This window comes from Curcuma longa, chromosome 14, assembly GCF_044706935.1.
Source record: "Curcuma longa cultivar G26 ecotype Majalengka, Jawa Barat chromosome 14, ITB_CL_G26_1.1, whole genome shotgun sequence".
NCBI lineage: Eukaryota > Viridiplantae > Streptophyta > Magnoliopsida > Zingiberales > Zingiberaceae > Curcuma > Curcuma longa.
In genome coordinates this window covers 8,301,879-8,440,222 of record NC_133874.1, presented here as the reverse complement: position 1 = coordinate 8,440,222, position 138,344 = coordinate 8,301,879, and the positions used below count along the sequence as shown (strand labels likewise).

Here is a 138,344-nt window from a genome sequence, read left to right as displayed (position 1 = left end):
GGTTGGAGTTTGGGATAAATTGGACGGCTGAGTTATCGTCCAAGTGGTTTAGATAATCATCGCGTTTTGTAAATGAACGATCAAGATCTATGTACTGTCAAGTGTAGTAAACCAAGTGATTATATATGTAATGAATAAATATTTCAGCTCTTTCTTATAAAAACAGATGTTTTTTTGCAAATTTAAAACGGAGAAAGAAAAGAAAAAATAGTAGCTTTGAGCGTCTGAAATTAAAATAAATAGAGTTATTTCAAAATCAAATGGTTAAGGCTTCTTTCATTAAGAATAATTTCAATAAAAACATTGCCTTCGAGATATAGTTGAGTTGGTTAGGATGAAACAGATTTATTTGATTATTGAAGTGAACAAGGGTCGAAATCTCGACTTTTAGCGTCGAAAAAATACGTCACTATCCCGATATGTATCATTGGACCAGATCTTGAGAAGCCCTGTATGTATCTTGAGAAGAGCCCTAGGTCTTGTAATGCTGTCCCGATATGTTCTTTTACTATTCTGTATATGGTTCTTTTGCTATTCTAGAGATTGACTTTGATTTCTGAAGATACTTCAGTTAAATGCACACTTTCTATTATCTGAAATAAAGTTTTTTTATGCAAGTTACAATAGAAGGGAATTGGAATATCCCGACCTCAAAAGTGATTTACTGCCCAACGGGATGCTCTGTATCTCCTAAGGTCTTCTTCATTGATCCAATTATCAGAATTTCAATTTGGAAAGTACTTTGAGTGATGTATTTTGAGTGATCTGCATTTTGATTGAGTAATCTGCATTTTGAGTGATGTATTTCTGGATTTTCAGATGAGGATTTTTTCCTTCCGCACATTTATACATTTACGTTTAAAAAAAATATTGATTCCTCTATACTGTAGTAGAATGATATAGTTTTATGATTTTAGAGTGTTTTGGAATGATTATTATATTGTAAAAAAATTTATTAGCCCCCGCTAAATATTATTTCTGAATCCGCCCCTGGTAAGACCGATCGTGTGGGGCTACTGAGTGGTAGACTCTATTTTTTTCACGGAAGATAGTAACTTTCATAAATAATACATTAAGTAAATAATTTAATTAAGTTATTATTTAAACCCATTTTAAACATTGAAGTTATTTAATTTCACAGCAGATCCAAAAGTAAAGTAACTACTATTTTTAAGTCCTTTCCTTTTATGTTTTTCCTTTTTTTTCTTACCGTTGAATTCAAATCCACCCGCCCGTTACATCGGTCACGTTTCGTAACCCGTTACAGTTAATGCGTATCGCTAATTAAATGTCGCTATATGCTAATTATGACGACACGGCGACACAACAATCATGCCGCTACCAAACTCCGCTATAAAAGGGGCACCCACTTGGAGTGAGTGGAAGAGGAATCGATCGATGGAGAGCTCGAGCGGCTCCTCCGATGCCGACTCGCTTCTTCCGATCCCTAACCCTAGCGGTCGAAGGGCTAAGAAGAAGAGGAGCAAGAAGAAGAGGGCGGAGGCGATGGGGCTGGAGGCCGCGTGGAAGGCTGAGTGGCCGCGGAGGAGCCGGCCCGGCGGCGGAGTGACCCTAGAGGGGTACATGGAGACGGCGGAGGGCGCCGATCCGGTGTCGGAGGGCGCTGTAGGGGTCGGGAGGACGAGGAGCCTCACCGACGATGACTTGGACGAGCTCAAGGGGTGCTTGGAACTCGGATTCGGCTTCAGCTACGAGGAGATCCCCGAGCTCTTCGGGACTCTGCCGGCGTTGGAGCTCTGCTACTCGATGAGCCGGTCGTTGGAGTCGACCGGAGAGGCGTCCTCGGCAGCGCAGAACAGCTCTCAGCCTCCCGTTGCCAACTGGAGAATCTCCCGTCCTGGTAAGATTTTAGTTCTTCCCCGGTTTTGTTTACGCGAAGCAATTTTCGAGAAATTTCCTGGAGAGAAGAGCTCAACTTTTAGAAAACTAGGATCCTGACGCAGATCTTTAAATCAATTAGAAGAATCTGAAAAATTCCAAAACCTTGAATCGGTTAGCTATGTGAAAAATTCCAAACCATCATGCATCGAGGTCTTCTGCTGCCATTATGATCTTCTCATTTCCTTTTCCCTTTTGTTTGATGCTTCATCCTCACTCTTCTTCGATGTCCTTTAACTGCATCTCGTTAGGCGATGATCCTGAAGAAGTTAAAGCAAGACTGAAATATTGGGCTCAAGCAGTGGCATGTACTGTCAAATTGTGTTGCTGATGGAAGAACATGGAAAATTTCTTTAGATTGATTAATCGACCCGTGAATCTATTTTCATCAATTCTGCTTGAGATGAGCCAAATTTGGAAGAAATCAGCAGATGAAACCGGAGCTGAGCGGCGTTCTTGACTAACAGAACTGGTCATGAAAATTCTTCATCACTACCAATCATGTTTTGTTTCATGTTCTATCGACATTATGAATAATGAATCATATTTTTGTTGCATTTGAGATGAACTCGAGCTTGATAACAAACCATGCATTATCGAATTGACTGTGGATTTCAAACCATTCACCGATCAAGTCCTCTGACAAAAAAGATCCCAGCTTTTGAGGGAAGAACATGATTTGGAATTGGAAAGAAGATTCAAAGTTCTAAAGTTTTCATTTTTCCATGTTTAATGGCCAAGACAGTGATGGATTTGGAACCGTATTAGGGAATGCAGACACTTTTTTGGTCCATTTTGGATCTTTGTGAGTAATTTCTTGCTTCCTTCCATCCTGACGTTTTTTTTGTTTGTTTGCATGCCCTGAATTTCTCTGCTTGTTGACTTTGGTCAGTGTGCAGTGTTCACAGACTGCTCTCAGACCTCTTGCTTTTTCCTGCATTTTTTTAGTATTTTCCAAGTAATTTTTCTGATACAAATAATTGTGTTTCTTATATTGTTTTAATATTAAATCTTAAACTTCATAAACATCCTTTGATAGTGTTGGATAGTGTGTGGAATGTAATGTAATCGGAATGATTCATTCTCAGTGCATTGTTTGGATTTAAGAAAAGAATGATCAGTGTTTAGGATTTAGGGTTTAAGATTTAGAAAAAAGAATATTATATATATATATATATATATATTGTGTGTTTGTTAGTGCGCACAACGTTCGTGATAAAAGATAGCGCTTGGAATAAGAGCAGTGTAAATTTATAATTTTTTTATTATTTATTTATTTTATTTACGAATAAGTCATTTAGGATTTTGCTTGAGAGTTTAGGGGTTTGGTTATTAAGTATAAAAAATTTTAAAATGAAAAAATTTAATTGCTCACGGAGTGTGTGAGATAACAATTCAACACACCTTGTGAGCATTTAATTTTTTTTTCATTTTAATTTTTGTTATGTTTAATAACCCAACTTCTAAAGGAAAAAATGTTAAATGATTTAATTGTAAATAAAAAAAATAAATAAATAATAAAAAATATTACTGTTCCTATTTCGAGTGCTTAGAAGTGATCCAATCTAGGTGTCCAGAATAGGAATAGTAGTATTTTTTATTTTTACTTACGATTAAATCATTTAAGATTAACTCGACACATCCCATGAGCATCTAAATTTTTTTCATTTTGAATTTTTTTTATGTTTAATACTATAATCCAACTCCTAAATCCGATAAAATTCTAAATGACTTAATTGTGTGTAAAAAATAAAAAAAAGGTATAAAATGACACTGTTCTTATTCTGAACGCTTGGAATAGTTTTAGACGTTCGAAATATTCTATTGTGGATGTCGCAAATAGAAACATAGCGTATCAAATATATATATATATATATATATATATTTTTTTTTCGAACCAATCGAACCGACTAAATTTTTCAATAAAAATAGAATAAATCGAACTGATATTTTATCAGTTAATTCGGTTTTCGACCGAATTAATCGAGTTTTTTTAAATATTATAAAAATTTTACTAATGAATTAGGGATTTATAAATTTATTTATTTAAAATTTATAAATTATTTTTTTAATTTAATTAATTCGGTTAATTCAGTTTATTCAGTCGAATCGAATTAATCATTTTTTTTAAAAATAACCAAACTTCCGAAATAACCGAACTGAATTTTTAATTCGGTTTAATCGAATTTTTGCTCACCCCTAGACACGAGTTGTGAACCTAGATGAATTAGTTCATTCAAATTCATCTTAAAATAGATTAATAAAATTTCAATTCTCTTCGGCGAGAAGATGGCGTCCATGCTGCTTCCCGGATTATTAAACATGGCGTCGGCGAGCTCCGCGACCGAGACATCCACGTCTCTGCCGCTGTCCTGCCCCGTCGGCGCTGCATGTCCGCTGCTTGCGCCGCCCAGCCAACTCTGGCTCTGCGACTGCGACGACAACGTCCCCGCCATGGCTTGCAGTTGCAACTGGGCTGAGGGGCCCTCGCCGTCGCCGGGGGCTCTGTTTTCGCCACCCAGCCAACTCTAGATCTGCGGCTGCGACGACGACGTCACCACCATGGCTTGGAGCTGCAACTGGGCCGAAGGGCTCTTGCCACCGCCGAGGGCTCTGTTTTCGCTGCCCAACCAATTGTGAACTTGTGGTTGTGATGACGACGTCCCCGCCATGGTTTGGAGGTGCAACTACAATTATAGTCACTCAGGGTGAGTATTCGGTTAAAACCGAACCGAACCGAATTAATCGAAATCGAATAAACCGATTTTTTTCGAACCAACCGAATTTTCCAATAAAAACCGAACAAATTGAACCGATATTTTATCGGTTAATTCGATTTTTAACCGAATTAATCAAATTTTTTTAAATATTATGAAAATTTTACTAATGAATTAAGAATTTATAAATTATTTTTTAAATTTGATTAATTTGATTTATTCGGTTTAATCGAATAAGAAATTTTAAAACCGAAACTGAACCGAATTAATTAATTATTTTTTTTAGAAAAAATAACCAAAATTTTGAAATAACCGAACCAAATTTTCGGTTTGATCAATTTATTCAATTTAACTGAATTTTTACTCACCCCTAATTATAGCACTTCCAAACCTCAATTTAGTTCCACTTAAAATCTCCCTCCTTTCGGCACTAGCCGAAAAAATCCTCATCTTTCATCCGAAAGAAGAGTAAAAGCATGGTAAAATCATACACTTCTTATCTCCTCTTTTTCTCTTTTATATCCAAAACAAAAAAATGAATGGGTTATTCTTAACCTTACTCATGTCCTATGCACCTCAAGGCTTGTTCTATGAGGCGCCTCTTTTTCAATATCAATGAAAACTCCTTCGGGAAAGGATATATTACATGTAATTTTATTTACTTTGTAAAAGGTTATTTTCAAGACTCGAATATGTGATCTTTTAAGTTATATGACAATAACTTTATCGTTGCAACATATATCATATGAAGGTGATATATGTGTAACGAGAAAAATTGAATTTGCGCGCTCGTAAATCACCAAAAGTTGAAAAGATGACACTAATTTTTTTTTAAAAAAAAGTCAGGAAAGAAAGAAGTGAAAATTAACAGTAGCTCACTCTTGCTTATTATCTCATAACCAAGATTTATTGCCAACTAGCAACCTCTGTAGCCCATGGTATTTACATCATCACTGTAGGATTAGGGTTCGCATTGTTAACAATTGACTCGATTAATAGTAACTCACTCATCTAAGCTTATAGAAAGCATCTTTGTTAACCTAAATAAGGGTGTTGTTTGTCTTCCACAATTCTATCAAAGAAAGTAAGTCGATTTGGCCCCAAGAAGCTCTCTAATTGCGAACTAGATTAAAAATTCAAGTTGATCCAACTATAAGATGGTCTTCGATCGGAGTTTGATCAGAACTGGTTGTTTAGCAAAAACAACACACTTCTAGTCTTCCATATTTTTTTGTCATCTATCAATTTGGGAGAGGTACATGTCGACAATGCACATAACTTACGAGCGGCAGAGGTAGCCAGACATATGATTCAATGTGGCCAAACATGACATTTTTTATCATCGACCAACCTAGGAGAGGGGACATGCTGACGACGCATACAATCCTCCGGTGTCAAGCATATGGTTTGATGTGGTCAAACAAAATGACATTTTTATTATCGACCAATTTGGAGGAAAGGCATACCAACATCGCACACAACCTATAAACGATAGGACATTCGGATTGTGACCCAGGGCACCCACGGTTCGATCCCCAACTACGGCGCATTTGTAAGAATTTTCTTCCAAATGGAAAACGCAATCAAAGGATGTTAGGCATCTGAATTGGCCGTCATATATACTTCCCGATTTACCCTGGTGGTCGGTGGAAAACTTCCGTGGACCCAGCCACCCTCAGGGATTGAGTCCATGAGACATCATCATTTTTATCATGTCACTCCTTGAGTTTTGGCAAATTGGGCTGTGGAAAGGCTTTGATGATCAAACTTGGCCACTCTAAAGAAAATGTGTAGCCGTCATGTTTTGTGAGTCGTGTTCCATATTGACTATCAAACTCCAAATCAAATCCATCGTAGATAATAAAGAACCAAAGTTCATAGGAAGATCTCCAGTTGTGAACTTAAATGGCAATGATTGTAATGAGAAAAAAACTCTAAACAAGGCTGCATTCATAATTTGTGAACTCGACATTTGGTGAACTAGAGAAAGCAAACAACGTAGAGTATCATTTCATATTTGAAAAGAATGTTCGGAACAATAGACTCAAAAGGAGAATAAGAATTGTCATCTTCGCTCATTCTCTCTTCTTCTTCTTCCTCTGTTCCTAGTTCATGACCTGCGTTTCGGACAAAACCCCCCTTCATGCTCATACCAAATCTCAATTTAACTTCTATGATCCCTAGGATTTATATCTTATTGACCAATAAAGTTCACCATCCAAAGTCCAAGCTATCATCTAAAATATGAGGGTAAGCCTACACAAGATCAATAGTTGGTAAATCTAAGCCCAAGAGATTATCCATAAGACAAAGGTTAGCCAAGGCCACACAACAAAGTCCAAACAACTATCCAATAGGTGACTACAAGTTTTCAAAGTATAGAAAATCAACATAAGCCCAATGAATGTATATTGGGCAAGTCCATATGGTCTTATTGTGTGATTTGAGAGGAGAAATGTTTCATACATATTGATGTTCTTTAAAGTGTAAATTTGACCAAATCTTGTAATATCTTCTTTTCTAGTTTCTAATATTGTTCCATATTATGCATGTAATGTATTTAACATTCTTATAGTTTGAAGGTTCTTATATCATGCATATCTAGTGTAACCATGATCTATTTCATGCATAAGTTCTCATTGAGGTATACCCTTCAGTGTATTTTCAATACCTTCTCCTGAAGTTTGTTCTCTTCTTTGTATCGTCTCTAACCTTTGCTTTCGGATGAGTGAACCTCTGATGCCACAGTGAGTAGGTTGCATTGCTGCCACCTTAATTCATATCTCGTTCATAACAGGCAAGGCATACTAGTTTGGTGCCAAATATCGGCAAGTCCATTGCACATTGCATCGCTTTAACGAGCATTATTTGGAGAATCACAATCTGGAGTCAAAATGGAACGCAATGGAGCTAGGTGCAATCAGCTAAAGTTATTGGAGAATATATTGCCACTTTTTCTTTGTCATTGGTCCTCCAAGCACCCATGTATTTCCCATTAACAATGCGAGAAAGCAGGGAAGAACCTTGTCCTCCACACTACAGTGCAAGAAGTCATGCATAAAATCCTGAGGAATACGATCCCTCTGCTCCATCATATGAATCCTCTTTTCTTTCTCACACACCGTATATTCCGAGCATATCACAGATAGGATTTGCACCATCAGCACTGCATAAGCAGCTGAAATTTTCATCTTCTTATTTTCTTTTGAAGATGAAACGAGCTTCACCTATATTAACTGATTGCTTTTTCATCCCTCATGCAGTTTCAGTGTCCCTTTCGTAGCCAATCAAATGCCTATACGCATCTAATCACCATTAGCAAATAAACTAGTGAGGGAGCAAAAGAGCCACTAACCTCGATTAGTTGTATCGGATCCAAATCTCTCATCCAAACCAGCAACATAAGGCTTTTTGCCACCTTTTTGACTATTGTTATCCAGGCAGTGCCCAATGACACATCCCCATGCAACCATCTCCTTTATTCTTCATCACTACATTTGTTTATGAATCCGCAGAAGAAAAAAAGGAGCAGGGTGGTGGGATTCTCTCCCTTGCATGGCGTGCGTCCTTCCTTCCATCTGACATCTCATTCAATTATTTGTGCATCATTTGGCCACCACTTGTTTGGTGAACTCCACTGCCATAAACAAATGCCCCGACCTTTTCCTCACCTCTTGACGTATGAGTGAGGAGATGCTGTTCTTCCTTCCTCGGAACTCACTCCCACGCCATGTGCAAAACCTCATCATCGTTCGGGGCAATTACTGCAGCAGTGCTGATCTTGTCATTGTCCCAGAAGAAAAGAAAAATTCAGCTTGAGTTTGGCAGCCATGGGAGAGATAGAGATGAATCATTGGGGAATATATTTGATGGTTGTAGAAATGCCTACGTTGCCAGCTCCACGATGTGATCCTTCACCTCTGCATTTTAAAGAAATGGAAAAGAAAACAAAATATTCAAGAGAATCCGAGCCGAGCCTATTGCCTCAAGAATAAGAATAGTCGGCTTCACAATGCACATTAAATATGTGAATCTTCATCATTATCTTCATTAGTTTTGGCTGTATATGTGGCCACCTGTATCCTTTCCTTGGAGTAAGAATTAAATGTCTCGACTGTTCTTATAGTTTTAGGGTTAATTATTATATTACACACCTTGTATACGAGTATACTTGTGAGATGTAAGCGTGTAAATATATATAAATATACTTGTGATCATACATGTGGATAAATAATCAATTATACACGTGTGTGTGTGTGTGTATCCATCCACCATTAGATATATGAATAATTAATTCATAGCCAAACTTTGACTTGCTTTCTACATCTTATTATGCTCGGGAAATCAGCCACAAAGTCTTTGATTTAATAAAGAAACATAAAGGCGAATGCATTTTTTATAAAGTTGAGATATCAATAATTATTCCTTATAAAGGCACATCTTCACCAAATATAATAGTCTAACTGTAAAGAAGAAAACTAACACTCTGTCTATCATTGATTGAGGTTGTAAACAATTATTTGCAGTTACCAAGAAATGTTACTTGCAGGCATATCTTAAGCTTGCTCATAGAAGAGATAGTAGGGGCTAACATATCTTGATATGCACAAAGTAATAAATAATTCAAGATTATGGTGTGTGTGTGTGTGTGTGTATGTATGAAACATAGTTCACATGCAATTGCATATTATAAAAGAGATCAGTTTGGCTGCAATGATAAGTACCATAGGAAGAATAGATAGCATATTATAGGCAACTTGATCAAAATCTTATATGTGCTCATCCTTACTATTCACGACAAGGATTTTGTTAAAATAGTGAGGAACTGTTCATCAATAATTAGATCAGAAAAAAAATTCAAACCTGAGTCATGGTCTGGTCTAGTTCTTTAAATGGATGGGTTCTGCATGCGAACCAATTCGACAAGGGCCTGCTTTTTAAAAATCAAAAAGTTTAGTCAGTTTGATAAAAATCTATCAAGTTTTGCCACTTACCACAAGAATCTTTGAAATACTCTTTCATCAACTTTGTCTAATAAACAAACTTCTATCAGCATCGTATCCACAGGTTCTGCTCATGTAGAATGAACAAATCTTCTGTGCATTTATCCAATCTCTCTCTCTACTGTTTTCATGTGCTGGAATTGATTGATGTCTCTCTTCTCAGATAAACTCAAATGTGACAGAATATAAGGGAAATCAAAGAACGGCACTAATCCTGAATATGCTAATTGATCACCCTCATATGTTGACACAAGTTGCAATCCCATTTCACTTGCTTTCCATGTGAAGAACCTTTTTATGTTTTTGGACATTTTACCAAATCACACCCAACAAGTCTCCTAGTCGAATAGTCTCCTATTCCCGCTGTCGAGAGGACTCGACATGATGATCATGGTGCAGAGGGCATCATTGTGGACGGATTAGATCTACCTTTGATTGCTTTGTCACTTTTAGATGAAGACCTTCACTCCCTTTGCCATAAACTCATGGCTTTTTCATCAGCTTCTCTTTGAGAATAATAAACTCTTTAGCTTTTCTCCACCTGTTCAAGGTTATGCATTAGAATATTGACATTACTTGTGTGAATTTTTTTACATTAAAGTTGGCAGCAAAGGAGAATCACACAGTTACTTTGAAATTTCATTGGGTGGGAGTCGATAAATCATCCCAAATCTTAAGCTTGCAGGGGTACTGAAATTGAAAGGTATAGATACAGAGCTTGTTGGGGGAATGATGAGAGAAAAGTAAAGGAACACAAAAGGAACTTCAAAATATTATCCATGTAACACATCATTGAAATGGATAAAATTATTTATCAAACATAAGAACTTTAGATGAGTAACATGTATTTTAAAGCTGACCAACAACAGGAATGAAATTCAAACCAATCCCTGAGAACTTATCAGCCAACAACTTGAAATTGTCATAAATTGAATCCACACTTTGCCCTGTGGCAACTTCTCATAAGGCAAACACTCACTTTGTGGCCTATAAAAAATAGATCAATACCACAAGAACCCCACTTTGGAAGCATTTGAAGACCAAGTTATAAACTTCCTATTACTTGGAACACTCATAACGCCACTTTAATTTTGCTTACCTAAAATTCTCTCCACCTCAACCCCTCTAACTAGAAAAGCCACCTTGTCTTTTAGTCAAGTTCCACCTTAACCCTTTCAGCTAATGCTAATCCACCATCTGTTCACCTCAGGCAAGATGCTTACCAACTTTTATCCACATTGACTGAACTCCAAGTAGTTTGATTGAACCCCACCCGGCTCCGTCCACTGAGACATGAGCTTCGAATAGTTCAGTCAAATATATCCATGCAACTATCATTTCTATTGTTATTGTGAGTTTGTAATTTCAACCACAACAATCACCTTAAAAACAGAGCTTGCTGCCCTCGAAACTTTTTCATGCATGAAGTGCAGACAACCTTGTATAGACCAAAATTTAGAACACACAGACACTTCATTCTCAATTCCTAAAACACACTCCTTGAAGTGAAGTCATTTGCTCTGGTGCCACTTTGTCAAAAGAGAATAACTAATTTCAAAAGCAAATATATTTATTTATTCTTTCTTGAGGGATTCCCAAGAGCAACCCAAATGCTAAATTCCAACAATTAGGTGCTTACTTGCTCCAGGAGCTCACACCTACCTCCATTCCATGTATCACTGAACACCAATCAGTGTTACAGAAGGATCCAGATCTAAAGATTTTATTCACCATGCCACTAACGCATACAAAATTCAATATCCCACATTCATATCAATCCAAATTATCCTCCTTAACATTACACTAGTCTCAGATTCCAGGACCATCATTACCCTCTCTATCTATATAAGACTCTGATCCCTCCCTTGGCATTACCACAATCAAGCCTCTTTTGCTCAACTTCAATCCAAGTCCCGCAACCCATCATTCAATCATGTCAAGAGACCCGCTCGTGGTTGGCAACATTGTTGGGGACGTGTTAGACCCGTTTGTCAGGTCAGCTTCACTTAGGGTGATCTACAACGGGAAGGAGTTGACCAATGGGTCTGAGCTCAAACCTTCAGCAGTGGCAAATCAGCCGAGGGTTGAGATGAGGGGACGGGACTCTAGGACGTACTATACTCTTGTAAGTGACTTGTTTAGCTTGATTTGGTTTGGTTGCATGAGCCTCAATCTATCAGCTCAATTGGAGCAAGTGGGTCAAGATGCAAAGTTGTTTGTCCATTAGTAGCAGTCAAAGAATCTTCTTCTAGGTCTTGAACGAACTGTTGAAGCCTTTTGTGCAGTCTTTGGATGGACAAGACTGCTCAACTTGATAGGTTTCTCTTGGAGTTACATGTGTAGGCAGAATTCAACGCTAATCCTATGGAATAAGCTCTGTAGGAAATCCTATAGAGGTGTTTTTCTTAGCCATAAGATTAGGTCCATATTTATTTATGATAATTGATAATTTATCATTGTTAATTAATCATCAACAGTTAAAACTAAATTCCAATTCCATAAGAAATCCTGAGGGACCGTTTTCCTATGCTTCACTATTATAAATCTTGATTTGCATCACGTAAACATGGCATGAGATTTGTTGCATGTTTATAGAATGTCAACTAAAACATCGATAGATTCAAGTCTTCTTGATGTTTGTTGACCATAATGATATGTTTAGGTGATGGTGGATCCTGATTCACCCAGCCCCAGCAATCCAACCAAGAGGGAGTACCTCCATTGGTAAGTTCACCTTGCCTGAAAAAACAGTTGTAATTTATTTCATTGTTTTGAAATCATCAATCCAACTAGAACAGTTGTGAATAATGTAACATCCACTTGAACTAGCTAAAGGGTCAGTTCAGTGGGATTATCTCGCCCTGGTTTATTATTCAAAACATTGGTATATGATGAGGGACCTGGGATCTAATGACCTTCCATCCTAAATGTCCTTGTAGGTTGGTGACTGACATCCCAGAAACATCAAATGCCACTTATGGTGAGTGAGGAAACCACATTGAACTAGGTTATAATCTTCTTTTGACTATGGATTCTTTTGTGAAGAGTAAAAGTTTTTGGTTGTAGGAAATGAGATTGTGGCATATGAGAGTCCCCGGCCCACTGCCGGGATCCATCGGTTTGTGTTTGTGGTATTCCGACAATCCATCCGGCAAACAATTTATGCACCAGGATGGAGGCCAAACTTCAACACAAGGGACTTTGCTGCTGCGTATAGCCTCGGTGATCCTGTGGCTGCCATGTTCTTCAACTGCCAAAGGGAGAATGGATGTGGGGGAAGAAGGTAAGTATATAGATTTTGGATCTTTATTGTTCATCAATAGGACGTGCCCAAGATTAAAGGGAACAGGTTGCCACAACCACCACCTAACATGCCAAAATACTCTCTTGATTATCAACTTTTCACCAACAAATTACAAAATATTTTATATAAAAATATAGCCAAAATGACCTAGATAAAACTTTATACATATAAGCATGATTGCAAACTGTCGAGAAACGAAATTGAAACAATTTGATAAGCAACAAGGAATATTAGACTTGTATCAAAATAAACCTGGATGATACCGACAAAATCAAATATACTAAATTATGATCAAATAAATTTGTCAATCCATCAACATGTTTGAACAACTTGAACAATGGTTCGAGAGGGACCTCAATTGGGTATTTCAAATAAGAAGGTCCGAACTTGAATTCTTTTCATTAGTAGAGCTCAATTTGGCTACTTGTGCATACGAAAATGAACTTATCAAACACCTTGTGTGCAACTAAAATCAAGCTTCTCAATCAATACAAAATGATAAGAGCAATTAAGCCCATGCGGAAACAAGAAACATAAAGTTATGTATTCAGTATATTTCTCAAAGGGAAAAAAAACTCCTCTATACTTTTTGCCTCCAGAAGTGATTCCTAATCCAAAACCTTGTTTAAACAACACCCTGGTCTTGTGGTCCAGTCAATTACAGAACAACTAGAAAAAGAATCTATCACTGCATTTTTTAATTATCATGTTTTTTTCAAGAAAGAATAACAATCATGGTTGTATCTCTTATACAGTTCTTTTATTGATCAATAGGTACCAAGCTGTCAATGGATGGATGTAGTAAGCTTTTCATCCAATTGCAATTGTTTTCAGAGGATAGATGAAGGGGGCCCCCATTGCAGCCATGCAAAATGAGCCATATATATGTATTTTCTCATTACATATAAAATACTATGCATCAAGATGTGTACTTAATAGAAAATGCTAAATACTTTGTACGAGTGTGTTTACTTCTCTACTTGTTCAACTGTGTATCTGTAATCGAAGGAAGAAATCAAGTGCTGATTCTGAGCATAATTAGTGCTACTTGGCATCTGCAGAGTTCAAGACCTATTTATCCTGAATCACATATGTGATTTATGTGACGAAGGGCATGATAATCGAGGTAAGATTAGTAAGGTTCTTTTGTTTATCCGGATGGAAGACACTGTGGAGTAGACTTCAAACCCCCTCACTTCAAGCCCTTCTTACTTGGCCTTCTCTTTCACCCTTTTCCCTCATGTCTTTTCCTTTCTTTCCACCCGCATCCTTCAAGGTACTTAAACCACAGTCCAAAAATAAACAAATCGCACACTTGAAATTCACACTATCATGGGATTACTTATACCACAGTCCAAATAATGTGAAATGCTATAATAGATAAAGGCGTGAATATTGGATGATTATGTGATATATGATGTCGGTACTTAATAATATGCTTTGATATGTTTATTATGAGTGCAATATACTAAATTTCAGTGTAATATTGAACATACGATCATGATTTTATGTTCTTGCTTCTTAAGTATAAATTCATTCAGGGTTTTCCATATCATTCAGAACCCAACATTCAACTGAGTTCAAATCATATGGCCCAACATTGCACTGCCATGCAGTTTAGTCAAGTCGACATAATGCTAAAGATTTAATAGTCATTAAGATGAAACAGTGTAGCAAACATGGAATCAGTTCCATCACTTCATTGCCACTAAATGAATAATTAATCTCTGTTAATGACAAGACGATCCCCGCATTAATGTCCAATGCTATGTTCATACAAGTGAGAAGTCCGAGGTGCCACTGGAGATTAAAGACGACCTCACAGATACAAATGGGCTGTTGGAACATTAAACTCACAAGGGGAGTGAGTTATGACATCAAACATTGAATGCATTTGATCCATCGTGGCCAAAGAATGAGGCACAGCGCCATTTATTAATTGGAGTCGCTGGCGTGGATTTTCAGAAGCCTCACCCCACCACACTAATTTGTTATGCTTTGCTCAGTTTATTTTTTTTTAGCATTTCTCATAGGGCACATCTAGCTTTTCCAACTACCAGAAGAATGCACCATACTTTGGTATTATCAAAGAGCACATTCATTTTCTAAAATACCCCTCCCCACAACTCGCTTTGCGCCGACCCATTTTCATGCCAAACCGTTCTTTACATGCCCAATCCGAAGTGTGAAACCACTTCTAACTGACGACGCTAGAGATTGGCATCGCCTCGGAGGTTGTCTGTCACGATCAAAAGTGCTTACTGACCCTAAACAACTTAAAATCTATTAAAAAAAAAGTATGCATAATCAAGCGACTAATCCAAGTGCAATGGTGTGGTAGAAATATGAGTTCTTTAGAGCCATCAAACACTTTTGGTTAAAAAGTTCTTGATAAAAGAATTGACACTTTGGTTTCTTGTCACAATTCGGTTATGTTCAGGCGGCGAAACAAAGTATGCCTAAGTTCAAATGGGCAGAGAATAGAGGAGTATTTTGGAAATTCAATTGCCCCCTTTGGTAAATACCAAAGTAAGCAGGAAGTGGGATAGAGTGGACCCTTTTGGTGTTGGTTTCTTGTCACAATTTAATGTCATTCTCCAGTCTACTGTCCACTTTAAATGCAGAGGACTGCCCTCCTCTTAATGGGGTTGGATGAAATTCACTTTAAGTACCCTATTTACTCACCACAAGCGCCCTTGCATGATCCCATCAATCTTAGCACGAGGTATCTCTCCTAGATTACCGTTCCTCTCATCCTATATATTGCAAACTACATGTATGGAGACATAAAAGTTTATTGGTAAAGCTTAACGAGGAGACAGGAAGGAGGAGGTAAAGCTTAACGAGGAGACAGAAAAGAGGAGGTACCAGTATCAAACAGGCGGCTATGGAACACATGGAGCTTTCTCTTGGCCAGCCTCAGTCGATCTCAAGTGAGGAATCAGATCCAATTTCCACGACGAAGAGGAAGCAACAATCGATATGGAGTAATCCAGTGAACCAGAGTGGCAGCATTGACCTCCAGCTCGATGATCCCCTGCCACTCGATTGGGAGCAATGCTTAGACTTAGAAGTGAGCAATAAACCTCTCGCATTTATTTGATGCAATATGATAGTATGATCTAAATTTATGCATTATTTAAATCATGCTGTAGCAGTCAGGAAACATGTATTACCTGAACAGGAAGACCATGAAAAAAAGTTGGATGAGGCCAAAAGAGCGAAGCATGGACTTGGATCTTAACATCTCAGTGTTTCCATTCTCAGAAGGAAAGGCAACATACACAGCCCAGGAAATGAATAAGCAATGCAGTTCAAGTAACAACATGGTGGCATTAGTCTGTGTTAATTGCCATCTTCTCATCATGATGTTCAAATCTTCACCACACTGTCCAAATTGCAAGTACCTGCACTCGCTGCCATTGCAAGATGTATCTCATCATAATCTAGAGGCTGCAAAGCCCTTGGAAACTCTGAGCCTCCTTCATTAATTGTGTTAAAATGCTGTAAAATCATCAGATGTGAGCATGAGCATTTAGGTTGGTAGAAAAATATAATAGTAGTGGTTTGAAGCCAATACAATAGAATGAAAACAACTCCATATTCAAATGCTTGTTGATGGGCCATCTTTTCATTAAATGAAGTGGGGGTGTACCTTGTGATATGAAAAGCTTTGGCTGTACTATCATAAAATGATATAAATGCTGTTTGGTTGTGGTGGATGGGCAATGAATGCCACATTCTATTCCCTTTTCCCCTGCTTCCACACAAAACTTTCTAGAGTTTGGAACACATTCCTATGCTGATATTTATCTGAAAGCCTGTGCGCCTTCCAGTGTCGTCTACTTCCAAATAATTTTTCATTTGATGTTGCTCTTTCAAATAAATCACATGTCACCATGTTACAGACTAAAAAAAATATTCAATTCTAAAATTAAATTTAAATACAATTAATAACAATGTAAATTGCACAAAATTCTGTGCACATATTACCAATATGAGATAACTATTCCTGAAAACTCAAAGTGGATATCTATCAATAAATCGTTCTAGGACCTGAAGAAACTAGATCACTAACAGTGATCACCAGATCAACAATTTCCTGGTTCGATTCAATGGGTTGTCTTGGAAACTCTGCATGTAATGGGAGCAAAAAGTCATTAACTATGCAGCCAAGTGATCTGAAAATTTATAGTATCTTACCTCAGAGGGCAATAGCTGGTCCCCAGCTTTCCAAGGAATTATGTGAAGATGAGTCTGCAGCAGGCACAGATTAAATAAGGTAGCATACGGCCACTGGTATTTGAAACCATCTATTGAACTTAAATTCACTACTAACAATATTACTTGGCCTGCTGTTAATCCATCGTTGACAAACAAATTGAATGAATCTGCAAATTACAGATTGCCCATAACTCTTCTACCAAATCCTGATGAAAGGTGCTTTAACAGAGTGCATTCCAACTTGTTGATTTTTCGCAAAAGTAGACAAATAGAAGTCAAATAGTGTGTATTTCACAAAGATGAATTGTTCAGGACAACTGGTTTCAAGGTAAATGGTCTATTGAGATGCTAGAAGCTTTATATGACACTTGATGCAAATAAACCTTCAAGAGATAATAAATGACCAAACAGATATATAAAAGATACGCAGAAGCATGGCTACATAAAAGCACATCAAACATTGTCAAGGATTTAAAAAAAAAAAAAGATGGAAACATTCATATCTGAAAGGGCAAAACTAAAATATTACCCAATGAGGCTGAGGCGCTATAGAAATCTTGTATGCAAGTATTGGCATGGATCTCTTGGCAGATTCAAATTCCAGAAATTTTAAGATGAAAAATCAAACAACACGGCATCCAACATCAAGGAAAAGCATGATGAATCATGCCAGTTTCCAACTTACCAATCTCATTTCAATATCTCTAATTAGTTGTTAAAAGTTAGGAGGAGCTTTGACATAGATACCATCAGTCCATGAGTTATTTTCATGTTTTGTCTAGACAAAAATGACACCAGTTGAACAATGAATGATATTCTTTGATATCTGAAAATTCAGACAGATTCTAGATTTTAAATAGAATCTGCACTAGCCATTGAGCATGCATGCGAATCAATAAACTGTAGCAATTAGATATGTGTTTTTAGGTTTAGTATTGGTTCATTGGCATGGTGAAACTTCTTGTTCTCAACCAATGATGCCTATGGTCCGAAGATCAATGAGGGAAGAGGAAAAATAATTAATGCATAAACAAAGAATATCAAACAATATCACAAATCTACTTTCCATATTCATGAGCCCATAATCTACATAATTTCATGGCCAACTACTGTCAGGGGTGACAACACTAAAGAGCTTCAATTCTAATAAAGCTGACACACTGTAAGAGTCAAGAAAAAGAAACATCCAAAAACTGATGAGCAGTCCTTGTCAATTTCATAGGACAGTGGCAAACAAGAAATCGAAGCTTAAAAACAAAAATGCAAGTATCCATAGACATTTGTGACTGTGAGTGCTTCGTTGAGGAAACATAAAAAGAAAAGCATGGAGCAATGCCCCAGGATCAGATTGACCAAGATAAAACATAACATGCATAATAAACACATGGTGTTTCTCCAAATTATGGACTAATGCTACTCTAAGATTCATGAGTTACATGGCTTCAGATTAAGGGCATGAGCAATGCACAGCAAGTGGAGTTGCTTCAAATGAAGGTGCATGTGATTTTGGAATGATGAGGGAGTCTGCATGCCAAAAAAGATGGATAAAGAATTTAAGAATGTAATAAAAAAACAGCCAATAATTCTCTAAAATAAGAAAATTGGTAAATAATTCTTCATTTTATGATTTTTAGTGACCATACATTATTATGCCCTATTCATAGAGATTGCAACATAAAATAGAAGACATTACATATATGGTAACATGCTAAATAAAATATATCATTGCAAACCAAATGAGTATCAGAGGTGGATTGACAAATAATTGAAGATGAAGGAGCAAAATCAATGCAAATCAGTAGGAGAGAAATAAATAACCTCTTTCCTTGAACACCTCTCAAACTGCAGGTGTTGCATCGAACCAACAGATGATGAACAGATGCTCAATGTTTATAAATTACTAAAGGCAGATTGAATGGCACGCCTAGCCCAGGATGATTTGTACCTACTTCACGATGATAAGAATCTACAACACAAATTCTGAATACCATTTAATTCCAAATCAGAAGCCTCATAAACCATAGATGCATGTTCTGATTGAAATCAGGAGAAGGCTAATATGACTAGCAAATTCTTCAGCTTGAGAGAGCAATACCAATGCAATTCTATGTTTGTGCTTATTGCAGCCAGCATCACAAGTCACATAGAGCTTATTAAGGAAATATGGGAACAATCAGTAGATGTGAGGGCATGAACAAATTTGGTTGGATTCAGAGAGATCCATGAAGTGAGTTCTATTGAGTATCTCATTAACAAGGATCTCAGCCTTGGATTAGCAGTCAAAGGGAAACTACAGTATGTCCAAAATATCCTTTGTGAATTGTTATATACTTTATAAGTACTTGCAGAAATAAATATATTTGCAGTTTCTTTTGATATTTTCCACAAACATTAAAAAAATTCTGATTATTTATGCATAGTTATCACACATCTTATTTAGTACTTATCAATTATTGCTGTTTAATCGACTCAAGAATGGTTAATGCCTACAAAGTTCTCAAATCATCCTTATATTATATGCCATGATGAACAGTTCAAACACTAATCCCAGGATTATTATGTCTTTCTCTTGACTAGGACTACAACATTTCTTTTATCAACAGATATAAATCCATAATCATTTTTATTTTTCTACTTAAGCTGTCCTGATTACAATCTATCATTCTTGAACTCAATTTGTGCCTAATACGTTATACAGTTGTGCTACATTATCATAGTATATGAATCAACACTTTCATCATCAAGCATCAATTTTCCCTATTTAAATGATTTTCAGTTATATATCTTCTGCTGTTTCTCGAAGGAATATCTTTTACAAGTCCATTCATAGCATACAATATGACTTGTAATACCATAGTCTATCCAGTATCACTCGAAAGACAACCTTTAGCATATTACTCTCATAGCCAGTACTTGGTTCTTTCTTCTTACTTAGATACATTGTACCACTCTATTTTTTTGAATGGTAAAAATCTCTTCGTATATAGTCTCACAGCAGTTGCATATTGATTATCCGCCTAATATATCGGTTCTCTTGCTAAACATTAAAGACGATGGCATTTTCTCCCATCATGAATCAGAGTTTCGTTTGTATGTTGGTACAACGTCTGTATACCTTTATTAGACAGTATCGGCACGAGCTGTCCATCTTGCTTCCTCCATTAAACTGTATCGGTGGCAACAATGCAATACAAACTCCATCTCCCATGGATTAGGCAACCTTTTTTAAGCATCAGTAGTTAACAAAAGTTCATCCAATTGACAGTTGAGCAAAGAAAAAACATAAAAATAGAAGGGAAAAGATTCCTGAAATAATAAGGGAAAACAATAGCCGATAGCGATTTCAATAGGGAAAAAGAACACGAAAACGACCCGAAGGATGAGAAGCCAAAGCTATACCTTGAACGCGAGGGGATTCGCCACGGATGATCCGGCGAAAGACGCATCCTGTCTCCCCAGTCCGTTGAGATTCGGCGTCGCCTCCGCCGACGCTGCGTCTGGAATCGGCGACACACGGCGGTTCGTCGGGCGTAGAAGGGCGTCGAGAGCCCCCGAGAGCGGCAAGTCCGGTCGGACGGAGACGCAGCGACGTGCCATCCAGGAGAGATCGGCGGTAGATAGAGGGCTCCGGCGGAATGCCGTCGCCATCACATCAAGGGCTTTCTCTCGCTCGCTCCCACGCTCTTCGCGGCAGCAACAGGAATTGAAGTTAACGCGTCGCTGCCTCCGTCCGAGTAGATTTAGAAATGGGGAAAATAAAATTAAATTAAAAGGACGTCCATCGTTGATAAAAATAGTATGAGCGTCACTTTTTCAATTAAAATCAAATGAATATTTTAATATAAAATATCTTTTTTAATTAATTTAAAATTTTTATATTTCTGAATCAGATTTAAGTTTTTAACCTTTGCGTAAAAATCAACGATTATATCATATTTGATTTATTTATTAGAGATAGATAATTTAATTTAAATAATATTTTAATAAGCAAACAAATAAAAAAATTTTATTATACATATTATATTTCAAATAAATATTATTTGATCTTGAATCCATTAGTAATTAATATGTAATTGCTATATAGCAATTGCTTGTTAATTTCTATGCAATGTTATTATCTTATTTTAATTTTACTTATTAGAAGAATGATAATATGATTTAAATAATATTTTAATGAACAAAATAAATGATAAAGACTTCATAACATACAAATAAATATTACATGATCATGATAAATCATATAGAAGCTAACAAGTTGCGTTTACAACATAAAAATTAATAATTAGCTTCTATAACAAGTTCATTGTATCATTTTAATTTGCCTGAGTAATAACTTGACCCAAATAATATTTTAACCCATTACATTTCAAATGAATAATCACAATTGATGGTAAAAAACCTAATAAGTATAATGTATAATGGTTGATTGTTAACTTCTACAACAATCTCATTATCTCATTTTGATTTTATTTATGAGAAAGTGATAATTTAATTTAAACAATATTTCAACGAACAAAAAACGTAGCATGTTAACACCAAAAAATATAATATTTAACTGTGCAGAAGCTTCATAATACCTACTATATTTCATATAAATATTATACCGTGCAGAAGCTAATAGATAACTATTATAACGTGATGAAAACTAATAATTGTATAATAACTGCTATAACATATACATAATTTTTGAGTGACACTCATGATTTTAATTAAAAAAAGGTTGCCCAATTTTATAAATGTCTCCTTTTGAATTTTGCCATTTAGAAATGATATGATAATTACCTTTAGTGCATATTTAACATTTATTAATTATTTAGTTAACTTCAATAACTGATAAATACTTATTTAGTTGTATTAATCTAGTGCATACCTAATAATTAAGTAATCTGCTATTAAATATTAGACTAAATTACATTATAATAAATTATATTTTGTGTTGGATATTTATATAAATGTAGCATGTTAACACCAAAAAAAATATTTATAATTTAATAGCCTTCAGCTTAACTTTGAATCATGAATATTTTGAAAATTAAATTGTGCTTCAAATTTATATACATAAACTAAAAGAAAATCGTCTATCTTTCAAATTAATTTGACGAAATTCAAACACCTACATTATTTCCACTAACTAATGATAATAATACAAGATAACAACAAATGGAAATGAATAAAGGAGAAAAGTGAAAGTGTTCATGAGAATGTATGTCAAATAATTGAATCAATACAATTCAAATAAAAACAGAAGAGAACTTGGGTCAGTATCATATCGGCACCATCCATATGTACATGCGTGCTCACAAAGCAATACCACAAAATTCAGTGAAGAATTTGATAGCGTTGCTAAATGATCAAGTGGATGATACAAGTTTCATACCTGCTTAAAGAGGGCGTATGCACAACAAAAAATTGTAATCACCTTCTGAATTCAAAACCAGTTCGTCTAAATAATCGCATGGAGTTTGCCTTTAAGCTTTTGTTCTTTTAAGATTCTCTGCATGGCATAATGACACCTGCGTAACAATAAACCCAAAAAAGAAGAAGATAGAATCAATGATACAAATGGATCAGATATGAGAGTTAAAATTCTACTTTGAAAATAAGTGCAGCTAATCGATGTACCAGGTTCACATTAGTGTCATTGTCCAAATGTACGTTAAGAGGGCCAATTTAAACTAGGGCATCAACAATGTCACTAGGTTAGAGAATAGGGCATAAAACAAACATGTAATGGATTTACTTTTTTGTAATGTGCCCTTTGGAGAGAATGTGGCAATCCAGAACAGTTTCTCAATCCGACAATCAACTCAAATCTTTGCGGTTAAACATCACCTACCTGATGTCAGAATAATATAGTCTATTCCATCATCTCCAGCTATGAGGGATTCTCAATTCCTTACCAAATTCAACTAATATAGCATCATATTAACTGAAATGAACAATATATTGTTGCTTCAATTTTGGTTCACTGTGTAACACCAGCCCCAATCTTGATGTGGTGAACCAAAGTTCTGGTTTGGTTCCTAAACCAGAAACTATGTTGCATTGCTTGTGCCGTTAGGAAATCAAGCTTACTCAAGATCAAGGAAAAATGTTCCAATGACAGTGCCTAGGAAATAAACAAAAAAATATAATCCAAAAATTAGAATGATCCGTGTTTAGGTTGTTACCTCCATGGTAGATGATCAATGAACATACGTGAGGTAACTCTGATGTCCCTGAAACTTTCCCTATGTGCCACAAAAGCTCTGAAGGTGTGGTCTCTCTCATGGACTGTCCAACTTCTCCAGAAAGGCAAGACTCTTTTTGCTTCATATGTTATATGAACAACACAGCCCGGAAGATACATTTCCGGTGGTGCCGCTGATGCTTGAACAGATGATGCTCTTTCTTCAAAACATTGGACCATCTGATCCTTGACAATTTCATAAGAGTTTAATCTCACATCATCCTGATCTACCAAAATCGCCAACTCTGAAGCATCATCACCTGAGGTTGTCTCATCCAGATGCAGCTCTTGATTTATTGGTTCAATTGCTATATAAAATAAAAAAGATTTGTCAGGTAAATCCCATAATTCAGATGTAACTTACAGTTAAAGGTATAATCATCATGAACCAGCAGTTGTGATTACTAAATTACAGTACATAAATATCCACCTGTAGTCAATGTTTTCGATTGCCACCTCTTGGAAACGTGATTCCTTTCAAATGTTGCCGTACAGTTTTGTCTCAATGGTGAGGCACAAAGGTCATAAGACGGCTCATTTACATCATACTTGTTAGCATGCAGGATTCGGCGTGCAAGTTTTTGTATCATGGCTGATTCAGCCAAAGAATCATCTGATAGAGCACTAATTGCAGATGCACGAAGCCTAAGTATTGAATTAACTGAAAGCCGTGCAGAGAATTCATCATTGTATACAATACTACAAGGAATTTATTTAGATTAGTTAAAGGTCAAGTACGCAAAAAAAACAGCACAGAAAAAAATGCGAACTGAGCTTACGTAGTAACAAATTTGGAGCATGCTTCAGCAGTTACAAAATCCAAACAAGGAAGACTTCCATAAGCATAAACATGTACTTTTGGGTGTCTTGCATATAACTGTTAAGAGAAAAAAAAAAAACTTTAAGTACATCAAGCAAGAAAAAAGTTAAACATGAACATTAAAATGCAAAAAGAACCTATCACATCAAGATGAACAGTTAAGCTATAAAAGAACAAACTAAATACGAAGTACATGGAAACTAATAATCCAAATTTCAGTGATCATGCTAATCAAGCTGCTGTGTAGCTGTTCCTTTTTTTCAAATTATCTTGGACAAGGCTTCATTGCATGCTACAGTTCACATTTCTAATAGCTATCATTCAATCATTGCAATCAGACTAGCAATAAAATTTTTGTTCAAGAGCTTAAAAAAATAAATTAAACATAATTTGAGAATGTAAACAAATCAATTTATAAGTTGTTTACCATAGCCATCTAATTAGTTGGTGTACAAAATGAATTAAGATTGCATCACATATTTTGACAATCTAAAAATAGTCAAATCAAAACTATTTTACTCACAAAAAGAACAGGAAACACAGATTCATTTCATTAGTCACAGCTAGATCTAGTAATAAAATCACAAATGTACACCTAATGTTTAAAATCAAAACTGAATACATTTCTATGATTAGTGGATTCCATTTCTATATTTATATTCTATATGTAACCATCTCCATACTTGTATTCTCTGAATGTGATCCTCTCAATCAGATTTTCAATGCTACATACCATACCCTATTATTATGTACTATGAGAAAAGTGTATTAAACACCAAAAATACCCTCCATAATGCTGAAAATAAAACTATTTAAAAAATAAACTTGCACTTTCTTTTGGGGCTTTCATTTATAGTAGATTGTTGTAATGGATTCTTTACATAGAACAGTATGAGGAGATGATTCAAAAGTGATTGAATCTCCTCAAGCAACATTCTAGAAGCATTAAAGGGGGGATTTTTAAGACTCAAGCGTCCAATGTTTATGCTTAATTGTTTATAACTCGTAGAAAATTCTATACAGGCCATACAAGTTTAAAGTCTTCAGCTTATAAGATAGATCAGCCAAGCACTTGAGAGGTACAATATAGAGTACTAATGAATTCATTTACTGTAGCAATACCCTGTTGTTCTATAAATTTACCAACGTTTTATGATCATGAAAAGAACAAGACTTCCATAATGGCTCTGTTCCACCTTTGATGTCAATGAAGTTGAACTATGAATAATGTCCAAGTCTTTCTTTAGAGTACTAATTAATTCATTCACTGTAGCAAACCACTGCTGATCCATGAATGTACCAACGTTTTAGGCTTTAACCAAGTAAAGAACAGTATTCCATAATGGCTCTGTTCCACCTTTCTTTATTCAGTTCGAATAAAACATCTGTTTAAGAAGTACTGAAATGAACAATTATAAATAGCTTGTTGTCTCATATGCATACAAGTTTTATATTTTGAGATTCTTTAGAAGTAACATATGATAAAAAAAAAATTATGTGGATCAAGAAATCAAATTTGCACAAAAGAATGATAAATAGCAATCAACCAAAGTTACTCACTCTTAATCCCAAAAATGTTGCAATCGCACCTCCTAAAGAATGGCCTACAACACAAACTTGGTATCCATGGCATTCAGATCCAGGTGCCAACAAGGATGACAAAAACCCAGTTTTTTTAGATGGCAAGGAATCTGGAAATCCATACCATAAGTGAGAACATATAAACACACAGATATGATAAAAGACTGGATCAATTTTTCTGCCAGTAAAATAAAGACATACGTATAAAATTGTGGACATACAAGCATAAGCATAGCAAAAAAAAAAAAGAGGATATGTTGGCAAAAGTATTAACCAACATATATAACAAGCTTGCTTCCATTCATAACTATTTGGCATAAAGAAATTTCTTGGACTGCCAAACAGAGAACAAACTTCAGTTTGACCACTGACAATCTTAACTAACCATGTAACTTTAAGAATCTTCCAAATCCCATGGTGCATGAAAGATCAAATTGACATCGTATATTGCAAGGGAAAACTTCAGTTTGACCACTGACAATTTGGTCTAAAAAATTTGAAAACCTATTCCAAGTTCAAAAATTCTAGATTTTAGTTTCCATTTAATCCAAAAGATCCCTATTACATAAACTTTCCAATGGTCATGAGCAACTTTAAAGCGGATTGAAATTTATATAAAGTTTAAGCGAAAAAACTTTAAGAGGTAAGTTAAAATTTTTAAACATCAGTGGCCAAAGTTATAATAGCTGGGTGAATCTTTGAAGGTCGATCCAATTTGATATTTCTTTTCCTCCTATATTAGATTCTTAAAAGATCTTCCAATTCAACCACTGCCATATTCTTGATTTTAGAATTCTATACCTTATATTTTGACTTTGGACCATAGGTGGCACTTGTTCTTTTTTATTTCCCAGATGAAGAGTTGCATAAATTCTTGCTTCACTTTGAATGATTAACTATATTAATGAAAGAGGAAAGAGGAACCAGGTTGAAGATCTAGCAGATATTGCTTCTGTTTTAACAACTCAACAAACAATTGATTGACAGATCATGACCATTACCTCATCTTGCAAAATTATAACATTTTTACTAAGTAGCAACATTCTCGACGGACTCACTGTTAAGCATAATAAGATAACAACACTTTGTATCAACTTTTGACAACAACCCATAGACAAACTAAAGTATCAACTTTTTATCTAACGAAATAAGGTTAGCAGTTAAAAGATATAAAGACCAGCAACAAAGATGCACAACAACGGTGACAGAAGCTAACGCTAACAGATTCTCTCCAACTGCAAGTTTTAGGTTCTAACATTTATCAAGCATGAAAGTCATTTTTTATCCGAGTATATCAAACAGGAGGAAAGAAAAGTTAAAGGCAGCAATAAACTAATTTAGTAAAAGATTAACTCATAGATCTTAATCTGATGTCTAACCTTTAACATCTGTTTGGCCATCAAGTTGGATGAAAAGTTCCCTGGCAGATTCAATAATCCCTGCATGTCCATAATGTGGGAAAGAAGACAGAACTTTTTGTCTAACATCTGAAGGTAAACGTTCGCTACTGCATTAGTGAACAACTCAATCTTCAGCTTAATTGACCGAACATGGAGGAAAGCATTATAAAGATGACAATATTTGGATCAATAAGCATTAAAATGAACCAGTAGAATCAACCAATAGTATGTTATCTAGTTCTGGTAATTCCTTGATCTCAGCTTTTGAAATTCCTATGGAATTTATTTGCCAGTTTTATATCCATACTCGGACCCCTTCAATGAACGATCATTAACCAAGGAATAAGCAATTTTGACTAGAAAAAAAAATAATTGACTTGAATATTACTAATAATTTAGCCTTAAATATCGCAGCCTGGCTCAATGGAGGGATAAGATTCATGTAGCCAACTTCAAATGATTAGACATGCAACATTATCTTTCAAAATCAATCTAGTTTTAACATGGCTTGCTGTATAATGTTGGTTACATTTATCAAGTGAATAAGTCAATTATGTCAGTTGGATTGATCGTGACATTTGGGTTTCATAACAAACAATGCTAGGTTCAGCTAGCTGATGTGGCAGTGGGTTGCTACTAGATTAACATCACATGCCACCAACTAGAGATTTGGGGCATTTTGATGAGGATGTTGAGTTTGTTCCTAAGGGAAAGTTTTAGGCTAATTAAGAGGATTTATAAGGCTTATATGAGAGAACTGTCATTAACTTAAGTTTTAAGAATTTTGAATTATTAGTTGGGCTTATCAGGTTAATGAGTTAGTTGACTCATTGCATAGAGTTTTTTTAATACTTCACCATCGCCAATATGAATCTTGAAGATTATTAAAATACCTCCTAAATCACATTGTTTCATATTGACATTTACTAATCCAACACAACCTACAATCACAAATAGATTTATCATATAGAAGCAAGTTTATAAGCATGAAAACAACTCAAATGGTCAATGCTCGACATAATCATTTCATGTCAAGGAATAAAAAAATGATTAAACCTAGTAGCAAAGCATAAGGTGTATTATAAGAGTATCCAAATAGAAATCATAGTAGCAAAGGTATACTGCTTAGAACCATGTGCCTTACTCTCGTTTTCTGTATATGTAACTTTAGGATGAACAAATGCACAAGTGAATCCATGTGAACATTCTTGCAAAAGAGCATGAAAAATGGAAAGGGAAGAGTATTACTTTATCAGGCCATCCAAATCCTCCATGGTAAGGTCACCCTCTCTGCATAAACCATCTGTTATGAGATCTTCAGGTGTTTCAGTTCCGCGCACAGTGACTACTATAGTCCTTTTATCATGTAGAACCACAACAAAATAGGCAGCCTCCCGCTTTGTCTGTGATACACCAACAAAGAATAGAAAAGGTGAAATATCTAACATTAAATAATGAATTGAAAATATGATGCATACTTCAGGAGAAGTGCCAAACAGTAGCAGCTTGCTGAAGTGAGAGAAATGCATAAAGAAGGAAACCTTCGTAGTATGCATTTTGAAGAAAACATCTTCATAATTTGTAAGGAAGGTATATCTAGGCCAAGGAATACGAAAAATCTAACTAGAATTATGAGCTTATCTAGTACTTTTCAGTGAAAAGATGACAAAACTATATTTATTTTCCCTTGAACTTAAGCACCAAGTTGCAAATTAATTAAATAACTATAAAAAAGCATAGTATTTGTCTAGAAAACCGGTATTATATCAAATGACAAGTGATGAATTATCAACATGCAGATTTTGATAATATCACAAATCATCCAAGTCCGCATGTTTTAAACACAATTAAAAGCAGTTCGCTGTATCCTTATTACGGTTGGAAGGAATTGTATCTCCGATGGTTAGCTGCATGATTCTGTATAGTCTATGGAAAACTGAGCCTTTTGCACCATAGCTAGAGGTGTCAATGGGGAATGCCCGAGTTTTAATCCAAAAGTTTTCATACTGAGCCAAGCACAGCCAGGCTCAAACCAGCCTAATTTGCACTAATGTCAAGCCTAAGCTTGGGCCAGAAAACAGAATATTCATTATTAAATTGATATTTTATTAAATATTATTTAGAATTAATATTAATGTTAATTAAAAGAAAATGGTGTGTCAAACTCTGCTCAAAGGCCATGCCGAACCTAGCATGGCCTGGTTCTAGCCTAGGCCTATGAGCCATGATTCCCATGCCTAACACAGACCCACATGTAGCATTGGGCCTGGCCCAGCAAGTTAGCTGGGTCAGGTATAGTCACAGGAGGCTCGGCCCATTTGACACCTCTTAGCGTAGCTATTGTATATAGATTCAAGGTTAGGCTATTCTCAAAATTAAATCAATCGAATAGACTTCTTCATATAGTAGCACATAGTAGACTAAGAGAAAAGGAAAAGACTCAAGGGTCTCTACAGAAGATGGATAACATAACTCAATCTTTTTCTAGAAGTAGCAAACTAAGAATAGGATGCTTTTGTCAGTAAAGGCGTGCTAGAGACAATTTCACTAATGTAATGAAAATGCACAACTATGTTAATGAAATAGATCTTTTACATCATGTTTCATTATCTTGCAGAATTGGATGATCTATAAACTAGTACTATATTAGTGATCGATCCTTAAAGATGCAAGATACTAAAGTAGTACTATTAAATGTCCCTAGTTGTAGTAATGTTCGAATTGGACTTCAACTTTGCGCTCACACTAATATACACTATGCTTCCATTGTTGGATAGTAGTAAATAATCTTAGGCCTACAAGAATAGCGATGCTTACAATAATGCAGGTGATTATTGAAGAGCAAGTTCCTCTCCATTATTCACCATGAGAACTCTTTTGATATTTATCAAATGTCTATGGACTTTCTCATGCAAGCGCAACTGGTTCTTGAACTTGTGATGATCATGCTCATCTCATTTGGAAATCAACATACTTTGGTTCTCATGAGTTGAACTAAAAAAACTGAATAAACACCTATCTTCGGTATGCTGCTAAACCTTACGAACATAGGGGCATAGTGGACACGGGACTTATCACTCCTCATAAGAAGAGAATATGCGACTAGCCATGCGATCGACAATATCTCAAGAAATATATAGTGACAGTCAATCAAGAAAGAGTTCTGGATTTACTTTCTTATGGATAGAACATCTTAGGAAATTAAATAACACTTAAATGTGAGCCAAAAGGATGGACATTATTGAACTCCTAATATACATCATAACATTGGAAAGAGGACCAAATTGCATGAGAATTGTCGTTGTGAAAACCTTTATGGATTGCCACAACCCTTTAAGAAGTTAGATAGTCATAATGGCTTACTAGAGGTGGTTATTCACTTACAAATAAAAAATTTAAGGCCTTTATATGGGATTAAAGGGTGTAATCATTTGAGGTTATACAAGGACTATCAAATCTTGGCTAGAATGTTAATAGCTTACTTGGTTGACTCGACCCATACAAAGAGCTTCAGGAGGTAAATTCACAAATTTGAGGAAGGCAGCTGCATGTCCCCGCCACCAATTATCACCTTCAAGTGAAGGCCTCCTGACAAAGGAATCATAAGAAACCACTTGAACTATGTCCTAAAAGAAATGAAAGCTGATTGTCAAAGCTTATAACATGCATATAATACTCAATTTTATATAGCCCTAAACGCAAGTCCTGAATAGCATTTCATGGTTTTATCAAACATGTATATAAAAGAATACTTAATAATGCACGGTAGACTCATATTTGGATAGCATTTTAATGTTTGTAACCAATGTACATATACACACGATGATAGTTGTGGCCTCTGGGTGTACTAATGTCCACAACAAAGGTACAACACAAAAATATATGCACTCTTTTTTCCCCATACAATGGTCCATGGAAGCAACTTGGATAAGAAATAATACACTAACACGAGATCAATTTGAGAAATAAGATTCATATAGCCATCCCATGTTGTAGGGACAAACATGGCTGGATGATGCTAATGCATCATGCATCTGTGGCTAATGATTTATTCAACTAGTTTAATCTGTTCCACCATTTTAGATAGAGGTAGCATTACTAAAGCTTTCTTTTCACTATTATCCTAGCCAGAAAGGCTTTTGCATATGAATAGTAAAAAAAACAAATATGATCATCACTGATGAGATATAGAAACCTGTTCCGAGCCCAGGGAGTCACAATTCCTTGTCTATAGAGCCATGCACAAGGAAACAAGATAGGGTTTCTACCAAAATCAATCAGTGGTCCCTGCATTCAGAAACAGATGGTGAGTAGAAAATATTCTGAAGAGGAGATAGACATTCTCAAGAATTTTGGTTATAACTGTGTATGCAGCTTCAGCAAATTGATGGAAGAACACTGCATCTTCAATAAGTTGGTCAGGTACATCCATAAGCTTATTGTGCAAGTTCTGCATCTGCTTTTGGCTTTGCAATAGAGCTAGTCCTGAGCAAACAATAAGATAAAAAGGACAGCATATGATCAAAACTTTAGGCATCAGAAAATAACTAAAGCATGTTTCATTGACATCTGTAATAGAAGTTACCAGTAGATCAGATCTAACTAAAGCAAGAACAACAATATCCTAAGTGACAAAGTGAGCATTAAAGGAACATACTTGCTTTACACACAAAAAAATGTCTTATGTTTTCTGATATATAACTTGAGAAGATTTCATATTTCTAATCGTAGAGTTCCAAAGATCCCGAGTTTACTGTTTAACCAATTGTATCTGTGATCACTAAGTAGCATCAAATTGTACTCATCTCCAAGCCAGAATCACCCATTGCAAAGATTCCCAATCCCAACTTACAAGTAGTTCTTAATTTATAGTGGAAGCATGAGCAAGAATGAACTAGTATGCATTATGTTTTACATGATCAGAGTTTAATTGTTGGCAGTATGAATCATAAAGATACCATTTCATAAGCCAAAAAGAAGATTTTGTTATCTTAAAATTTTAAACTTCTAGAGGAAATAAAAAAAAATCAACTATTCAATCACTTATAGATGCAAAAAAATTCTTTATGAAGAATTAGACCTGCCAATAGTTCAAGATGCCCTGTTCCTGATGCACGATATGCTACAAGATCACCTAGCAACCTTGCAACAGAGTAAATCTCGTCTTCTTCCAAAACACTCCTGGGTAAACAAAGAAATGTATGTAAGCAATTAGAAAAGTTAATGTAAATGAACTGAAATTGTTGAAAGGACCATACAAGTACTTGGCGCGTCCTAAACAGCACAAAGCCTCGCGAATTCCATGATCGAACACTTCACTGTAGTGTGCTTTCCATGCAGTATCATGTGTTGAATAAAATGACCTCCATCTCAATATGTCAGCTCCCATAAAAAGTTGTATGATTACAACAAGCCACGCCAGCAGAAGAAAAGAACCACTAAAATTTTCTTCCATGTTTGATTAACTGTATGCTGTCCTAGAACACCATTGTGTTAATCAAGTGACGGGAAGTTAGCAATTAAGATCAGGAAGTAGAAAACAAGTTCTTTGCCACAAGACGCAGAAAACAAATTCTTTGCCAAAAGAAGACAAATAATACACAGAAGGCATTGGGTAGTAATCATAATGCTCAAACAAAATAAGCCCATTCCCAATCTAGTGTTAAAGAGAAACTAATATCGGTGTATCCACTTCAATGAAGAAACTATGCAATTTCTGAGATCGCAAGCATGATTAACCTGCCACAATGAATAAACTAGTATAACTGATGGTTTTTTTTTTATTTACAATAAAGACATGCAAACCCAACTTCATGAATCAAATACAATTAATTGATAACCTAACATCAGGCATCAGAAATTATTGGTCATAATCCATACCAACTTAAATTGCTTTTTCTGATTTTGTTATCTACAGAGGGACACCAAATTTCTCCAAGATGGTAAAATTATAAAAAAAATTCCTAATGATCCAACACATCTATTTTGGCAATTGTATTGATGTTGCATTTAACATTTTTACTTGTTATTTCCTATCTAATATTATGATGTACTAAGTATAGCAGACAATATGACTGTCCTGTAAAATTTTCTAGTCTAAAGGGCAAACAATGATTACACAACATTCGAGAAAATCCTCTTCACTTTCAACAATTCACTCTGTCTGATAAATCTTCATCTATATCACCTTTTTGATGAATAATAGAAAAAAATTACCAGTTGCCAATGAGACATTAGCAGCATAAACTATACATCATATTTTGAGTAACCATACAAACATGTCATCTATTGATATGCAAAATCAATACTTCACCACTCTGACAACCTATAAGCTCTTCTATCCTAGTCAGAAACACAATCTATTAGCTGATACTTTGTACAACAGAAATTGTACCACAAAGTCATAACTTCCAAAATTACACTACAAACAGAAACTACAAAGTAAGAACAATTTGCAACTGAGTCAAATCTCTATAAGCTAGACTGAATAGTTTAAGAAAATTAATCAAACAACTCTAATAAATGTACTAAAACACATTGAAATAGATGAACTAATAATAATCATCTAGTAAACAACATCCAAAGTCCAAAGAACCCATCAAACAAGCGAAAGTGGTAGATGTCTCAAAATGCAGCATAATTAAGTTACAATAAGTTGGAGATACAATTGTGAATGTGAAATCCCTGTTACATCATATCCACTTATTTTGAATTAAAGAATTGTTAAGCTATTCAAATAAATTTTCTTCCCGAAAGTTTACTGCGATATTTTATCTCATGAAAAAAGAAACAAATAACTGAGTTCTTGATTGGTTAATTACAACCAAAGTTAAAATCAAATGGGTACAATTTTCATGTTTTCTGACTAGTGAAGAATTGAATTTTTATTCAGTAGAGTGCACTTTTAGTTTTAAACCAATGAAAATTGTTTCCGGCTTTTTTACCATGGATAACAATTAGCTTCAATAGCAGCATCATTCTTTTTTACTGATAGAGCTGCCATACAAGTATTGAACAGCCAAACAATCCAGGTTAACAATAGTTAAGCTGAGGAAAGTGTCTCTAGCTGTGAGGCATGTTTCTTGATGCAAACAATAAAACACATATTGAATAGCTAAACTTGACAAGATATGGTATAACAATCTCTACCGAACTCAAAAGAAAACAAGAATTACCTAAAATACAAGATCCACCATGAGATAAATCAGTTAATGTGATGAATGTTAAGTAGGCTGCTCCAATGGATTGTAACACTGTGACTGCTATCCCAAATCTGGTCCACCATAGCCACCTTTTATACCTTAGCTACTCAAAAGGAAAAAGTAAAAGAATAATGAAACAATAATCCATGTAATAAAAAATTATATTTGAAGCAAAAAAAAAAAGAACAGCATGATAAAATACAGCAGACAAAGTTAGCATGGTGTTCATAACAAGCATATAGCCTTGACTGAAACTGACTTATGGTGACGGTAGGATATATGTTAGGGACTCATTCTCCCATGGATGGGGAACAAGAAAGATGGGCAAATCAACTAGATGGGTTGGAGTCAAGATGGATCGACCAATGAATTATAATTAAAGATCAATCAATTATAATCAACAAATAAGCATTTAATTCTGATTGGATTTTAGTTGAGACTAGGTTATGTAATTGAGACCAAGTTATTTTACTACGGCATGAGTCACTCTAAGGTCCATACGAAACAATGACTGAGTGACGTTAGAAATACGCTCTGATGAATCCAATTATCTCTCTCCTTTCTACTCTCTTCCAGTGCTACTGCACATTCTGTCACAAATTTTTCTGTAATTTCCAGTATAAGGAGGCCAAATGAGCAAAAGGATCAAGAGTGATCTGTCCTATCAATCCCATTAAACAATCTTTCCTTGGCTCTCTAATAGATGTGATGGCTCGGATCCACAGAAATGGTACTGGATTGCAAACCTTGGGTTCATTCAATGGCAGGTGAGCCATCACAAACTAGAATGGATGATCTCAAAGAAGTTTGTTTCTTACAATTCTGCCCACAAACCAATGCAACATGCTCCATGACCATCCAAAGTTTCGACAAACAGGAAGCAGACCAAATACAAAGAGAAATTAGAGTTGTTACTTGTTTGTTCAAGTATATTAGTGCCCTCTTAAAATTACAAATTTTATTCAGTGGATTCTAAATTTCCATGAAGGTTGATGTGAACACACACCAATTATGTGAGTCACCTACATGCAGACTGCCTCTGAAATAAAGTGAACCCGGCATCCCCACCTCTAGATATCAACACCATCAAAGCATTTCCACAACCATCCCTGCAAATGTCTATTCTGGGTCCACGACATTTGGATCAACAAAGAGAAAGATGGATGGACTAAGATGCCAAAAGAATCAGAGATCTCATTATATACCATCATAGGGAATGGGCAATTTCACACTAAGCTACTACATGCTTCCAGCGAAGGACGTCCTATAAAAAATACTAATTGTCTCCGGCAGCAGTAACACAAATAACTTCCATTGAAGTAATTCAGTGAAGTGTAAAGGTTTGTAGTAATTATCTTCTCGGCCATAAGCAAGTAGGAAGTATGCAATGAAAACATATTCTGTACTAAAACACATCCAATTTTATGTTTTCCACCTAAGATAGGTTCGTCAAAATGAAATACCTGGATTTGCAATGAACTCTATAATTGTATGAACAGTATCAATGAAAAACGGCGAAACTAAAATACCCGTCTCTCGTGACGAACGGCAGCATCAGCGGCAGCGGACTCAATAGGGAAACTAACAATTATCTCAGCCGTCTCATGCTGCGCCTTGCCGGCGCCGACCATGGCGAGGACCCTGATGCTCGCACTCAAGATCGAGGCAGCGAAAGGCAGTTTCTCATCGCCGGAGCAGCTGCCGAGGAGGGAGATCAGCAGGAAGACGCCTAAAACGATCACGGAGAGGTTCGAAAACCCGAGGAGGAGGGAGATCCATCGGATGCTGCGGAGCTTGGCGACGAGTGTAGACCGTTCCGAGGCGAAGTCGCGGTCCATGCGAAGGGAGGAGCGGTAAGGCCTCCGGCGAGGGACGAAGACGGAGAGGGCCGCGAGGGGGCGGAAGCGGATGAGGGAGGCGACGACAGGGAGGAGGACGTTAGGCGAGGATTTCTTGGCCATTTGGGAGAAGCACCGACATTGCCACGGCGGAGAGACCCATGAAACAAGTAATGGGACAATTTCATTTCGGTCCTAGTAATTTTAGTTTTTTCTGTTTTTGGTTTTGTATTTTTCTTTCTAATGTATCACTAAAGTTCATTTAATTAGGGACAATATTTTTTTTAATAATTTAAATATTTAATTTTTTGAATCGATTATTTTAAAAAATGATCCGTCCGAATTCGTCGAAAAAAATATGAACGACATATGTTGCTCATAATTAATATTTTAAAATTATTTTTTAAAAAAAAATTAATCTATAATACATCATAATTAAAAATTAACATATCATATTTGATTAACCACAATAACCTTAAGGTAATTATGAGCAACATTGAAATACCTGATAAAAGTTTGTTTCGATTTAATCACTAAAATTAAGATTACTATTTTGTTCCATTTTAGCCACAAGGTCATTCCCCATAGGTAAAGAAAGCATCTATTCTAAGATATTTTCAATTATTTAATTCGAATAAGATAAGATCTTCCATTATAAAGAAGTTTCAAAAAACAGATATTGTAACTGCTGAAGAATTGAACAAAACAAATATTGCAACTACATAAACCCTTTTGTCGAAAAGAACTGAAGGCAAGAGTGTTTCGTGCATTTGCTTACAAGAACAACTAAGAAATATAAATGATAACTGCAATCTTTTGTTGAGGGAAAAAAACAAATTCTGAGCATAGACAATGCAATATCTTATCAGAAGAATGACCAACATAACTGCATATCGAAAAATGAGGAATCATGGGACCGAATTGAACACCAAGCATTTGCAGAAGAAAAGAAAAATGAGGAACACAATTGAACACCAAGCATTTCATAGCAAAATGTGAGAAGACAAGAACTGCACACATTGTTCAAACCCTAAATAGACAAGACTTTGCACAACTTTATTATGATGGCAAAAAGTAAAACGTATGGGGCCTTACACTTGATGGTTGATCCAAAGAGAAAAGCAGTGAATTCGATTTAGCTTTCATGAGGAAAAACCATACTTGCTCCATAAATTTGCACAAGAAAGTTTTAAATTATTGCGTTCACTACCTGTTCCTTCCTGAATATCTTCTCTATTTGCTAAGAAATCACATGATAACAATGCTGAGGAATTAATTCTGGTTAAACATCCACTCTTATATTACCAACATAAAGAAGCTTTAAGGAACATCATTCAAGGATTTTCCGCATTGTTCCATCCTACAAGATCGAAAAAAAGGTTGCAAATAAATTTTAGGCATATATTTTGCATAAGCACTGAAGGTACCTGTACAATCTAGTTTTGACTGGAGATATCAGAGGAGCACTAAAGCTCTTGAGGAAATGCTACTAATCGCAGACAAATCGAGATTGATATCATCAATTTGCGATCATCCCAAATTCTCAACCCAAAAGCAGTTGAAGTGGACAAAGAGAAACCTGTGTTAAACGTTCAAGATAACAATTGAAATTCAAGCATATAAATCAAATGCTGCCATGCCAAAAATCTGGGGCAGGTTAAACTCTGCACATGAATCAGAATCATATAATATTTATAAAAACAACAGGAAAAACAAGAAAAATTATGTGATTATACCTTGAGGTTCATCTAAAGGTTGCTTCTGATCTAACAGCATCAAGAACCAGCCTGAATCTTTCAAATGAATTAACCTAAAATGACCTTTTCAGCAAGATGAAATACTAATTTTAACATTGAGCTATATTGATACATCTAAGCAAAGAACTACAATGCATGTCATGCAAGCAATATGCCTAATCCTAAGTTCAGCTGCCAAAGTAAATACTTGAGCTATTGAGCCTACTAAACCAGAAAAGAAGAAGCTCCATTCCTAAACTATACTCAGAACTCAGGCTTCAATGCTTGAAGGATATATTCCCTTGACACTGGTGAGCAAAGCAACGCTACCACAGAGGCATAGAAACTAGCTACAGCACTGATCCAGAATGCCCCCACTGATATCCAACTCTCCTCCCCACCCCTGCTTACGCTTATCGGCTCCCCATCAGCTAACTGTGCCTCAGCACAACCATTCCCTGAGAACTCCATGCACAGCGCAGGGTTCCCTGCAAATGCCCCTGGAAACTTCTGTAGCCCATCCTTCGTTGGCACGGGCCCTGAAAGGCAGTTGTAGGAGAGGTTTAGTGTCTCCAGCTCCCTGAGCCCAGAGATGCTGGCAGGAACCTCTCCAGAGAGGGAGTTGTGTGAAAGATCCAATCTTTTCAACTTCCCCATCTTCTCAAGATTTCCGGGAATGTGGCCAAATAGATAGTTGTATGAAAGATTTAAGTATTCTATTCCCTTTAATCCAATCAACCCCTCTGGTATCTCTCCGCGAAGAGCATTGCTGGACAAATCAATTCCCACAGGTGATTGTAGCTTGTAATTGAACTCCATTTGCCAGCTACCAGCGAAGTCCACTGAGACGGAAACCAAGCCCTCGCCGAATCCTTCATTCAACTCACTAGAATTGCCATTGAACTCTGAGCTAACGTTGAAGTCTCCATCAGGAATAAAACCTGAGAAGTGATTACCGGAAAGATCAAGCGACTGTAGGGACTGGAATGAGAAGATCCAGCTTGGTAGATCGCCTGATAATTGGTTGCTAGCAACTGAGAGCAACCGGAGGTTCTGCCACTTAAGAATAGCTCCATTAAGCATGCCTGTGAGCTTATTTGAACTGAAGTCGACGACCTCAAGTGACTTGCAACCAGCCAGGGGAAGAGGAATCTCACCAGAAATCTGGTTCCCAGATATGTCTAGGATGCGTAGGCTATCAAGGGCGTCAAGCTCCGGGTGGAGGGCACCAGAGAGGTTGTTGTGGTCTAGCTTCAGTTGCCAAAGCTGGAAGCAACCAGCGAGGCTGACAGGAATTGGACCAGAGAGAAAATTGTAAGAAAGATCAAGGGCCTGGAGGTAGGTCAAATTCCCAATAGCCACTGGGATCTCTCCGGTAAGCTGGTTCTGCGACAAGAAAAGGCCTTGCAAACTCCTCAACTCCGCTAGCTCCGTTGGAATCTCCCCAACGAGCTTGTTGCACGATAAATTTAGAAGTAGCAACGAAGATCTCTCTGATTCCTCCACTAGACTGCCTGGAATCCGACCAGAGAGCGCGTTTGAGCTCAAATCAAGAACCAGAAGCTTGTCGGAGAAGATGAGTCTCGGCGACATCCTATATTGAAGGCCATTTGACGAGAGATTCAGCACTGTCAACGCCCTCAGCGACGAGATGCACGTAGGGATCCCGCCAACGATGGCGTTGCTTGCTAAGTTGAGTACCGAAAGCGAAAAGACAGACGCCGAGAAGCAGGGGAGGGTTCCTGAAAGCTGATTGCGGGCGAGGTTGAGATAAACTAACGGCTGCCGGAAATCTCCCAACGCGCCCGCCAGGCGATTTCCGGAGAGATCGAGAAATTCCAGCGATCGGAGATGGAACAGACCCTCTGGAATCTCTCCCTCGAACGAACACCATCCAAGATCGAGTTTTTTCAGCCTGGCAGAGAAATTACCGACCCATTCCGGCACCGGACCGCCGACGCTGGGGTTTCCTGCCAACACCAGCGTCTCGAGACGCCATAGCATAGCAATCTGCGGCGGCATAGGCCCTTGAAGCTTGTTCTGCCCAAGATCGAGGGTTCCAAGGCCACGAAGCCGGCCAAGACATGGCGGAACCGGGCCGGAAAAGGCGTTGCCGTGAAGGACTAGGGTTTCGAGGAGGGAGAGCCGGCAGAGGAAGGGGAGGGCGGCGCCGGCGAGGCCCAACCCGCCGAGGTCGACCCGGACGACCCGTCCGGTCCGGTTCTGGCAGGTTACACCGGCCCAGGCGGAGCAATTGGATCCCTTCCAGCTCGCCAGGCCCGAGCGCGGGTCGTTGAGCTCGGATCTGAAGCGGAGGAGCGCGTCGCGGTCGCCGGCGTGGAAATCCAGCTCCATTGCCTCGGCGGCGGAGAGCGAACACAAGAGAAGGAGGAGGAACGCGAGGAAGAAGGGGGAGAGGGGTTTAGGGTTGAGAGGCTTTGGGGCTCCCGACGCCATGGGAAGGGAAGGGAGCAGGAACGCAGGCGACGAGCAGCGCGGAGAAGAAGACGCGGTGACTACGAGAGACTGAGATCGATGCGGTCTTTCGGAGCCGACATTCTGCAAAGATTATTCGCCATTAGAGCCGAGGCGAGCGTTAGCAGCAAGCTTTTGTGAAGCATCAGAATAATTATTTTGAAATGAAATGAAACGAAATGAAATGAAAAAGAGCAAGATGCTCTTGAAAGTTGAAACAGTTAAGATGTCGTTTGGTTCCTGTAATTATGGTTCTTTGGTAATCACATAATTAATATTCAATCTAAATAAGATTATAATCTAATTTAATATTTATGATATTACTTTGGTTTAATGTTTTTATAACTAAAGCAATTTTGATATTTATAATATTAATGATAATAAATATAATTGATTTATAATTTTTAAAATTTAAAATAAATTTTTATATATTTTAATATAATAATTTAATTAGGATTCGATAAAGCTTAATTAAATTATTTTATTAAATTAAAAATTGATTGAATCAATTAATTAAAATTTAAATTAAAAATTTGTAGTTCATTTATATAATTCATTGTGTCGTGTGTTCACTGTATGTATCTGTGATGATCGTTGCCTCCTGGCACTGGTAGACACGTTTGGTGCCTTCGCTCAGGGCGTCATCGACTTCAACTGTCATTGCTCCGTCTCGATCTCAAGGTGGAGCGTAAGGTTCGTTGCCTTTTGGTGTTGGCGAACACGTTCGACGCTTTCGCTTGAGGTGTTACTTACAGGCCTCGGCCTCGCCTCGGCCTTGGTCGTCGTTGCTCCGGCAGATGAAGAGTTTGAGCTGTCGATCATCGACAAGTCGATTACACTGCTTGCAATAACACTTTCATGGAGCAAGTCATTATTTGTACAAATGGGGAATGTTGTTTGGCAGATTGGTCGCCGTATGCGCTTCCCGATTTACCCGGTGGTCGATGAAAAATTTCCCTCCTAAATCCAAAAATCTTGAACCCACCCCGACCCTGCCTTTAAGTGCATTTGTGCACTTGCTACATATCTAGTGAGTCTCTCCGCTTGCATAGGACATGATCACCATGAGATGAGATGGACCGTAACAAAGAAGCCTTTAGGTCTCTCATGGTTGTATCCAAGTTCTTGCTGGACCGCGCGACAACCTTAAACATTCAAAGAGGATAGCTTCAAGTCACACCCCTAGTAAACTAAATTGTTTTTTATATTTAATTGATCCCTAGTTTACTATGGAGGATAGACAATATAGGGATTGATCATCCCTAGGGATAAAGATTCAAAGTGGAAAAAAGAGGGGGAAAGATAAACCTAATTTACCTATGTCAATCAAACTCGAGGTTAAGTAGACGATGAGCTCGTGAGCAGGTGGTTGTCACGAGCTCGCCGTTGGACTCACAACAACAACAACAACAACAACAGAAGGCTTGCTCGGAGACAATATAGTTAACATTGGACGGAAGAAAAAGCCACTAGCTCGCTATTAAGATCATGGTAACACTAGAAAGAACAAGCTCTAAAACACTGGAGTTAAGATTGGTGGAAGAAAATATATATTTAGAAAACCAATATAATCAGTGAATGAATTACAAATCCATCCTTTATCTAATTTTATATCTTGTAAATAAAGAAAAATATATTTACGCTCATGCGATGCATCCTTTTGACGATCTATCCTCTGAAGTGAATTGAGCATAAGGATTAAAGCCGAAAGGCCATCTCATCGAAAGCTACCTGATAAGCTCTTGAAGGGTTGCAAGTGACAAACAAAAATGACAGAGTTTGATCCAATTTTTCATTAGTAAATCTTCTTGTTAATAGTCTAGCTAGTCTTGTAAGTTAAGTTGTAAACCCCCAAACTAGGGTTTGGCTATTCAATGAGATATATCTTGCTATATGACTCTGAGAACCCTTATAAATATCTTATAAGTCAAATCTTGAATGTGCATAAGTTGTGCTTAAAATTTATTCGATAGATAAATTAGGAAGAAGACTACGGCTAGCAAAGCCTCACATATGGATTATAAGGGGGGAAATGAATAATTAATTTCTAATTATTCTTTCATGTTAGTTAACATCTACAAATTAAAAGTATATCTCTTATTATTATTTTTATCAAAGGGTATTTTTTTTAAAAAAATATTAAAATAATTTTCATATTTTTATTTTAAAAATATTTTTCTTTCAATGTTGTTATAGCAATTACAATAATAACTGCTATATTAAATATAGAATAATATTATTCGCACTTATCAAAATCAATATATGTGGATTATAATTTTGTTATAAAAAATACTCTTTATTAATTTTGTCAAAATTATTCAAATTTTATAAAAAATTATTTAATTTAGTTAAAATTAGTTTGAAACAAAATTAGTCTAGTAGCAAACTTTAACCCGATTAGTAAAGATAAAATGACATTCTTGAAACAAGATTTTTGCTTTCTGAAGATCTCAAATGTGAGCATCTTTTGGTTCAATATGACTATCAATTCGAGTCTGAATCAGGAGACACTGCAAAAGGTAAAAAAAAGTTTAGTATTAATCTACTTCCATGATTCTTTATTTCTTCTTCTCAAAAAAAATATTTGAACTCATCGAGTCTAACTATTGTTAATTTCATGTTTCAGAGGCCACAGCAGTAGACGTCGAACCACTTTCGATTGCTACAATGGAGCAGAAACATGTTTATCTAAGGAATCACTAGAACAGAGTTGGTTCAACTACTCTTGGAATAAGTTGTTCCATGGATTGGGAACAAAGTTGGTCACGACCACATGGATTGGGAATCACTTTCTGAAGCTATGAACTATGAGATCCCTTTGATTTAATATGACTATCAATTCGAGTCGAAATCACTAAATATTACATCTCTTCATCAAAATCCTACAATCATCATTGAAAATAATGAAAATCTTGACAATTCAAGTAATAATCTCATTAGTTTCTCAAGTTTGTTTAACTGTTGATGCTAACGACTTTTAACAGAAGCTGAACATCTCACAGTTGCTGGGTTGGAGGACGTGCATGTCCTGTCTTAACAAGATTTTTCGATGTCCTATAAACTACTAGAAGAAATTTGACTTAAACAAAACTATCTAGTTGCAAACTTTAATCCCATGAGTAAGGATGAAATATCATTGTTGGGATAAAATTTTTGTAATGGACACAATATGACACTTTCTGAATCTATCAACTATGAGCTTCCTTTGGGTCAATATGACTATCAGTTCGAGTCGGAATCATTAAATATTACATCTCTTCGTCAAAACTCTACCACCATCATTGAAAATAATAAAATTTTTGACAATTCAGGTAATAATCTCATTTAGTTAGTTTCTTAAATTTATTTAATTGTTAATGTCAATGACTCTTAGGAGAAGCTGAACATCTCATAGTTGTTGGGTTGGAGGATAAGTATATTCTGTCTCAACAAAATTTCTCGATGCCCTATGAACTACTAGAATAAATTAGACTCGAGGAAAACTATCTAGTTGCAAACTTTAATCTTATGAGTGAGGATGAAATATCATTTTTGGGACAAAATTTTTATAATAGACACAATATGACACTTTCTGAAGCTATCAATTATGAGCTCCCGTTGGCTCGATATGAATATCAATTCGAGTCGGAATCACTAAATATTACATCTCTTCATCAAAACCCTATCACCATCATTGAAAACAATGAAAATCTTGACAATTCAAGTAATAATCTCATCTAATTTCTTAAGTTTTTATTTAATTGTTGATGCTAACGATTCTTAACAGAAGCTGAATATCTCATAGTTGCTGGGTTGGAGGACGTATATGTCCTATCTCAATAAGATTTCTCAATGTCCTATGAACTACTATAAGAAATTGGACTTGAGGAAAACTATTTAGTTGCAAACTTTAACCCCATGAGTAAGGATGAAATATCATTATTGGAATAAAATTTTTGTAATGGACACAATATGACACTTTCTGAATCTATCAACTATAAGCTCCCTTTGGCTCAATATAACTATCAGTTCTAGTCGGAATCACTAAATATTACATCTCTTCGTCAAAACTCTACCATCATCATTGAAAATAATAAAATTTTTGACAATTCGGGTAATAATCTAATTTAGTTTCTTAAATTTGTTTAATTGTTAATGCTAACGACTTTTAAGAGAAGTTGAACATCTCACAATTGTTGGGTTGGAGGACCAGCATATTCTATCTCAACAAAATTTCTCGATGCCCTATGAACTACTAGAAGAAATTAGACTCGAGAAAAACTATCTAGTTGCAAACTTTAATCTTACAAGTGAGGATGAAATATCATTTTTGGGATAAAATTTTTACAATGGACACAATATAACACTTTCTGAAGCTATCAATTATGAGCTCCCGTTGGCTCGATATAACTATCAATTCGAGTCGGAATCATTGAATATTACATTTCTTCCTCAAACCCCTATCACCATCATTGAAAACAATGAAAATCTTGACAATTCAAGTAATAATCTAATTTAATTTCTTAAGTTTTTATTTAATTGTTGATGCTAACGATTTTTAACAGAAGTTGAATATCTCATAGTTGCTAGGTTGGAGGACGTATATGTCCTATCTCAATAAGATTTCTCAATGTCCTATGAACTACTAGAAGAAATTGAACTCGAGGAAAACTATCTAGTTGCAAACTTTAATCCAATGAGTAAGGATGAAATATCATTATTGGGATAAAATTTTTGTAATGGACACAATATGACACTTTCTGAATCTATCAACTATGAGCTCCCTTTAGCTCAATATAACTATCAGTTCGAGTCGGAATCACTAAATATTACATCTCTTCATCAAAACTCTACCATCATCATTGAAAATAATAATATTTTTGACAATTCGGGTAATAATCTCATTTAGTTTCTTAAATTTATTTAATTGCTAATGCTAACGACTCTTCAGAGAAGTTGAACATCTCACAGTTGTTGGGTTGGAGGACGAGCATATTCTGTCTCAACAAGATTTCTTGATGCCCTATGAACTACTAGAAGAAATTAGACTCGAGGAAAACTATCTAGTTGCAAATTTTAATCTTATGAGTGAGGATGAAACATTATTTTTCGGACAAAATTTTTATAATAGACACAATATGACACTTTCTAAAGCTATCAATTATGAGCTCCCGTTGGCTTGATATGACTATCAATTCGAGTTCACTGAATATTACATCTCTTCCTCAAAATCCTATCACCATCATTGAAAACAATGAAAATCTTGACAATTCAAGTAATAATCTCATTTATTTCTTAAGTTTTATTTAATTGTTGATGCTAACGCTTTTTAACAGAAATTGAATATCTTATAGTTGCTGAGTTGGAGGACGTATATATCCTATCTCAATAAGATTTCTCAATGTCCTATGAACTACTAGAAGAAATTGGACTCAAGGAAAACTATCTAATTGCAAACTTTAACCCCATAAGTAAGGATGAAATATCATTATTAGGATAAAATTTTTATAATGGACACAACATAACACTTTCTGAATGTATCAACTATGAGCTCCCTTTGGCTCAATATGACTATCAGTTCGAGTCTGAATCACTAATATCTTGCACGTTTGTTTGTGTAAGATTTTGGACACTCAAAAGTGTTTTGAGCGTTCGAAATAAGAATAATATTATTTTTTATTTTTTTATTTTTTTACCATTAACTCATTTAAGATTTTCATTTTAGCATTTATGGACTGAGTTATAGCATTAAGTAAAAAAAATTAAAAAAGAAAGAAAGAAAGAAGAAGACTTAAGTTAATCCGGTACAAGATTTGTATGTTATATATGTATGTATTCCTTTATAATATATATATATATATATATATATATATATATATATATATATATATATATATATAGAATTAATATCTTGCACGTTTGTTTGTGTAAGATTTTGGACATCCGAAAGTGTTTTGAGCATCCGAAATAAGAGCAATATTATTTTTTATTATTTTATTTTTTAATTTTTTACGATTAATTCATTTAAGATTTTTGTTTTAGAATTTATAGATTGAGTTATAGCATTAAGTAAAAAAAATTTAAATAAAAAAAATTAGTTACTTAGGAGGTGTACAAATAATTAATGCGAGATAACAATTTGTCATACTCCATTAAATATTTTTTGTTTTTGTATTTAATACTATAATTCAACTTTTAAATTCTAAAACAAAAAATTGAATGAATTAATCATAAATAATAATAATAATAAATAATAATAATATTGTTCCTATTCTAAAAAAGGGCAGTCCGGTGCACGAAGCTCCCGCCATACGGGGTCCGGGGAAAGGATCCATTGTACGCAGCCTTACCTTGCCTTTGGCAAGAGGTCGTTTCCAGGATTTGAACCCGTGACCTCTAGGTCACATGGCAGCAACCTTACCGTTGCGCCAAGGCTCCCCTTCCTCGGACCCCGCATGGCGGGAGCTTCGTACACCGGACTGCCCTTTTTTAGAATAGGAACAATATTACTATTCTAAGCGATTGAATCCTTCTATTACGTACCAGAAAAAAACTAAAAACAAATCATAATTCTTTTAAACAGGGATGGAGTCGATACGGCGGATGGGGTGACTATTTTTCTCCCCTTTAATTTGTTTAATGTAAGAGATATAGAATGTAAGAATGAAGATGAATGAGGAACAACGACACGATTGTCTCTTCCTCAACGTAAATACATATTTTTCTCCCTCTTTTTTAATACGAAATTTCTAATTTCGTCCCTATTTTTAAACATACCAACATGTTATTACGACAATATAATATCTTATAATGTTATATAAGGAGATGATATTTTATTTTTATTTTATAAATTTTAAAGGTAAAATATTTCGAAAGGGAGTTTTAGTATAATGATAAAATTACTATAATATAATCTTATGATCCAAAATTTGAATTGCAAAATTAATCTTTTATATATAGGATAATATTACATTATAATAAATTTACCGTGATCTAATGTCCTGAGTAAAATATAAAAATTTAAATTACATGAGGTATGAAAAATTATATAAATTATGATCTGAAATGAATTTTTTTCCTAAAATTAATTAATTTTTTATAATTTAAATATTTAAGTATACGACCCGATTAATTTTGAAACACGAGGTTTAAACATGAAGAGCGACCCATTCACCATAATTCATAGCTATAAATTTGTTCTCGAGATATAGTTGAATTAGTTACGATGAAACAGACTTGCTAAAATAAATAAGTATCGAATCTCAATAAAATTGATTTATCATGATCAATTATAATTTTTTAATTTACTTTTTTATATATGATTATGAAAATGATCGTATGAGATCGAATTGAGGAATTCCATTTTCTGCTGAGGTGGATTATAAATTTTACTATTTTTTCTGTAAAAAAAGTGGAATCCGCCACCTTAGCGGTCCCACACGATCGACCCTACAATCATTTGTAAGGAGGTAAATCGGGAAACTGCAGTTGGTCACGACACAGAAGGGTATTATCTGGCTTCATCAGGATTTAAATTCTTGCCCTCTTCTATAATTTTGTTACATCATAATCAACTCAGTTATGTCCCGGAATTATGTACCGGTGCATAAATTTTACTACTTTGATCCTTGTTTAGGGTTTTAGTACATTTGGTAGCGGAACCGCCGGTAGCTTTTATTTTGCTTTCACCTTTTAACCCTATTTAAGTAACCGCCACGTCGTAATTAACTGGCCCCTCCTCGCCTCTCCGCACTTATAATTGCGAATGAACTCCCTCTTTCTCTGCCGCGCTCTGCTTTCAAGTTTCCCGAGAAGCTAAAGGAAGGGGCGGAGATCGATGCCGGAAACCTCCATCTCCTGGTGAACCGGCCGAGCACAGACTCATCGGGGACCCTGATCGGCGGCCGGATGGTAGCCTTCGCCCACTCGCTCGCCGGAGGCGGACCGCGATCGCTCGCGTCGGCGAAGCGAGTCGCGGAGCGGCGCCCGGAGCCGGACCACGTGTCGCAGCGGCTGGTGGAGGCGGCGCACCGCGGTGACTCGCGGACCGCCGCGGAGTGCCTCGCCGACCCCGCGGCCGACGTCAACCACTCCGGCGCGGTGTGCCTGCGGACGCGGCGGGTCGCGACGGCGCTCCGCGAGGAGGCCGCCGACGAGATCCGGGTGGAGTACGTGGATCTCCGCACCGACGCCTCCGCCCTCTTCGTCGCCGCCCACGCCGGCGATCTCCCCCTCGTCCGCCGCCTCCTGGTTCGATTTCCTCCCTCAACCCTACTCCCTTCCGTTTTCATACGAAACGTTCCCATTTCGGGCCGGAAACCCTATTTTTCTTCACTGGCAAAATCCCATTCCTCAAACCTCATCGTCTTCCTGCTTCCGTGACCACTTAGCTGGCACCACTGCGCTCCCTGATGGTAGATCAGGATAATTAATTAGGGTTGCTGTCGATCGCATCAACTAGGAACGAAATCCACTCCTGTAGCTGTTGATGGGGATTTGGATCGGACGTCTCGACAAACTGCGCTTCGGATAAGGGGAAGTGGAGTAGCGGCGTGCCGTACGGTCACGTACGCACGCCAGCTGTTCGATCTGGGGACACCTGAAGAGAGAGGTGCTTGTCTTCGAGCGTCGGTGCGCGCAGACACTGGCCTTGTAGCTGATCTCTGCTTCGTCCCCACAAACTTTCAGTAGGAATCGAGTTAGTAACCACCAAAAGATCTGGGGATCATGCCATGGTCGGTTGCATCTTGTCTTGTCTCATGGTTGTTGCCGACCAAATCGATGGGGATCAGCTTTGTTGTTGCTTTACTGCTTGATTTGTTGATTTGGAGTTACTGATCTTGATGGCTGAGTGCAGGAGAAAGGGGCGGACGTGAACCAGAAGCTGTTCGGGGGGCACGCGATTACGGCGGCGGCGAGGGAGGGGCGGGCGGAGGTGGTGGAGGTGCTGCTCAAAGCCGGGGCGTCGCAGCCCGCGTGCGAGGAGGCGGCGATGGAGGCGTGTCTCCACGGGAGGGCGCGACTCGTCGAGCTTCTCATGCGCTCTGATCTCGTGCGGCCTCACGTCGCCGTCCACGCGCTCGTCTCGGCGGCCTCCCGGGGATACGTCGACGTCGTCGACCGCCTCCTCGAGGTCTGGAAATTTCTCTACGAATCAAGGCGAGCTCTCCGTGTTCTGGTTTCTAATTCAATTGTCTGTGCAGTGCGGCGTAGACATCGACGCGACCTCCCGTGTGCTCCTCCGCTCGCTCAAGCCGTCGTTGCACACCAATGTCGACTGCACCGCGCTCTTCGCCGCCGTCGTCAGCCGCCAGGTCGCAGTCGTCGGGCGTCTGCTCCAGGGCGGTGTGCGCAAGGAGGCGAAGGTTAGGCTGGGCGCGTGGTCCTGGGACGCCGCCACCGGCGAAGAGCTCCGCGTGGGGGCCGGGCTCTCGGAGCCCTACGACGCCACGTGGTGCGCCGTCGAGTACTTCGAGTCTACCGGCGCCATCCTCCGACAGCTCCTGCAGCACCACTCCGCCATTGACTTTCCCCACCATGGCCGAACCCTCCTCCATCATGCTGTCCTCTGCGCCAACCCCGGAGCTGTCGACGCCCTGTTGGCCCTCGGCGCCGACCACGAGCTCCCGGTCAAGGCCGGCCGCGACATCGAATTCCGGCCGATCCACCTCGCTGCGCGGCTCGGCTTCGCCTCCGTTCTGCGAGTCCTCGTCGACAAGGCTGGATGCGATCTGAACTCGAGAACTGAATCAGGGGAGACGGCGCTGATGCTCTGCGCGCGCCACCAACACGCCGACTGCCTGCGAATCCTCATATCCTCCGGCGCCGATCTTGGATTGCGGAGCTTCTCTGGAGATTCGGCGATCTCTGCTGCTGCTTCGAGCAACTGGAGCATCGGTTTACGAGACGCCGTCCTCTGTGCCATCTGGTCCGGCGATGTTCCTCGGTCGAGCAATCCTTCCGTCTTCTCGCCAATCGTGTTCGCTGCTCGTCACGGCGATGTTGCAGCCTTGGAGGTACTATCGAGACGCCATGAAATCGACATCGACGAACTAGACGGCGCCGGCGACACCCCTGTAATGATGACGGTCAAAGAAGGCCACGTTGAGGCTTTCCGCCGCTTGGTCTTCGCCGGCGCCGACATGAAGCACCGAAACAAAGAAGGTGAGACTGCGATCGATCTCTTGCGTTCGAAGGAGAATCGCGAACTATTCGAGCAGGTGATGCTCGAATTCATGCTGGAACGAGGTGGAACCGGACACTTCCACGCCCTGCACTTCGCCGCTCGCCGGGGGGACATTGCGGCGGTGCAGCTTCTGACCAGGAGAGGATGCGACGTGAACTCCCTCGACGGCGAGGGCTACACGCCGCTGATGCTGGCCGCGAGGGAAGGACACGGGGCGACATGCGAGGCGCTGATCCTCGCCGGCGCCGAGTGCCACCTCGCGACGCGGCGCGGCGAGACTGCGCTGTCGCTGGCGAGGGCGAACGCGAAGCTGGGGAAGGAGGCGGAGGAGGTGATACTCGACCAGATGGCGCGGGCAGTGGTGGTGGGCGGCGGCCGGGTGAAGAAGCACACCAAGGGCGGGAAAGGGGTGCCGCACGAGAAAGAGCTGAGGATGGTCGCGGCGGCGGGAGTGCTACGGTGGGGCAGCGCGCGCCGGCGGAACGTGGTCTGCGGGGAGGCAGCGGTGGGCGGGAGCGCAGCCTTCCGAAGGAACCGGAAGGCGAAGGGCGACGCCGTCGACGACGAGGCGGGGCTGTTCAGGGTGGTGACGGCGACGGGAAAGAAGAGGGAGGTGCACTTCGTGTGCGAGGGAGGGGAAGAAGAGGCGCAGCTGTGGGTGAGAGGGATCAGACTTGTGACCACAGCAGCGCTGGGGAAGCTTCCAAGCAGTGTAGTAGTCAATTGAGTCCGATGTATACTGTCCGATGTCGCATGCTTCCTTCCATCTGAGAGTCAGGCAGCATCCGGCCTTCATTGAGATCTTAGGAAGGTTTCTGCCTACAGCTGATCCTCCAACATCTGGGTTTGAAGTTGCTGTAGCTTGTAATGAAGGCTATGTATTTATGCTGAATCAACTACTGAACGTCAGTGCTTTCAGAACTCGAACTGGATCCAATTGCTAACAGAAAGCCATGGTATTAGTAGAGTTTGAAATGCTAAAATCAATAATCAACCTGGAATATCCAATTGCTACATGTCCTTACGCTACAAGTGGAACTTTTTCTGGTACCAGCTTTGCCAATAAGTTTAACATTGAAGTGACTTATTCCATCAGGTATCATGCCATATCCCAAGTCCAGCAGGCTTTCAGAATCTCATTCCTGTGCGTACATCACTTGCCCCAGGACAATGCGAAAGGTTAAATCTTGGGATGCAACTTAGATACTGGTAATTTCTTTCTCCTTTGCCTTGCACATATCATCCGCTGTCTTCACAAATCGCTTCGTCATCTCGTCGATCTGTGGATGAGAATAGAACATAAGCTGAGACATCTGCAAGGCCATCACTTTATTTTTATTTTTTGTTACCTCTTTCTCAAGCCTCTTGATATCATCTTTTGGGACTCCTGCTGCTAGTTTCTTTATAGAATCCTGTGCCTGCAACGTATTGATTAAGTCACTAGTTAGTATTGATTAGCAAAAATGATCTTTCAACTGCTAGGGTTCTTCAAATAGGTTCTCTCTATTAATTGTCCAGCACTTTCAGGAGCAGTCGAGGCAACAAGAGTTCTGAGGTTAGTTAGTAGTCTGCAGAGTAACTACGAGCGACAAACAAAATGTATGTGCTTTAGCAGTAGGCGGGTGAATGAGCATTGAATTGGATTAGTTCTCGATCAACAAAATTTGACTCGATCTGATTTTTTAGATCAGGGAAAGGTTGTTCTGAAACTGCATCCTATACCGAGTAGTATACATTGGACCCAATCTGAGTTGGATCAAGTTGAATTGGGTCAGTTATCGATTTTTAGGCCACATCAAAATATAATACTAATGCGAAACAAGAAACGTATTTCATGCAACAAAAAAATTAAATTCTAATACTACAAGCTAAAAAAAAGATTAATAACTAACAATAATAAAAGGTGACTAGCATTTCTAAACATCTCAAAAGCATAGGCTTTGTAATTATAATCAAACAGGACATGTGCCACTACACTTATTTCTCAATAACACCAGCTCACTTGTGTTTAAAATTTAGTATAAACCTTACGCAGCCGGATCATTGCATGAAAGCATAAAGTATATGGGCCTTTATCAATAGAATCATTTGCAATTCAGTATATTATTGCAAGTATAGTTAGAATAGTATGCATGGTTAATTATATTGATATACCTGTCAGTAAACATGATCTCTAATCTGACTGCCTTCAGCTTGACTCATGATTGGCCATGCATGTGGCTTCTCTGGTGCAATAAAGCATTGACCACTTTTTAAAATAATAGTTCTTTGGGTGTTCTTTTTCCAATGGACTTTAATGCTGGGCTTACTTTGATAGAAAGATAGGAGGGAGAGAGGGAAAGTTTTATACAATGGCACATTGAGTATTATTGATCACCCATGTATATTATTTGTATTACTTTCCCTCTCCCTGCCCCTTTTCCCCTCGCATCAGTTTAGTAAACCCAAGATGGGAGGGGAAAGGAGAGGACATGGGTGGGGAAAAGGATCAAAAAATTGCCTATGAACATGAATGATTCATACACATTCTTATGTGGCATAATTATAATAACTGGTAGAGCTCCACTGTCAATTTAGCAAACTATTGATTTATCAAATGTTAAACACATCGCCTAGCAAGCTTTAGGTACTAAACCAATGACAACAAAATTAGTTTACTGACAAGGAGTAAGTATTGATATAGAGATTAGAATAATTTAACTTGCAGATCAACACCAAGCAATTATTATTCAGTCGTAATGAATAAGATAGTGATTATAGACTATAATCATGTATTCCTTTCAAATAAGGGACATAATATTGTGTTTCTGAACTCTTAATAACTAACTAGACCATAGACTTCAATCAAAATACTACACCAGCTCAAAATGTCAAATTCATGATGATCACAGAAGCGACATGGCATGAATGTACCTTTTGACGAGCTCTTCTGACACTCTGTTTGACATCTTCTGAAGATTTTGCAACCACCTTACAGAGTGCCTGAGAAAACAAACACAATTAGGCTACATTATGCAAGCAAATACAGTTTAGATGCGAGAAAAAAGCATTTAAAGTGACTTACCTGAATGTTCTCCTTTGTGAGACTAAACACCATTGTCCATATCAAAATCACCAAAAGAAGCAAGTCAAGGTTTGCATTAACTCCTTTAGGTGAGTACCACTAGTGAAACTATCGAAAGGTTAGTAACTTACGGAGGAATAACTGCAAGTAATCGCTGACCATCGGGTGTTGGATTTAAACCTAAAGGAGATGAGATTATTGCACTCTCTACTGCTTTCAAAGTCTGCATCACAAGAGGTTTTCAACAAAAATAAAAAACACGGCATGTAAAATTCACGTGTCTATATGCAATGAGGATTTTTCCTGGAAGAATTGCTCAACATACATTTTTATCCTGGCATATTATGAGAAGTAATGAACTATGTCCTCTAGTTCTAGAAAAATAAGTGAATTCTGCAAGATTTGGCATCGAGAAAGCAACTTAGCATTTCATTAACTAGCTAAAAAGCTCAGCAATAAATTGGAAATGTTTGATTTTTAACTAGCTGAAAAATGTGGGATTTCCCAAAAGAACTTACTCATTTACTTTAGGTTATAAGTGGATGAAGATTTATATCTTCTGGAAAAGATTATGATTCTGTAACTGAAACTGTATGATCGTGGGAGAATAGCTTGGGTACTTGATTATATAAAAATGATTTTGAACATCATAAACCATGCTATATTACATCATTACTATCAGCACCACTAGATGAATGTGAACAATCATCTTTATAACAATAATATGGAATATTTATAATGATAATATTGAATATTTGATAATCTATCAGTTGAGGTTTTCTCCAATGGTGATGATAAAAAGATGTCAAGGCCTACTCATTCATGTTCCATTTACCCATTCCTAAGCCAAGTAGATCATCATTTTTGCTCCACTAAAAACCAGGTGCCAGATCACAAAATTGGCAAATTAACAATTAGATACAATAGTCCAAGGAACACTTCTAAATAAAACCAAATTCAAACGGTTATACGTCTCAAAATTAATTTATCATAGATATATCTTTTGTTAAATTGATAGTGTTTGAATGTTATAATATTATGAATATGGATAAATTAAAGATAGCACAACCATCATTTATAATATGGAAAGATGATCAGCCAAACAACATTAAATAAGTGAAGGGGGGAAAAGAGTACTGCACTCACAAGTAGCATTGTTAATCAGTGATGAATATGCAGTTGTTAATATTCAAACAAAATTTTAAGTGCACAATCAGATCTGATCAAGTGGATACAAATACAGCAAGATCTTGGTAAAATAAGTAGCGCATATCTATGCATCCTCTAAATTTTACATTATTCATATATTTATCAAACTTGAATTAGAAAACAAATGTAGACATCAATATATTTGCTATACTAAATTCTTATTCAAACAAACAGGAAAAAATAAAATAATTGTTTTTAAGTAAATCGCATTAACAAGACCAACTAAACATGTGAAATGAGATAATTAATCAAGTCCGAAGTGCGATGAATACTTTCAAGATTAATCAAAACCATAATTTAATCTGTGGACACAGGGTTAGACATGATCAAGTTTACACTTCTTAGGCTGCAAACACAAATTGTTCTGAACATTCAGGTCTTGAGCTTGATTTATATTCTTAGCTTTTTCATCAACTTTAATCTACTCTGCATGCTAAATTTTTTATTGTGCAGGTCCTCGTTTAAAATGCTTTTTGGGGGTCAAAGTTTAAAACACTTAGGATACCCTCCAATTAAAATTAGGAATTGTCTAGGCTATAGAACATCAAGTGCAATTTGCTTAGCATATGCCAAAATTCTGTTAAAGCCCAATGGTAACCAAGTTCCTATAGATTAAATTCTATCTAGTGCTTCTATACCTTGATAGATAGCAAAAGAAAAAGAATGATTGAACTCTAATCCCATAACAGTGCCCAAGAGATGCATAATAAAAAGAAGAAAAAAAAAAGCTTCCTTCCACAATTGTATAATGAAACATAAGAAAATATCCATGAAAAAAAAAGAGATCTTTTAAGCCAAATCTTAAGGTTTAAGAATTAGAAATTTACATCGGGATCATAAGGTGTCACTGAGAGTGTCTTTGTATCTATGACAGAGACAACAGAAACATGATTAAGAGGAATTTTCCCACCTCCTGTCTCTACCAAAATATGATCAAGCATTCCTGCAATGAGAAAAAAATATCCAGTTGTAGTGAGAAAAAAAGAAAATATCAAAATTGCTACAGGAAATAGCAAAATAAGACATACCTGCAGATGCTCTTCCAGTCCTAAGTTTACTCAACTCACGTGACAAAGCGACAATAGCAGCCTCCATTTGTGACTGAGTGGTTGACTTTAATGTAGGGCCAAAATTATGGTCAACTTGATTTTTCTCATCATCAGTTTCATCCTCTAAAATATTGTAGTGGAGAAATAATCAAATTAGGGAAGTATGAAAAAGAAAAAAAAAGATTAGTTAAATTGTTACAAATTTCATTGCCAATCAATGATACACAGATTTCACCTATTTTCAATGTGTCTTCTTCATGATCAAGTTCAACTTTAAAACAGAAGCAAGTAGTGAATATAGCAAGTAAAAATGATTTGTAATAGGGAGTTACGGATATCAAATTCTATTTTCTCCATTAAATGATGCACTAAACAGCAGATAATTGAAGTCAAGGAATATACGAAATCAAGCTGACAACATATCATATGATGGCCTAAATTACAAAAATTCTCCTTCACTGTACTTGATGAATGAATTGTGTCGGCAAGTATGCAAAAGTGTTATTCAAGCAAATGAATGTGGCCTTACCTTATAAAGTATTAAACCATAACTAGGTTCCAATAAAGGAAGAGAGAGACTAAATAAGAATTGGTTAGCAACAATATATGAGGATATAGTAGGAGATCGAGCCTGATGGCGTAGGAGGATCGACCCCACTTAATGGAATAAAGAATTAGTTGTTGTTATTGTTGTTGTTGTAGGTTCCAATGCCTTATGCTTTGGGGAAAATCATATCCAATAACCAACCATAAGTTTGCACCCTACCCTATTAATTTACATTATGTACCGCCCATGGAACGCTTGCACTTGCCTAATAGCTAAAACTTCTAGCATAATAAACTCAGTTTTCTTAATATGTTATTGACCTAAGAGAGCAAGTCATCACTATTATTCTTGACTAATACCATTTGGTTTGTTGTAGCAGGCCTATTTAGCTTATTTGTGCATAGTTGGTTGATGATTGGCTTGCATTATCTTTTCTTGGTGTCCATATATCAAATCTAGTTTCCAAATCAAATTTGCATTCATCGGGATCTCAAATACACTTTCTCTTACCTCCACTCCCACATTGATCCCTCTAGTCAAGGTCTTGCCACCAGCCAAGTTTCTATGTTCAGTCATGAGGCAGGAAGTATCTGACCCTAGTTTTTCATTCTCATATTTAGATAGGCTTAATTTGTTAGCATGGTCGAATCTGTATCTGGCAGCCAAAGTTTTTGATATAACTAGGATGAGTCATCTACGAACATTATTTGGATTTTTTTTAAAAAAAAATTCTCTTATTTCATAGTAGCTTTGCAACCATAACTTCAAATAACATGACATGCATATCCAACTCCATCGTAATCTGGCAAATATCAGCTCATCCTCTGCTAAAGTTTCTAGCATATATCGGAACGAAAAGCTTCTCAATCCAATATCATTTAGCTAGTGTCTATTGACAGAGGCAATTGCGTGTTTCTTCACTATTTACCCAATCAAAAGCAAACTACTATCAAACCAAAAAGTTTTGACTACATGAACCGAGGAAGACAGAAGAAGAAAAACAGAAGCAAACCAACGGAAAGAAGCAGAAAGGCCAGCAACTCACTCGATTTCCTTCCTTTAGCAAAACCCCGACGATTCCCCATTAAACAATCGATATCCGCACGGCACAATCCGCCACGGGAGCCGCAATGGGACGCCGCGTTCAATGCGGGATCGCCCTGGGAAAGATAGGAGAAGGGCGATATGGTGCTGATTCTGCGAGGATGCCGGAGGAAGAGGGTCCTCAGCTGGAGAGCCCGCCGGAGACAAATCGCCATGGTTAGGGTTTTGGGTGTCTCTGGGCTCTTCGCTCTCGCCGGCGTGGAGAAGTGAGGGCAGCAGCAAAGGGCTTTTATAGGCGCTCGACTGAGCGCAGAGCAAAGGTTTCAATGTGCCCTTCGAAGACTGATTTATTTACGAAAGTACCACTCATTTTGACCTATCCGCAAGTGCGACGCGTAGGACAATTTTTCTTGTATAATTAAATTTAATTAAATTAATTATTTAAATTTAAGAAATATATAAATTTCAAGAATAAGATAAATATTTAACTAATGTACAAGAACAATACTCGTTGAGTTCAATAAAAACTTGAGCTCGAACTCCATAAAATTTTTAATAAATAAATTTAAACATAAATAAACTTAGCTCATTTAAGATTCATTTAATACCAATGTATTTGAACGAAAAGTTACTCGTATTTTTAAATTTATCTGATTGATGAACTAAGAGGAAGACCATCTATCTTTAAAACTAATCGAGTCCAAAAAAAAAATGATAATCCCAGTAGCCACATCTCTGGGGTGGCCGGCCCGGTCCCACGGAAGTTTTCCACCGATCATCAGGATAAATCGATAAATCATAAAACCAATCCAGATGCCAAAATCCTTTGATTGTGTTCCCCATTTGAAGAAAAATTCCTAAAATACGCCGTAGCTGGGAATCGAACCGTACTTCCAAATTTACAATCCGGATGTCCTACCGTTGCACCATTGCCCCGGGGAAACTAATCGAGTCCAAATCCATATATGCATGGATTATCAAAAATAATAATAATAATTTGTTCTAATCAACAAAGCTCTTTTGATAGATTCATTGTACCCTAAAAGATGCAAAAATGGCCATGACCAGCAGAAAAAATGGATGGAAAAAAAAAATTCTGAAAGTAAGATATTACAAAGTGGGGAAAAGCATAAGAATTTTATTCAACAATATTACAACACCTTGGATAAGATTCAAAGGCCATAGAGAAGCACACTACTAACAAAATTTACAAGGGGAAAAAAAATCACAAGTGCATCCCTCAAGAACAAAGAGAAAGAACTAAAGAAACCAGCACCAACATCCGCATCACCAGGCTTGAAGGAAAAAATGGCAGCAGTCACCATTTTCGACATTATCTTTACAAGATTGGAGGAAATATGGCACTGCTCTGAAATATACAATCATGTCTTCCCAGAAAAGAATACTGAACTTGGTACTAGTATTGTAGTGAAGAGAGAATCAGATCAGGCAATATTGAATTCGCGCGCGAGGAATTCCTTACATTACCGTGCAGTTGCACTTGGACTCCAGCTTTGGGGGTTTTGCATTGTCATTTGTCTCTGAGACTTTATTATCACACAATGTGGGTATCTCAACAGACGATAGCTTATCGGCCACTTCTGGCTTTCTCCGTTTGAATTTTTGTGGGCTCCGCATATGTCGAATGGATTTTCGGAAATCCTCATGACTGGGAACACTATTTGCTAGGAATGCCATTGGGGAAGATTTACTAACAGGGAATTCCTTGTCCACTGCAATAGTTGCAGCTTTGTAGGCCGTATCATGGACAATAGAACTGCAGAAGAGAATGGTATCCGTGGCTTCTTCCAGTGTAAAACACCTTTGCATTTGTTTTCTCGGAGATTCAGCAGTCACAACTGGTTCTCCTGCAAGTTCCAATAATGAAAGGTCGATGATCCAACAAATTCATATCATGAAAAACATACTCAGAAATGCAGGAAATTATAAATAATTGTTTATGAAAGCATGTGATCAACAAGCATTTGGAAGCACATCTTGGACCTAAGTCCAAATATGAAAATATTATCCTCTCAGAAGAAAGAAATCCAAATGATTAAAGGTCCCAATAACCGCCTGACAATTAAAACCATTCATTTGGACACCAAAAACTCAAAGCTCACATAAAATAGAAGAATCTGAGTTTTACTTTATAGAATTCAGCTCAAACACATTCCAAACTGTAGACTGGTTTCTTGACTTACTATCACAGTGACCATGTGTCTCAAGTCACAGCTTACATGAGAAGTCAGATAAAATAAATGAAAGCAAGCAAAAAAATGTAAAATGTCTTAACAAACCCATATCTGTTAGCAAATTGTTGCATATTCAAAACATATGTAATTTAACACTAAAATATACATACAGATGCAGTGATCAAGCATGGAGTGGGTGAATGTTCAACAATAGACCAACAAAATTTATGAGAATACACTATAATAGTAACCACGTAAAGAGAGGATAGAAGTTAAATTTTTATGCTGGAGAACATGTTCATAAAAGTTGATTATCGTCATTAAATGTCAAATAATAGATTAATAAGTTTGCAACATACCAACTGTTTGGTCCTGAGATTCCAATTCAGATAGCAACACATCCTTGTCCACTGTTTTTGAAATGCAATCTTCTTGGAAACCCTCCAAACAACTTGTAACTGCAGCAGGTGTACAATCAACTTGTGGATCCGGGCAGCTTACCATTTCACTTTTCTGATCTAAGATTATAAGAGGTGAGCTAGTTGTTGCAATGTCTTCAATTAAAGATGCTTCTTGGTTAGCAAGCCTCTCAATCTCTTCATTGCTCCTTTCACTGTTATTAAAACAAACTTCATCCAAGTTTCCAAAAGAAACAGAGTTTTTACCTGGATTACTTGCTATATGAGTATCCTGTTGAAGACTATTTTCTTCACCCAATTTTAGTAAAATGTCACTCGATGCCAAAGATGAACTAGTGTGGGAAGATACATCTGTGCCTATAGCAGATTGCTTTGTAGATATATCCTTTGAAGTACTCAAATCTGACTTCCCACAAAGACTGTCAAGTTTTTGAACATCGGAAATTTTGTTTTCCACTTCATTGTCAAGATCTAATGTAATGAGGGAAGAAACTTTTTCCATTTGAATTCGAGGATAAACTTGTTTATCAATGACAGTAAATTTTTCTGAATCAGAATGGACACTGATGTGGCATGCACAGCTCGCATTGTCAATATCATCCTTCCGATAGCTTAACTGGTGCAGAAGGTTCCTGTATGTTTGTCCAGATGGCCCCAGATCAATAGAGGAAGAAGCAGAAGAACTGTCCCTCCCAAGGCTGCACTTCATGGCATTGAAATCAGTTCCTCCATAAAAAGACTCCGGAAAAAGAATGTTTGTGGCAGAAACACTTTTTCCTCGCACAAGTGGCCATTTTCTGCTGCTTGACTTGTTCACTAGGAGCACTGCAATGCCTGCGCCCTCAGGGTTGTCGACCTTGTCACTTAGATGATGGGGAGTCGATTGTGATCGAGGAGATTCACATTTACCACAGGATTCTGGATCATGTTTAGAAGGATTCTCCATATATTTGTCAGTTCTCAAGTATGATCCACTGTCAGTAGAGAAATCAGCTTCTACTTTTTCAGTAAACCGGCCTTGCCGGTTGGGCATTAAATGATCTTTACTCTCATGCAGTAAAGACAATGTCATTTCCCTTTGTGTTCCATGACCCAGTTTGTCATCAGACGCATCCTGGGTTGTAACTTGCATGGTTCCAGAACCTTTCAAGGCCATCAACCCATATATTGCATCACATTCTTGGCATGTGTCCAAAATCATATCCTTGACTATGAAGTTTTTTCCACAGTTCAAGCAAATACTTAAGTTTTCAACAGAAACACTTTCCTGAGTTGGAACATTATTCCTTGGTTCCTTGGAATTTGCCAAACAATACGATACTGAACATTCTTGACAGACATTCTTGTCCATTTCCAAGGCATCAAAATATTTTCCACACATTGAGCATCTAGTCATATTTTCAGAAGCATAATTCCCAGAAACCTCAACAACAAATGAAGAACCTTGGGAAGCTACACTATCTACTGTGACACTGCCACTGATTGCCGATTTGTCCAACTTGGTTTCAACTTCGTTGAACATACTCGTGTCAATGATTTCAATACTATTTCCACATTTCACAACAGAAGTGTCATGGCAAGTAGCTTCTCTAACCTCACTTAATTTATCTACTACATCCTCTTGCAACCCGGTGGCCTTGGTCCTATCCCACTCGCCAGCTAGATCACTTTGATCATGATCACTAGCCTGTAAATCAACAGCCACACTAGTACCAAGTTCAGAGCTTGCATTGCTGCTGGTTGTAAGTGAAGAATTCCTGGAGAACATATGCCGATGTACACTGCTTGGCTTTCCAGAGTAAAATGTGGTGGCAGGAACACTTGATAACAATGGCCTGAACATATTTTGAGGTGCTTTATGGTGATCCTACAGAGGTTTAGTGTAAATAGAGACTTGTGTGAGTTCAAAATGAGCACAACTCTAGACTGTTCAATAAATAGAAAAAAAATCAGAGAAATGAACATAGAATAAGTAGAATAATCGCTAAGATTTCTAACAAGTCACAAGTCTCAACAATATAGGATCAACTATATGGATCTTATTCCAACTATAATCGCTATGTTAGGGAAAATATTTGGCTAGTAATATTCAGAGTAACTTTAAGGTCAACTAAAGGAATTTCATCACTTCACTGAACTCTATGCTAGAGCATATATATATATATATATATATATATATATATATATTGCTATAAATATTCAAATTTATTTTAAGTTAAAATTAAGTTTAGCAGATTTTTCTTGGGTCTCTCTCTACCCCTGCTATTGTCAATTCAATTTGTCTGACTATAAAATATATTGATCCGTTCAAACATGTTCATCCTAACTTATACCATCTTAATTCATTTTCTGTCATTTATTGTATATTAAAGTTACACCTAGTTGCTCTACAGCACTTTATTATCATTTTTTAAGCCCAACTCTTTTTTGGGGGGAAGACCAAGTGGGATTGGCTGAATTTGAAATTTTACTCTTTACTCATTTTGACTGCATGTAAAAAAAATGATATTGACATTTTCAGAAAATTTTCCTCTTAAACTAAGGGGCATATGCTCATCGCATAAGACTACATAAGTTTCTCTACATTTCAACCATCCACCTTTTATACTGAGCAAGCATCTTATACTGAACTAGAAAATCAAATAACATATTTTTATATAAACTACTGAAGGTATTTAGTCATACTTCTTTATCCATAATATGTTAACTAGCTAGAGATATGGTATGTAGACTGATATCATACAGTTGGTATAACATTCCTTCTATCTCAGCCTGTATCAATTGAAACAAAGAAAATACTGTTAAAAAATGGCAACAAAAGGAAATGCATCAAGGCAAAGTTTAAAATTCTTTATGTTTTTTCAGTCAACATTGATGGAACTTAACATTTTTCCCATCAACCAAAACTGAAATTTCGACAGACATGAGGAGATAGAGATACTGTTAGTGAAGATTGGCTATCATTAAGCAAGCATCTTCATATGCCAAATAATATAGGCGCACTCCACATTACAAAGATTAATAAAGGTGCAACATGATTCCCTATTTCTAACCCACACTATGCTGGCTGTGAAGCTTCAGAATTTAAACACTTTCTTAAATATAGTAACAATGGATATGCATAAAAGAGTCTATCCAAAACCAAAAGAAAAATCCATAATAAGATATGAAAAATTAATGACATGCAATTTGTTGTGCACCACATAATTTGTAGCTATAAAAATAAAAAAGCAGAAAATTAACTCATAGCTAGCAGCTCAACATGAATTGACTATATTTTTGTGGTTAAAAGATAAGGACTAAGAATAATTAAAGCACATGTCTAGTCTAACATAAGGCTTACTATTATTTTTCACATCTCCCTTCTTTTCTAGTATTAGATTTATCAATTCAAGCAACATTAATGGTTCATATGTTGGTTTATCAGCAAAAATAGATCAATTTTTACAAGACAATAAGAACACCATAGATACCAAAAACAGGATAATTTTACCATAGAAGCAGCAGTTTTACAATAAATCAAGCAAAAAAGTCATTTTGATAAAAATCTAGGGTGAAGGATTAAAATACATTCAAGAATATGTGTGCAAATAAAAGAGCAGTCATGACTGATAAACATATGGCATTTTACCATTTGTCTAATAGCCAGATCAGAGGATTTCTTTGGTGCAGAACTTGAAGAGGGGGACCTTGAAGGTTTCTTGGAGAATCCAATAGCTCTAGTGTGTGCAAAATCTTTTTCTTTCGTGGCAAATACATTAGAAGAAACTCCTACCAAAGAATGTGATTCGGTATCATCTTCATTGGAAGATGTTGCAGATTGCTTGCTAATAGAGCTAAATTGGTCTCCGCTATTGCGTGATGAGGTTACACTTTTAGAAGAAGTTGGTGATATTGAGTGCCTTCGATTATTTGATGTAGACCACCTTCTATTTCCAGATATTGGAGACAAACCATGCGAGTGTGTTGCTGACAGATCTGCCAGAGAAGTTCGGAGGTTATGTGGTGCATCTGTGGCAAGACCAGGAAGGTCTGTTTGCCATCTTCGCAATTTTGGTGAGACAGAATTTCCTCGATTAACAGTTACAGGAGATGTCCACCTTTTACCCGTGAATGAATCCGTGCTCATCCTCCGTGATGTTGGAGTCAAAGACCTTTGAGCATGTAGTGAAGGTCTTGTTGGAGGTGTAGAAGATCTCCACGAGGGCGTTGCAGGTTGTCGAACTGGAGATGGGCTTGAGCAAGTAACTGAAGTAGGCCTGCTTCTCGAATGAGAGATACTATAGCTAGATCGAGGAGATGAACTTAATCGATGTGGACTCTCACTGCTTCTATTTGGCCTCGAGAGTCTTTTCAGACTGTTACAACAAGAGAAATTAAAAATCCAAGCAAAATAGGAAGACTATGATTAAAAAAAAACTAGGTCCATACATAATATGTTGTCACAAAAGGAAATTATACCATGGTTGTTTTGGAAATTGAGATAGATTGACTTCTTGTTCTGCCTCTAGACGAATTCATAGGTTGTGACACATCCACATCCTCATCCAGTGAAGGAAAAAGAGGAGTTTCAGGAGGAGTCAAGAGCCTGCATTGAGAGCAATTAACCAGTAGCACTACACAGATAAACTGCAAAGAGAATGTAGTAGGGCCATTTATCTCATTGCCGAGATCAGGTTTAGACTAAATCAAAAGGCAACAAGTTCATTCATAAAGGCTAAAAAGCCAACAATTACTTCAGATTACACATGTCACACTCAGGACAAACATAGCAATAGTCCATTCCACATTCAAAACACTTAAGGGCCTCTTTGCAACATGTCATAATGCCAATAAACAATGCTGCTTATAAGAGGAACTTACCAATCATAGTCATTTTTGTCACCATCTGCATTGAGTAGATCATTGCTCTCTGTTGGAATTGGTATGGTTATCCCAAGATTGATATTCGAAAAATATCTCAATTTTGCTGATCATATGCAAAGAAGCAGCTGACAAATCAGCATGAGAAAACAAACTACAATGCTAAAGAAACAATTCTATGATCAAGAAATCATAGGTAGAGTAAGGACATACATATTGATTCATCAAAATCATCAGAGGAGTGCAGTAAGGAATTGTCTCTTTCACAGTTCTGCACCTCATTAAACAGGAGTAGATCATCATCCTTGGCCTTGAGAGGATATCTAGCCCCCAAACTGTGACCGCCCCTCTTATGGGCACTTTCCACTTTAATCTCCCTTGCAGGGGAGCGCCTCGGCGATGGTGAAGAAGGCATCTTTCAGTCTTCTAGCCCCCTTTTTGCTGACAAAATAACTTCTAGTTCCTCACACATAAATATTCATTAATAGATGCCAAAACAAATCAATGGCACAGAACCTCCCATCCAGAATGAGTTAGTCTCCAGCATTTCAGCAGCCTGCAGACCAAACTTGCAGTTAATAACGTTCGAAAACAGCACTAAAGAAACAAACTATGTTTTGATGCAAAGGACCAATTCTAAAACTCCAAATGTTCGGCTGTTTTATCAACTGTTGTGGACTGTTTAACGCATAGCGCCAACTCATAATAAACACATGTTGTGTTCGTATGGTTAAGAAGAAAGGTAGAAATGATTTTTTTTTTTCTGTCGACAAACCCTTTGTCAAATTTCGCGCGGAGCTGACCTTCTACGGCAAAATTCAAGCTTCCGCCGGAATTTTCCAACGCCGGGGCAAAACAAGCCAAAGCATTAGGGAAAAAACAAGAAACCAAGATACCTTTCCTAAACTGCACATAGAAAACCCATTCGATAAACAGAATTCCAACGCACCAAATCCGGCGAGTTATCATTCCTTCCCCTCCCCTGGCAGCTCCCCACTCAACCACGAGGCTACGCGACCAAACCAGTCCGTTTCCCCGTCGCCGCCTCCGTCCTGGACGGATTCTGAGCACGAAGGAACCGCATTGAGCGACTGAAGCCGGGATCCAGCAGTGGATCCATGGAAAAGCACAGCCCCCGAATTTCTCACGCTTCGAAGGGTTGAGAGCCGACAATTGCAAAGATTTGGACTGGACTGCGAAGCGAAGAGGACTGGAGGAACGGAAAAGAAGCAAGGCAGCACGCCGATCTCGTTAGGGTTTGTCTTTCTTCTTCGATCTTTCTTTTTCAGCTTTTTTTTATTTCTTTCCGCCACTGTTTCTTTTTCCCTCTGAACAACTCTCTCTCTCTCTCTCTCTTCTCCTTTACAGTTACTATTACTACATCACCTCGCTTCGATCGTTCGTGACGGAGCAGACGGTAATTTTATATTTAAAAAAACTATTTTATATTTTGCATTAATTTATAATTTAATTTTTAAAATATACTTCTTGCGCTTTACCGTTAATTTTTTTTATTCAAAGCACGTGATATTATTTTATATAAAATAACTCGAAATAGTTGTGTGGATAAAAATATATGGTGAAACTTTGGTTTGCTGTAGTCGTAATTGTTACGTGAATATTGAAAATAAAAATATTTTTTTAAATATATAACAGATCAGTCCTTTTGCTGCGTGCCTGTTTTTGCGTGCCCAGAAACATCCTTTTATAATTCATATAATTTAGGACTTCATTTTACCGTTCAAATTTGAGACAAATTTACAGTACTCCGGCCCCGACCCTCCGCCGTTCCGCCGCCGTCGCCGCGCCATCCGGCCACCATCGACCGTCGACTCGAGCGCAATCGACACGCCACTCGTCGGCGTGTTGGCCGACGTCGGATTTTTTTAATAGTGATCGGAATCTAATGACCGTTTCCGGCCGCAATAGTCGAATGGTATTCCGATCACTATCTGATCGGAATCCGACGTCGGTTCGATTCCCAACTGTGTGACGCGTCGATTTGCTCGAAAAACATTGGCCAAATGGCACGGTGACGACAGCGGCATCTGGGGGGGTCGTTGTTGTGCACGATTCGCGTATTTACCCTATCGCGCAGCATATATAACATTTCTGTATAACATATATTCTTTTTATTTTTTAAAGAAACATTCTTTTATAATTCATATAATTTAGGACTTATTTTAATTTTTACCAAAGATATTTAGGACAAATTTGATCCGGTACTTTTATCAAAAGTCTGGCCTTTAATTTTTTTAATTAATTTTTAAATTGATGTAATATAATGTATTTTATTTTTTAAACTTTTATGGAAAGAAATCATAACTTTTTATCAATGGGTGAGGTTGATTTATCTTGTTGTTGTGAATGTAAAAAAATTATAATTATAATTATTGAGAAAATTTTTAAAAGATAAATTTAAGATGATATAAACACATCCAATAAATATCAAATAAATAATATAATATAATAAATTTTGATATTTTTCTCATTTAATTAGTAAAAATTCAAATAAAAGATGACCAATTTATTTATTTAATAAGGATCACCCTTTCACTTTGGCATCGAGTAGATCTCCCATTGGCTATCACACTCTTTGTCTCTCTCAATTATCATTATTCAATAGGAAGTCAAAGCATAATGAAGGGTCATGCCATTAAAAACCATCTTACGACTGAGCTGCAATGGCCTCAACTTCGCCGATATTCAACTCTTTACTTTCACCCTCTTGTCTACTACACTCTTTATCTCTTAATTAATGCATAATGAGTCGGATTATGCTAAATTCAATACTTATGATGGGGTGGGTTGGCCTGTCATCCTAGTAAATTAAAAAAACTTTAACCTAATATAATTTAAGGTAGGATTAGACTGATCAATCCATGAATCTATCAAAAAATAAAAATATATATGAAATAAATTAAAATTTATAAATTTGAAAATTGTGAATTACAATCAAGCTCACGAACACATTATGTTTTCTATTTTAGTTTTAAATTAAAATTTTATTTTTTCTACAGTGGATCAACCGAAACTGCCACAAGCCCACAACCCGCTACGATCAACCTATCTAGACTTGCTTTTAAAATATTTAATAAAATTTTAATCCAATCTGTTTGAATTATTTGAATGAGATTGATCAATCGATGATTCAATTCAAATGGATGACTCTATGATTCAGAAATTATTCAACAGATTATTTCCTCATAAGCTTTTCTTTAAAGGGTCATTATTATACAAAAATCTCATTGCATCATTAGATTTGCTTAAAAGTGGATAATCATCAACAAATACTTTAAGTATTGTAAGAAAATATTGTAAATTGATTCACAAACCAACTTAGAAAAAATATTGTAAGAAAATAAAAAAATGCACTTTTTAAGTATTTGGTTCAATCAATATTATATAATATTGTTTAAGACATGTGATTATATAAAAACTGGCATTAATAATTGCAAATTTATTAAAATAAAAAGCTAAAAAATTGAGTTGTACACCTTCCAATGTATTTAGAGATTAATCAAATATTTGAAAATTATATTTGTATCCATCTAACTGTGTATTTAAATTGTACCAACCTCTTCACCAAAAGAAGAACAGTTACAGTTAAACTAACATAGCAAGAAAAATAAACAATTGCAACTAAAAATGTTTTTTTTCTTTTTAAAAAAATTCATTTTGTCGTTCTTTCATTTTCATAAAAGGGTGAAATTGTACCGGCAAGAAAGTTTAAAAAAGGATAAGGAAGGAAAAAAATATTTGAATGGAGATTGAGAGAAAGGATATCTATTTTTGGACAAAAATACGTGCATCATTTGCAAAATAATCAGATAGATGTCTTAATTTTCAATTAAAATTAAATGGACACTTTATTTAATACGAACTATCTAAAATATGCTTATATTATTAGATCATTCATCGTGTAAAAGTTAATAACTAATTTGTATATTAACTAACTTTTACTTTATGTCATTTTGATTTTATTTTTCCTGAATGATAATTTAATTAAAATAATATTTTAATAAACAAAATAAATTATGATAACTTCATGATAATACTTAATGTATTTTAAATAAATATTATTTGATCATAATCATCGACTATGAAAAAATTAGCATGTAATTTCTATGTGGGAAAGTTAATTAGATTTTACAACCATGGCTTCGTATTGTTTGGGTTTTGTTTCTTTAAGTAATAACTTGATTAAAATAACATTCAACGAGCACAATAAATGACAAGAATTTCATAACACTCATTATATTTTAAATTAATATAATATAATAATGATTATACATGTAGAAGCTAACATATAATTTCTATAATGTATAGTAGCCATCTGCTAGCTTTTATAACGTGTAGAAAATAACAAATAATTGCTACAATAAGAATAAGAATAATTTAGATAGTTCGTTAGATAAAACACTCTTTTAATTTTAATTAAAAATAAGATGTTTATATGACTTTAATTGAAAAATAAGACGTCTTGATTTTTGCCTTTTATTTTTAACCCAAATGTTTGTGTGTTTTTATTGAACGGGTGAAAATACCCTTTAAAATTTTGTTAGTGAGTATAAAAATACAAAAATTATTAGTAGATAATTTTCCTTTATTTTTATTGTTATATAAGATATGTTATTCTATTTTTTATTTTAAAAATACTCATTGTAGTAGCAATTATCATTATAATAATTATAATATAGATTTTTTTTCTTCAACTTAATTAAGATTACTACCTATTAAGCATCATCCATATCAAAATGCTTCTTATAAACTTAATTAAAATTATTTAAATCTAATGAAATTATTTCAAAACTATTTTAACAATGGTGTAACAATGGGGTGACAACAAAAAGTAGAATAATGTTACTTTCACAGTTGATCTTACGATCATAGGAGGTAAATCGAGAAGTTACAGTTGATTACTACGGACTCGAAGAAGGATTACCTCGACTTCGTTGATTTGATTTTATTTATTTTAATAAATCTGATTCATAATAACCAACTCAATTAAGTTTGAAAACACTGCTATATTAACTCACGATACTATAGTAATTATATTTATAGTTATTATATATTGGTGTTGTTATAACCCTTACAATTATATAATAGAGATAAAAAAATATAATGGAGGCACACTTTTATAGATAATAAAAATAAAAAATACTCTTTTGTTTTTTATCAATAAATAATTTATTATTTTTAGGAAAAATAATAAAAAGGTTAATTTGTGCAGAGTAATTAATACATTCAAAATTTAAAATTCAAATCCTCTGTGTTTCGTTTATTTTTAAGCTCGGGGTTGACACGTGCGATGCACGTGTTTCCAACTGTATTCGATGCCGCCTAAGCCAGTAGGTGGTAAAACAATAATAATTGACAATTATTGGGGGTGGGATTACAGTTTTTAAAAAATTGGAGGGTGAACTGTAAAATTGGCCGACCGATTTGGATGATCTGCTGGCACCAGAGGAGATTCAAAAGAACTCATCGAGATCTTCCCGAGCGATCGATCGTGAGCGCGGTGATATGGCGACGGATCGAGAGAAGGAGAGGGAGGCGGAGCTCGAGAGTGCAATGTACACCAACTGCCTTCTCCTAGGCCTCGACCCCGCGGTTATCGGCGGCTGCAGCGGTGGCGGAGGCTCCCGGGTCGGCCGCTTCCGTCACTCCAACCCTAGGTTGGGGGAGCAGCTTCTATACTTTCTTCTCTCCGCACTTCGCGGCCCCGTTCAGTCGGCCAAGGCAATCGGACTGTTTTTGTTTCCTTACTGGTTCTTCATTGCCGACCAATTTGCTTCCCTTTTTGCTGATCTTGGACTTCCTTATGTGTCAGGATTTCGATAAGGTTTGGCCGATCTTCGATTCCACTCAGTCCCGTGAATTTCGAAAGGTTGGTATTTCTTAGTTTTTGTTTCCAGATCCGTTAGGGTTGCTCATCCTACTGATTCGGCCCATGATTTTGCTTTTGTATGTTGAAGATAGTGCAAGGGATAATAAGCGAGTTAGAGTCGCAAGGAGCTCTGCCGCGGAGTAGTTCTAGGGTCTCGTCTCTTGCAACATGTTGCGGACCGAGGTCAGTGTTTCCCTGCTTATGCAAAGTTTTGACTACAAGTAAGAATGGGGCTTCAATTGGCCCATGGTAACGTACTTCGTTGTATCTGAAGTTCAGTTCTACTGGAATGCATTTATTTGGCGGAACCAGTTTTACACTAGATTTAACATGGAGAGGCTATCATAAGCATATATTATCTTGTAAGGGGTATATAGTCAATCTCCATCTATGTTGCAATAATGTATTTCTTTGAAATTTACAATTAGGATGTAAATTCATGCAAGTTGAACTGCTTCATGGGGCTTAGTGTTGGTTAAGGAAATTAATAGGTTTGATTGGGATGAGACCATAATTCGATAGAGGAATGACCAAAATATATCAATATTTGTTTACCAAGAGCATAGTCTCTTGCAAATTACTCAAAAAAAAAACACACACACACACAGACTTAATATGGTGCTAGGCTTCAGAAACAAGCTCATTAAACTCAAATGATATTTCTAGTAACAAAACAACTAAATAAGAGTGGAGGACATAACTGAGCAGTATCTCAACCCACGTGTGCATTCCAAAAGCATGGTTCCTGTTATCATTCGATGCTTTGGTTTTCATAGATAGAGATGGATGTTCTTTACCTTCTTTGTTTCAGTTGAAAGCTGCATCATTATGCGGGTTACACCTTTGAAGAATTTGAAGTGATTAGTTTTTTACTGCCAACAAGTTAAAGGATTGTCATCTTTTCTTTCCTTTGCAATGAGGGGAAATAGCACAAACTCAAACATGTTATATGCCATAGGGTCTAACACTTGGATTTTGGATGTTTCATTTCTAAGTTAGTGCAGATTATATAACCTTTGCAATATTTTCAAATCTAGTGCAGATTTGTTGAGCTTTTATGGCAACTATCTGTGCATGCTTTACGAGAGGTTCACAAGAGAACATTTACAGCTGATATGGCTTCTAACCCTTTACCAGCTTCACTGACTGATGCTTCATATCTTAATGCTGCTGCACTACTTCCTGTGACCAAGGTTGAGCAACCTGACTTTTCCTTCTGCTGTATTTCTGGTTTAGCAAGTTTACTTTGTTTTCCAGAACTGGAACAGCATATACCCTTACTCTTATTTGGTAGTTATTTACTTATGCCTATTTCATTGTTACCTGCCCTTCTTTTTTATTTGGGCTCTTGTTTTAGATGTCTTGTCATTACGAATTCATTGTCACACTCAGTAGTGCTTCAAGCTAGAGGAAAACAACTACAGCATCAAGCATAAGTGTATCAGAGATAGAGAGTCTTGATAATTGTCCTTTATTTTCTAGAAAAGGCATTTGGAAATTGGAACTTAAAATAGCAATGTATAATTGTATACTGCTACTGAAACAAATTCTTTTAATGGTTGCCATATTCAATTCTTCATTTTGTTTTTCTTGAAACTCTCCTTTAATTGGTTTACATTCTAATCTTTTCAGTAGTCTTGCAAGCTTTCAAATCTTATATACTTTATCCATAAATGCTGTTTCATTCTTTTCCCTTAATCAATTTTGCCTTCATATACGTAATTCTCCATACTTGCCATTTTTGAATATTGATTCTTCATTATTATAATGAGAAAATTACGATGAACAGATGAGATCAACATCATCATGAAGTTACCATGACAAATAATAGTTTTAAATATCATGGAATATACGACAATAAAAAAAGGAAATATAAAATAATTAATAGGATAAGCATTGAAATGATGTAAAAGTTCTAGTATCTTTTGTGGCTATCATATGCTAGGGAGATTGCACCAATGCACAAATGTTGCCTCTTAACTTCTTTATTGTTACTTTTCTCTGATGGATCATCTAACTCAATTCTAGTAGTTGTCATGCAATTATGACTCATGCTAGTATTATGATTTTAAAAATGATTTAGATCTTCTCTAGTGAAAGGATAGTGTAATTCCAAGTCTGGCAATATTCTTGATGGTAGATATGATCTGTTTGTGCAGGGTTCCTTTCTTTTATCAATTCAGCAACTAGTTCATTAACTAATTCTTTAAGACCTTCTACCTAGTCCAATTTAGTACTTACAGATTTATGCTTGTTGGATCGAGAAAGACAAGGGGGGGGGGGGGGTGAATCTCTTATTTTAAAGCTTTTCTTTTCAGAGCCTTTTTAAAAACAAAGATTGTTGTGGAAAAATGAATTAGAACACAGGTGTTTTACTTGGTTCACAAGCCTTGTAAGATTGTTACTCCAAGGCTCGTAATCCACTTTGGACTACCTTGCTGGGCAAATCACTAAAATCCTCTTTCCGAAGAACTTTCAGAGAAGAGGAGACGATTACAAAAAGTAGGAGATTGTTATACTTAACAATTCTCCTATTAAAAATAATGCAATAAAATAAAAATACCGACAACAACAAATTAGAAGTTGATGTAGGTTGTCGGAAGTCGATTCAGTGCAGTAGATGAACAGATCTTGCTTGACTAGTAAACTGAGCACAGAGGTTGAGAAAATGAGAGCATGTGATTGTTGAATGACCTTGGAATTCGAGCTTGTTTTTATAGGTTCTCTCCGATCGCCTGGACAACCTTCGGGTGACTCCACCTCAGCATGTCGATTTGGAAATTCTATTTGTTGATTTGGAAAATCGGTCCTTCCAGTCGCCTGCATTCACTTATGGACGCCTGGACATTCGGTCGCTTAGGTCTCCTTCTGGGCACCTCTAGTGTGGCCTTATCCGTTCCGTTTTGCCAAAACTGCTCTTCGGGGGTCTGAAGACTATCTGGTTGCCTTGGACCACTGGTCACTTGGAAAACACCCCAGTCGCCTGAACTATTGTAAAACTGAGTTAGCACATATGTAATATAATATGATTTTGAAAGTAATCTAACCGTCCGATCTCGACTTCGGAATCCTAGTCCTAGTCGGACCCTTAGTCGGATCGACGTTTAAGTTTTTCCCCATAAAGAGGACTCGCCCTTTCCACTCTACTCTTGGAGCTTACTTGTCAAACATCTAGTGTACCTGACCTGTTTGGACTTACTTTACTTAACGTCTGATCTCTTGACCCACCAAGCTTTTCCTTGCCTCGATGTTTGATCCTCTTGATCCGTCAAGATTTCTTGCTCAATATCCGATTCCCAATTGACCTACTAGGACTTTCACTGATAAGCCATGCACGCTTAACACAAACATCAACTCATAAATATATCCTAACTTTAAACATTGGCTCATACATCAAAACATAGGAGTGGTGCTTCCGACACCAACAATGTTGATTCTCCATATTGGAGCATTTGATTTCCTCACACTTAACTCCTATATCTCTCAAAGTGGCAACATTATGTTTCCTCATCATTTACCAATAAAGGATTATCAACAAGTATGTTGATTAAAAGCAAAGAGCCTAATGACGTGGAAGGATCCATATAGTCGAGCCCACCTAGTGGGATAAGACTTGGTTGTTGTTGTTGTATGTTGATTAAAAGCAAAATTTATTCGATAAACAATAGCACAGTGAATATAATAATTTCTATGGGTAAGGTATTTCTAAATTGTCTTAAGGTATGGTGGATTTTTTGTTTTATCTGAGAAATTAATTAAAGACTGAAGATAGACTAGTCAACAATAGTTTTATCTGAGAAATCAATTAGATGTTAAGATAGACTTGTCAACAAAATTAAGAAAAACTCATTTTCATAAGTGATTGTAATTATACTGGGTTGATATGAGTGATTCTACATCTGAAATTGTCATGCAATTGGATCTCAATCAACTGGACATAATTTGTAATCTGTAGACTTTGGCCACATATTCTTCTCTCATATAATTTCTATTTGCAGCAGTTTTTCTACTGAATATAGTGCACCAGCTCCCTTTTTTCAATTGTTCAACAAAGGGTTCACCACTTAAAGAAATCCTAAGCCACTACTAAGGCTTAGTTCACTTAAATATCATGCCTATCTTGTTAAGTGGGGCACATCTGTGATCTTTCCAATTGTGACTTTCAACTTCCCTTGTTGCCTTTTCAAAATGGTGAATCCATGAGACAATGACACGATGGATAGTCAGTTGATGGGGAGGAGGATAAGCATATGTTCCAACAAATGTGTCTGATGATGCTCACATGTGAGAGGATCTATGTTGCTTGTCAATAGGGGAAGGTGGAGTTGTAAATGGAGTCATCAATGGAGGCAACTTAGAGCAGAGAAAAGGACTCCAGTAGAATCCTATTGACCTCAACTTGCTCAGTGTTTAGGCTAGTTAGGCAAATAAGACCTCCTGTTTTGGGGCAGGTTAATATAGGTGGCTTAATGACAGGGGATTGTGGAGGATATTGGACCCACCTATGTAGGTTTGCTCATGAGGATTTGATCACAGACTGTTGGGAGATAGTGGGCCATGGTCTTCTGCCAACAATTCGGTGGGTGAAGATTACCGGTTGAATTGACTAGTTCAGTTTGGTCTTGAAAACACTATCCTTGAAACTTGATGTTGATTTTTTTTGTGCTGATGATCAGGAAGGGCTATGACATCTTAGAAGAAAGATGTTCAACTTCTGTATATCTGTGTTGAGTAGTACAGTAAATACTTATCTTCGGTTAGTTTATACTGTTTATGTTCTATTTGGATAAGCAGGCTAGGATAGCTCTTGAAAGGAGGAAATTCATTGAAAATGCCAACATTGCTGTTCATAGGCAAGCTGCATGGTCTGACTTAGCTCATGAGATGACTGCTGAATTTCGTAGTCTATGTGCTGAGGAGGTACAATACCTTCTATTGGATTCTCGAATTGTTCATTTTTATGAGCTAAGCTATTTTATTGCTCAAATTTTGTTTAATTTTCTTTTACTAGTAATATTACCATTTTTTCCCAATGTGTTAATTTCTCTAAATAGGCCTACTTGCAACAAGAGTTAGAAAAGCTTCAAGATATGAGAAATAAAGCCAAGTTGGAAGGGGAATTGTGGGATGATAGAATCTCCAGCTCTAGTCCGACCCCTCACTTGGTCTCCCAGGCTACCCGACTTTGGGAATCACTGTTAGCTCGGCAGAGTAATATTTTGGTTATTATTGACCATTTAGTTTTTTTGCTTTGCTTTCACTTCCTACTTTTAATGTCTTAGTTTGCGTTGGTTTACTCTGTTTAAATTGATCTTGTAGAACTGTCCTCCATAGATTATCTAGAATGTAGTCATTTAATTGTTAAATCTTATGGTTTATACAGGATCATTTTTTTTTGTTATTTTGTATTTGCATTTTGAAACTATGGAACTTTGTTATTATTGGATGGACACTACAAGATCTAATTGCCACAAATCAAGTAATGATTGATTATGCCATTAGATTATTTATTATCCGAAATTTATTGCCACAAATCTTTTAAAGCATCAGAAGATATCTTGTATGACTTGTCCCTTAGTGTATATGAATGTTCTATTAGACAGGAGCAAAGAAGGATTATGAATTTGCTTTGTGACACAACCCAGGGTTGCTTTCCTCAGTGGGCAATTGTTTGACAAGTGCAGAGGGGAAAAAAAAATAAGGGAATTTTTATTTTTTATCAATATTATTTCAAACAATAGATCCAAACTTCTTATATAAACCTTTAAAATAGATCCAATGAATCAATACTAGCACAAAATATAGCACGTGTAATTGAAAAGCATATTTGCAAATATTCTGGATTTGTAAACCAGTTTTATGCGACATGGTTTTTGTTTTGCATTATTATTCCCAACCAGGTAGAGTTCAATCTTGTCATGTGAGTTTAGAGAAATCATAATGATATCTTGGGGCAATTAGCATACATATAAAGTGCCGCTGAAAGAAATCATGGTAAAGCAAGTTATTGCATTTGCTGATAAATCTCAGAGAAATGTTTAGTTGCCAAATTATGGAGTTCCTCTTCTATAATCTATCATCTATATCTAGATAGACCAAGCAAAATTGAGCTACCATGTGGAGAAATTACTATTTGCTATCACATATACCTATGTTCTGGATATGTGCAGATGCTTATAAAGGGGAGTGTTCTTTATATTATGTAGTACTTATTATCTATCCTATTCTACTGATTTTGTCAGTATATTAAATCCATTTGATTGGGTGTTTCTGTTTCTTTTTTGCAAGAGATCCAAATCGTAAGTTGTAACACATATAGTGTAATAATACACTTTCAGATTTGATGAACTTTTGGCTAGATTTAGTTGCTATATTGAACAGAATCTATTGTTCTAACTAATAGGTATGCATCATTATTGCACCAATTTAACCCCTTAAACACGTGATCCTGATTTTGTAGTGTCGTCTCTACATTCTACTTCATTTTCTTGCCATGTCTTTCTCAATCTAAGTTCAGAGGATCTTCAAGGATAATATTCTATTACTGTTGCACAAATAGTTGGTTTTTCTCTACAGGTTATAAAGATATTCCTAATTTGCAGGCCAACATGAAGTTCTAGCTTCTGGTCCAATTGAGGATCTAATAGCTCATCGAGAGCATAGGTGAAACATATAGAAAAGCTTGGAATGTTTTTTTTTTTTGTTGAACTACATCTTGAAATTTTCTAATATGCCAGGTACCGCATCTCTGGATCATCTTTGCTTGCAGCCATGGATCTAAGTTCAAATCTCCCACATTCTGATGTACGATCAGTTCATGATCTTGAGGCATCTTCTGCGTTAGATACTCAAGGAAAAAAGGACTCGTATCAAATACAAGAGCAGAGTGATGCTCTTCCTAGGATGGATGATAGAGGCGGAAGAGTTCATCCTACAGTTGATGTAGCTGAAGTTCTAAGGCGTTGGACTCATGCTCTACAACGTATACACAAGCAGTCACTTAATTTGGTAAGTGTATCCATTTTGTTCCACTACACAGGGGTAAGGTTGTGAGAATGAATTTTATCCAATAGTTGCCATTGCCTTGATTTAGCTTGCAAGGTATCCTTCATATTTCTTATCTAAACGTAGGTTCTTAGTATCTCTTTGACATCTGTAGCATCTTAACTAATTTCGTTTTCTGGCAATTAATTTTGACATATTCTAATAATCGGATATTACTCTTCGTGAGAATTAGCACTTAGAAAAGAAAATCATTACAATCATGTTCAAGTTCAAACACAATATTTGCCAACTGCGCGTATTGTTTAGCTTGTGCACAAGATTAGTGTGAGAGGCAGATGAAGAGGAAGTGGATTTCCTTTTTCTATTGTTGCCTTCTCAACTGGGTTCACATTCCATCCTGCCCGAGTATATATTTTGCTTTCTTTCCTTCATTGGATCTTTTTCTTCTTTTTTACCCTTGTTGAATCCAAGCGTAAATTATCCATACGCTTAGAGCTGTTTATTTATTGGTCAGGTTAGACTTTGTGACATTTTTCACACATAGTCACCCCATGTCATTCAACTGATTGAGGTTTCATTGCTTCGCAGAGAAATATATGTTAAATACTTCCACACATGCTGGAATTAATTAATACTTCTTGACCCAGTCCTAACCTGTGAGCTCAACAGGTCACATTAAATAGCTGCTGAGGCACTTTGGCTATACTCTTTGGGATTGAGGTTTATATCAATGTTTTGTGGTATCTATCAGTGCTCTTCACCTATAACTGGAGCATTCATGAATTTAAGATAACAATATAAGCTGTTAACAAATAAATGAAGAGAAAGAAGCTTCTATTTGGTGCCATTGGTGAAAAGTATAATTTATTGCTCATTTATCAAAGAAAGCAAATTAATGAAGCTTCTTTGTGCCTATTTCATCCGAAAGGAATTGCAACTCTTAAATGCTATCTAGTGTTATTCAAAGTTTTGAGGATTTTGATCCTAACTATGAATGTCAAGGAGTTCATAAGATCAAATTATAGGATCAAAATGCAAGATCATAAAATTATAATTTAATAAAAACATATTTTGAAAATTATATTTGGTATTCATAACTTCTCTTGTGCGTTAACTTTCAATATATCTAGTAAGATTGTCAACATTTTGAATGCCCATCATTGCAGTATCATAAAGTATAATTAAAGTAATCATATAGTAAATATACGAACACATATAAATATTGATATGTTGTATCTTTATGTAGACAAATAATTTCTAAAAGATGTATGATATCACAAAAAGGATTTTCTGCTTGGAAGCTAAAATGTGTTCTTATATAACAAAAAGAAGAAAAATTCTTAGTGCTTAGATTGTTTGGTCTTAAAAAAAAATGGTCTTTTTAAGTCAATTAACATTACCAAGCTGTGTTTGTCCAATTATTTGAGTTTAGCTATATGAATCTTATCTATTCATTGAACTCTTTGTGTGGTACATTACTAATAACATTTAGATTTTTTGAATCGCTTATAATAATGTTTACTTGAGATTTGTTTGGTCTCCCTCTACCCCTCTTGTTTTCAACTCTAATTGTCGTTGCAAATTTATTCAATCAAACTAAGGTTCTTAGAATTGAGGGATTTGTTCTTGGAATAGTGGGGATCATGGGTTGTAAGATCCTAACCTAATTTAGATCCTATTTGGGTTCTGGATTGCCTAGCTGATTTGTATGGTAGGACCACGAGATCATCCGGATCACAATCTGAACCATAGTGTTGTTCCCTTTTTTTTTTTTTTTCATATCTGAAACAGTAACTTCCATGGAGAATGCTCTAAACTTTTATAGTTAAACCTTCCCGAGTTTAATTTTCTTCAAATTGGAAACTCTATTTTACAGGTGAAAGCTAATGATGGGGAGGGTCCCGATATACTTCATAGTGCTTCCGATGGCTGTACCGGTGGACATGCAGAGTCACTAGCTGCTACTCTTGCAGAACATCGGCAGCATTTGGTTAGCATACAGGTATAATGATATACTTGGATAGCAATTCATAGCCCAATATATATTGATGTAACTGGGCTTATTTTACATCACCTTATCTATCTCTTCATCCCATTTATTACTGGGTTTCTGATTATATAGTTCATGCATGGCTTGATTTCTTCCTCGAAGAAAAATACAAGAGATTTCAAAGAGTCTATAGGAGATATTCACCTCTGTTCACGTCAAGTTCTTAACCGAGGAAAACATTTATAATAATGCAGTTGGAGTAACAAAATCATGCAATCAAGTTATGATTCCACTAGCTTTGTTACCCTATTTCTTTTAAGATTATGCTAAACAAGCAGAATTGTGTAGCATTTGCTAGTCCAGCCAACTGGTTGTGATTCTAGCATAAATTCTTAAAATGTTTTTTCTCCCTGTTAACTATACACAATTGGGTTTAGTTAGATGGCAAATATGATAATTGTTGCATATTTGAAAGAATGGTTACAACTCCATGGCAAAAGGGAAAATTTAGCCAGAAATGAAGAGAAAGAAGCTCATGACTATGAAAGAATGTTTTTTGTGTGTTGTATTTGGCACAGGTGGTGAAGGATTTGACGTTGGATAATCTTCATTATCATAAAATGTTCTCTTCTTTTCACAAAAACGATCAGATGTACTTGTTTTATTAGTATTAGTGCTGGTGGTGGTCAAATTATGCTTAAGCAACAAGACTACTGTCTGGTTTATTGATCTAGTTCTAGTGATGGACTGCATATTAATACTCATTCACACATGCCCTTTTCCTTTTTCTTTCCTGCTTGAAACAAGATTTTACATTTTGTTTCGGAATCTGATCCTTTTCATGTTTGCCTGTCATCCTTCAGGGACTCATTGATCAGCTAAAAGAAGCAATTCCGACAATGCAGCAGTCCATTTCTGAGCTCACTGAAGAAGTAAATAATGTTTCTACATCAGTAGATGGATTTAGTGCACAATCAACTACTATCCAAAGCGAAAGTATCGGCAGACCCTTAGTAAGAACTGATTATTTAATTGTTTATATCACCTAGTTCCTTGAACAATTTAAATTTAATGAACAGGAAAGCATCGCTGATGACGTTGCCGACATCACTTCGAAACTCTCCTCTACCCAGCTTGAGAAATTTTCAAATAGTCCTACTTTGAAACTTCCCCAATTGTTCAACCTAACTCCAAATTCATCAGCGAAGGGTACCCACGCGACCAAACGCCGTCCTGCAACAGCTCCAGTGCACCAAGAACCTGTGCCAGTTCAGAAAGTAGCTACAACTAAACATCCAAGTGATCTAGACGCGGAATCAAAAGGTTAGCAGCTTCACCTGTTTCTCTTATGGTCGACTTTTAGCTGTATTTTTGTTTAATATAGAGATTTCTAATTTCGTAGAGAGTGCTGATAAATATGCCCAGAACATTAGGCGTTCTGTACGTGAAGCTGCTCTATCAAGCTCGTCGAGCAAATCAGTGTTCCAAGATGGAAGTAATGATGATGGCTCGGAACACTTCTTTCTTTCTCTACCAACTGATGATTGTTCAACTAATCAGATAAAACAACAATTCATTTCCTCTGCACCAGAATCTCAAACTTTGCATGGCAAGTTAAACACAACCATGCTAAACAAGTCGAACGGGCACAAAGAGTACACGAACAACTGTAGCCTATCAGATGCATCCCTAGATGCCACCTTGAATCAAGTTTTTTCACCTCCATTTCTATTGGAATCGCCCTTCTTCCAGGATGCCTATGAGGATTTGCTTGGTATGTGGCGTATTGTACTCTTTGTTATTTGTGGTTCACTACTAACAATGTTTTATTTTACGTTTTGGCAGCACCATTGTCTGAAACCGATGCTGCTCTCATGGAGCATTTAGATTAGTGTTCAAGACCAACATGAACGGATTTGACTCATTAGTCAAGTGAGATTCTCACTGTATTTGTATCAGTAGCTGTAATTATGTCATAGATTTCTCAACCTCGAAGAACATTCTGATACAAAAAAGAGCAAAAGAAGGCTACACGAGCGTGTGAATCACTGGACACTGATATCCATCACTTTGCTGGAAGGCGAAGCTTTGGGAATGGTCACATAGAGCACTCCGTCCTTCACCTCCGCCTTGATCTTCCCCAGGTCGATGTTCTCCGGCAACGCGATCCTGCTGTTATACCGACCGTAGCTCTTCGCCGACCAGTCCGCCGCCGCCTCCTCTTCGCCTTCCTTGGGCAGCTTCTCCGCCTTGATCACGAGCATCTTTTCTTCAACCCAGACCTTCACATCGTGTTTGGTCATCCCGGGCATGTCGAACCTCATTCTGTATACGCTTTGCTCTTCCTTGATCTCCCACGGGATCCTTCCCCTCCTGTAATTGCCCCCGAACTCGTCGACGCTCGAAGCAGGGAACGATGCGCCGCCGTAAGCAAAGGGGTCCTCCAAGATCCTCTCCATGGTGTCCATCATCTGTTGCACTGTCCTCGCAGAAGGAAATCTGTCCCAAAGTCCTGCAATCCACATAGTTCAGTAACAATTCAACGTGTGCTCGAGAAGTAAAAAGAAGGAGATCAGCAGAATCCATGGATCAGCAGAAATCCATGTGAAAGGCGTTTCAAGAACAAGATGAACACCGAGATCTTACCGATGGGCGAGGACGGAGGAGCAACGGCCCTCTTCGCGGCACCGCGCTGCGGCGGCTCCTGCTGCTGCTTGATCTTACTGGCTCGTTGGAGGTGGTCGAGACTGTCTCTGCCCTCGCCGGCCATAGACTTGACGGAGAGATCGGCCGGACTTCTACGAGGAACCGATACGGCCCCACGGCGGTGCAGGCGATGGTCGGCGTTGGCCCTTCCGCGGAAGGAGACCAGGGGAAGCGACAGGGAGATTGTGCTCGAGAATGCCGACATCTTCTCCTTCGATTGCTTTGCTACCTTATCAATGGCGGAGTTGGGAGCCTCGTGCTGGCTTTATTTATAGGAGAGCGGTGGAAGGGAAAACGGTCGTCTTCTTCCGACGAAGTAGCAGTCTCTGGAAGAACCAGAAGCCGCGTACGATTCCAGAAGGTTTCCGCTTAAATGGGCCTTGATAAATCAAGGGCCTTTCGGGCAGTAGCTTAATGGGCCTATAATTACTGGCCCAATCCAAATAAGATACTTTGTTACTTTTCCAAAAATGCCCTTCATAACTTTTTAATTACCATATACCCCTCCCCCTTTCTTTGGGCCACTCCCTTTCGCCTCTCGAACACTAGAACTGAACCCTAACCGTTCGAGCACAGCGCGGCGCCGCGTTGCCCATGGCCTCGCCGGAGACGCGCAAGAAGCCGACGCCCGGCCGAGGCGGAGTCTCCATTCCGCTGGGTATGTCCGAGGAGGAAGCGCGTGTACGCGCCATCGCCGAGATCGTCTCCGCCATGGCAGAGCGCTCCCGCCGCGGGGAGAACGTTAACCTCAACGAGCTCAAGTCCGCCACTTGCCGGAAGTACGGCCTCTCCCGCGCGCCGAAGCTCGTGGAGATGATCGCCGCAGTCCCCGAGGCGGACCGCGACGCCCTCCTTCCGAAGCTTCGTGCCAAGCCCGTCCGCACCGCGTCCGGCATCGCGGTGGTCGCCGTCATGTCGAAGCCGCACCGGTGCCCTCATATTGCTACCACCGGCAATATATGTGTGTACTGCCCTGGTGGCCCTGATTCGGATTTTGAGTACAGCACGCAATCATATACCGGTTACGAGCCAACAAGCATGAGAGCCATCCGAGCCAGGTCTTTATCGCATTCTTCCACCTACTTCTCTATTCTTTAATCTTTTCACACCGGAGTTTAGATGTGTGTACTTAGCTTTGAGTCTTTGACTGTGGTGAAATGAAAATCCATTCATTCTCTGCACAAGATGGTTTTGCTTAACCAAAAGCATCATTTGTGAATACCAAAGTGTAATCATGTTCAAGGGAGTTCCCCTGTACACTTCTATCATATCAGACATGATGGTTTATACTAGATATACCTGAAGTCAAAGATGAGCCCCTTAAAAATAGCTTATTATTGGAACAGTGGGATTGAATCAACAAATGTCATATAACTATGTAGGTATGTGGTTCTGACAAAACATTCTACTAAAATCATAGTAATCACAGAGGAAAGAACCCCCCACTTCGGGCTGCTCTGAGTATGAGTCATGTCATATGAGGGGTTTCTTTGGGCCAATTTTACTGAATTATAGATATTTTTTCAGCATCTGACCTCATTCTATCTACTAGAAATGTAAGAAATCGTTTTTCGTGATATTACTGCAATTTTCAAACAATGGTACATCTTGATATTCATTCAACGTATTTCCTTTTCTCTTGTTTACTTTTAATTTTGATAGTAGTATTATTACACGTATTTACTCTAATGTTATCTATTACATGCTTCCAGATACAATCCATATGTACAAGCTAGAAGCAGAATAGACCAACTGAAAAGGCTAGGTCACAGTGTGGATAAGGTTTGTGATCTATTCAAACTATGAGGCAATTCTGATCTTCAGTTTATTTCTGCATATCCCATAGTTGTTTATCGACATTTATACCTTCATCCATATCAATTTTATTTGTTAGCTTCTGATTGCAATTCCTATATTCCATCCAGGTGGAGTTCATTTTAATGGGAGGGACTTTCATGTCACTGCCTACTGATTATCGTGATTACTTCATAAGAAATCTTCATGATGCTTTATCAGGACATACATCAGCAAATGTTGAGGAGGCTGTACAGTACTCAGAGCATGGCACAACAAAATGTATTGGAATGACAATCGAAACGTGTGTTTCATATTTCTCTCACTTTGTTCTTTCTTTGTCTTTTTATTGTTTGTCTGACAATTCTGAAATAAGCTTAAGGTTGTGCCTGCTGATGTGAAGCAGTTAAGTTTATCTGTGAAAGTGTTTGAAAATTCCATTTGAGACAACAGTGAAGGTGTGCTAATTATCTGTTTTTATTATCAGGAGACCTGATTATTGTTTAGGACCCCATCTACGCCAAATGTTGTTATATGGTTGTACACGTCTTGAGATAGGAGTACAAAGCACATATGAAGATGTAGCTCGTGACACAAATAGAGGTCACACAGTTGCGGCTGTAGCTGACTGCTTTTGCTTGGCTAAGGATGCTGGTTTTAAGGTAAAATACTTAATCACAAGTCAATTGGTTTGCTTTTAGCAGGTTTACAGATACAATTGACAGATAAATGAATAGATATGTGGATTTTGGAGCATTGCATAGTTGCATGTGCCATGATATGAATCTGTTTTGATCTCGATGGCACAGCAGTATCCATGTAGCAAAGCAATAATCTTAATTTTAAATTAAAGCATGATAAATCGAAACTATATCTTTAATATCTACTTTTTCTCTCTTTTCATCTGAGTGCTAAATTGTAACAATCTGAATTTTGTCTTCTACTATGATTTTCTAACATGTAAGTACTAATCTATATTTGTTTCATTTCCTTTTAATAAAATAATTGATTTAAACATTAAATTTTTAGATATTAAATATTATGTTAAAAATATGAAACATCCTATTGTTTTTCTGATTCTTATATTAATTTTTAGAAATATTTAAATACTTCTGGGAAAGTACTTTTGAAAAACATCCTTCCACTTGCATTAGAAGAGTAGCTTTGTAAATGGAGTCATTACTTTCAACATAAATTTATCAAACACCTTATTTAACTTCCAAAGTGGTTTTGGGCAAGCATTCCTAATCCATTCCTAATGCCTTCCATCAAATATTTTCAAGTGCATTAGAAAAGTGGTTTTGTGAATGGAGTTCTTACTTTCAACATAATTTTATTAGACACCTTATTTAGCTTCCAAAGTGGTTTTGGAAAAGCATTCCTAATCCATTCTTCATGCCTTTGCATCAAATATATTCTGATCTACATGTTCTTTTCATCCCACTCATTTGTCTGCTTGTTTGTAGGTTGTTGCTCACATGATGCCTGATCTTCCAAATGTTGGAGTTGAGAGAGATTTAGAAAGTTTTAGAGAATTTTTTGAGAGCCCGGCTTTCAGGGCAGATGGTCTTAAAATCTATCCAACACTTGTAATTAGAGGAACTGGACTTTATGAGCTGTGGAAAACTGGCAGGTACTACACTTTTCTGAAACTCGTGTGCAAATTAAGACCTGTCCTCAGAATCTATGAAAATACGGGCCATGCTTTTAGAATTAGCTCTTTTTTGCTATCTAAACTCGGCTAGAACTTGTGAGTTTCGGGTGACTTTTTTTTTTCCTCATTCATTGGTTGATTTCTTGTCATCTAAGATAATATTGTATGTCTGTTTGGTTGTCAGCCAGACTATTTTTAATATTTTCCTGTTTTCTCATCCTTGTGGTGTTCAAAGGCGGATTTATGATAAAAGATGCATGACACTATTCTCATGCCAGATAAAAATGACGATGATGACTGGGAAATGAGAATAATTTGTAGTTATTTTCTTTAGGTATAGGAATTATCCACCAGAGCTCCTGGTGGATGTTATTGCAAGGATTCTATCGATGGTACCACCATGGACACGTGTTTACAGAGTTCAAAGAGATATTCCTATGCCACTTGTCACCTCCGGAGTTGAAAAAGGCAATCTCCGTGAACTTGCATTGGCACGAATGGAAGATTTAGGATTGAAATGCCGAGATGTTAGAACACGCGAGGCTGGAATACAGGTCTGTGTCTATGTAAATCTATTTTTCATTAAAGCAGCAGTCAAATTCATAGAATGGCCTCTTTATTCTTGAAATTGTTATAGGACATTCACCACAAAGTTAAGCCTGAGGAAGTTGAGCTTGTGCGACGTGATTATGCAGCAAATGAGGGTTGGGAAACCTTTCTTTCATACGAAGATACACGGCAGGTATGTAAAATCACTTGCTGGCAATCTTTTTGTATGTTATGGATGGATGAAATTATTCTCATCTTTTTTCCTTTTCTGGAATTTTCAAACCATTTAGTTAAGTCTTTTTGGTTTATAATGGATGTAGGTGTTTGCAAATGCTCTTTTTATATGTTAATTTAATGTATTTTTATTAGACCAATTATTATTTTATTTTATTTATTTATTTTTATATGATGATGAGGTCTTCATTGTTGTCACATCACCATTTATTTTATTAATAACAAAAAATAATACCTATTATTGACCACATAGGACAATGATATGATTTCTTAATTATTATAATATTACTACTGTTTCTGTGTGACATATTAATGATTTCAGAATAGTAATTACAAAAATTTGTTAATAATATGCATACTGTTTTTGATTAGCAATTGCATATTATTCAAATAATAATCTCATATCATATTATAGTTTGATATTATCATTTTTGATAATAGTCCATGTTAATGATTTTGATTAACTAGTTATCTAATAACATGATGTTACCATCATTATTACCCTATAATAGTTACATTATTTTATTCTTCTCTTTATCATTTACTCTACATTACTTATTTTATTTTCACTTTTTTTGGTTCTTGTAGGAACAACGAAAAATGTTTAGTATATTGCCCTCCATTTTTGTATCGTTTTCTTGGTTTGCTTTCTGAGACAAGTAATGGGATATAGATTGAGATTTAACTGCATTCAACTTGGATCTAAGATTGATCTTGTATTGTAAATATACATATATAAATGGATGATTCTCTTCAGTTAGTATTCAGTTAAGATATATGGTCAAATATGGATTGATATCGATACGAGCATCCTATGTTTTGCGCTTTCTGCATTTTCTGGATGCTTGTTTTGCTCGGAAACTTCATAAGGATAATATATTATTGTTAGCTGATTTTTGATATCGCCTAGTGAGCTTTTTGAAACCTAAATCCTTCATTTTCTTGGTCATGAATCAGGACATTCTTGTTGGCTTGTTGCGTTTGCGTAAAATCGGACGCAATTCAACATGCCCTGAACTTACCGGTAGGTGCTCCATGGTTCGTGAACTTCATGTCTATGGAACTGCAGTTCCTGTACATGGGCGCGATGCTAACAAGCTGCAGCACCAGGTCTGTTTCTTTTTGTTGCTCTCATCGACGTCTGGTTTAGGTTGTTCATCCGCAAAGTCTCTAACTGCTTATAGTCGGTCGCGATGCCAATCTAAATGCCTGTAACAGCCAACTAAATCACACTTCATAGATTCTTCATCTCCTTTGTTTCTGTGACACAGGGTTATGGGACACTCCTGATGGAAGAAGCTGAGAGGATCGCTCGAAGGGAGCATCGGTCAGCAAAGATAGCTGTAATTTCCGGTGTCGGAACACGTCATTATTACCGGAAATTGGGGTACGAACTAGAAGGTCCTTACATGGTGAAGAATCTAACATAATGCTGAGGGCCTTGCTTGTTAAAATCCCATTTTGTGACAACCAGTAGCATCATGTATATCTATGCTTCCGAGCGAACCAAGCTGGGTCATAAGATTATTGTTTTACAATGTCACTTATCCCCGAGTCTCTCTCGAGAAGAGGAAGATGAGCTTTCAATTCCTGGTGGAATATCACAATGATGGATGGGAAAAATTTTGAAAAAATAAAAAATATGTTAGAGTCTAAGTTGAACTTTTATTGTGTTTCTTTTAATACAAAATCTTCAACTTTGATCTGATTCATACTGCATATTGCCATGTATGGTTGTATTCTATTGAGATGTGAGGAAATGGGGATTGCTTGTAGCTTCTATTCTTTGTGTTCTTGTTCTTAATGTTTCAATTTGAGATGCTGATTGGTAAGATAATTGAGTTATCTGAATTAGGGGTGCAAAGGAACGAATCAAGTCAAATATTATGAAAATGTTGATATTTGAGTTTAAGCTTGAAAATATGTGGGATGTTTGAATTTGATTCGGTGCTTGAAAATATAAATAATTTTGGCTCGAGTTTTGGCTCAGTTCGTTCTTAGTTTGGTTTGAGTTGTCAAAATTCGAATAGAATTGAATTGTAGGTCGAAATGAGTCGAATTTGAATTTGATTTAAGTTATTTGAACAACATATTTGAATTAAAGTTGTGTACAATAGAATAATAGAATTTAGTTCCAACAGCTGAAATAATTAAATAAAATATTATGAATTTGAATTTGATTTAAAAAATTATTAAATATATTTGAGTTTAGTTTGATTTTGATAATCTTAAATATAAATTAAATATTTTTTAACTAGACTTGAAGAGATGGCGAGTCAACTCGTTTGTTTGCAGCCCAATTTTTGCTAGATTATGATGGATGGCATTCTATAAAATAATTTTATGAATAAATTTAAAATAAAATGTAAAAATGCTTCTCAATTTTAAGATAATATTATTGTTCATGCTAAGTGTCAATTTCCTTCTTTTGTTTCTAGTTATAAAATTTTAAATAGCAATTTACATCCATAATAAATTTATTTAACGTTCTTGTGTCCATTATTGATTTGAGAAAAAATCTTTATAAACTTATAAGTTAAATTTTGAAAAAAGTTTGTCATCCTAAGGCATAATTATGACCTATGCCTAGGGCCCCAATTTTTATTATTAAAAAAAATTAATAAATTATCAATAATTTGTTTCACCACTATATATAGTAAATCAAAAAGTTAAATTTTGAACTCCCGATGATTAATCTATTATTGATTGATTTAATCATTATTGTCAATCTTGTTAGATCCTGCTATTCATGTAAGAAAAAATCTTTTTTATAAAGACAAATTTATTAAAATTTAAAATTTATGATTTTTTTCCTAATAAATTTATAATTTTTTTGAGAATATTAATAATCATTAACTTTTATTTTTCCCTTTTAAAAAAATTATTTGAATTATATTATACTTTTCATTTAATAGAATATTTTAAAACAATAATAAGGGTTTTGTAGGTATTTCTCGGCGCTTCCCTCAGCGCGCTCCACCGAGGCCGGCGGCGATCGTTCGCGGGATGGGGAAGAAGACGAAGAAGCCCGGCAAGGGAAAGGAGAAGACGGAGCGGAAGACCGCCAAGGCCGAGGAGAAGAAGGTCCGCAGGGAGAGTAAGAAGAACACCTCCCAGGAGGACGACATCGATGCCATACTCGTATGCGATAGCCAGTTGTTTGGATTTCTTGTCGCTTGAAAAAAAAATCTTTTTTTTTTTTATTTCTTTCTCGAGTTCTTATCAATTCCTTTCACGCCGTGACTTTTATGTGGTTTGTTATTATGGATTGCAGAAAAACATACAGAAGGAGGAGGCCAAGAAGAAGGAAGTTCACGTTGAGGATAACGTCCCAGCCCCTTCTCCCCGTTCCGGTTGTTCGGTAATTTTCACAAGTTTTTTTATTGTTCCTGTTGGCATAATGCTCTGTAATTAGGATGTCTTAGGTTATTGTGTTCATCTTCTTATGGCCATTTGTTTTGAAGTCTTCCTTTGAGGCTAACCTATTTTACAATACCTTGCCATGTCAGTGTGGTGGGACTCTTTGAGAATGTGCATTTTAAAAAAAGTAACTCGGTTAAAATTTTACCTGTCTATGAGGAATTGAATAATACCATAACTTGTTGCTCTTGACATTGATTTTGCATGTCTGTTTATTTCCTCTTCCCTGTTTACTTCAAATATGAACTGAGACTAAATCTTCGTTTATTAAGAGAAAAAACAAAATGTAGACCATGCTTAAATAATTCTTTCTGTTTGCAACTGAAGACTCATGAATGATCAATTTGGTCTTTCACAATCATTGCAGATGACAATTAATCCATTGAAAGAAACTGAGTTGATTTTTTATGGGGGAGAGTTTTACAATGGAAACAAGGTAAATGTTTGGTGAAATCGATTCATTTGTTACTTTTTGAGCCTAACCCCTTAAAGTGCATAATATCACATTCAGTGATTTTCTATTTATATTTTAATTTCTGTGGGAAACATAGTAAAATAACCAATGGAATTGTTCCTGCAGACTTTTGTTTATGGTGACCTTTATCGTTATGATGTAGAAAAAAATGAATGGAAGTTGATATCAAGTCCTAACAGCCCTCCTCCCCGTAGTGCCCATCAAGCTGTTGCATGGAAAAACCATCTTTACATATTTGGTAATTAGCCTTTGGTCATCTTAATCAACATCTTGCAGGTTGATGCATTATTTTTTTTGTTTTTGTTTTATAGGTGGTGAATTTACATCTCCAAATCAAGAACGTTTCCATCATTATAAGGTACCTAATTTGAGAATGTACCTTTGCAATATGCTCTTGTTAAATTAGTAGGTAGTAGGATTTTGATATTTCACAACCACCACCACCACCACCACCACCACCACCACCATCGCTATCGATGGTATTGAGTTCACTCTGATCATGTGAAAGCTTTCCTTGGATAGAGATGGTATCATGTGTTGTGTGTTGATTCTTAGGCTCTTATTTCTTCATCTAGCCCTCTCATACTTGTGTTAGACAGCTAACACTTCAATTTGACACACACACACATTGAGTCGAGATCGATGGCCCATTAAGTCGTTAGCCACAAGTAATTTTCTTTCTTTTTTTTAGAAATGAGATTTGAGACAACAAGATCCACACCATCACTCATGTGAGTGTTTGAGTGATAGAGGGGTGATGTACTTTTTATGGCATATTCAATAATACTATCTAAAGTTTCACCGCCTAATTAATTTTTTTTTTAAATGTATGCATGTGATACTTGGTTGATCCACTATGTAGTTCATATGACAGGTGTGAGTATATGGAATCTGTATCATACCTTGTAGAACGGATCTATTGGTTAGAAAATCAATATCGGTCATATCAAATTGGTTGGGACTGAAATCTTGGCAAAACAATAATTAAGAAAAATAAGGAAAAGAGGAAGTGTTATTTAATGTATGATCAATAGAAGATGAGTTGTTATTGCTAAAAAACAAGAAGAGATTACTTGTTAGAATATATTCTATTATTCTATGCATTGTGCTATTCAAATTTTATTATTTGGTATTTATTTTATATGTTAATATTCAATTCATAAAATTTATTGAAAAATACAATCTAATCATCATTTGGAAATAGTTGTATACTTTCATTTTAATTATTTTTGGAATTTATAGGAAAGTCAAATCTTGTTATTTGTAACATATATACCCTTTATTGTTAACTGATATATTTAAATTTTCTTCTCTCATGAATTACTTATCATATTTAAAAACTTATTCTGTATATTTGATAAAATATTATATTATATTATTTTTTGTAATTATCATTATTATATCATTATTATGTTTTTTTGCAACAAGATAAAATTTATTAAATATAAATGATGATCCATATAGCGGATCCCACCTAGTGGGATAAGGCTTGGTTGTTGGTTGTTGTTGTATCATTATTATATCATTTTAATATATTTAACCAAACATCTTTTGAAAGTTGATGAATTTTTACTATTATTGCAATCTCAGTGCACTTAAAAATAATGAGACTTGGTGTATATCAAATTATTTGAGTAAATCACTCAAATCAATTCTTTGAGGAGTAAAAAATTGAAAAATAATAAACATTCTTGAATTGATCTTGATGCATGTTAGAGTGCATCCAGTGTTAGATGCATGTTGCCATGTCTAGTGTTAGCACGATCATCATAGGTGGCTTCAGTTTTGGCAATTTACTAGAATGGTGCATTTCGACTGTGTTGCCCAACATGACAATAGATTTCAAACCATGCTAATTGCATCTATTAGGGAGCGTCCAGTGTTAGATGCATGTTAGCGTGTCTAGTGTTAGTACAATCATCTTGTGTGGCCTCGGTTTTAATAATTTACTAGAATGGTGCATTTCAGCTTGCTTTGTTGTTGTCGACCATGTTAATCTGGCTTTCAGCTGTAGTAATATGAAAAGATTTTTACTCAGTCTAAAAGAGTCTTAGCCATTATCCTTCCTTTCCTTTTGATTGTTTACAGAGTTACTATTGGTCTATTTTCTTGTCGATTCTTTTGTTTGATCTACAAATGTATGTTTTATTTAAACTGTAATATTTTGGACCTTTCAGCAATATGGTGTTATACAAGTTATTTTGTTTTCTAGTAATTCAAATACATATTGGAATAACTATGTACAATGGTCACTCTTGATCTAATATTTTTAAAGAATATTTCAAGCTTATTATCTGGATAAGTTTTTCAAGTCATTTACCCTATTAACCTGTTGACTAAACTTTTCGTTGCAGGATTTTTGGATGTTAGATATGAAAACGAATCAATGGGAGCAGTTACTTCAAAAAGGATGTCCTAGTGCACGCTCAGGTCATCGAATGGTAAGTACCATTTTGTTTATATTTAAGTGACATCTATCTCAAGTTATTTAGTGTCTAATTCCCAAGATTGTCATCGGTCAATGGGGAAATTTTTAATATATTTCGCTTGCCCACTTTTGAATGACTTGATAAATCAGTAAAAGTATTTTCCAGATATCACTAGCTGATGGTTTTTCTTTTGCCATTTTACTAGAAACAATGCAAGTTTATTGAGAGATGTGCCTAGATTGCAAGCATGACAGAAGGGACTTCATTGATTTGTAATAATATGACTTTTTCCCTTACACTGGGGTCCTCTAGCTATTTCTGTCTCAACTTTCTACATTTATGAAGCATTCATCTCTTAGAAGAGCTAAACACTCGATCAGAACACATTTTGAACATATCCTTATTTGTAGACTGTATGGACATGAAAAGATTACTTGACTTGAGGTAAAACTCCGCTCTTGTCAAATAATCAGGTGTAAATTCTTCTAGAGGATTGCCTTCTGTCCTTGTGATCTAGACAGGTGTATTAGCAATTTATTAACATTTTTAACCATGGGAATGCTAGTGTTTTATGTGTGGAATTCCTTTATTGATTCTTGTATGTTACAGTGATGCATCCTGCGAGTTTTGATGTTCTTATTTTTACTGAATGCTTCTTAGGCTGCAATGGTTGTGTTATTATTGACAAACTTTCTTTATTGACCATTTTCTCTTGTTAGGTGTTGTACAAGCACAAAATTATTGTCTTTGGTGGCTTTTATGATACTCTCAGGGAAGTAAGGTACATCATTATGCAACTTGTAACATTTTTTTCCTTGCTAATTGTTTGCGATTCATTTCTTATTCCTCCTGCCCAATGCTTTAGTAGTTCTATCATCATTCCAGTTGTGATGCTCCATTGTTCTAAATTGAGGAACAAATATGAGGCTGTTTATGTTGTATATCTTTATGGATTTAAGACAAAAAGTCGTTATTTAGGATATATAAATGTTATCCTGTCATAAAATGTTTCATATTACTTATTCTATTCACCATTTTAATGTAATTAACATTCAATCAATCTTTTTTCTCTCATTTTATCATTCATTGTACATATAAGTAACTGCTTCCCCAAAATAAATTATATTATTTTTTCTTGTTTAATAATCTGACACATCCAAAGTTATTGAGACTTGTTACAAGCATCGGGAAGGTCCTTCTTTATTGCTGAGACATCGAAACAAGTGTAGCTTATTGAACATTGATTTCTTGCATTAGTCTTGTGTTGGGACTTTGGATTATATTTGGTTATTCTGAGCCCTGGAGGAAATGCCTTGTTGGAAAGGAATGATAAATTTGATCATTCTCGTTGCTTGTTTGTTTTACTATTGATAAGTAGGTGCTAAACCTTTGCACAGCATGGTAAGCATATAAATTATTATAGTTTCATATATTCTTCCATTCTTATCTAGGAGAAATGGAACTTTTAGATCTTGTCTACATTTTAGCCTACCCATGTTCTAAATGATGTGTGCATATTGTTTTTATGACACTTTCTTTCCATGATGTGCACATGTTTGGTTGGAGAACATAGTTTCTTTGGTTATAACGAATAATTTATTTCCATGGCAAATGTCAAATTTGTGTTCTATATACTGTTAGTCTAGAGTACATAATGTCTTGTTTGAGTTTATGAACAACCTCTAACAGACAACTTCTTATATTAAGAAAAATTCGTTCCTTTCTAACCTCTCTTTATGGTCTTTTTTCCACATCACATTGGAACAAATGCCTTAATATTGTTTTCAATTTGTGTTATTTTTGTTATGACCCTTATGATCTCATCCTCTATAATTATTTTTGCAGATACTACAATGATTTGTATGTTTTCGATCTCGATCAATTTAAGGTAAGTTTCTAGTTCTATCATGCTCTGGAGTATTTTAATATCTTTGTATGTATAATTAGTCTTGTAATATTGCTGAACTAATTAGGCAGTGTAATGCACGTTTTTTCCTTTGTGTTTTGATAGTGGCAAGAAATAAAACCTCGACCTGGGTGCTTGTGGCCTAGTGCACGAAGTGGATTTCAACTTTTTGTTTACCAAGATGAAGTAAGTGAAATATTATGCTTCCTTTTATATGTTCTGCTAGATTTTGGTCACAAAATATTATGCTATCTTCCTTTAAGTCCAGGGATCACTCTACATAGATCAAGCTTTCCCTCAAGCTTGAAACATCCATAGATCAAAATATTATCCACAAAAGCATGGGATTACTCTCTCCACAACTGAAACAAATATATAAATGGGACAAAGCTCCCAGCTAATATGCCAATGGATCAAGCTTTGCCTCAAGCGCAAGGATCAAATCCCTGAAAAGAATATAAAAATGGACTGAGATCCATAGATCCATCTAATGTAGTAATGGACCAAAGCTCCCACTTAAAGTGTGAGGGCTGAATCCCTATAAATTCACATGGCTACTAGTGTTCGTCACTGTCCACTTCTGTTTTCCTTAATTAATCTGTTAACAATCACAAATTGGTATATTTCACCATCTCTCTATATATTCAGAATCTGTCATGCTCCATTTAATTTTCCTCCATAATTCATGTCAATGTTAGGGTCTATCCTAAGCATATCCATTATTTTGATTTAACATGATTTTTTTCATTTTGTTTTCTTTTGTTATCATCTAATGGTTCATATGTGACATTGGTTTTGTGAAAGAAGGCATGTTGATTTTATTTACATCTAAATTACTATTATGGTATTTGTCTTATTTTAAATAATGGTCCATATTGTTTCTCTTTTTCCAATTGGTTTTTGGTTATATCTTGCACTGAGTAACATGTCTCCTTTTAATGAGCAAAGTTAGCTTGCTTCTATTTGTTGAACTTGTGTTTATCTAACTTGTTTTGCTTTTCATGTATAGATATTCTTATATGGAGGCTATTCAAAGGAAGTTGTGTCTGATAAACATGGATCAGAGAAAGGAATTGTCCACTCTGATATGTGGTCACTTGATCCTAGGACATGGGAATGGAATAAGGTTTGATGCTAATCCTTGCATAAGTGCCCTATCACCAGTGTTTTTTGCTAGAAAGGTCTATATGCTTTAGCATTGTAATGTTGTCTTACTTTCAATTAAAAAACAACTGAATTGATCTGAAGATTTTGTGCATAAAAATTTTGTTTATCAATAATATCAGGAATTTGTCTACTACATGCTCAGTACAGGACACTGTTCCTTGCAAAAACTCTCAATTGTCAGCTTATGTGCTTTCCAAAAAGAAAGGCTTGCTTATGTGCTCTATCTTGCACACTATATGTATGTATATATGTGTGTGTGTGTATATTTACTTGTGAATTATTGAACAATTGTGCATTCTCTATGCACATCAGTAAATTCATTTCTGGTGTTTAGAATCTGTTACTACAGGGATGTACATGAAATTAATTAGAAATACTTGGTTATGAAAAACAGTACACCATGCTCAAGATTCCTTTTAATCAAACTTAAGAACATTAGAATTAGAATTTGTTTTTTTTTTGATAGTACATTAGTATTATACAGCAGTATCACTTCGGTAAACAGGCCTGAAGTCCACATGATGGGGCGCTTCAAATTTATGGGAACTCACAACTCTGCCTTCTTGCTGCATTGGTCTGTTTGTGCAAAGGGCAAAAGAATTATATGTGACATTTTCACAAACTTTACTATCCTTCATGCTTACTTTTTATGGTTTAGACTGTTTTTTTCTTTATCATTTATTTTCAAATATTTACTTTTTTCTGATGTTATGGTCATTAGTTCAATTACTCTATGTAGTTATATTGTGGCATTAGCTTGATATTCATAGTTATGCAGTATGTTTTATCCCATCAAAATCTACTAGCTTTCTACTGGTTGATATTGTTTTCTGAGGGATAAACTGAAGTTTTGTCATGTACTTACACTGGAGCCTTTTCTTTTTAGATTTTTAGATATAACCTTGTTAACTTTCTGTGTTGAATTCCAATTTCTATTATTTTCCATTTTTATTTCTTAATAATCCTTGGTATTATTTTGTGTATAGGTAAAAAAGAGTGGGATACCTCCTGGGCCTCGTGCTGGATTTTCAGTTTGTGTCCACAAGAAGAGAGCTGTCCTTTTTGGAGGAGTTGTGGACATGGAAACTCAAGGTCATATTTTTCTTTTTCTTTCCTGCTTTCAAATCTTAAATCTGTTCATTGTCACATATCTGTTTTGTCCATTTTTTACTAATTGTACAATATTTTGTCCCTTTTTTAGTGTTAACATTAGTCTAATTTATCCATAAAATTGATTCTACTAGGAATCAATATTTCCTGTGCTTTCTTATAACTTTTTTTTTTCTTCTTTTTCCTTTTCTTTTTCCTGTGTTTGTTATCATGCATTAGAACACACTTATTGAACTGAAGTTGCAAGCACTTGTAGCATATGGTATAGAAGCACTTGTTTTTCCAACCGTTTGGATGGGCTTCTAATTTGCACTGATATCAATGTCTTATCTACATTCTGCATATCTCAAAATATATACCTGAACAATACTGGAGACCACCATATCTGCAGCCTGTGAACTCTCAGAATGCAGTCCTTGGATGTATGTCTCATGAAATTTGACTATCTTGCTTTGTTGCTGCAGGTGACGTACTCATGAGCCTGTTTATGAATGAATTGTATGGCTTCCAGATGGACAGCCATAGATGGTATGTCCTTTCCAGATTACTATGCTTATTTTTGTTTCACTTTTTTGGTAATTGCTTTAGGTTCACTAAATGTATTGCTCGTTCTTTCAATCTGTATTACTTGCTATATGTGGGTTTTCTTATGTTGGGAAGGATATTGGAGCTGTCATTTATCTTTGCATGTTAAAGGATGAAACCTGCATAAAATGGTGATGAAATGTTGAGCATTTAAGGATATGCTTGTAATAAACAACACTTTCAAGCTTTACTGCGATAGTTTGAAGCTCCAAGTTGGAGCCACATTTTTGAATTTTGAATTTTAACTTAGCCTATGGTTAGGGTCCTCGGGAAGATTTATATTCTTATTTTGTGTAAACCAATCATGTCATTTGATTTGCACATTCTTTCATGGTGCATGATTGTGAATGCAATTTTTGGTTAAACTTAATATTTGCTCTCAAGTCCTGGTTTGCCAAATTTTGTATGCAAAAGTTCTTTTAATATTTGGTACTTTTTGGTCCTTCATACAGTTCAATGCTTGAATTGAATGACTAAAATCATATATGAGGGATAGAAAGTGTGGAAGAAAGAAATGTTGAAATGCAAAAAAAAGTGGGTAAAAGAGAAATGATAAACTAATTTCCCTCTATTGTTTCTTGAGGAGAAAGAAACACAGGAACGTTTGCTTCTCATTGTTTCTTCTGATTGTTTCCTCGAAGGGAAATAAATATAGGAATCTCTTTTATTTTGTTAAATCAATTTTCAAAAACTTAAAAAATAAAAAAGAACACTTAAAAACACATTAATTTCTGATTCTTTTGTATATACAGTGTGCATTTGCTGGCTGCTGGTGGTTTCCTCTCGATTTGAGAGGAACCAATTTGAGAGATTTAGTGAAAATTGTCTCTCTGGCTTTCTTTCTCTCTCTATTTCTCTCCAAGGAAACAGAGGCAAAGCAGGTCCAATCTGCCCTTTACCTCACCCTGCTTTCTGTCCCATCTTTCCACTGTAGAGAAGCAAAAAGATACAGGCTACTTTGTAGTGTCATATGGTCCTTGGAATGTTGAAGAGCAGAAAAGGATGACTATTGTAGACTTGTAGTTGAGCATGATAAATAATCCTGTCAAATTACATTAGTATTTAGTAAAAGCAACGGTAGATGATTGTGTCAAAGATGTAGATGGGCAATTAGTAAAAGCGTGCGAATTATTTGAAGTAAAAAAAAAAATCAAATCGAAGGTGTTTTGAATCCTGAATCAGGAAAGGTAGTTAGCATTCAGCATAGGTCTTCTTTCCAAATTAAGTGCATCAAATAGAAATTACGTGGTTGAATTAACCGACTAAGATTAATGATAAGAAATTCTTGCTTCTGAAAGTTAATTGGAAAGACTTTCTAATGTGGTTGCTAAACTCAAATTTGATTATATGATGGTGGAGAAGTAATGCCATGCTTCAGTTATCTAAGTAAAAGTTGGTAAAGGATGATTTATTCTTTACCTACAATTTACCACCACCACCATGCCAATATGTTAATACCTAGATCTTTAAGGTAACCAATCTGTATCCTCCAATAGGTTTTGACTGCCTGTCCACCTTTGAGACAAACCCATGATACCATTCATAACTAGATCCAGACAGATAATATTCCTCTATTTGCCACATGATCACCATGACAGTAGTCTGTACATAGAATGTGAGGAGGGAGGGCGCATGAGAAAAACCTGAGATCTCTTACTTCAGTTGGTAACAGATAGAGACTTCAGAACCTCCAAGTGGCAAAATTCCACTTTGGTTAATCTCCCTTGATAAAACTCACTCGAAAGCAGTTAATAGAATAATTCAAACTCCTGGATCCACTTCTGTAAGCTTGAGTTGGTAAGATTATTAAAAAAGGTGCATTGCAATCTTTCACGGTATTACTTGAATTGATTATTTCTTCCATCGTATTGCTTACTGTGGATTAATTCTAGTGGTGAACTCATGAAACACTTAGGTTTGTCATTTAATAAAAGTGCACTTTGTCATGGTAAAATTATTGTGGAACATGACAGATGCATTTCTTATTTAGGTTCCTTGGATTTTTGAACACATTGATCAGCGTCCCTGTTACAATGGCAACAAATTTGAGTGCTAATTATCAACCTACAACAGATTATGCTTTCAATTGATCAAATCCTATTTGAATTTGACTATAGGTGTTTTCTCAAAAGCCTTTTAACTTCATAACTTTTATCAAATATGTCAACTTGTGCTTGGTATTAAGATGGTATTCCCTAAGTTATATCAGATTAGATGACTTTATTTACAAACACATTTTTGTACACTCAATTAATTTTCTTGCATTGTCTTAAGGTATCCATTGGAGCTACGGAAGGACAAGTCTTCTAAGAATAAGGTTTGTGCATATATGTTATTTTTTTTACTAACTTCCAGCAGTTCATTTCATCCCCTGCAACATATATTTTTCTTGATTGAAAGTGGATTCATTTTTGTTGCACTTGAGTATCTTTACATAGTATCTTTGATACATATGTTGCATGCTAAGAGGAAAGTACTAAATGCTTCTGGATGTCAAAACCTTTTACTTTTGAGTACTTCTATCTACATGCTTTTGCAGTACATGTCTATTTCTGAAATAGACAACTTTTTGAGATAAAAATGGGTCAAATTCTCTAAGATTTTGGCTTTCTAAAATTAGGTCAATAAAGATCCATTGTAACAATAATGTGATCATTTATAATGTGAACGTTCTAGACTCTTAATGTTATGTTGACACACTAAATATTGAAATCGATATGACTTCAAGTCTTCAATAACTTCATACTTGATGTTGTGTTAGATCAGCTCATCCTATATCTCTTTGAAGAATAAATTATTATAGTGTGACTCTTATTTATATTTGTCTGACAAATTGAGCATGATAAATAAATATACTCCAACTTTGAGTATTGGAGCAATAATGAATTGTCTCAAATTGTTAGGGGTGAGCATCTACAACCGGATACCTAAACCAACTCAAATTAAACTGATCCAAATATAAAATTTTAGTTTATTGGTTTGAAGAGTTTGTTTTTGGATTTCATAATATGTTAAATTATTAGTTTTGATTTGGTTCTAGTTCGAACTTGTACAAGCCATTAAAAGTGAACCAAACCATTAATTTTTTTATATTATAGATAATCATCATGGGTTATTGTTTATTTACTTTAAATTCGCTAATTAACTTAAATCTTAAATTATAATAATTTTTAGTAATAAGCTCAGTGGGCTTGTTGTTTGGAAACTAATTTTTGGTTTTTTTGTTAATTGTTATATTTATTTTTAATCAACTATTTTAAGCTGAAATGGTTTTGGTTCAATTTCGGTTTAGATTTTCTACACTAAAATATCTAGTGGTGGCTTCAATTTCCCTCACCAAACTCATAAATTGAATGGTGACCGCCCATAATTGTTAGTTACTGAAATATTACTTGGCTTGAGGGTTACATGTGCATGAGATTAATTGGGAATAAGTAAACCCTATCCCCACTATTACAATGCTTCTTGATAGTATCTTTCCCTTGCTGTTTAAGTTTTTTTAAAGATTTGTGCGCCCAAACTTTTCTAATTTATTCTTTTCTATTTTTTAGTTAAAAGGAGTCGAGATTAATGCTCCGAGAAAGGAAATTCAAGAAGATGCAGAGGTGTGTGAAGATGATAATGGGAATGAGAATATGGTAAATCATGATGGAGCAGTTGCTACTGGAGACAGTGATGATGAGGTTTCTCATCAGTTGGCCAAGAATCTCTCCTTTCATTCTGCAATGCCAAAAAGGGTTCCTGATGTGAGAGTGCAAGGACTATGTGTTGATTCTGGGTTAGAAACATCCATTTCTTCTGAGGTTCACTGCTTACCTACTTCTACACACTTATCTGTCTTATTTTTAACTTCACCTTCATATTCACCAACCATTCTTGAACTATAGGCAGCAAAGCCTTGTGGACGAATTAATTCTTGCATGGTTGTTGGGAAAGATACACTCTACTTGTATGGTGGAATGATGGAAGTTAAAGATCGTGAGATCACGCTGGATGATTTATACTCCCTTAACCTTAGCAAATTAGATGAGTGGAAGTGCATCAAACAGGTTTGTATCTCAAACATCTTTGTAGTTTAGTAACATTTTGCTATTTACTATATTGGTACTCTGGATAGAAGATGCAATTTGCTGCTATAGTTGTGTTATTTTCTCTTTCACTGTTACCTAAGCCTAAATGTATAACCTTCTCTTCTGTTTCTAGCTATCAGATTTTTCCTTTTATGTGGAATTTGACAATTTTAATGGATATGCGTGCCATCAAGGAGAAATCTGCTTATATCATTTTAAATTTCATGGGAACTTGTTATTACATTTTTTAAAAATTTATCTTAATGTCCTGGTAAAAGTTAGTTAGATGTTTATTTGTACTGTTTTCCTGTTCTACTATATTTAGGCATCTGAATCTGAGTGGTTAGAAGTGTCTGAGGATGATGATGATGAAGACGACAATGACGATGATGATACTGAAGAAGGTAGCAGCAGTGATAGTGATGAGACAGAAGATGATGACAATGATGATGATGAGGTTGGTTGTGTGTGTATAATTTTTTTGTTTCGTGTTTTAGAATCACAAAAAATTACTTATGTTCTTGTCTTTTTCACACAACAAACTTGAACGGACAAGTCCAATGTAACTTGTGCATAATTTCTAGTTGATAACTTGTTTCACTATTGGAATTAATAGCTAGTTGCTCTATGTCACAGTGGTGTTGATATGCCAAACATTGTGATGGGCCTAAAAACCGGAACAGCAACAACGAAAAAAGGATTTTGTGCATCAGTTTGGGTTTTAGAATTCTTTTCTTAGATTAACCTAATTTGAATCAGATTATAATAATTATTAGGGTTATAACTACAAGATATTTAAAACTATGATAAATTTTAGAAATTAAGAAAATGTAATCCTATCTAATATCATCTGATCAATCTAGGTTTGAATCGTCAAACTCAAATTTGATTAAAAATTTTATAAAACTATTTCTAAATTTTAAAAATATTTTGGAAATTCATGAAAAATAATGGAAAACATAGAAATAGAGGAAATATGAAAAGTGATCTCAACTGATCCTGAAGGTAACCAGAGCACCTTCTAGTGGAACTTGAGAATGTGTTCATGTTTTTTTGACATAGGTAATCATAGAGTGCATCCAATACTTGAGTACTAGTTTGAGTCATCCTTCTCTGGACAACTCCTTGTCCGATGCTCCTGATATAGTGATATCCAATGGCTCTGAAGTCCATTATGATCTATTCTGCATCTGTGTCTTATTTTGCTCATATTACAACTCATACCTTCAGCCACCACACACTTGGATCCATGACCACGAGCCTGACAACCTTGACTTGCTCTTCTTCATTATGCGTTCCCTGAACCTCCCTTAGATCCTGTCCTTCAAGAGCCAACAACATTGATTTGCTCTATTTCCTCTTGCTGACAAACCAAGTTAGATTTGGTCTCTTTCATGCAAGTTTGATTATTTCGGAGTTTAGATGATCTAGCTAAACCACATTTACATCTAATTCTGATGTGTCCAGATCAGTTCAGAATTTGGGTCGACATATCTTTGTCTTCTTTCCTCTGTCGTAAGTTGATGTACCACTAGGTTCTTAATATTTTCATCAATTTATTTTTTCACATTTATATTTTTTTAATCTCTTAATTGCAATGTTTTTAGAAAGTCTAATTACTATCTTTCTTTTCCAACATAGCTATTCTCTCAAAGTTATGATAGACTGCTGACCTGCTCTATCCTGACATCTTCTAGAAGTGTATATTTATGTAAAATTTACTTGCCTTTCCTAGGATTTCTCCTTTGATAGCAACTTTGAAATAGAAATCAATGATTTTCTCTCTTTTGGCATTCTCTGTCTTTTCACTTTGACTTGATATCAAACTTTATTAGGTTTCTTCTCTGTTATCTTTTCCTTGTTCTCCTAGTAATATTGAACCTTCATTTGATCTTTCTGTTGTCATTTCCTTTTTTAGTGTACTCTTTCTTTTTGAATAAATATAAGATTTTACTTGATCTCTTCTTTGAAAATTTTCCTTCCCTTGGAGTAAATATCAGGCCTTGCCTCGATCTTCTCCTGATATTCTCCTCTTTTCTCTCAAATAGTAGATACTGGATTCCTGAATTATCTCTTTTTTTCTGAGCAACACTACAAGCTTTTTTTCTTCTTTTTTGTAAACTTCGATTCAACATCACTTTGAGAGAGAACTAAGGAAGAAGAGTATAGCCAAGAAGATTTGATTGATCATATCAACTCATCAACTTCAACCCAGAGCTGTGCTGTTAAAGTCTCAATTGGCACATTACTGTTGCATTTTTATTATCTTCCTTAAGCATTGTATTTGTCTCATTGCAGATTTTTTGTATAACAATGAGCATCCCTTAATATTTATGCTCTAATCTTAAGGGGAGTGTTAGAATATGTAGGTTTAGTTGGCACGTGATATGGTTTAACTCATATACCATATGTAATATATTTGAATAAGTTTGATATATTTCTGTTGGATACATCCATGTTCAACCAATATTATTATTATTGGTATTGTCACTTTAGAATAGTTCATGAGTTTATATACAATCTAGCAAATGAAATTAACCGTTGATAGTTATCTTATTTCCTGCATGAAGAAGAGATTGATCCTTTTGGGTATGCAAGATATGTTTATCATGCAGCTCAATGTGGGATACTTTTGTTGATGATTGACACCTGTGACACTATGCGTCGTACAGATTGGCATGTTGGTTGTTTCACTGTATAATGTCCAGTACCATGATGCCCTCAGCTAAATGCTGATCCTGTACATGTCTCCAAAATTCTGATAGAAACAGGAATCTTAGAGAATATCATGAAGTTTTGATGCAACACTTAATGGCGTAGATTAACTACTTGTTCGGATATGCTGTGCTCTGCTTGTGTAAACTCAGAAGCCATTATCTAACCTATTTGGGTCAAGTTATGTGCACTTTAAGATATATGACTTTAAGGCCTTAAGGACAGGCGATTGTATCCATGCTGTGTTGGACTTTTTCAGCGCCTACCTGCAGAAATGCAGATCGATGAACATGCACACCTTTGTTTATAAATTGTGTGAAATTCACATGTTCCCCTTCTACAATGGTAATGATTGTAGTGTGGGTGAGAAACTGTGTCTTTGAACTTTCTGTTGACACATTTTAATTACTACGTGACTTAATTTCATAGCTTAATAACCGCATATTTTAGGATTGTTCAGGTACCTTCTGCTGGAAGTGATTTCTCAACTCTCTAACCAACTAATTCATGCTATGTTTGATCATTATATGTTTTGAATTTTAATTCTCTCACAAGTAGCTTGATTTTTTCCCTTTTTTTTTGGGCGAAGAAGAATCCAGACCGTGGCAAAATTATATTGGATATGGGAAGCGCCGTTTCTGTTATAAGGGGTGAAGGAAAGAAGTTGCGCAGAAAAGAGAAACGAGCCAGGATAGAGCAGATAAGAATGAGCCTTGGTCTTTCAGATTCTCAGAGAACGCCAGTGGTAATTTTATTTTTGAAACTTCTTTCATTGCTAATATTTTATTGCATCATGTTGTTTTGTTATATTTTTTTGATTTGGTTAACAATTTTCATCCAAATATAACAGAAGTAGAACCAGTTTCATTCTCTAGGCCTAAGTTTGGGACTTGAATATAGTTTGGACTTTCTACACTACTTCATATGCTCGTGTCGAGTGATCCAGCTTCATTTTCAGCTGCATGACTTTTTTTTTTTTAATCATAGAACTATCATCTTGTGATACTGAACCACATTACCAGCCGATATAGAGTTGTATGATCTAAGCATTACATGCGTCACGAACTGTGGTAAGCCAATATAGAGTTGACACCTTTGTATGATTTTATGTCATGTAATGCCTTGTTTTTATTTATTTGAGGAAGTGGGTGATGTCTCATCATATTAGTTAGTGGTGATCTTGAATTTGTTTCCGCAAGGGTTCTTCATGTGCGCTTAAAATCATTCTGGCTTGTCAGGTTCAGTTACAGAAAAGTGTAGGCAATTTATTTCATAGTAATGGCCTTTTCGAGAATAAGCTTAACATTTGCCTGCAATCTCTGGATCCACTCATTTGAGCGATCGAGAGAATGGTCTTTCCTATCGTGCAGTTTAACCATTTATCGTTTAAACCCATTTTACAAGATCAACATATCACTAGCAATATAGCCTTGGGTAAATGCATAAGATCTAAGTAGCCTAACTAAATAGTTGGCTCTTACTGCTTTTGTAACCTCTAGTTGTCAAGCTTAAGTGAATAACTAATAGATGATCAACAATCTGGTCTATAGGGTTGGTTCTCTATTCATTTTAGCCAAACCATGTTTGTTCGTCGAGTCCTTCATTTTGATTGCTCATGTTAGTGAGATGTAGAAGACTTCAATAAAATATCTCAACATGTGTTTGTCGGTATAGAGACCATGATACTGCTTAATATTACCGTAGTAATTGTCAAAGATGCCTTATCGTTAGGACTCTCTAATTTCTTCTGTTTCTTTTCTTGCAAAGCCCGGAGAAACTTTAAGAGACTTCTATAGAAGAACATGTATGTATTGGCAAATGGCCGCCCACGAGCACACCCAACATACCGGAAAGGTAATACTGCTTTTTGAAGTTTTATAATATATCGACTCGAGTAAGAGCAAATCTGATGTTCTCCATTTTTCCCTCTAAGTATTCCAAAGAAGTATCCAAGTTAACTTTTTGTTTCATCCTACATGTTTGCGATACCTTGTGAGATCGGCTCTGTGTTCCTAATCTATTTATTTTGTTGGTCATCATGTTTCTTATGAATTAAATTTCTGTCGTTCCAGGATAATTTAAAATCTGTTTATCATTGTTGGCACTTCAGTTTTTTTTTTTTTTTTGAATTTAGTTTTTGATAGCAAGATGAACAAATATCATTTATGGTAACTTTGTGCTGTTCTTTAGCAGTTGTTATTGGTTGAAGAATGAAGATAACATCATTTGATTGTTATTCTCGTTCTTGATTCTAATCTCACATACTCATTCATGCTTTGCGACTTCGGTAATCAGGAACTTCGGAAAGATGGTTTTGATCTCGCTGAGGCTCGTTACAAGGAGCTCAAACCGATACTCGATGAGGTGATCATATTTGACGGATGCATTTCTTCTTCTTTCGAGAATCCTTTCATTCCTTTAGATCTGCTTGTAACTCTGTTTCTCTGAAACCTGCTCAGTTAGCCATCCTAGAGGCCGAACAGAAGGCTGAAGAGGCGGAGGCTGAGACTAGTTCGCGAAAGAAGGTAAGTAAAAGTAAGACGAAAGACTCGCGAAAGTAGGTATCGGCCAGTTCTTCGACTTTCTATCAGTGATAATTTTGTTTTAAAAATAAGTACTTGTGTATTTATTTATTTTTGCATTTGTCATTAACTAAGTGCAATTTTCTTTCTCGATCATGCTCATGCCTTACCATGTGTGCAATTTTGTAGGGATTCATGATCTGTAGATGTCTACGCGCGCATATGCACACACTCGTATAGATATGCCACTAGATATGATAACGCACAAGCGTGCACGCACACACGCACGCGCATACATATAAACTTGTTATAGCAACTAATAGCATTACAAATCTTCTCCCACAACACACCAATTTCCACCATCCTCCAACTCCCACACAAACCTCACCAAGGAGAATCCCATTGCTTCATCATCATTTCCATTCATCGCTATTTCGCGGCTAGTAGTGCCCATTTCCAAGCCTACCATCTCTTCACCTTCGTCACCGCAACTCTCATCGTCGTAACTATCCCAATCACCATCGGTCAAGAGATCCAAGAGTCCATTCGCCGGTCCTGTCAATGCCGATGGCACAAGCTTTTGATCATGGTCCTTGTTCTTCCCTTTAGTCTTGAGTCGGGCCTTCGAGATTGGGTGGCTATGACAGCCATTACACCTTGGCCGGTGTCGACACCGGCTCATGTATCGGGAGTGGTTGGTGGGCTTGGGGGGCACCTTGGTCGCTAGAGCTCTTGTCGGGACAACGTCGAACTTGTTCGCAATCCGCTTGGGTTTTTCGTATGGCATCCTCTCAAAGACGACCATTCCATGTTGCCTTCCTTCTCTGACCATTCTATGTTGCCTTCCTTCTCTCCTCATGCTTCTTCTTTGTCGTCTTCTTCTGCTTACCAAATTGTGCCCACAAATTCAGATACTCGTGTTGTCTACATATTTATAGTGATCGGTTTACATTGAAATGTGTTACTTCCTTGGTGAACAAGTTGAAGAACATGACGGGAATCTTCGTGTCTTGGTAAGCAAGGCACAGTTGACTTAGGGTTTCTTGTTTTATTTTATTTTATTTATTTATTTTTACTTATTATTATTATTATTATTTAATGTGTTTGGGTCGATCCATGATTAAATTGTCTAGCTCAACCGACAAGTTGAGCCACCTCTACCTAACCCAATCTGCAAGTCAAGTTAGGTCAGGTTGGGCATGCCTCAATTACCAAATTGGACTAACGGCTCTATTCACTTTTTATTTTTTGTTATAGAATAAAAAAGTAAGTTATGATAAAATTGATAATTAATTTTAAAATACGAATTTTAACTAAAATGATTATAATAACTATATTTTTAAAATAAAAAATAGAATAGAATGTTTTTTTTTAAAAAATATTTTTTAAAATAATACGATCCTCTTCAATTATACATTAATATAGTCTCGGACTATGGTACAGTGATATACACGATGAGCTCTTTGTGCATTCAAGAAAAATTAAATCTCAGTAAAATTAAGATAATGTTTTTTTTTGTAATAGTCAATTATAATTTTTTAATTTATCTTTTCATAGATGATCATACAATGATAAACACGTTGAGCTTCCATGCATTTTTGGAGTTAGAAATTTAAGAAGTATAAGAAATTCAGATTTATTGGGATTGCTAGACTATTATGTTTTTGAATTTATTTTTTATGGTTGATAGAAAATTTTTATGGGAACGGATTGATAATTTTTTAAATTAATTAGATTATAAAATTTAGATATTTAAATTATTAAAAAATAAAAATAAAAAATTACATTAATATATTGCTACTCTTATGGCAACTATCGTGTCGTTTGATGTACGTCCAGGACAGTTGGACGGGCGTTTGCCAGAGATTGATATACGAAATCCGAAGCAAATAAACTAAACAAAATAATTGTTTTCGAATCATCGATCTCGCCATCTTCGCAGCTGGCGCCAAATTGTATCAAAAGATGGAAGAGAACAATCTCGCCATCTTCGCATCAAATTATCAAAGTTCTTTCTGTTCGAATTTGATAATTTTAAATACAAATTAAATACTTTATTGAGCCGGTAACAAAAACTTATTACAAAAATTTGCAGGCGCAATTCATTTATACCTCTCGATCAAGTGCCAACAACTACTGAGGAGCAGTCGATCATTTTAAGTTACTCCCCTTCCACTACGGTCCCAAGAGGGAGGTAAATCGACCAATGCTTCAATGTTACGAAGATCAGTCTTTATTTATTTTGCCCTCTTCTACAAGTCTGTTGTGTCGTATATCCAATCCGAATCCCCGGAGCATAGTGAGATGGTTAAGTCAATGATAAATTAAACATTTCATTTGAAATTCAGTTACAGTAAAGTTTGAAGATTTTTTGCAACTGGATGATGTACTCGAGAATGTTGACGGTTAAATTGGGCTGCTTTCTGAATTATTTGATAGTTGATGAAAAAATTTTATGAAATCGAACCGATCACTTCAAGATCAATCTTTACTTAAAAAAGAATCAATTCACATTATTGATTATTGAAGGAGTCCACTCTTGTTATCGACTGTTAAAAAAGGTCAACTCTTGCAACTTACTAAGGAATTGGCTCCCGTCAAATTTACTAAACAAATCACTTTGATGAAAAAACTTTGTTGAATGTTCTAATGTTTCAAGATCAATCTCGCTCCCAAAACCTTGCCGTCATCGATGGAACATGATTAAATCCTTGGAAAAATTCATGCAATAACGTCATTTGATTTCTTGTGTTTGTCCAAGAACTCGAAGAGCGGGAAGACGAGCATGTCCTGCCTCAACTAGATCTCTCGAGGGCCAATGAATGAAGTAACCCAATTCAAGGTTCGAGTTCGAATCAAGAGGCTTTGCTTAATCAAATAAGTCAAGGTTGTAGTTTCTTTATTTGTTCTTTCCGAAGAAAATATTTGAACCCATTGTTGAGATACTAATTTCGTTCGTGATTCAAAATTATTATATTAAAAATTTTAAAATTGTAAATTCATAAAATCATTTACCGACTATATCATATAGCAAAAGGAAATTCTTAATTAATTATTAAATGGATAAGTGTCTTTTCTGATTATTAAAAACAAAAATATAATAAAATAAAAATATTATATTAATTATTAAATAATTAACTTAACACATACTAACATTAATAGTTATAAGTTTAATTGATTAGGATACTCCGTATTTATCTAGGTGATTTGAGATACAAATGTTAATAGTTATAGTTTAGTTGGTTATATATAATATTATGTGGTTATATATAATATTATGTGCGACTTATTCCATGTGATCCATGTGTGATACCTCCGCACCTCCGACCCACCGCCACCCCGTCCGTCGCCTCGAGCCCGATTGATACGCCGCTCGCCGACGCTCCGTCCGACGGTGGATTCCGATCGGACAGTGGTCAGAATTCAACTAATTTGGCCGGAAACGCGACCGGCAATTTTGGGCGTAGGATTTCAGCCAAATCGTAGTCGGATTCCAGCCAAATCGCGATCGAAGATTAGCCGAGGAAGGACCGACATCGATCCTTCCTCGGTCGGTCTCCGATCGTGATTTGGCCTGAATCCGGCGCCCGAAACTGACGGCCGCATTTCCAATCAAATTCGCTGGATTCCGGCCACTATCCGGCCGGAAGCCGCCGCCGGACAGAGCGATGGGTCAGAGGTGTCAGGTATATATCATCAAGCCGACCATTTGAGGTTAACCCCAGGTTAACGAACCCTTGAACATTAACTAGCCCAGCACCTTACCAAGCCAGTTACGATTCAGGCTCGGATGAGGTCCGCACATCAAACTAAACCCATGGTCAAGTCTAAGCCAAAAGTTGATCACCATGGTAGCTAGATCGATCCAAGTAATTATACTTTTCCTATAATTATTATAGTAAAAGATGAAATCCATCACCCAACGCCCTCACACGATCGATCTAATAACTATTTATGAGATGGTAAATCAAGAAACTATAATTAGTTTTCGTGACTTCATCGAGATTCGATGATTATCTATTATCTATTATAACAATATCTATCTTATAATAACTATATAATCATTTAATCATGCTAACTTAACTTTCAAATAATTATGGAACATCTTTTGATTGCTATAACTAAGGAGAAACATATCATATCGAAGGAATTACTCGAACAAAGTGGTTCAAGCACTCTTGCAACAAACTTTTTTGAGAGTGGAATTTCGGGTTCTACAATAATAATCAATAACCATTTACTATCTCTTTTTAGTCAATGAAAGACTACTGATCCAAAAAAGGTTATGAGATATTTTGATTTTATTTTATAAACTATAAAATTATTCTAAAATATAAAGGATAAAACAAAAAAAATATTAATATACGTTTTCAATCTTTTCTTAACTCCCAACCTAAAATCATCAACGACTTTTTTTTTCAAAAATTAAAAAGGTATCATTTATTTTTATTATCCTACAAGGGTAGATAAGGTTGATAATTTCTTTTGAATGTGACGGAGAATCTGATAGTGTTGATTTTTAAATATCCTAAAAACTTAACATGTTGATTTTTAAATATAAATATGATGATTTTGATTAACACTTAAAATTAATTATGAAATGAGAAATAAATTGATTATTTAATGAAATAAAAAAACTATTAATATAGAATATATTTAATCCTCAGATGAATTTAAGAATGAAAATGAAAATTGAATATTTCATGAGGATGCATATGATAAATAAAAATGAGGATGAAAAATATAATAATTTTATAGAATATTAAAACAACGTCATCTCATTTTCATCTTACATTGTTATAATAATTGTATTATAAAATCCTTCTTCAATAAAAAAAAGGTAGAATTCATTATCCCAGCCTTCCTACATAATCAATCCCATGACTATCTATAAGAAGGTAAATCAAGAAGTTGCAATTGACTATGACGGAGGAGGATATTACCTCGACTTTGACGAGATTCGATCTTTGTTCACTTCAACAACTCTACTCTGTCATAACCAACTCAATTATATCTCGAGGTTATAAAATCCTATACTTACACATGTAACAGTTTTATCAAAACTACAATAATATTTGAAGTGAATTTAATTAAATTATAATATTTTTGATTAAGTCATAATAATTTTTTTTTACTACGTAGAAGTAATTTAACTCTGTACTCTAGCAATTTAAGCTAAAATTTAATTATCCCCGGGGCTATAGTGCCACGGTAGGAAATCCACGTTGTCACTCAAACATCCGTTTCGATCCCCAGCTATTGCGTATTGCGTGCACTTCTCGATTTACCATGGTGGTCGATGGAAAACTTCCGTGGGGTCGGACCGGTTCACCCCAGGGATTGAGTCAATGCGACTAACTCGGATTATCATTTTTTTAAACTAAAATTTAATCGAAAAAACAGCATTTTTTATTGATATTTTCAAAAAACTAGGGCGTCTTTTTGTGGCTAACAAATATAAGGGCGCCTTTTTAATTATTTATTTTCGGCCATTATATTTCCACGACTTAAATCACGACCAACGTCACGACTAATGGTCCAGTCACCAGTGAGCCGCTTCCCAAATTATCTCGTCCCTCTTTAAATACTCGCCTCCGCAGCCCTCGCCTTCCCCCCTCATTTCGAGCCCTATCGCGCTCTCCCTTTCTTCCCCCTCTCTCTTCTTCCTCCTCTTTCCCCCCTCGATCTCGAGGGTTTTTTTTTCTTTCTTTTTTTTTCTTTTCTTTTTTCCTTCTTAAATCCTAATTCTATCTCGCTCGGTTCGATCGAGCTCGAATTGGAGTGGTACTGAAGAACCCTAGCGCGAGGTACGATGCAGCAGCAGCAGCAGCAGCAACTCAGGTTCAAGCAGCAGCAGGCGCTGATGCAGCATGCCCTCCTCCTCCAGCAGCAGCAGCCACAGCAGCAGTCGCTCTATCCTCACCCGGGCCTCCTGGCTGGTCCTCAGGTCTCTTCCTCCCTCGCCTTGCCTGTTTTTTCGTCCATCTTTTGCTATCGTGAGTGGCTTTTACTAAAAATCCCCTTTTAATGTAATTTTACTGTTTTCCCTTCTTTTCAGTCGCTGCGTTACTAAAAATTACCTTTTTTTACTCGCTTTATGTCTGTCTCTCTCTCGATTTGACCAGATTTTTAGTAAAAAGTCTTCTTTTAGTGTCATTCTTCGATTTTGACCTATCGGGGTTCTTTTCAATTGTTGTGGCTTGCGGATGGTAGTTACTTTCTGCTGGAAACGGGAAATGTTTAGTTGGATTTTTAAAGTTAGAGCTTGATGAGCAATTTTGGTAAGTGGGATTGATGCGTTTGAACAAATTTTAGTAAAAGGCCTGTTTTAGTGTAAAATTTTCTGTTTACTCAATTGTAGTTCTTTTGTGGCTTGCGATGGTAGTGATTTTGTGCTGGAAACGAGTGATGTTCAGTTGGATTTTTAAAAATAGAGCTTCATGAACAGTTTTAGGGAGGTGGGATTGACTCGTTTGGAATGGATAAGCTCTGTTCTTGGAGTTCCCTTCATATGTGGTTCCGTGTTATTTTATCCGTATGGCTATCAGAATTTATTAACGTTATTCTCTGACTTTTCTGAGAAACTTTTGTTTCTTGCTTTGGGGACTGCTCATCTCGGTTGTTAATTTAACCTATCAGTGACCAATTCGCGTCTATACATGTTTCTTAATGACTTTTACGATTAACTGGGTATTTTCCCTTCAATTCCTATCTATCTACGGAAGTTCCTGTCTGCCTATTCATTACAATTACTTGCTCGTTAGTGCAAGTTAAATGTGAGATTATCTGAAATCTGTTTTTTTCTTGCTTGTGGTTTCATATTGAATGGTTGAACTTTCTGCTAGTTTTTATTTTTGAAGCTTGCTTACAATGACTTTTGCATTGGCAACTTGTTTTGGTTTCGTGGCTGATGTTTCTGTTGCTAATTTCTGCTACTGTTTTACAGATAGAGCCTATCCTAAGTGGAAATCTACCTCCTAGATTTGACCCAAGCACATGCCGGAGTGTGTAAGTCTCATTAGCTCATTTTTTTATTTGTTCGTATACATTGTGCTATATCCTCTCTAGATTGTGCATTAGTCCGTGGGTTCCCTTACTTGTTCTTTGTTTAGTTGTTGTTATTTCACTCTTCCTGCTTTTATATAGCTGTTATACCGGTTTCCATAGCCATATCATTAATGAAGTTTCTTAATGACCTTTCGAAACAAGTAATCAAGCATATAACTCTCTTCTTTTACGAGAAGCTCTTATCATGTTTAACTTTGTTGATACTGCTACGGTCCTTGAATATTTGCTATCAATAAGCATATTTAGTATTTTGCTCAATGTGTTTGCAATTTTGATTTTTTGTTTTTTGCTCAATGATGTGATTGAATCTAATTGATTTGCCTCCTCTATAATGTAATTACATTGCAGTTATGTAGGCAATGTTCATCTTCAAGTTACTGAACCACTTCTTCAAGAAGTTTTTCAAAGTACTGGTCTTGTCGAGGGATGTAAGCTTATTAGGAAAGAGAAGGTTAGTTAAAATCTCAATGTCAAAAGAGGGTAATCATCTAACTACTTTGATAGATTTTTTAGACCTTGCTAAGCCATTGATTTTTCAATTTTTTATTGCCAACTTTTTTGTTTTTTTATTTGTAGCCAAACTTAAGTTTGTTATTAAAGATGCCCATTTGGATATGCCACTTGGAAATTTATACATGCCTATTCATGGAAATTGTTGTGTCAATTACAAAACTAAGTGATGTTGCATGCCAGGACAAACACTTCTTTGTTACATCACAAGACATGTCTGACAGAATAATTTTGGTTTGAAGGACAGCTAGTTCATATTTTGGCATCATTTGTTCTTTAAATATCCTCGAGTATTGAATGTGTGTGTGTGTCTGTTTTTAATTTAGTATCTAATAGTAAGACATAGTGTTGTCTTGAAAATCATTTGGCAAAGGGTTATCCTTTTTCCCCTTCATTTCGCATACACCATTTAGGTTGCATTTGGTACCTATTAATGGAATGGTATCTTAACGGGAATAGGAATTGAAATGGAATGAATTGGAGAGAATCATAAATAGAATGCTAAATTCCATTCTTATGTTTAGTTGTATTGTGGAATGGAATGAAAAGATAAATTTTCCCTAACTTGGGAGAACCCAGTGTAAGAAGAGAATCCAGTGCGCCAATCAGACTTGGGGCTCTCGAGGATCCACTGTTGGCTAATGCTACTGTCACCTCCAACCACATGCTTTTGCTCTTAATTCAGGCATGGTGCACTCTCCACTCTGATGATGATATGGAGCAAATTCCACACCAAACCAATCAGCCAGGAGGAGATCACTGCGCCACTTGAGGCTGCTGTGTGCCTGCCCATACAGGTCTTCCGTATTAAATCACTGCCTAGAGTGAGCAAAATAGACAGTCGTCACTGCTATGACTGGCACTGTCAATGCCTTGACTCAAGTGGAGAAGGGAGCAAAAGAGTTGAACAATGAGGGGGTTAGAGTGGAGTCGATTTATCGAGGGAGATGGAGATGGGCATCAGTGGTAGAGGAGGAGGTGAGATGCAATGAAAGGAGATATGGTGATATGGGGGACAGGAGTCAATCAAGAAAGAATATTGTGATACTTATGCGAAGTCTTGTTTATTGATGCAAAGAGACTGATTTCCACTCTTCCTCCTATATTCCATGATTGATGCTGATTTTGAGCCACTAAATAAAATTGAATAGACATTCTATCTCTCACACTGTAAGTTGTGTAGGTGATATCTACTCTTTTGAATAAGTTCATATGGGCATAAAGGCATCGATAGTAAGTGGTTTCTTTCCCATTGTGCAGTATTCATCCTTGTTGTAAATATATAGCGATTCCATCTCTCCTAAGACCCTTGTGATCTGGTCATATTTCCCCATTCTACACTTTTATTTGCATGTCGGCAACTAAGCCTTGTTTGGGATAGTTGGATTTAGATTATCATACCGTGCAATCCTACCCGACCTAATTCTTTCTGTGAAATAGATCCTGAGATTCATGGCAAGTTGATGCATGAAAACAGCAGTAGATCTTATTTATCGGCAAAATCCTGTCAACCATTAATCATCCTTATTGTCTAATATTGCCTTCAGTCGGTTGATATGACTTTTCATGCCCAAGTCTCTCATGATAGTGGGTTTAACCCTGTGGAGCACTCCTTTAGTTGATGCATGGCATTGCATGTGACATTGTTGATATGTGCTGCCATACACCAATGCTCTCTTGGCAGGATGCTTGTCTTGTGATGTGGAAGAACACACGTAACACACTTTTAGGCTAGTGATTAAGTGCATTATGTGCTACATTTTAATGTTATGTGCTTATTGTTGTCTTGCCTCTTGCAGTCATCCTTTGGCTTTGTTGATTATTTTGATCGTCGTTCAGCTGCTCTTGCAATTATGACACTTAATGGGAGGCAGCTGTAAGTTGGTCAATTTGATTTGGTTTGTATTCTTTGTCTTCTTATTATTATAGTAAATGGTTACATTGCCCCTTGTAGGTTTGGTCAACCTATTAAGGTTAACTGGGCATATGCCAGTGGGCAAAGAGAGGACACATCAGGTTAGTTAATAGTCCATATCCTTTGCTAAGCTCATGCTGTTTAGATGGATTTGAGCTGTGTTGGAAATTTACTTAGTCACTGACAATTCTAATTTTGGTACATATAGGGCAGTACAACATATTTGTTGGTGATCTTAGCCCTGAGATTACAGATGCTACTTTGTTCGCATGCTTCTCTGTATATCCAAGCTGCTCGTAAGTATTCACAATTTTTCTACTGATATATAATGTCATTGTTCCAAAAGTCAATAGGTCTCTGGCTTGTTCTTGATACCTTTCTACATAATTTAACTAGTAGTTATTTGATTCCTCTCCTTTCATCACAGGGATGCAAGGGTCATGTGGGACCAAAAAACTGGTCGTTCAAGAGGGTTTGGTTTTGTTTCTTTCCGGAACCAACAGGTTGGTCGACAATTAGGCCTATGGTCACCATGTTTTATTGTTGTTCACTGAACATTTTGACTATGCTGCAGGATGCTCAAGGTGCCATAAATGACTTGACTGGTGAGTTACTCTTTTTCTTGTCGCTGTTTACTTTTTCTTATGTAACTACATTATTTCTTATACCTGATTGTTTAGGAGTTGGACATACTTTCAGTGATTATTGTGTTCATTGTGGACTTGATGATTGTAGTCATGCTCATCGCACAAATTACAATGCTTAAATTTATGGAATTTGCCTTACTAATGTTCTTGCACTCGACTGTTGAAATATGTAATTTGTATCTGTACTAAATTATGATTAGTTGCTAGAGTTTCACTCCACTGTCTTATGTGTTGATGTAGGCAAGTGGCTTGGCAGTCGGCAAATTCGTTGTAACTGGGCTACAAAGGGAGCTAATGCTAATGAGGAGAAACAAAGTTCAGATTCAAAAAGTGTCCTGGAACTAACAAATGGATCTACTGCAGGTGGGTGGCATCATGATCTGTTGCAATCACAGTGCAGTTTTTGTTAATTCTCAAATTACAAAATTTAGTTTAAAAAAATCTTGGCTTTCTCAGAATCTGGTAAAGATCTAACTACTGACGTTTTAGTGTCGTAAATCTCAAGTGCCTATACGTTGTACCATTCTAGCAGACATTAGTTTCCTAAACCTTAGGTCCTACACATAACAATATTCTCAGCATTCCTAACAGTGAGTACTTAGTCATCTAGCAACGACTTGCGAGTGGTGCAATTTAGAGATGGGTGAAAGGGAAATGGAATGGATCTATGGTTGCTACTTCCCACTTCTCTGGTTGAACTGTGAATGTCGGCGACATCAAGCTCTTGAGCCATTCAACTGAAACTACTACCCGCATAAAATACTTAAATGAAACCATATAGGGAACCTTTGGGTGATAAAATAATAACTACTTTCTTGATATGTAATGACATTATCGTTGCAAACATTCTCGATAACTACTAGTCTATTTTTTAAGTTCGATAACTGTTGCCCAAGTCCTAGAGCATTTCATTGTCTTTATCGAAGTTCTTTGTGTGCCGTTCTGATTGATCATTGCGCCTTGATAAATTTCCTGTGCAGAAGATGTACAAGAAAATGCAAATGATGATGGCCCAGAGAATAACCCACAATACACAACTGTATATGTTGGTAATCTTGCTCATGAGGTAAGCTTCTTCTGTCTCCTTCCTCGTTGCTCGCTTTTCTTTCTCTTCATGTTTCCCTCGGTTACGAAGGTAATATGTTATCCAAAAATCTTACAAATTATTTGTATTTACTTAATCATGTTCTTTCTCACTTTCTGATCTCACTGTATGTGAAAATGGCAGGTTACTCAAGTTGATCTCCACCGTTATTTCCATGCCTTAGGTGCTGGAGCGATTGAAGATGTCCGCATACAACGCGAAAAAGGGTTTGGTTTTGTGAGATACAGTAACCATTCTGAAGCTGCTTTGTCTATCCAACTGGGAAATGGCCGAGTTTTCTGTGGAAAGCCAATTAAGGTATGATTTGTTACTCTCAGCATTCTGAAGCCTGCTCTTTTGTCGAGATATATTTCTTGAGCACTGCAAAATATGAATTTTTTTCCGAGGGAAATGCCAAAGCCTGAATTTCTCATGTTGGCAATATACCATATATGTACCACGGAGCTACATCACATATGAAAGGTAGATGTTACTCGTATCGGAACATCTGCAATGCTCCCATATATCTCATGTACACATAGTATACATGTTCCTGAGTCATGGTTGAGTTGGTAACTACGGAGTAGATTTGTTGAAGTGGGTAATGGTCGAATTTCAACGAAATCGAGATAATGTCCTCCCTCGTAGTGATCAATTGTTATTTTTCGATTTACCTGCTCACAAATGGTCGAGGAGCTGACATCACATGATGGATTTCACATTTTGTTGAAATGTATGTATAGTATACATGTCGCGCGGACTTAATTATATCAATTTGTTTGCATTTCAGTGTTCATGGGGTAGCAAACCAACTCCACCTGGGATAGCCTCCACCCCGCTCCCCCCACCTGCGGCCGCTCCATTCCCTGGACTTTCCGCAGCTGACCTCTTTGGTTATGATCGCGCCCTTGCATTGAGCAAGCTGGGCGCGAACCAGGCACTGATGCAAGCTCCGGGCCAACTTCCCATGAAGCAGGCTGCCATGGGACTGGGTGTGGGCGCGAGCCAGGCTCTCTATGATGGCGGGTTCCAAAATGCTGGTGCAGCCCAGCAGCTGATGTACTACTAGTGATTCCACAGCTCAGTAATGGGCTTCTTGTTCCTTTGCATTTTATGGTTTCTTTATTTTCTTCCATACTACTTCTAGTATATGTTTTAATACTATCATGTAGAATTTGTATCTGGAGATGTTTATGTAGACTTGAAGGGATTTGTAGGGTTTGGTAAGAACTTGTTGGGGGAGCTCATACTCTGTTATGCCTCTATGTTTTTCATGTGTGTTGAAAATATCAAGGGGATTCTGATTGTGTTGTTTTTAGGTTTTATTATTTCTCTTTATTTTTTGTGGTTTTTGTTAGGGTTTTGAAATATGTCTACAAGTTCTCAGATGTTCTGAAATTTTTAGAGGATTTGTTCAAATTTTGTTGAGATTATTATTATTATTATTATTATTAATCAGATATTTTACTTGTCTGGTGAATTGAATAAGTCATCAAATCAAAGGGGTATTTTATTTTAATTTTTTTTATTAAAAGAATATTTTACTTCATTAATATTTTTTATAAAATAATATAAATATCTTTTAATATATTAGGATAAAATTTTATTATTAAAATAATAATTATTTATAGTTGTAATGATTATAATAATTATTATAATTATAATAATTATTTGAAATTATAGCCGTTATAATTTTTTTGATAGTTGTAATAGTTTAAATTTTATTGCAGTAGTTATGAAATTATAATTATTATAATATAAAAAAAATAAAATTAAAAAATTATAATATAAAGTGAGATATTTTTTTAATAAAAAAATTAAAATAAAATATGCTTTCGATGATTTAGAAATAAACGGATCACTTTTGATTTTTCAATTTAACTTTCTCTAAATTGAATAATGTAAATTGTATAATTTTTTGTATTCATTGTTTTAAAAAAAAATAAATTTAGAGAATGTTTATGTGGAAGTCTGAAAATATACATGATTTTTTTTTTAAAAAAATGACTGAATAAACAGCGAGAAAGATAGGGAGTTTTTTTATTGTTTGATTTATTTGTTTAATTAAAAGCTTATAGTTGAATTAAAGTATTTCAGTTTATAAGAAATTAAACTAGAATTGAATTTAAAACGAACTTATAAATAAATTTAACTATTTCAGTTGATTAAAAAAATGAATCAAAAGTAAATTAAATTTTTTAAAATTGATTTGGTTGAGAATTGTTAATTAAAAATAAATGTAAATTAAATAAAAATGGGTCAATGACCACCTTATTGAGGTTAATAATAAAAATATTATAATTTAAGATTTAGAATAGATTACTAAATATAAAAAGTAAATAGTTATAAAAATTATAATAATTAACATTTTAATTGTGTATATAAGCTTAAACTAAAATTAAATTACCTTGGATACTATGGTCCGATGGTAAGAGTGAGACGGATTCCCTAAATAATGAAAATTCAAATCACTCGAGATTTACATTATATCTAGGTAGTTTGAAAAATTAATGACGTTAGACTGTTTGTTAGGACTCATCTACTCTTCTCAATTTACTCTGATGATCGATAAAAAATTTTCATGGAATCAAACTAATTACCTTCAAAATTAATTGAATTGTAAGAGTTAAATACGTGTATTATAAAAAAATTTAAAATTAAATTGACAAATTATTTTTTTTTTTTAGGGATTGACAAGTTCGATTAAAAATCAAATGAGTAAAAAACAATTTTTTAAAGAATGTCAAAAGACCACTTTTATTTTATAAAAAAATATTAAGAAGATTTAATTTCAATGTTCTACTACAAATGCCCTTTATATCCCAAGCTCTATAGAACCAAGGTTATGGAGATGAGTTTCACCTAGCAGCAACAAGAACTTGAGAAGAAGAAAGACAACCTGTAGAAACCCTAAAATACTTGTTGAACGAAAAAAAAAAATCAACAATTGAACCGAACCGAACCGAACTAATTCACCACTGATTCAACTAGGCTCCAATTTAACTCTAAATTGAGGTCAGTTTGAGCCCAAGTGAGCTCCCAAAGTTATTAAAAACAGTCCAATTAGGGACTAAACTCAACTTAAAAATCACCAAGATACCCTTGTCTCCCTTAACCGAATCACTCACATTCGGCACAGACCTATAGCTCGATCCATGCTGACCCAACAACAAGCTCCAAGCTCCGCAAAAATCGACATTTCTCTTGCTCCTCTATGGAAATTGACAATTTTTGCCCAGTTGCAAGCAAAAGATTTCTAAGCCAAAATTCTTTCCATTGAAGCAAAAGATGCATGTGTAAAGAGCTTTGGATCCTTTCGTTCCAATTCTTAGAGAAGCAATTAAACAAGATTTACCTCGAAATTTTATGCACAAGTAAACAAAATCCAAGCTCTCAACTTGACTTATGTTACATTAATACTCTATCTTCATTAATATATATTTGGGTGAACTTTCATGCCTAATACGATTCATGCCAACACCGAACCTATTCTCGCGTATCTATTGTAACTTACTTGCCTTTCGCGATAATCTGTAATGAAGTGGAGAGTTTAGATCGAGGATAATCTGAATTAATGATGAACTTGATGATCTAATGGTCTCAATTTTCCTTAGTATGCACTGGTAGAGACTATTGACCCAACTCTTTGTTCTGTCATTATCGCAGTTAGCTGTTGGAAGCAACTTTAATTCGCCTGCCAACAACTTATAAGATTTTCAGGATGAACATTAGATAGAGTTCATCAGTGTCCAACCAAACTTTTCGACTATGATTTCGTTCCACTGCATTTATAGTCGCAATCAATCTCATTTAGAATTTGATGATAAATGGACACAGACTTGCAACTGTGCAAGGATGTTTGTTGGCCTACACATTGTATGAAGAAGGGGCAATGATTCATTGCCAACGAATGAGGCTTCGAGTAGAGGTGAATCGGAGCCCATGATAACATGTGAAGTGACCCCAAATTGTGTCGAGGTATGGGTGGTCCGGCACATTTGACACTGTTACCTCTCACTATCCAAATCACTAGCTAGTTTATAACCTTATGCTATGCCATAACTAATAATCTCTTCGGCGATGAGTTAATGAATAGGTTGAATTCTAAGGGAGATGGACGGCAGGCTTATCAAGTTGATGCTTGCCTTAATGTAAGTAAGACATAAGTATTGCATTTATCTTGCTGAGTATCGCCTAAAGCATTACGATTTAGCAGTCAGCTTCAATTGATCCACAAGCTGGCAAGATGGTGCCGACAAGCAGAATCATAAGTGTGTTGTGCCAGCATGTTGTGTTGGTGGGACTATAACTGGTAGACATGAAACATAAATGATGTCTCCATATGAATGCCAAAGATGATTTGAGGAAAGAAATTTATCGGGGTTTACTATCGAAAAACAAGGTGAACATTTGAAAAGCAACTATAGCTCTTGTTATAGTGAAATTATAACAAAATAGAGGGAGTGGTCCACTAACCTGTGGAAATTGTGCAACTGCTAGCTAGCCACCTTCTATCCTGGATGCTTGCTCTTGTGTTTAACCTGCGGTGAGATAGTTTTTACCCGCGTATCAGATCTGTGTAAATGGCCTTGCCTACACCTGCATTGCATAAATATCGTTAGTTGAGCGGCAAAATGAAATTCAAAGGACATTTAAAATATTGCAAGGATAATCTGACAAGTAGTCTCTGCACATCTTCATTCATTATCTAAGCATAATGAAACATTGAATGGATAACTCAGATGAGCTGTGGCTTGGCTTGTTTACTGCCATTTTTCCTACCCTTTTTTTCGATGTTTACCTGACTTTGGTGATCTAGAAATTAATGTTTTACAGATCATAACAAATAAAGAGAGACATTTTGCTGCTAAGAAAAAGAGTAGGTATCAATCAAAAGAACAAACTAAATCTATATAATTTAAGAAAGCAACTAAAAAGTAGACATGTAGTAACTCTACTAGTTAAAATCTCAAAAGTTTATGTAAAAAGGCAAAATTTATTTACATGTTGAAGATGGTTGACTAACCATGTCATATGCTAGACATCCAATGGCATATTCAATGTGAGTAGGTGATCATTTATGAATCATAAAACAAGCTGCCACCCCTAAGCTAATGCCGATCCAATCCAACTCATATCCAGAAGGCCAAGCATGTGGTTAAAAATGCTAATCTTAATACTACTTTTTAACAATTAACTGAACTCTTGTATTTGCACAAGGAAGAAGAGTGATCTATCAACATTTCAACTACTTTCATTGAAGTAGTTCGATAGGTATTAGAAGTGCTACAGTGCTCATTATCAAAACATATTTACTTCACCATTTTGGTACCTTTTAAAGTCCCCTTCCATGAGGTCTCTGTACAAGGAACCTTCGTTACGATCATGAAATCCATAGCTCATAATTCATAGAATCATGGTGTACGATTCTAAAACCTGTTGTACATGAGAATCTTTGAAACCATAGCATATGATGAGCATACTCTAAAATTCATAAAATATGATGCAAAATCAAAATACTATATGATAACAGAAAAGGATATGCATGACACCCTTCATAAGATTTTTAAGACTTTGAAAAACCTTCATAGGATTTATATGCACAACTAGTCATCTAACCTCCATCCCTTTCCTTGATATAATTAGGGAGGGTAATTTAAGTTTAAAGGTCAATAATGTTTAGGGTTGTAAATGAATCAAAAGCAAATTTAGTATTTGGTTTAGTAAGAGTTTGTTTATGTTTGTTCAACATATACAAGATCAATCAAATGAATAAGTTTGAACAACTCATTAAATTAAATAAACAAACTAAATGTTCATGAATAGAGATTGTGAACTGTTCATAGACAATGCTCGTGAACAATGTCCACGAACAAAATTTGTGAACCCTATTCATCAATAAAACTCTTATCAAACTTGTAAATAAATGAAAAGCTCTTAACATGAACAAATAACCTTGTAATATCAAGCTTAACTAAACAAATCAAACTCAAGTCAAGATTGAACCAAGCTTGAACACCAGTTTGATTCATTTTACGCTCGACTGGCTAGGCACAACACAAAGCTTAGTTCGTTTACCACCCTAATAATGTTTAAATTTTATTTTATATTAATAATATATTAGATAGAGTCGGGTGGTGACGATCATCTGGAACGTCGAGATCCTAATTTTGGTAAGGCAGGCATGGCAGATGACAATCAATTCAATAGTAGTTCTTGGTCCCGTCCAGCAGAGGAACAGATCTAGTAATCGAGGGTATTAGAGTGGAAGGAATCCAGAACGACTTTGTTTTCTGCATTCAAATGCTTGCACCTTCAAATCGATGGGAATTAATGGCGGCTCCAACTGCTCTCCTCCTTGGTTGGTGGCAGCATTAACTCTCCCCCACCCATCTGCTTCTTCTTAATGGCCTCATGGAATGCAGAGGAGAGCAGGGGAGTGAGCAGAGCAAGGATGGCCGGCGAGCACACGCTCCTGTCGACGGAGATCGTGAACAGGGGTATCGAGGCCTCTGGCCCCGACGCCGGCTCGCCTACCTTCTCAATCAGGGTGCGGCGGCGGCTGCCGGACTTCCTCCAGTCCGTGAACCTCAAGTACGTCAAGCTGGGCTACCACTACCTCATCAGCCACGCCGTGTACTTGACCACCATCCCGGTGCTCGTGGTGGTGTTCAGCGCCGAGGTGGGCAGCTTGAGCAGGGAGGAGCTGTGGAGGAAGCTGTGGGAGGAGACGAGCTATGACTTCGCCACCGTGCTCGCCTTCTTCGCCGTCCTGGCCTTCACTGTCGCCGTCTACTTCATGTCCAAGCCTCGCCCCGTCTACCTCGTTGACTTCGCCTGCTACCGTCCCTCCGACGAGTTAAAGGTCAGCAAACACTTTGTGCGATTGAGATCGACAGTGTTCTAAAGATAGAATCTTGGATCAGGTGTCGAATGAGGAGTTCATGGAGCTGGCGAGGAAGTCGGGGAAGTTCGATGAGGAGAGCCTGGCGTTCCAGCGGCGGATCCTCAAGTCGTCGGGGATCGGCGACGAGACGTACATGCCGCGGTCGCTGTTCGCGCCGGGCAATTGCGCGACCATGAAGGAGGGCCGGGCAGAGGCATCGACGGCCATGTTTGCCGTCCTGGACGAGCTCTTCGACAAGTGCCGCGTCCGCCCCAAGGACGTCGGCGTGCTCGTCGTCAACTGCAGCCTCTTCAACCCCACGCCGTCGCTCTCCGCCATGATCGTCAACCACTACAAGATGCGAGGCAACATCCTGAGCTACAACCTCGGCGGCATGGGCTGCAGCGCCGGCGTCATCGCCCTCGACCTCGCCCGCGACATGCTGCAGGCAAACCCAAGCAACTACGCCGTCATCGTCAGCACGGAGGCCGTCTCCTTCACCTGGTACACCGGCCGCAACCGCTCCATGCTCATCCCCAATTGCTTCTTCCGCATGGGTTGCTCCGCCGTGCTGCTCTCCAACCGCCGCCGCGACTTCCACCGCGCCAAGTACCGCCTTGAGCACATTGTGAGGACTCACAAAGGCGCCGACGAACGGAGCTTCAGGTATTACCAACTTAAAACCACGACATTCGTATCAAATCTACCCTAATTTTAGATCAGCAAGAACACATGTGAGGTAAAGATTGTACCTTTGATTAGGTGTGTGTATCAAGAGGAAGATGAGGAAAGGATCAAGGGTTTATCGATCAGCCGAGATCTGATGGAGGTGGGCGGGCACGCGCTGAAGGCGAACATCACCACCCTCGGCCCCCTCGTCCTCCCATTCTCGGAGCAGCTCCTCTTCTTCACGACGCTCCTCTATCGCCACTTCTTCCCCAAATCGCCCGCCGCGGACGGCGGCGCCTCGGCGGCGGCCAAGCCCTACATCCCCGACTACAAGCTCGCCTTCGAGCACTTCTGCATCCACGCCGCCAGCAAGGCGGTGCTGGACGCGCTGCAGCGGAACCTCGAGCTGGAGGACCGCCACATGGACGCGGCGCGCGCCACGCTCCACCGCTTCGGCAACACCTCCAGCAGCAGCATCTGGTACGAGCTCGCGTACCTGGAGGCGAAGGGGCTCGTGCGCCGCGGCGACCGCGTCTGGCAGATCGCCTTCGGCTCCGGCTTCAAGTGCAACAGCGCCGTCTGGAAGGCCATGCGCCGGGTGCGGCGGCCGACCAGAAGCCCCTGGCTCGGCTGCGCCGACCGCTACAACATCAATGGCCGCTAGGGTTTACCAAAAATGGGCCTCTTCCTCGCTCGCTTCTCGAGTCCGCCCTAGTTCCTAAAAACTACCCTTTCTTCTCTCTCCTGTCGTTTCCGTTGATGGTTTTAACTGTTGTAACTGCCATTCGACATGTTCCACATGTTGAAGATTATTATAATTTATCAATTAGATTTCTGGTATTAAATTTTTATATATTTATTTTTTTTAATATTAAAAAAATATTATATGTTTTGTTACATTTCATTAAATATAATTTTGCTAGGCTGCGGGTCGTCCATTGCGCGATCGCGTATAGATCTGACCATTACAATATGACCCCTCGCCACTGTCGTCGCCCTCATCGCCGTCTAGCACCGTCGGCCATCGACCCACACCCCATGAACGCACAGCTCGCCGACGCACATCCCTCGACGTTAGAATCCAATCAGATTGTGATCGGAATCCAAATTCAATCGCAATTTGGTCGGAATTGGCAAGCCAGTGCCGAGCGCGATTCCGACTAAATCTCGATCAGATTCAAATCAAATTGCGGTTGGAGACCGGCCGAGGAAGGATCGTCGGTCCGCGACACCAATCCTTCCTCGGCCGATCTCCGATCGCGAATTTGACCAGAATTTGATTTGGTTGGAATCGGCCGCTCGGCAATCAGAATCCGACACACCGTCATTACCAGTCGCGCTCCAGCCAAATTGCGACCCACCGGGCCTTTGTCGGCCACAATCCGGCAGGAATCCAACGTCAGCCGACACGTCGACGAGCAACGCGTATCCGGTCGATCGCGCTCAGGCCGGTGAACTGCGCGTCCATCGGAACGGGACGGTGGCAAGGGCAGTGGCAACGGCGGTGGATCGGAGGTGGCGCTCACAGGTGCGCATGAAGGAGTCGCTCAACAGGTCATTTCTATCATTAAATAATAATAAATACCTTATTTTTTAATTAAAATATGATTTTCGACCGAACCCGGTTCATGCTTAATTTTTACCCTCCTAAATTGGCGGGTGTTCTCTATCAATCGGACCGTGTCCAGACGTACCTTCGCTGTTATTGGTGAACGTGGTTGGGCCCCGCAAGGTGAAACCAATCGATGTGTTGTCGGATCGGGTGAGTAGGCGGCACGGGTGCAGCTTGCATTTACCTCCCCGGGAACAGGGCGGGAGGAAATATAAGGAGGGAGGAAACGAGAACGCCGGGTTCTGAAAAATGGAACGGGAGGAAGGAGAGCAAAGCGAGGGGAAGTGAGAGAGAGGCGGAGCGGACGTTGAACGAGGAAAAGGTCAGATTTTTGGTCGTCTTTCTCTTTCTTCTTCTTATACGGATTTTGTCTCCTGGTTCCTATTCTGTCGGTTCGAATCGCTGCATTAATTCTTTACGACGCGGGGCGGCGGTTGTCGGAGGAGAGGGAGGAGCTGTAAGCTGGGCCGCCCGTCTATTCTTCGATAGCTCTCGATCGATTTTAGGTTTTTATTTTCATGGTCATGTCTCCAAATGAGGGATCCGATCCCGTTTGGACGAGCTTTTTGTGTGAGTCTCGGGGTATGAGTCTGCCGCGCCATCGGAGGTATCGAGTCTGCAATCGGTGCATTGTTTTTCGCGATTTCTAGTCGAATTTGGATGACATGCCATGCATTTTTTTCCCCTTAGATGTGACAATTGCTGTTTTACGTATAGGCGCTGAAAGAATGGACCTTTTTGGTTGTTTGGCGCTAGGGAAAGCAGCTTTTTGGACGCCCAAATTCGTCTACCGAAGTAAGTGGGAAGGTTGTTGCGCTCCTTTATGTTGTTTGATTTGCATTATTCTTCTATTTCGTCTTAAAGAGGACTGTTTAGCTTTTTGCTCATTCGAGTATCATAATTTTGTAACGCGAAAACTGAATCAGGATCCAAAGGATAATTGTTCGTCATTGCTAGTGCTTGACCATCCAATTTATATAAACGTTGGAAGTATATGCACTTGATTTCCAAAAACAGTCTTTTGTTTTGATCCTTTTGTGATAAGACAACCCCTGCATGCTTATAGTTCAATTTGACTGGGGCAGATTTTGAAATTTTGAAGAATGTAAGAGAACAGTTGTATCAACCTCGAATGCAATTTTCAGGATGAGTGGGCTTTTGAGAGATCAGCATCGATGGAAACTTCCAGTGCTTTCTCGGAGTTTATTGGCATTATCAAGTCCTGGATCCCTGGGCGATCTGAACCGCCAAATGTCTCAAAGAACTTTTGGATGCCTGATCATAGTTGTAGGGTTTGTTATGAGTGTGATTCACAGTTCACAGTTTTTAACCGACGACATCATTGCCGTTATTGTGGACGTATTTTCTGTGGGAAGTGCACATCAAATTTTGTCCCTGCTAGCTCTGATAATTGTGGAAATACTAAAGAAGATTGTGAAAGAGTTCGTGTTTGTAACTTCTGTTTCACACAGTGGGAGCAAAGGAGACCAGCATCTGATAATGCTCTTCAACAGTGCCTCAGTCCACTTTCCTCAACAAGCTTCATCAGTACCAAGTCTAGTGGGACTCTTAATAGCTCAGCCACTGTTGGATCTTACTCTACAGGACTTTACTATCTTGCCCCATATGGCCCTGCCCAGTCATTCCAGTCAGAACCTTGCTCAGATACATTAGAGATGCAGAAATCATCCAGAAGCATAGATGCAGAAATTGGCAATCAATTTGGTTATGCCTTGAACAGGTACTTTATCATTCCCAATCTGTGAATTCATCTGTTTTGCATTCCATATTTAATATATGGAATCATGTGATGGGGTACTATGCTGGTAGAATATTGATAATGTCTATTAACTCAAAAAAGGCCCGTTTTTGATGAAGAAGATCTACAGCCTACCATTTTTCATGCATTAAATATAATAGAAATAGTATGCACTACTTTGTCATTCATAACTCTGGTAATTACAACAGTTTGAATGAGTGGCTGTACTGCTTGTTTAACATATGTTTTTCAAGTACATTCTGAGAAACAATTGTTGTAAATTAGTAATCCTTACACTTTTGATGTATATATCTTGGTTGTGTATTACGAATGAAGTAGAAGAACTTTGAACTTTCCATAGGGTGATACCAAGTCTATCTTATTTGTTGGCTACTTAATGAACCTTCATCAATGACAAACCTCATTTCTCTTCCTGAGTTATTTTATATTTGGAAAATGTTTACCTAGTTCCTTGGTTGATTAAACCATGGTCATGGAGCTCTACATAGGAATACAATATTAACTTTATTAATACTGCCTTCCTCCAAAAGAACTTGATTATTACTATCAGGTTAATACTTGATCAACACAACTCTGTTAAATTAAGTAAGAACCATGCAATGTGGGCAGTTGGATGTTCTGATACCACTTGATGTGGGTGGTTGGATGCACTGATGTCATTTTGACACCAGCGAACATGGAAAGATTAAGAATAACAAAGAAAGATGCTTTTGTTAAGTATATTTCCATCATGTTAGTTACTCTACTAACCTTATCATTGCTCGGATATTCTATCAATCAAATCTCACTTATTCTGCAACTCTAACTTGATCCCTAAGCATTTGAACAAGTCAGTTTGTATTTGGTCCCAATTAGTCTGACCTTCAATTAGATCATATCAGCATTCAAAGAGGTAGTCCTTTGTATGGAAATGATACCATATAATTTATCTCCTGTCTTACTCCAAATTAGAGGGATACCCCATCACCATGTCAATTTCATAGCTATGACTATGCTTTATAGTTGACTATGCTTTATAATTGTTTTTTAATGTGAAATTTTATTTTGGAGAGTTAGTATTTGATATATCAGAAATGAAAAGTCTGATGTTGTGTCTCAGTTCTTTGCTTGGGGTACTTCTATCCTTAAGGAAACTTAATTGCTGGTATGCAGGGGTGATCGTGATTATTATGATTATGGTGTATTGCATGATTCAGAAACACAACTTTTCCAGCCTTATGGCGACTATGGTAGTTCAATTGAATTTAAAGAAGTGGACCAGGATGTCCAACCAATTAGTGTGCATCCATCTGAAGTCAGGATAAATTTGGAAGATAACCGTTCCACACTGCACAACCTACAACACCATGCCAATACAGATGCTGATAAGCTGGAGGAAGACAATGAGAATGAAAGTAGCTATGAATCTAATGCTTCTTCCATATATGAGTTAGATAATGCAGATGCAGAACCTGTGGATTTTGAGAACAATGGGCTGCTCTGGCTTCCTCCTGATCCAGAAGATGACGATGAAAGAGATCACATTCTAATTGATGACGATGAGGAGGATCCTATGGGAGAGAAATATGATCGTTCATCAAATAGCTTTGGCAGTGGTGAGTGCCAGACAAAAGAAAGATCAAGCGAAGAGCAAAAGAAAGCAATGAAGAGTGTCGTTGATGGACATTTCAGGGCACTGATAGCTCAACTCTTACAAGTTGAAAATCTTCCTATTGAAGATGATGATAAGGGAAGTTGGTTGGACATAGTCACATCTTTGTCATGGGAAGCAGCACATTTCCTTAAGCCAGACACTAGCAATGTCGGAGGTATGGATCCTGGTGGATGTGTAAAAGTTAAATGCTTAGCTTGTGGGCATCGCAGTGAAAGGTGAATATTTTATAGTAGATTTTAGCTTAACTTCTTTTTGTCATTCTACCTTCTCTTTTCTGCCTCATCCTTGCTTAATTTTTTACATGAACTCCTGCTATTGTACGAGCGTAACAATGTTTAGTAATTTCTAGTTAGTATGGTCTATGTGTAAATTTGCTGAAAATTTTTGTCTATTATTTTAGTAAGGTGGTTAGAGGAGTTGTTTGTAAGAAGAATGTGGCAAACAAACGGATGAAGTCAAGAATACAAAAACCACGTTTTCTAATACTTGGAGGTGCTCTTGAGTATCAACGGGTAGCGAATATGCTATCAAGTTTTGATACTTTATTGCAACAAGTGAGTTACCTTTTGTAAGCATCCTTTTGTGTGATTTTAAACAAGGTTCACTTCTTATGTTGGTGCTATATATTTTTACTCAGGAAATGGATCATTTGAAAATGGCTGTTGCAAAGATTGCTGCTCACCAGCCCACTGTCCTTTTGGTAGAAAAATCTGTGTCCCGATTTGCCCAGGATTACCTTCTAGCAAAAGGCATTTCATTGGTTTTGAATATTAAAAGGTCTATTTTGGAGCATATTGCCCGCTGCACTGGAGCTCAAGTAGTCCCTTCAATTGATCACCTATCCTCCTCAATGGTTGGGCACTGTGATTTGTTTCATGTGGAGAAATACTATGAAGACATTGGTACTACAGGAAAGGGTGAGAAGAAAACGTTGAAAAACTTGATGTTCTTTGAAGATTGCCCAAAGCCATTGGGTTGCACTGTGAGTTACTTTTAACATTTGTGTGATCTTTTATATGGTTCTTCTCTGTTTACATGATTCAATGAAATTCTTCGGCGGGTATATTTCAAAACATTCACAACAGGTTGTCTCTCAAAAATATTCACAACGGTTCATTTGTGTAAGAATACAAGATGTGATCTCATCTTCTCAAGAATCACATCTATTGGAGCCTTGTGCATTGGGCCTTCTTTTCTCATTGCACAATACTATCACTAGTTCCAAAGACCTAAAATGCATAATCTATCACTTGTCAATTGAAATTGGTTTTTGGTTATACTTGCTCATCAGAATTCTTTTTCTTTCAAAAATATTGCTATTTATTTAGATTTTCTGCTAAGTACAAATATGTGAAAATCATTTCATAAACATCTAATAAGACATGGTCGATTGAAGCTACAGCAAAGTTTGATACATGACTCTTTTACTATTTGTCTAGGTTTTGCTTAAAGGTGCAAATATTGATGAACTGAAAAAAGTGAAACATGTAGTCCAATACGGATTTTTTGCAGCCTACCACTTGGCATTGGAAACTTCTTTTCTTGCAGATGAAGGTGCTTTTTTACCTGAAGTTTCACCTGAGTCTTCGTTATCTGTTGGACTTCTGGATAAATCTTCTACCATAGACAGATCCATTTCTTTGGCTCCCGGGCATGCTATCTCTGTTGCTGGTGAACAACAAGATACTATTGACAGCCAAAGACCTCCAGTAACTTCAATAGAGTTCAGGAAGGAACTATCAGAAGAAGCACCAGCTTCATCTAAAGATCATGATTCCAAAGCTGAATGTTCTGACACTATTTCAACTCAGATGTCTTCTGGGGAGAGGAGTTATCCTGACGTTGTCAAAGAATCAATGGATGCATCTCTACCTTCTGTCTCAACCATGGGTGTCTTGAATCCACCACCTCAATATGGTGCTGGAAAGGACACAAGTAAAATGCTGATAGGTACATATCAGGAGGAAATATCAGACAGTCTAAGTGAAAAATCAATTCCTCCAGTTTCTTCCCTCCTAGTCAGCTGTCTCGATCAAGGAGGACATGGCACTGTGACAGCTGAGGATGCCCCAACCAATGACATAGGAAAGCAGATTGGCCATTCTAATCCAGAAACTTTATCAGAAGGCAGGGAGGAAATACATGACCAAGTACCATTGAAGGAAGAATTTGCACTTTCTCCTTCAGATCATCAGAGCATCTTGGTTTCCCTTTCAACCCGTTGTGTGTGGAAAGGGACTGTTTGTGAGCCTTCACAACTCTTTCGCATTAAATACTATGGGAACTTTGACAAACCTTTGGGAAGATTTCTCAGGGATCATCTATTTGATGAGGTTTTCCTTTTCTCATTTCGTTACCTCTTCTATATTTCAACCAAGTCCCTTGTTACTTACTATTAAATTTGTTCAAATCCTAAATGTGGTTATATTTATTAGATTGCTAATCCATAACTGCATTATTTGATCTTTTGACAGAGTTATAGGTGCCGTTCTTGTGATATGCCATCAGAAGCTCATGTTCATTGTTACACACATCTCCAGGGAAGTCTGACAATATCTGTGAGAAAGCTTCCTGATATTTTCCTTCCAGGAGAAACAGATGGAAAAATCTGGATGTGGCACAGGTGCTTAAGATGTCGTCGCAGTAATGGCTTCCCTCCTGCAACCAGGAGAGTTGTGATGTCTGATGCTGCTTGGGGTTTATCTTTTGGAAAATTCTTGGAGCTTAGCTTTTCAAACCATGCTGCGGCAAGCAGGGTGGCAAGCTGTGGGCACTCTCTCCATAAAGATTGTCTCCGCTTTTATGGGTCCTTCCTCGACCACCCTTTACATATTCTGTTATGGTTTACAGGAGTATTTGTTTTCACTTGATTTTCTTATTTTGCTGTGTATACATAAAACAGGTTTGGAAGAATGGTTGTTTGCTTCCGATATGCCTCAATTGATTTGCATTCTGTTTTCCTGCCGCCCGCGAAAGTTGATTTTAACTATCAGCAGCAGGAATGGATAACAAAAGAAGCAAATGAGGTTTTTATTGTGATCCAAACTAAGTTCTCATCTCAAAAATGTTCAAGATTGTGGCATGAGTTAATGTTTGTGATTAAGACATTTCACTCATTTGTAGGTGGCTGAAAGGGCTGAAAATTTGTTCAGAGAAATATACAATGCTTTATGCCACTTCAAAGACACAAACAATCAGAATTGTAGTCTGGAAGGTCCAGAATTCATACAAAACATTACTGAGCTTGAAGAATTTCTGCAAAATGAGAAGGCCGACTTTGAGGTAAAATAGCTTCTTATTCCTAGTTTTCACTGGAAAATCTGTTCATCTTTTACGTTGACTCAATCAGGAGGCTCTATATAAAGCACTAAATAAGGAGGTGAGGAAGGGAGAACCAGTTGTTGATATTCTTGAGATTAATAAATTAAGAAGGCTGCTAATCTTTCATTCATATTTGTGGGATCAACGACTAATATTTGCCTCGGGATCAGCTAACAGTTCCAAGGGGGTTTCTAATAGCTTCTCAACAAGAGATAAGGAAAAGCTCTGCTCCCTTGAAAAGACCAAAGATGAAGATGCTAACAATCAAGTGGCTTTCCTTGATGATCATGATATTCAGTTAGGCCAGCGAACAAGAGACATGGAACTGGATTCATTGCAAGGGAGACAAAGCAGAACTTCTATCTACACTAGCATAAGTGTGACTGAAAAATCAATTCCTTTAGAATGTGGTCTTGTAGGACGTAGAACCCTTTCGGATGGTCAATTTCCAGTTTTCACTAATTTATCCAATACCTTTGATGCAAGGTGGACAGGTGACAGTGGAAATTCCCATGCCAATGGAATGATTCAAGATCCATCAGTTTTATCAGAAAATGCAGCAACAATGCCCATTTTTGATGGTATAGAAACGCGTAGTGGAGCTGATTTAACTCAACCATTTACTTCTGCACTGCTGAGTAAGTCAGGAGACAGCATGGATGACTTTCCATCTCGCGTTGGAACACCACTTTTAAATATCTATAACACAATCAACAGAAATTGGATCTATCCAAGATTGAATGATTCCAATGACAATTCTGCCTTCCATTTGTTTCAAAAGGAGTTAGAGCATCAAAGTGGAGCCAGGTTTCTTGTTCCTGCTGGCATAAATGACACTGTGATTCCAATTTATGATGATGAACCAACCAGTATCATTTCATATACACTTGTCTCTCCTGACTATCACTTTCAATTGTCAGATAGAGATGGTTTAGAGTCCTCATTTTCATTGCCACTCTACGATGCCGGAACCTCTTTTTCTCAGTCTTTTGATGAAAGTTTTTGTGATTCTTTTAGAAGTTTCGGTTCAGCTTCAGCTGAGGACAGTATTTCATCACAGTCCTTTGGCAAGGGCTCCCTTGTTCCTGATCCAGCCAACTGTAACAAGTCATTTCATGCCAGAGTTTCTTTTATGGATGAAGGTCCACCTGGGAAAGTAAAATATTCTGTGACTTGTTATTTTGCCAAACGCTTTGATGCTCTAAGAAGAGCTTGCTGCCCCTCTGAGATTGATTTTATAAGGTCTCTTAGTCGGTGTAAGAACTGGGGAGCACAAGGTGGCAAGAGTAATGTATTTTTCGCAAAATCACTTGATGACAGGTTTATAGTGAAACAGGTAACAAAAACAGAATTGGAATCATTCATGAAGTTTGCTCCAGAGTATTTCAAGTATCTTTCAGAGTCAATTGCCACACGAAGCCCAACATGCCTCGCAAAGATCCTCGGTATTTATCAGGTAAGCTTAATTGCTATTGTATAGTTCCTAATAAATTTAGTCAATAATATGATAATTATAGCAAGATAATAATGATGTTATTGATAAAAAGACCCATTACAGAACTTAATTAATCAAAACATAATCAATATGCAATCAAAAAACACTAGTGGAGATATCCAGGAACAAATGAGTTACCATTTACTGGTTGGGATGGATACTGGTCCATATATGAGAAAGAAACTCCAGATTTTTTAAAACCAGGAAAAAATCGCCAAATGAGGTTTTTGAATTATTTGGATGATGAACACATTAGGGGCTGACTAATCTTCCCCTTCCTGTATAGCTCTTTTCCCTTGTTCTACATTTCTGTTTATATGTTTTTGCTGATGTTACACTAATATTTAATTTGGTCGACAATCTTCTTCTGTTTGATCAAGCCACATTTGTTTGAAAGATTCAATGTAGAATATTGATTCAGAGAGTTGGTGATATTGATCAGCAAGAAGGATATCAGACCTATTTATTGCTAGGGAAATATTTTTTCCCCATCAACTCCTGCATAACAGAATCTTTAGAAAATTCTGTTCTTCCTTAAAGTAGATTTTTCCCAGGAGATATATTTATGCTTCCATCATTGTGTTTGTGAAACATACCAATTTCCACCGATTTGTTATTTGATAGGTTTCTTCGAAAAACCTCAAGGGTGGCAAAGATTTAAGGATGGATGTGCTGGTGATGGAGAATCTTCTCTTTGGAAGGAACATTAAAAGACTGTATGACCTAAAGGGATCCTCACGGTCGCGCTACAATGCTGACTCGAGCGGAAATAACAAAGTACTGCTCGACCAAAACTTGATTGAGTCGATGCCAACCTCTCCAATTTTTGTGGGGAACAAACCCAAGAGGTTGCTAGAGAGAGCTGTTTGGAATGACACTGCATTTTTGGCGGTAAGCACAAGAATCTGTCTCTTTAAACTTGAGTATCAAAGTTCATTTGCTTAACTAGTCCTTGATATGGATTTTTGGTAAACAATTCGACTTCGACACTGCTTTCTAGCTCAATGAATATAGTGATATACGTCTAACAATCGACTGCTAATGCTATTTCAGTCTGTTGATGTTATGGATTACTCTTTGCTTGTCGGTGTTGACGAAGAAAACCATGAACTAGTTCTTGGCATCATCGACTTTATGAGGCAGTATACATGGGATAAGCATCTGGAGACTTGGGTTAAAGCTTCAGGAATACTGGGTGGCCCGAAGAATGTATCTCCGACTGTAATCTCGCCGAAACAATACAAAAAACGGTTTCGGAAAGCCATGTCAACTTACTTTCTTGTTGTGCCAGATCAATGGTCACCTCCTGTGGCTGCCCCTAGCAATTCAAAGTCTGAGGCATGCGAAGAAAAACCGCAGAGTGCAACCATGAAAGCCTAGTGCAGAGCTAAACAAATTTGCATATATAGCAATGTTTTCTCTGTTGTTTTTCTTTTCTAGTGTAGGATTTCGATTGGTTTTGACATTTGCAAATTTTCTGTGCCTGAAACTTTGGCATGGCTTGTAGTTTGATTGAGCTCCAAAAACAGTGATACAGAGAGACAGATTTGTACAGAAACCTGTGTGATTTCATAAATATATACTTGTTTTTTTTTATCCTGAGAAGTAGCAATTTGCTTTGAGTTGCATTCTTGTTGCACCTTGTTGATGATTGTAAAATGATCTACACATAGAACACGATGACTAATGGCCCTCGGGTAATGGTGCAGCGGAAAGTGCTTAGTGGTTTACTCAAATATTTATGGTTCGAATCTCAACTACAATACATTGTAGGATATTTTCCTTCAATAGAATGAAAAATCTAAAACATTGACTGTTAGACATGGAATTGCGCGTGCTTTTGAATTTATCCTAGTGATTAATGGAAAACTTTCGTAAGAATGAACCACCTTCAGGATTAGTTGGATCAGAAGAATTGTGGGTGCTTCTGGATTTATCCTTGTGATTGATGAAAAATTTCTGTAAAAATGAACTAGTCACCTTCAAAATTAGTCGGATCAGAATTATACTTATTCACGATTCGAATCTCAACTACAACACACTGTAGGATACTTTCCTCCAATAAGATGAAATATTTAGAACTTTAACTGTTGGACACGGAATCACGTGTGTTTCTGGATTTATCCTGGTGATTGACAAAAACTTCTGTAAGAATGAACTAGTAACCTTTAGGATTAGTGGGATCAAAGTTATACTTATTCACGATTTGAATCTCAACTACAACACATTGTAGGATATTTTTCTCCAATAGGATGAAAAATCTAAAACATTGACTATTAGACACAGAATTGCACGCGCTTCTAGATTTCTTCTGGTGACGGATGAAAATTTTCTATAAGAATGAACTAGCCACTTTCAGGATTAGTTAGATCAGAATTATACCTATTCACGGTTCAAATCTCAACTACAATATACTGTAAGATATTTTCCTTCAATAGGATGAAAAATCTAGAGCATTGAATGTTGGACACGGAATTGCACGTGCATTTGGATTTATCT

The 138,344-nt window shown here is 36.8% G+C and overlaps 15 protein-coding genes and 2 pseudogenes across 18 annotated transcripts; 10 read left to right on the top strand and 7 right to left on the bottom strand.

Annotated features, from left to right (window-relative positions):
• The first annotated feature begins 1,398 nt into the window (after positions 1-1,398).
• Positions 1,399-2,461, top strand: LOC141845309 (uncharacterized). The gene is made up of 2 exons (XM_074733378.1): positions 1,399-1,861; positions 2,151-2,461. The coding sequence occupies exons 1-2, from the start codon at positions 1,399-1,401 to the stop codon at positions 2,228-2,230; spliced, it is 543 nt and encodes a 180-aa protein (XP_074589479.1). The 3' UTR covers positions 2,231-2,461.
• A 7,609-nt stretch (positions 2,462-10,070) lies between these two features.
• Positions 10,071-16,420, top strand: LOC141844920 (uncharacterized). The gene is made up of 3 exons (XM_074732899.1): positions 10,071-10,162; positions 15,795-15,996; positions 16,082-16,420. Exons 2-3 carry the CDS (start codon positions 15,811-15,813, stop codon positions 16,412-16,414), a joined length of 519 nt encoding a protein of 172 aa, XP_074589000.1. The 5' UTR covers positions 10,071-10,162; positions 15,795-15,810; the 3' UTR covers positions 16,415-16,420.
• Positions 11,525-13,836, top strand: LOC141844918 (protein FLOWERING LOCUS T-like). 2 transcript variants are annotated; one of them, XM_074732897.1, is made up of 5 exons: positions 11,525-11,744; positions 12,282-12,343; positions 12,559-12,599; positions 12,686-12,902; positions 13,698-13,836. In XM_074732897.1, the coding sequence occupies exons 1-5, from the start codon at positions 11,553-11,555 to the stop codon at positions 13,723-13,725; spliced, it is 540 nt and encodes a 179-aa protein (XP_074588998.1). In that variant the 5' UTR covers positions 11,525-11,552; the 3' UTR covers positions 13,726-13,836. The 2 variants fall into 2 exon arrangements, with proteins under 2 accessions (XP_074588998.1, XP_074588999.1); XM_074732898.1 differs by lacking the exon at positions 13,698-13,836 and having other exon boundaries at positions 12,686-12,906.
• Positions 16,421-17,010: 590 nt separating the features above from the next.
• LOC141845647 (uncharacterized) lies at positions 17,011-20,795 on the bottom strand (annotated as a pseudogene).
• A 1,544-nt stretch (positions 20,796-22,339) lies between these two features.
• LOC141845129 (uncharacterized) lies at positions 22,340-36,340 on the bottom strand (annotated as a pseudogene).
• A 1,132-nt stretch (positions 36,341-37,472) lies between these two features.
• On the bottom strand, positions 37,473-40,536 carry LOC141845631 (uncharacterized). The gene is made up of 2 exons (XM_074733693.1): positions 37,954-40,536; positions 37,473-37,796 (listed from the first exon to the last, which is right to left on the bottom strand). Exon 1 carries the CDS (start codon positions 40,408-40,410, stop codon positions 38,218-38,220), a length of 2,193 nt encoding a protein of 730 aa, XP_074589794.1. The 5' UTR covers positions 40,411-40,536; the 3' UTR covers positions 37,473-37,796; positions 37,954-38,217.
• A 7,554-nt stretch (positions 40,537-48,090) lies between these two features.
• On the top strand, positions 48,091-51,605 carry LOC141845096 (uncharacterized). Of its 2 annotated transcripts, none has more exons than XM_074733139.1 (3): positions 48,091-48,657; positions 49,265-49,540; positions 49,611-51,605. In XM_074733139.1, the coding sequence occupies exons 1-3, from the start codon at positions 48,316-48,318 to the stop codon at positions 51,318-51,320; spliced, it is 2,328 nt and encodes a 775-aa protein (XP_074589240.1). In that variant the 5' UTR covers positions 48,091-48,315; the 3' UTR covers positions 51,321-51,605. The 2 variants fall into 2 exon arrangements, with proteins under 2 accessions (XP_074589240.1, XP_074589241.1); XM_074733140.1 differs by having other exon boundaries at positions 48,567-49,169.
• A 134-nt stretch (positions 51,606-51,739) lies between these two features.
• LOC141845099 (uncharacterized) lies at positions 51,740-57,750 on the bottom strand. The gene is made up of 8 exons (XM_074733144.1): positions 57,508-57,750; positions 55,895-56,038; positions 55,694-55,809; positions 53,789-53,880; positions 53,658-53,679; positions 53,507-53,575; positions 51,943-52,011; positions 51,740-51,873 (listed from the first exon to the last, which is right to left on the bottom strand). Exons 1-8 carry the CDS (start codon positions 57,719-57,721, stop codon positions 51,793-51,795), a joined length of 807 nt encoding a protein of 268 aa, XP_074589245.1. The 5' UTR covers positions 57,722-57,750; the 3' UTR covers positions 51,740-51,792.
• An 872-nt stretch (positions 57,751-58,622) lies between these two features.
• LOC141845588 (uncharacterized) lies at positions 58,623-66,265 on the bottom strand. Its single transcript, XM_074733650.1, is given in 8 exon segments — positions 58,623-59,374; positions 60,061-61,987; positions 63,752-64,465; positions 64,467-64,478; positions 64,582-64,708; positions 64,984-65,089; positions 65,197-65,539; positions 65,880-66,265. Coding segments are annotated over 7 exon segments (3,477 nt in total). The 5' UTR covers positions 65,399-65,539; positions 65,880-66,265; the 3' UTR covers positions 58,623-58,985.
• Positions 66,266-70,494: 4,229 nt separating this feature from the next.
• On the top strand, positions 70,495-81,852 carry LOC141845303 (AUGMIN subunit 6-like). The gene is made up of 13 exons (XM_074733368.1): positions 70,495-70,725; positions 70,817-70,873; positions 70,962-71,056; positions 71,916-72,066; positions 75,668-75,793; positions 75,928-76,084; positions 77,476-77,536; positions 77,611-77,881; positions 79,755-79,880; positions 80,732-80,881; positions 80,948-81,191; positions 81,271-81,642; positions 81,714-81,852. Exons 1-13 carry the CDS (start codon positions 70,510-70,512, stop codon positions 81,758-81,760), a joined length of 2,073 nt encoding a protein of 690 aa, XP_074589469.1. The 5' UTR covers positions 70,495-70,509; the 3' UTR covers positions 81,761-81,852.
• LOC141845305 (small heat shock protein, chloroplastic-like) lies at positions 81,818-82,870 on the bottom strand. Its single transcript, XM_074733369.1, has 2 exons — positions 82,515-82,870; positions 81,818-82,380 (listed from the first exon to the last, which is right to left on the bottom strand). The coding sequence occupies exons 1-2, from the start codon at positions 82,777-82,779 to the stop codon at positions 81,914-81,916; spliced, it is 732 nt and encodes a 243-aa protein (XP_074589470.1). The 5' UTR covers positions 82,780-82,870; the 3' UTR covers positions 81,818-81,913.
• Positions 82,871-83,114: 244 nt separating this feature from the next.
• On the top strand, positions 83,115-88,524 carry LOC141845054 (elongator complex protein 3). The gene is made up of 9 exons (XM_074733074.1): positions 83,115-83,632; positions 84,287-84,356; positions 84,500-84,672; positions 84,856-85,030; positions 85,835-86,001; positions 86,357-86,576; positions 86,660-86,764; positions 87,763-87,915; positions 88,077-88,524. The coding sequence occupies exons 1-9, from the start codon at positions 83,169-83,171 to the stop codon at positions 88,233-88,235; spliced, it is 1,686 nt and encodes a 561-aa protein (XP_074589175.1). The 5' UTR covers positions 83,115-83,168; the 3' UTR covers positions 88,236-88,524.
• Positions 88,525-89,776: 1,252 nt separating this feature from the next.
• LOC141845177 (uncharacterized) lies at positions 89,777-107,362 on the top strand. Its single transcript, XM_074733235.1, has 20 exons — positions 89,777-89,946; positions 90,080-90,166; positions 90,593-90,661; positions 90,806-90,938; positions 91,012-91,058; positions 93,055-93,141; positions 93,849-93,910; positions 94,975-95,017; positions 95,141-95,221; positions 96,045-96,161; positions 97,189-97,294; positions 97,777-97,840; positions 100,172-100,214; positions 101,449-101,700; positions 101,785-101,946; positions 102,293-102,424; positions 105,275-105,427; positions 106,450-106,536; positions 106,978-107,046; positions 107,142-107,362. Exons 1-20 carry the CDS (start codon positions 89,812-89,814, stop codon positions 107,241-107,243), a joined length of 2,031 nt encoding a protein of 676 aa, XP_074589336.1. The 5' UTR covers positions 89,777-89,811; the 3' UTR covers positions 107,244-107,362.
• Positions 107,363-107,441: 79 nt separating this feature from the next.
• Positions 107,442-108,094, bottom strand: LOC141845662 (uncharacterized). Its single transcript, XM_074733716.1, has one exon. The coding sequence runs from the start codon at positions 108,061-108,063 to the stop codon at positions 107,530-107,532; it is 534 nt and encodes a 177-aa protein (XP_074589817.1). The 5' UTR covers positions 108,064-108,094; the 3' UTR covers positions 107,442-107,529.
• A 4,736-nt stretch (positions 108,095-112,830) lies between these two features.
• Positions 112,831-119,746, top strand: LOC141845247 (oligouridylate-binding protein 1-like). Of its 2 annotated transcripts, none has more exons than XM_074733313.1 (12): positions 112,831-113,151; positions 114,151-114,212; positions 114,621-114,723; positions 116,582-116,658; positions 116,737-116,798; positions 116,906-116,993; positions 117,125-117,200; positions 117,272-117,302; positions 117,585-117,707; positions 118,328-118,410; positions 118,573-118,746; positions 119,219-119,746. In XM_074733313.1, exons 1-12 carry the CDS (start codon positions 113,017-113,019, stop codon positions 119,495-119,497), a joined length of 1,293 nt encoding a protein of 430 aa, XP_074589414.1. In that variant the 5' UTR covers positions 112,831-113,016; the 3' UTR covers positions 119,498-119,746. The 2 variants fall into 2 exon arrangements, with proteins under 2 accessions (XP_074589414.1, XP_074589413.1); XM_074733312.1 differs by having other exon boundaries at positions 112,832-113,151; positions 118,325-118,410.
• Positions 119,747-124,751: 5,005 nt separating this feature from the next.
• LOC141845246 (3-ketoacyl-CoA synthase 10-like) lies at positions 124,752-126,828 on the top strand. Its single transcript, XM_074733311.1, is given in 4 exon segments — positions 124,752-124,806; positions 124,809-125,293; positions 125,355-125,980; positions 126,077-126,828. Coding segments are annotated over 4 exon segments (1,737 nt in total). The 3' UTR covers positions 126,648-126,828.
• Positions 126,829-128,770: 1,942 nt separating this feature from the next.
• Positions 128,771-137,225, top strand: LOC141844948 (1-phosphatidylinositol-3-phosphate 5-kinase FAB1B-like). The gene is made up of 11 exons (XM_074732931.1): positions 128,771-129,336; positions 130,528-131,244; positions 131,430-131,583; positions 131,667-132,011; positions 132,469-133,362; positions 133,504-133,835; positions 133,932-134,055; positions 134,153-134,311; positions 134,379-135,806; positions 136,470-136,736; positions 136,899-137,225. Exons 1-11 carry the CDS (start codon positions 128,771-128,773, stop codon positions 137,223-137,225), a joined length of 5,313 nt encoding a protein of 1,770 aa, XP_074589032.1.
• Positions 137,226-138,344: the final 1,119 nt, after the last annotated feature.

Excerpts from the sequence above, each read along its gene's own strand:
- LOC141845309 (XM_074733378.1), top strand. The coding sequence starts at position 1,399 with ATGGAGAGCTCGAGCGGCTCCTCCGATGCCGACTCGCTTCTTCCGATC. Across the intron at positions 1,862-2,150 it reads CTGGAGAATCTCCCGTCCTG|GCGATGATCCTGAAGAAGTT; the intron begins GTAAGATTTTAG and ends GCATCTCGTTAG.
- LOC141844918 (XM_074732897.1), top strand. The coding sequence starts at position 11,553 with ATGTCAAGAGACCCGCTCGTGGTTGGCAACATTGTTGGGGACGTGTTA. Across the intron at positions 11,745-12,281 it reads CTAGGACGTACTATACTCTT|GTGATGGTGGATCCTGATTC; the intron begins GTAAGTGACTTG and ends TGATATGTTTAG. Across the intron at positions 12,600-12,685 it reads AACATCAAATGCCACTTATG|GAAATGAGATTGTGGCATAT; the intron begins GTGAGTGAGGAA and ends TTTTGGTTGTAG.
- LOC141844920 (XM_074732899.1), top strand. The coding sequence starts at position 15,811 with ATGGAACACATGGAGCTTTCTCTTGGCCAGCCTCAGTCGATCTCAAGT. Across the intron at positions 15,997-16,081 it reads AGCAATGCTTAGACTTAGAA|TCAGGAAACATGTATTACCT; the intron begins GTGAGCAATAAA and ends ATGCTGTAGCAG.
- LOC141845631 (XM_074733693.1), bottom strand. The coding sequence starts at position 40,410 with ATGGCGTCGGGAGCCCCAAAGCCTCTCAACCCTAAACCCCTCTCCCCC.
- LOC141845096 (XM_074733139.1), top strand. The coding sequence starts at position 48,316 with ATGGTAGCCTTCGCCCACTCGCTCGCCGGAGGCGGACCGCGATCGCTC. Across the intron at positions 48,658-49,264 it reads CCCTCGTCCGCCGCCTCCTG|GAGAAAGGGGCGGACGTGAA; the intron begins GTTCGATTTCCT and ends GGCTGAGTGCAG. Across the intron at positions 49,541-49,610 it reads TCGTCGACCGCCTCCTCGAG|TGCGGCGTAGACATCGACGC; the intron begins GTCTGGAAATTT and ends TTGTCTGTGCAG.
- LOC141845099 (XM_074733144.1), bottom strand. The coding sequence starts at position 57,721 with ATGGCGATTTGTCTCCGGCGGGCTCTCCAGCTGAGGACCCTCTTCCTC. Across the intron at positions 56,039-57,507 it reads TGCTAAAGGAAGGAAATCGA|AGGATGAAACTGATGATGAG; the intron begins GTGAGTTGCTGG and ends ACAATATTTTAG. Across the intron at positions 52,012-53,506 it reads TCAGAAGAGCTCGTCAAAAG|GCACAGGATTCTATAAAGAA; the intron begins GTACATTCATGC and ends AATACGTTGCAG.
- LOC141845303 (XM_074733368.1), top strand. The coding sequence starts at position 70,510 with ATGGCGACGGATCGAGAGAAGGAGAGGGAGGCGGAGCTCGAGAGTGCA. Across the intron at positions 70,874-70,961 it reads AGTCCCGTGAATTTCGAAAG|ATAGTGCAAGGGATAATAAG; the intron begins GTTGGTATTTCT and ends TGTATGTTGAAG. Across the intron at positions 81,192-81,270 it reads TCTAGACGCGGAATCAAAAG|AGAGTGCTGATAAATATGCC; the intron begins GTTAGCAGCTTC and ends CTAATTTCGTAG.
- LOC141845305 (XM_074733369.1), bottom strand. The coding sequence starts at position 82,779 with ATGTCGGCATTCTCGAGCACAATCTCCCTGTCGCTTCCCCTGGTCTCC. Across the intron at positions 82,381-82,514 it reads TCCTCCGTCCTCGCCCATCG|GACTTTGGGACAGATTTCCT; the intron begins GTAAGATCTCGG and ends TGTGGATTGCAG.
- LOC141845054 (XM_074733074.1), top strand. The coding sequence starts at position 83,169 with ATGGCCTCGCCGGAGACGCGCAAGAAGCCGACGCCCGGCCGAGGCGGA. Across the intron at positions 83,633-84,286 it reads ATGAGAGCCATCCGAGCCAG|ATACAATCCATATGTACAAG; the intron begins GTCTTTATCGCA and ends ACATGCTTCCAG. Across the intron at positions 86,765-87,762 it reads CATACGAAGATACACGGCAG|GACATTCTTGTTGGCTTGTT; the intron begins GTATGTAAAATC and ends GTCATGAATCAG.
- LOC141845177 (XM_074733235.1), top strand. The coding sequence starts at position 89,812 with ATGGGGAAGAAGACGAAGAAGCCCGGCAAGGGAAAGGAGAAGACGGAG. Across the intron at positions 91,059-93,054 it reads AACGTTTCCATCATTATAAG|GATTTTTGGATGTTAGATAT; the intron begins GTACCTAATTTG and ends TTTTCGTTGCAG. Across the intron at positions 97,295-97,776 it reads TGTGGACATGGAAACTCAAG|GTGACGTACTCATGAGCCTG; the intron begins GTCATATTTTTC and ends TTGTTGCTGCAG.
- LOC141845662 (XM_074733716.1), bottom strand. The coding sequence starts at position 108,063 with ATGAGGAGAGAAGGAAGGCAACATAGAATGGTCAGAGAAGGAAGGCAA.
- LOC141845247 (XM_074733312.1), top strand. The coding sequence starts at position 113,017 with ATGCAGCAGCAGCAGCAGCAGCAACTCAGGTTCAAGCAGCAGCAGGCG. Across the intron at positions 116,659-116,736 it reads ACACTTAATGGGAGGCAGCT|GTTTGGTCAACCTATTAAGG; the intron begins GTAAGTTGGTCA and ends TGCCCCTTGTAG. Across the intron at positions 117,303-117,584 it reads TGCCATAAATGACTTGACTG|GCAAGTGGCTTGGCAGTCGG; the intron begins GTGAGTTACTCT and ends GTGTTGATGTAG.
- LOC141844948 (XM_074732931.1), top strand. The coding sequence starts at position 128,771 with ATGGAAACTTCCAGTGCTTTCTCGGAGTTTATTGGCATTATCAAGTCC. Across the intron at positions 132,012-132,468 it reads CAAAGCCATTGGGTTGCACT|GTTTTGCTTAAAGGTGCAAA; the intron begins GTGAGTTACTTT and ends CTATTTGTCTAG. Across the intron at positions 135,807-136,469 it reads AGATCCTCGGTATTTATCAG|GTTTCTTCGAAAAACCTCAA; the intron begins GTAAGCTTAATT and ends GTTATTTGATAG.